Genomic DNA, 144,179 nt, shown 5'->3' with positions numbered 1-144,179 from the left:
GAAGTTTATTGCTTGAGTGACTGTAAATGTCATTCATTCAAGACTCTCTACCTAGCATTCAGCTTGGATTAGCAGGGTTCTTACATGGGGCTGTGTATCAGAATTATCTGGGGGACTTCCCGGGACTTCCCTGGTGGCGCAGTGGTTAAGAATCTGCCTGCCAATGCAGGGGACACGGGTTCGAGCCCTGGTCCAGGAAGATCCCACATGCCGTGGAGCCACTAAGCCCATGCACCACAACTAGTGAGCCTGCGCTCTAGAGCCCGTGAGCCACAACTACTGAGTCTGCGTGCGACAACTACTGAAGCCCGCGTGCCTAGAGCCTGTGCTCTGCGACTAGAGAAGCCACCACAATGAGAAGCCAGCTCACCACAAGGAAGAGCATCCCCCACTTGCTGCAACTAGAGAAAGTGCATGCGCAGCAATGAAGACCCAGTGCAGCCGAAAATAAATTTATTTTTAAAAATTACTTAAAAAAAGAATTATCGGGGAAGATACTTTAAAGCACATGTGCTGGAACATACCCTCAGACACTCAGATTTACTGGAAATTTACTAGAGCCAGATATGTTCATATTTTAAAAGCTCCCCCAAATGATTCTGGCATGCACTGCCATTTGGAACTAGTCAGTGGAAAGAGTAAACATACATGGGTTCAAACAACTATTGCCTAACTAGTTATACAATGTTGAGAAAGATACTTAAAATCCTGAACATCCCTTCACTTGTATGTAACTGGGCCACACAGGCATGAAATGTAATCAAATATCATATTTCACTGTTTTACTATTTTTGTAGCTGTTTTAATTCTAAAAATCTGTACACATATTTAATGTTTCGTTTTACTCCAAAACACTATTACTGAAGTCACAGCGCGCCTTAACAGTGAGTAACATCCTAAGGGGAGGAAGTAAAGTTTAGACCCAAAGGCAATGCCCCAAAGTTGATGTTCTATCAATGTTCTATCAGCTGAACAACTGTCTCTGCTACACCTCAGTACCAGGTGAGAAGGGCCTTAGAACCTTAAGAAAATTTTAGCTTTAAAAGTTAGGCCATTTGATCCCTGAAAATATGAATCTCTGTAGGAGTGACAGCTAAATTAGGGTAATCAAATCAATTTATTTTGTACCACCCCAGAATGTAAATATGACCTTTCAAATAAAAGTACCCAGAATTTGTCCTAACCAAAATTCCAAGTCTCAAATTTAAGTTCTTATACATGTTCTGCCTCTCTTCATACCATCTTCAAAAGACATGTATGTTCTTGCTTCCTTTCCTTAATTGTCTCTTCTAAGATACCTTTTGGGTAGGTAACTAACCTTCATGTGTTTGGGACCATCACACAGCAGTACTCTTCATCTCATTTCACTGAGGAGGAAAACCTTTCTAACAGTAAAACCGAACACCTGCAGTAGGGGCTTCACTCCCACAATGCACCACTAGGGATTGTTGAATTATGACCTATCTCAATATATTAGGCATCTCTAACAAAAACTTTACCTCTTTTCTATCTCCTTTACATGAGTTACATTAATAAAGGATGTTAAGTTTTTTTTTTTTTCTTTTTGGCCATGCCAGGTGGCATGTGGGATCTTCGTTTCCGACCAGGGATCGAACCCACGCCCCCAGCAGTGGAAGCGTGGAGTCTTAACTACTGGACGGCCAGGGAAGTCCCAAGGATGTTAAGTTTTCACGAAGGACAGAATATCACAAAGTACAGGGTAGGTAGATGATTCCACAGCAGACATGTCGTTTCTTCCAGAATTTAATCTCCCTCTTATGTATCCATGAAAGCTTCTATAATAATATAATAAATTAAAAAAATAAACCAGGGGGAAGGGCAAGATGCCAGCATAGGAAGACCCTGAGCTCACCTCCTCCCATTTTGACAGACTGAATCTGTACCTACATACAGAGCAACTCCTCCTGAAGACCTGAGGACTGACTGGACAGCTACTGCACATAGAGGGACCACATAGCAACAGGTAGAAAAGACAGACATGGTATCGATGGGAAACCTACTCCAACCTGCAGTGGGAAGGGATATAACTGAGGGGCTTGAGCACCTGGGATATAGCAAAAAAAAACCCAGCTGTTTAAAAGGCACCTAGACTATATGGGAAGAAAATCCATTTACTAAGCCTAGAGCTTCTGCCAGAAGATCAGGGAACTGCTTCAGCCCTCTGGAGGGTCAAGAGCACTGAGGACCATCACTGAGTCCCACCAGGACTCCTCCAAGCCCACACATTCTACTGAGTGGTTGTGGAGATTAAATGATATACTTTTTTTTTTTTTTTTGCGGTACGCAGGCCTCTCACTGTTGTGGCCTCCCCCGTTGCGGAGCACAGGCTATGGACGCGCAGGCTCAGCGGCCATGGCTCACGGGCCCAGCTGCTCCGCGGCATGTGGGATCCTCCCGGGGCGGGGCACGAACCCGTGTACCCTGCATCAGCAGGCGGACTCTCAACCACTGCGCCACCAGGGAAGCCCTAAATGATATACTTTTGTATGAAAGTATTAAGCTATTCTTTTTACAAGAAATTTTGGTTTGATAATTTCCTCTCTTACTCTTCTTTCCTTCCTTTCTATCCTTTTTGTTCTCCTCATTATCAGCTCCTCAAAGAGGAGAGGATGGCAAAGCCCACTGCTCCTCAAATGAGAGTTGCTGAAAGTAGGGTTAAAGGAGAGGTCCATTGGACACATCCATGAGAACCCCTGAATACAGTCTCCTATCAGCTTCCACTAGGATGTGAAATCTTAGGCAGGTGGACGTCTCAGAACTTTTAGGGATGCCCGCTTTGCACAAGATTGACCAGGCTTTAGTCTAGAATATAAAATTGAAAATTACCGTTATCCTGACAGATCTCCTCTTGAAATCAAGACAGTACAGCTCTGCCAATTCTCCTTGGTTCTTGGGATCTTACAAAACTGTTTCTTTGTGTTCCCATGGTGAAAAATGGAGTTACTGGGATAATGCTTAGGCCTGAGAGGCAACCCAAGTAGACCCTCATACACATTTGCTTCCACACTTGAACAGTGGCTGAGTTTCTTTGGTCAAAATATACGTCTAACTGACTTGTGTGGCCTGGAGACAAATGTGAAAGAATGCTTCTGATTAACCAGGACTAATATCAACAGTCTTTACTATGGTAAATAGTAAATACTGTGCTGATATGTCTACATGAGTTAGTTAGAAATGTCAGTCTTGCACTATGGAAGTATTATCCTTGCTTGTCATTCTCCTGGATGACACCTGCAGAGATGGCACCACTCAAGAATGCTTATGCATCCAGCTCAGATAATGAGCCCATTAACTGTCCCACCCTAACCCCATCAAAAATCAACACTGAGCAAAGACATAGGTAATTAAATCTCAGCCAAGAACACCAAATAGCTCAAAAGAACAAAGCCAAGTAATGAGGTCATGAAGAGCGTAAGACTGCAACCTAGCCTACAATTCAAGAAGTAAGCCCTTAGCACTTAAATGCCTAGTAAATGGGAGCAGAGTTTTTAAATCAATCAAAATAAAATAGCTGGTACTCTTGAGAGTTCTCAGCACCCATGCGAGATTTTGATAGTGAAATGATAAAACTTTTTACACTTCCTACTACCGTTCCACATCCCTACTGAACATCCTTCACTCGGTAAGCATTGCATTCATTATCTAAAACAGAGATTGGCAAACTATGGTCTGCAGGCCAGACACCCATTTTAAAATAAAGTCTTATTGTAACACAGTCATACCGTTCATTTGTGTATTGTTTATGGTTGCTTTTGTGCTGGTTCTGGGTAAGATGAAGTAAACACACTTCTCACTGTCTCTTCCACTGAATTCAGTTTTAAAGCCTGGACAGAACGCACGAGCAAACTGTTGGGAAACTCTGTAAAGTAATGACAGGTAGATTGGGGTATAGACTACAATTCAAAGTAGTACTAGACCAGTGGTGAGTTTGCCATTTTCTCCCCTCTGTTTGGAATCCCCACCATTTGTCCCCATATGTGAATGCAGCTATGGACATCCATGGTAGACCAGGATAACTAAAGCCCCATATTTCTGGCAAAAAGACTGAAAAAGGAGATTCCCCAGGAAGCTGGAAAGTACTGAAGAGATTGTAGTGGTGAAGAAGCTTATGAAAGTGACCTCACAAAGTTGTTTATCGATTCCTAGGATACCCCCTGACCTGTGTACATATGGATAAGATCTTAATCAGAAAATGAAAGATTTTGAGAACTGAACTAAATGACCACCACCCAGATCCCAGACTGGCCACTGGCTGATGCACACATGTAATACATGTACACATTCAGATAACGCCGCAAAGGTTTTGAAAACTGAGTTAACATCGGAACTTCAGTGCACTGAAGGTCGTTTTAACCTTTCAACCTGAACCTAATCAGGCTGCTAAAACAAAAATATCAACATTCACCATAGGATTTAACAAGACCCAGAATCTCACAACCTGATATTCAAAATGTGTCAGATTTAATCCAAAATTATTGGGCATACGAAGAACCAGAAAATCCTCCAACCCCATGTCACATGGGAAAGACAACCCACAGACATCAACACTGAGATGAGATGGATGTTAGAACTACCTGACAAAGACTTTAAAGCAGCTATTATAAAAATGCTCCAGCAAGCAATTGTAAACATCCTTGAAACAAGTGAAAATATACTCTCAGCAAATAAATAAATGGATAAAAATCTGAAATTTTAGAACTTAAAAATATAATAAAAGAAATTTAATGCAAAGGACTAATAGTTGGGGGAAAAGAAAGGACTAATAGTTGAAACTGTCCTACCAGAGTCACTAGGATATATATATACACACATGTGTGTGTGTGTGTGTGTGTGTGTGTGTATATATATATATATATATATATATAGTGTGTATATATATATATATATTTTACAACCCATACAGACATCCCTTCACCAAAATAGTATAATTAAAAGGTATGGGTCTCAAATTCTACAAAAATTTTTTTTAAATCCATTGTTGCCCTTTTGATCTACCTCTAAGATAAGCTTACCAACCACAAAAACTTTGTTATTTTTACTTTATGCTTACATATGGGTTTGCTGTTTCCTTACTTACTTTAAACAAAACTGATGTCACCAAGCTCAGTTTTTCATCATATGCAACAAAGTTTTCTGGCAAACACCTGTCAAGTGTTGGCGACATTTATTGGGACATTTTGTGCCAGTTAGACTATATCAAAGACAACTGGGCTAATTAGCCCAGAGCTAATTAGAAAGAGTTTCTATCAAAAAGAATGAGTACAACTGGTTGGAAAACAATGAATATTTTAAAATCCATGAATTAGTAATGCTAATGTTAAATGAGATACAGGGAAAGTCCCAGAACTCACTGAATACCTTTGGAAGAACTGGGTCAACAATTCCTTATTCTGAAAGCTGGCGATTAGAAATTAAGAGGAAAGAATTAAACAGTCATTCTGCCCTAACCTACATGAACTGTATTTCAGGATAACTAAATAGTCTTAGTTAATGATGGAAAGCTGTTAAAAATCACTATTTTGCAGTCCCTAAGTGAAATAATTGAGTCAAGCCAAACATCAATGGAAAGAAAGCATTAAACCATGGGTTCATGGGGCTCTTCACAAAGGAGGGATCAGGATTTCAGGATTAAAACAACCAGGCATCACTGTCTTCTGATGTGATGCAATAGGGAGCATACAGCATCCATCTAGTGAAGTGTCTTGCCAAAAACGTTGAGCCAGAACCAAATCAAGTATCTAAAGCTAATGTTAATTTAAAAAAAAAAAAAGGAGATAGAAAAACATTACATGACAGAAAAACATTACACGACACCACGATTAAGCAAATAAAACTATTCTAAAATTAGAATCTTCTAGAGGTTTCTGCTGACAAGTCACTGACCAGGTGTTGCAACCAATCAAAATGTCATGAAAATGAAAAATAGGAATGGAGTCAATATAGGTGAAAAAAAGTCTTAGGAAACGTAATATCCAATGCATAGATCTTGTTTGGATTCTGACTTGAAGGAAAATTAAAAAGAGACACCTTTGAAACAATGGTATTCTATGTTACTGAGGAATTAATATTTTATTAAGATAATAGCACTGTAGTTATATTAAGGATATCCCTTTTAGAGATGTACACTGAAGCATGAAGGTGTAAAATGACATGGTATCTGATATTTTCCTCCTAACACTTCAGAAAGGGGGGAAAAAAAGGAAAAAGCTATAGATAAAGCAATATGGGAAAATCCTGATAACATAACTTGATGTTGAGTATATGGAAACTCATACTAGTCTCTCTACTTTCCTGTATGTTTTAAATTTATTTATTAAAAATATTTTCAAGGGCTTCCCTGGTGGCGCAGTGGTTGACAACCTGCCTGCCAATGCAGGGGACGTGGGTTCGAGCCCTGGTCTGGGAAGATCCCACATGCCGCAGATCGGCTGCGCCCGTGAGCCATGGCTGCTGAGCCCGCGCGTCCAGAGCCTGTGCTCCGCAACGGGAGAGGCCACAACAGTGAGAGGCCCGTGTACCGCAGAAAGAAAAAAAAAAAAGTAGCCCCCGCTTGCCGCAACTAGAGAAAGTCCTCGCACAGAAACGAAGACCCAACACAGCCAAAAATAAATTAATTAAAAAACATATTCCCAAGAAAAGTTGCTACTGATGATATCATAAAGATATTCCAAAGTCTGTCAGCTAAGTTCAAAAATCATCTTCGAAAAAGAACAAAAGATTTGGGTGCATTTGCACCGTCACTCAAATATGTGGTTGCCCTCCCAAGGTGAATATTTAGAAGGAGCAAAACTCTTTGAGTTATAAGTTCTAATGTGTTTTCTTTAAAATACAGTCACTTTTATCTGTAGTCTTAATAAGTCTTACTGCTTACTCCAAGGTAACATCATCTCATCTCTTACAAAATATCAAACCCCAGATGCTCCATTGATAATGGAAAAGAATGTGAGGTGGAAGAGAGAAGCCTGACACCTGGACCTCATAACCATCCCGTTCGCCCAGAGATTTACCTTCTGATTACTTACAGCTGCTTCAAGGAGGACTGCCACTCCTGTTTAATATTCTGGCCTCGGTCACAACATAGGACCCTTTTCTTATATCCTCAAGCAAAACGGAGTTAATACTGAAACATTTACACAAGATTTTAGTTAAAATTTGGGAACAATTAAAAGTGAGCCCTAGGAGTAACGTAAAACTACATCAGGGCTACTCAAACAGTGGAGCTGCATCCGCATCACCTGGGTGTCTGTTACAAATGCAAATTCATGGGCTCCCCGCCCCAGATTTACTGAGTCAGAATATCTGGGGCTAGAGCCCAGGAATCCTTGTTTCAAGAAACGTTGATGTGATTCTTTTGTGAGGACAAGTTCAAGAATCACTGAACTTGATAATCTCTCGAGATTCTGATTCGGTTGGTTTATGATAATCATTGGCAAACTTGGTCGCACAACAGAATCACCTGGGGAGCTTTTACAATTCCTAACACCCAGACCTGACAACAAACCAATTAACTCAGAAACTCTGGGGCCCGTGCCAGACATCGGTAGCTTTTAAAACTCCCCGGAGAATTCCAGTGTGCAGCCAAGCTTGAGAACCATTGGTCTAGAATATGGCATGACCCAGACATCAGTGTTTTTGTTTTGTTTTGTTTTGCCACTTGGCTTGCGGGACCTTAGTTCCGCAACCAGGAATTGAACCCGGTTCAACTGAACCAGCAGTGAAAGTGCCAAGTCCTAACCACTGGACTGCCAGGGAATTCCCTGGACATCAGTTTGTTTTTTAAGAGTTCCCCAGATGACGCTAAGTGCAGCCTGAGTTGAGAACCAATGAACGATATGGTTTAAATACAAGATATATCATGTTCATTTCCAGAAAGGGCTCTTCTAAGTCATCTCACTGTCTGCCTTCACATGCCATGGGCCATGTATTTCCCTGTATGCCAGGAATACCCACAAGCATACCTCGATGCTGAAAAATCCAAGGGAATAAGAATGAAGACAGTGATAAATTCCCTCTTCTACCTTTTCACGTGTGCCTTCCAAGTTCTAATGATTTGCCTTCCGCAGATGGGTGATGTCAGGAGTATCACCCTCATTTTGAGAGACCCCACTTCTTACTCATAGGGAAGAGAACTTATCCCAAAGATACCAATAGAAATTATATCAGAATCTGCCTCAACGCAGTAACTTCAACATTTCAAAATGAGACACTTAGAATATTAGAAAAAACATTTCATGTTCTCTATATACATCAACCATAATGCAAATAAATATTTGAGCATCCAGGAGTAGAGAGGTAATTAAAGATATGCATCTACTACACATATGTGAAAACTACTCTGTAGTTTATACTTTAACTGATTATAGACCCTATGGGAATCAAATACTTTTCTTAGCCTTTTTTTTTTAAACATCTTTATTGGAGTATATTGCTTTACAAGGTTGTGTTAGTTTCTGCTGTATAACAAAGTGAATCAGCTATATGTATACATATATTCCCATATCCCCTCCCTCTTACGTCTCCCTCCCCCTCTCCATATCCCACCCCTCTATGTGGTCACAAAGCACCGAGCTGATCTCCCTGTGCTATGCAGCTGCTTCCCACTTGCTATCTATTTTACATTTGGTAGTGTATATGTGTCAGTGCAACTCTCTCACTTCATCCCATCTTACAATTCCCCCTCCCCATGTCCTCAAGTCCATTCTCTACATCTACGTCTTTATTCCTGTCCTGCCCCTATGTTCATCAGAACTTTTTTTTTTAGATTCCATATATATGTGTTAGCATATGATACTTGCTCTTCTCTTTCTGACTTACTTCACTCTATATGACAGACTCTAGGTCCATCCACCTCACTACAACTCAATTTAGTTTCTATTGAATTAAATACTTTAAATATCAGTTCCCAAGTTTTCTGAGAGCTTTAGTTTCTAAAGAACAAATCTATCTCTGATGACATTCTGAACTACCAACAGGGAGATACTACCATTTAATTGGCTTGTGTTTGAGATTTACACAGATCTTCATTTGAACCCAAATCTACCACTTACTATGTGATCTTGAACAAGTTAAGTCATCTATTTGAACTTTGATCTCATTTATAAAATGGGAATAATAATAATACCTGTTCTGAAGGACCTTTGTGAGAATTTATGTATGTGATACACTGACAAATTGCTTAGCATATGATTTGTGGTCAACAATGGGTAGCTATTATTGTTTCCAGAATACCTGTGTCATTTCATGCCTCCATGACTTTGCCACACCATTTCCTCTGCCTGGAAAGTCTTTCCTTTTTGTCAACCTGGTTCATTCATCCATCTAGTATTTTTTGGATACTATGTGCTGGACCTTATTAGGCACTGAGGATAAATTAAGCAAACAGTCCATCCTTCAGGTAAAGATAACCCAAATTGACAAATGCTGTGAACAAAAAAGTATGGAATAAAATTTAAGTGTATAAAGGGGACTTCTAGTCTGGGGGGTCATCACCAAAGAGTGTAGGGGTTAAAAGCATGGACTGTGAGCTCTGCAATTCACTAGTTGTGCGACCTTGGGCAAGTCATTTCAGCCTTTGTGTTTGTTTCCATAGTACTTAACACATAATGTTGTTGGGACAATTAAATGCTGTGCAATCAATGTAATACCTGCCACATAGCAAGTACTTAAGTCTTAATCTGGTGAAAAGTGTCTTAAGTGTTACCTTTTCTATGAAACTTTTCCTACTATTAGTGTATGGCACATAGTATAACCACAATAAATATTTGTTGAAAGAATAAACTCCACATGTACTGCAAATGAGTCAGATGCTTGCATCAAGTTATATAAATAGTACTTCAGTTTAGCAAGGAAACATTCGTTTTGACATCTAGCTCAAGGTCTTCATTTTAACCTTCATATAGTAACTGCTGATATGTTCCACTGGCATCCTCTCTAAGGGTTTCAAAGGGAAGCTAAGTTTCAACAGAAAATTCTTTGTTTGAGGATAGCCTTTCTAGGAAAATCTACTTGCAAATTAATTTTGTGCCTGTCCATAATATTATCTTTCAATGTATAAAATTATATTTATCAATGCTTACTTAATTTGATTTTCTATGATGGGTATTATAATTCCCATTTTATAAAGGACTCAATTACAGCTCAGAGGCTAAGTAACATGTCCATATGTGTGGCTACTAAATGGCACAAGCTCCCTCAAACATGTTTCTAAGTTTCATGATCTTTCACCTTCTTCCATTGCAGCTATAGAGCAAAAGACCCTTGTCATATTTAAACCCATCAACTTTTTTTTTTTTTTTTGCGGTACGTGGGCCTCTCACTGTTGTGGCCTCTCCCGTTGCGGAGCACAGGCTCCGGACGCGCAGGCTCAGCGGCCATGGCTCACGGGCCCAGCCGCTCCGCGGCATGTGGGATCCTCCCGGACCGGGGCACGAACCCGCGTCCCCTGCATCGGCAGGCGGACTCTCAACCACTGCGCCACCAGGGAAGCCCCATCAACTTTTAGTAAATGATTACCAGCATCTCCTAAAAACTCCAAAGCCTACTCTGAGTCTATCTTTATTGTACACAGATGTCAATGCTCCACTACAACCAAGCCCCCATATCATTAGATTATGTCTAGCAAATCAGCCTTGATATAACAATAAATAATTCTTAACATGTAAATTTATTATGTGCAAGGCACCATGCCAAACACTTTACAGGTATTATCTCCTTTAATTCTCTATGAGGTAGCCAGTACCATTACCCTATTTCACAGATGAGTAATTTGGAGCTTACAAAGGTAAACCTAAGTGACAGAATTCAATTTCCACCTTACATTTATATAGTTTCAAACCTCTAATTTTTAGCCATTTTTTCCAGTCTTCTCAGCCTATCTGTGTTCTTGGTTATGGATATAACAGCATCTTAGCTTTTCTCATTCCCAGTCTTCTGTTGCTTGGAATTGTAGTTCCCTGCTTCAAGGTTATTATTCTGTTTGTCATAAATTGCCTGTGAAATTTTTCCTCTAAGAGGGTCCCGGACTGGCTTTGAGAATCTCTGTATTAAATCTGTCAGTTCCCATTCCTAAAAAGTGTGTCTATCAGGGATCTGACCACAGGTGACTGAGATATAATTCCTAAGCTATGCCTCATACTCAGACCTCCACGAACCAAAAATACATCCTCACCATGACTGTCAAGCAGATAAACTCAAAACACCCAGAAATCAACTTGAATCAAGTCATGACGCCCCCCGGGCATCACCTACAAGCTTGTACAGCTATTTTATCACCAGCATCACAACTGTTGGGGAAATGTGCTATTAGGTATTGAGTGTTTCAGATGGTAAGTCAGATACATGCATTACTATGCAAGTTACCATACTGACAAAGTCTCAGAAGAATTTGCAGGCAGGAAACTATGTGTAACCTAACCTCAACAGAACACAGGTTCCTAAGAAATGGAGACTTTAAGGCAGGAGAGAGGAGGAACTTAGCAGATATGTCTTGGCTAATCCAACATCCCCACCCTTTTTCACCTACTGAGACAGGATTGCTTAAAGACAGAACTATTGCTGGGGCCAGTCAGCAAGCAGACAAAGGAGCCATGCCATGGCAAAGCTACATGTCATCAAAAACCTTCTCAGGGAGAACACAGCCAGGAATAAATAAGATCTGCGTTGTGTGTGTGTGTCACTGAATTGTTACTGGAGTATTTAGTCTTAAAGGTAGCACAAATTCTTGGAAATCAGGTAAATTTTTGCAGAGTAGGACATTACAAACTACATGTGCTCTCAAATCCACAAAAGCCTCCATTTTTCTGGCAAGACACCAAATGACGTTTGAAGGATTATGTGGTAACAATGTCAAGAGTCTCCTTTAAAACAGCATGAGAGGGGCTTCCCTGGTGGCGCAGTGATTGAGAGTCCGCCTGCCGATGCAGGGGACACGGGTTCGTGCCCCGGTCCGGGAAGATCCCACATGCCGCGGAGCGGCTGGGCCCGTGAGCCATGGCCGCTGGGCCTGCGCGTCCGGAGCCTGTGCTCCGCGATGGGAGAGGCCACAGCAGTGAGAGGCCCGCGTACCGCAAAAAAAAAAAAAAAAAAAAAAACAGCATGAGAGAGGTACCATGCAGAAAAACAAAACTGGATCCCTATCTTACATCACTCATAAAAATTAATTGAAATGGATTAAAGACTTAAACACAATACTTGAAACTGTAAAACTCCCGCAAGAAAACATAGGGGAAAATCTCCCTGACATTGGCCTTGGCCATTATTTTTTGGATATAACACTAAAAAACAGAAAAAGGCAAAGATGAGCAAGTGTGACTACATCGAACTAAAAAGCTTCTGCACAGCAAAAGAGACCATCAACAAAATGAAAATGCAACCTATGGAAAGGCAGGAAATATTTGCAAACCATATATATGGATAAGGGGGTAATATCCAAAATACACAACTCATACAACTCAAAATATGAAATTAAAGTGGGCAAAGGAACTGAATGAAAAACAACATACAAATAGCCACCAGACATATGAAAAGATGCTCAACATCACTAACCATCAGGGAAATGCAAATCAAAACTGCAATGAGATATCACCTCACACCTATTAGAAGGGTTATCATCATGAAGACGAGAGATAATGTAACTACTGGCAAAGACACGGGGAAAAGGGAACACTTGTGCATTGTTGGCAAGAATGTAGGCTGGTTTAGCCACTATGGAAAACAGTATGGAGGTTCCTCCAACAATTAAACTAGAACTACCATATGGTCTAGCAATCCCACTTTTGGGTATATACCCAAAGGAAATGAAAACAGGATATCAAACAGATATCTGCACTTCCGTGTTTATTGCAACATTATTTGCAGTAGCCAAGATATGAAAACAACCTAAGTGCCTGTCAATGGTGAATGGACAAAGGTGTGGTACATTATACACAATGGAATATTATTTAATTCATGAGAAAAAAGGACATCCTGCCGTTTGCAAAAACATGCAGGGCATTATGCTAAGTAAAAAAAGACAGAAAGACAAATACTGTATGATATCATTTATACGTGGAAGCTAAGAAAGCTGAACTTATAAAAACAGTATAATGGTAGTTACCAGAGGTTGGTGAGGGAGAATTGGGGAGAAGTTGGTCAAAGGGTACAAACATATACTTATAAGATGAATAATTCTGTATATCTAATACCCAGTATTGATTATAACCAAGACTATTATATACTTTAAAGTTGCTAAGAGCCTAGATTAACTGTTCTCACCCCAAAAAAGAAATGACAATTATGTGATGTGATGGAGGTGTTAGCTAACAATGGTGATTATACTGCAATATACAAATGTATCAAACAACACATTATACACCTTAAATTTACACCATGTTATATGCCAAGTATATCTCAGTAATAAAAGAGAGGTACTCCATATAGGGGCCTAATATCCAGAGAACTTTGCAGGAGACCACAAGGAGGACACCTGGTAGAATCGAGCACAGCTGAAGCACTCAGAGAAGATGCTATTCCTAGGAAAGCTTATGTGGAACAACTTGGATTTCAGCGACTGAATTTTTACTATTAGTGGAGCACATGAGGGAAAAGATGAGCGCAAAATTGGTTGCCCTCAGGGAATACAACAAGCAGTATAAGGTCAGCCTTGAAGAACTAGTGATGAGACCAAAATGGCTTAGCTCCTTACACGTCAAATCCTTGGAAAGCGAGGCCCTTGGAACCTGCTTGGGGTCAGGGAGGATGCCAAGCCCCATAGTCTACTTCCACCGTGACAGTGTTGGTAGCAAGCTTCAAAACTATGACAAAGTAGGTACTAACGCCCAGCTCCTTTCAGACACAACTCATGCGGGGCAGATTCTAGATCCATCCTGGGGCTGTCCAGGACATTGGAGGGTGGTAATGCCCACCTACCTGTTTCAAATGTGATGAGAAGGCATACGCTGGAACAGACAGGAATAAGGTAGTTTTCTTCTTGAGAAAGACATACAAAAGGCAGCCCACCTGCTAATGTGACTGAGTTCGACTTAATACTCACTAATTTCAAAAAAATAAATAAATAAAACTCAATCTCCAGTCCTTCAAGCTCCCCAAGGTACTGGCTTACCCACAGGGCCACACACCTGCCCGGGTTGTTGCAGGAGAGCTGCACCCGAAGGCGAGAGCACAAACCTTCCTAGCATCTTAACATATTCTAGACTGAAGAAGGGCGCCTCATGGAGCTCCTTAGATCAGCCCTGCTCAGCCCTGAAGGAGCTGCGGAGGTAAGTGGCAGGGCTTAAGACATGGAGCTGAATTCGGAATTTTCATCAGAAGGAAAATCATGAAAAACCCATCTATTCTTTTTAACATCTTTATTGGAGTATAATTGCTTTACAGGAGTGTGTCAGCTTCTGCTGTATAACAAAGTGAATCAGCTATATGTATACATATATCCCCATATCTCCTCCCTCTTGCGTCTCCCTCCCCCCTCCCTACCCCACCCCTCTAGGTGGTCACAAAGCACCGAGCTGATCTCCCTGTGCACGGGCCCCTCTTCAAACATATATCTCCCTTATTCCCTACTCTGCACCAAGGGACAGGCTGAGGAGCAAGATGTATTCTGCTTGGGGCTCACAGGGGTAAGCAGTCTACGGTGAACAGCTGCATGCCTCCGGATAATGGGGCAATTTTATACAGATGGAAGGACACATGCATGGCTGAGCACAAACCAAAGGAACAGATTTGTTTACTGGGGAATTCTGATTCATTTCTGTTACATGGTGTATGAGGTAGTTCTCTCCTCCAATTCCCCCGTCCCCCAAAAATACTTCCGGAAAAACTACCGAGTATGGGGTCTGGGGGCTGTTTGTGGAGGAGGGAGCAGGGAAGGTAGAGCACAGGAGGCAGCCACACCGCAGCTGCGCGAGGTCCTTCCGTGGACCAGTGAGAAAATACCAGACAGGTCGCAGGCAGAGGGCGAGCTCACGTTGGTGCTGCCCTTAAGTTCAGGCATGTGCACGGACCCCGGGGGTGGGGGGCTCTCTACTTGCCTGAAAACCAAGGGGTCTCAGGAAAAAACACTCTAAGAAAAGTCAGAAGCTATTGTGCTTTTCTAGCTACTGCTGCCTAACAAACTATGCCCCAAACTCAGGGGTTTAAACCAACTGTATCCATCTCCTAATTTCGTGGGTCAGGAATTTGGAGAAGGCCTGTCTGGGCAGCTCTTCTGCACTGTGATGGTACCACTTTGGATCACTCAGTGGTAACTGGCTGGTGGCTGCCCTGGATAAAAGGTCCAAAATGTCTGTGCTCACATGCCTAGCAGGTGAGGGTTCCTCACCTTCTCCGCATACTCTCAGAGTCTCCCGATGGGCCTTCCAGCAGAGCAGTTTGACGGTGTACACGTGGCCCAGGGCCCCATAAGTGAGCATTTTAAGAGACAATAAATGGAAACTTCGTGGCCAAGCCTGGAACTGACTAAGTGCCACTTCCCCACACTCTACTGGTCAAGCCATCACAGGGCAGCCCACATTCAAAGAAAGAAGATCCACCTCCTAATGGGGCCATCTTTAATCTGCTACCAAAGAAAACAAGTTTAGTCTAAGGACAATTAGGTGTTTTCCAAGGAGAAGGATACTCTGAATACATATAATGTGTGCTACTCAGACTGCCCTACCAGCCAGCTGTACACACTGATTTTTATGCAGGGGATCTGCAGAGCAGAATGGGCATGAAAGAACGCCTTCAGGGGGTTTATAGAAAACTGAGGAGACCAACAGCTCCACTTCAAGATAAAACATAACCCAGGTTGAAAGAGAGTGTCTTGTCAATGTCAGACGTGGGAGATGCTGGGAGCCACCTGTACCCTGAGCCTCCCTTCTGCATCACAGCCTAAGGCGGGCAGGGGACAGTCACCCCACATGGCTACCACATTCCCTCACACAGGTAAGGTGTCTTGCAACCCCAGGGCCTCAGAGAAAAGGGGATGAATTTGTGGGTGGAGAATGGGTCAGAGAATGCACTTCTAAGCATGGGACCATTGCTTAGAACCCCGTGACCTTGATCATCTCCTACCGAGCACACAGAAGCCAAGTTAGCACTCATGTGGGCTTGTACACACTGTATGGACAGAAATAAGCCATTCCTAGAGAATAATGGTTTTCTTCCATACTTGGGCATTATTGCCAGTCTGTCTATTCAAATATCACAGTAAAATGTTGTTAGGCATATAGAGTTTCTTGTTCCAGTCAGGAGATTTTCTTTTATTTTCATGAGAATGTACCCTAGTGGGTTCCCAATATGAATGTGGGGACCCTCACTAAGCAGACACAGCCTGCTTCCATAGTTCCAGACTCAATTACTTTACATACATCTCAGCATCATGGCCGAAATTTGGGCACACGGCAGCCAGCATGACAGTATTGTTTCTTTTAGAGGTGGGTGGAAATAACCATCTGAGGGGAGAAACTAAAGGAAAAAAAAAATGTAACCAACATTTTTTCCCACTAATTTCCTTTCTTAGTATATCCACCCCTATTCCACACAGAAATGGAAATCCTATATGACAACCAGAACATTTTTCTTGATTACCATTCTGATCATCTGATGACCTTGGCACTTTTAAAAACATGTCATTTGTTCACTGCATGATACAATATACTCTTAGGGCTCCTGCAGATGCAGCTGACAGAAACGGAAATCAAACTACCTTAAGGAAAAAGAGGAAATTATTGGCTAAATTTTAAGGGAGGATACTCTCAAGCACAGATAGATCTGGAGGCTTGAGTGATGTTCACACTTTCTCCACCTCTGGGCTTTGTTTGTCTCCACTTCTGTTTGTATATTTATCCCATTCTTTCCTATATGAGGCTTACAGGTTATTCCCGAAAAGCAAGAGACATTCTCTCTCCTATGATCTAGATTTAAAACCTCACAAGAGGGCTTCCCTGGTGGCGCAGTGGTTAAGAATCTCCCTGTCAACGCAGGGGACACGGGTTCGAGCCCTGGTCCGGGAAGATCCCACTTGCCGTGGAGCAACTAAGCCCATGAGCCACAGCTACTGAGCCTGCGCTCTAGAACCCACGAGCCACAACTACTGAGCCCACGCACCTACAGCCCATGCTCTGCAACAAGAGAAGCCACAAGGAGAATCTCACGCACTGCAACCAAAAGTAGACCCCGCTCGCCGCAGCTAGAGAAAACCCGTGCACAGCAACGAAGACCCAACGCAGCCAAAACTAACTAAATAAAATTTTTTAAAAATAAAAGCAATAGGGCTTCCCTGGCAGCACAGTGGTTGAGAGTCCGCCTGCCGATGCAGGGGACACGGGTTCGTGCCCCGGTCCAGGAAGATCCCACATGTCGCGGAGCGGCTGGGCCCGTGAGCCATGGCCGCTGAACCTGTGCACCTGGAGCCTGTGCTCTGCAACGGAAGAGGCCACAACAGTGAGAGGCCCGCATACCGCAAAAAAATAAAATTAAATTAAAAAAAATAAAACCTCACAAGATTCTAATTCAGTGTTCTTGGAACCATGTCACCTTCTAGAGCAAGCACAGAAGTGAGAGAGATGGAGTCCCACAACCAGCCTGGCTGGGTCCTGAGCTCACCTCAAAGGTCAGCAGGCAGTAAAACAGGTCCATCAGAGCCCTAGGGTTAAGAGAGCGCAGTTCCCCCACTGAAAGATGGGTAATGGGCACACAAAAAACATGTCCACGTCACGTGATCAGTCCTGTGTTTGGTTAAACTGGAAAGCATGTGTTAAAAGAGATAGTGAAAGAAAACACTTTAAAAAAACTAAGTTTACAATGCATATAAAATATAAATATTTTATTCTTTTCTATGCCGTTCTAATCTAATTTTATTTTGCTGTATTTTATTTTTATCCTGTTCTAATCCCCATCTTATTCTACTGTATGTAGAGTATGTTTAATGCAGCTGCAACTATCTCTTCTCTCTTAGCACTTCCAGTGCCCTTGTTGTGGAATCATTACTATCCTCATACAAACATACTGCAACATTTTCCATCAGAAACAGGTCCCCCTCACCCCTCCTTATGCTCCAGCTACTGCATAGTTTCTCTGCTCCTTTTTATACTCCCCAAGCTTCTTACCACGGCCCTCAGAGCCCTACGCAATCTGATCATTGCCTATTTCTCCAACCTCATGTTTCTTTTTCCCTCAAGTCTCATTCTGTTCTCTATCTATGCCAACCACACTTTCATCCCACTGACATCCCTGACACCCCTCTTGGTCAACAAGGTCATAAAACATATCTCTTTTGTAGTTCTCAACATTGGCTGCTCTCTGGTCGTCTTGGAAGACTTCCTTCTATTGGACTTCACAATACTTTTCTGTCCTGAGTTTCCTCCTATCTCAGTGGCCACTCCTCCTCAGTTTCCTTCGCCAGCTAGCCCTCCCCTTCTCTTACTGACTTCTCTCCTCTGGAGCACCCCAGAGCTCAGTCATATCTCCTCTTCATCTCGATTTATTCCTTAGGCATTTTTTTTTCTAATCCCATGACTTCAAAGATCACGGAAATGCTGAGGACCCTCACATTTATACAACAGTCGTAATCTCAATTCCAGGCTCACATATTCAATTGCTTACTTACTATCTACGTTTGAGTGTCTAAGAAGCACCTCAACTGAACAAATTTAACATTTGCCCTCCACCCCAAAATATGCTTCTCCCATAATCTTTCACTTATCAGTAAAAGGCAACTCCATCCTAGTTATTTGGGTCAAAAACGTCAGAGTTGCCCCTGACTTCTATCTTTCTCTCACACCTCACATTCATGCCATCAGCAAGTCCCACTGGCTCTACCTACCTTCATAATATGTCCCAAATCCAATGACGCCTGACCATGTCCACCAATACCAGCCGGTTCATGCCTAGATTATTGCAACAACCTCCATCTGGACTTTCTTCTACTACTTTTGCTTCCTTCAGTCAGTTTCTACACAGCTCAAAGCATTCTTGTGTTCTTAAGCTTCAAGCTTCTTACCAGGACCTGCGCATCTCCACATGATCTGCCAGTTGCCTATTTCTCCAACCTCATGTCCCACGACTCTTCCCCTCACCTCTCCACACTCTAGCTACACTGGACTTTTCGTTGTTCCCCAAATAACCCAAGTCAATCACACATCAAGGGTCTTCACATTTGCTTTTCCCTCTGCCTGCAAAGCTCTCCTGCCCCAGTTCTCATCAGAGCTGGATTCTCCTTGTTATTCAGCTCTTAACTCTAATATAACCTCCTCAGAAAGATCTTTCCTAAGAATACCATCTAAAATACTCCCCACTCTTCACTCTCTATCCTCTAACACTGTACCATTGTTCTTTTGGGCACTTATCACCTGGCCCAACATCACATACTAGCATGTATATGGTGCTCTACCTTCCCAAATAGAATGGAAGCTCTGTAAGGGAGAAACATAATTCCACCCTATCCACATAAGTATACCCAATATCTAGAGCACTACCTGGGAAATGGAAGGCCCTTAAGCAATAGTTAATGGATGAGGAAAATGTCAGAAGCTGTTTAAGAAAAACAGGGGCGGGAGGGTGGGAATGAGGAACTGTCAGGGTAACTGGAACTGGAAAGAGGTTACAGAAAACATCCCTCTGTTCAATTAGAGAGGTTTTTTTTTTTTTAGCAGAGACAGAACATCTCTAACCTAATTACATTTGCAGGAATTGAACTGATTTTTAAATACTGTTAAAAATGCACAGCAAACACTGTAGAGAATGTCAAACTCCTGACACGAAAATGACAGCTGAAATTTGTCAGGAATATGTAATGAACATCTTCTGACAGAGTAGGCTATGATTAATAGACTGTATTTTAGAACTAATATGTTGAAGTAATGCATAAGGAACTTGCATTTGCATCGTTTCAAAGATTTACTAAGATTGTTATGTGGTAATTCTTCCTCATTTACTATTAAAGATTATTAATATCAACGATTTATTGATAGTTTAAACTTTAGCTCTTACAATCTAAAAGAAATATTCAGTCTATCACCTCGTGTCACTTCATATTTAATTTGTTCATTTATACAGTTTTCGGACGGCCCAAGTATTGCTAAACTTAGCAACCGGCATCTCTTCTCAAAAATGGAACACATGAGGAGTAAGGTAACAGCTCTTAAAAACCTTAAGAGTCTATAGAGTAACCATCTCCCAGAATATCAGCCTATTCAAATTCCCTTTTCAGAGCCTCTGCTTCCACCATCCCAACTGAGTAGGTAATAAGCCATGGGGCTGCCAAGCGCCCTACAGATAAAGAGAACAGAAGTGGACAACTGACCCCAAAATGGGCCATTCAAATGGTCTTTGCCTGTAATTCTGAGATGGTCTTCAAAAATTCCAGCAAGAGAACTTTCATTTCCAGGAATAAAGTATAGATGTATTTCTCCCTATTCCTTCCACTAAGCATAAATAAAAGCCCTAGATGTTACACATAAAATTAACGTAAGACTCTGAAAGGTAGAAAGTGGGTGGCAGAATGACTAGGGTCCTGGAGACCCAATAGTGGAACACCACGGTTGTGAGTACCCTGGGTTTTATTTTGGTCTCATATAACCCAAACTGGGTGCTGGAGAATCAGCAACGTGGAAACACCAACAGGGATAACCAAGAAATGCCTCAACCAGAGCCTCTCTCTAGCCAAAGGATCAGAAAAGCAACAGCCTAGGAAAATAGAAAATTTAGATAATAACCACTCTACTTCACACACCACAAAATAAACTGTGCTCCCACCCAGAAAAGGCTGAGTGAAGAGACTACACTTCCACCCTAGCTGGGCTGTAGTGAGGCATGCTAAGGTGGTGCTGGAGAAGAATGAGTAGGTCTCTAGGACGTTTATCCTTACCTTAGTGTCAGTGGAAACCACACAGGAACCTGGACTTCTACCACACCTGCAGAAACAAGTGGTCCTCTCTCTCCCCTGATGAGGTGGTATCCTGGGAGGCCTAGCTGGAGAGGCAGGATGCTCACCACTACCTACTAAAAAAGGCCATCTCTCCCCACAGTAGAGCATATCCTGGCCCATAAAACAAACCTCAAGAGATTGTAAAGAATTAAAGCCATACCGAATCTGTTCTCTGACTACAGTGGATTCAAACTAGAAATAACAGAAAGATAACAAGGAAATCTGAACACTTGGAAACTAAACTGCATGCTTCTAAATAATCCATGGGTCAAAGAGGTTAATTGGATATAAAAGGTAATTGAACTTAATTAAAATGAAAATACTGTATATTAAAAATTGAAGGAGGCAGTGAAAACAGCTCTGGGAGAGAAATTTACAGCATTAAAGGCATACGTTAGAAAAGTCTCAAGTCAATAAATGAAGCAAAGAAGTGCCAAATAAACCCAATGCAAAGAATAAAATACGAAATCAAGGGAAATGAAAAGAAAGAGATAAATCAATGAAACAAAGAGCTGATTCTCTGAAAAGAAAAAAACTGACAAACTAGCAAGAAAAAAAGAGAAAGAAGACAAATTACCAACATCAAGGATAAAACCCAGGATATAACTCAAACATTGTAGGTATCAGAAGAATAAATAACTACCATGAATAATTCTAAACACATACATTTGACAATTTAGATGAAATGGATCAATTCCTTGAAAAACACAAATTATCACAACTCACCCAATAGCAAATAGTTAATTTTATAGCCCTATAACTATTAAGTAAATTGAATTCTTTTTTTTTTAAAACTCCTCAAAAAAGAAATCTTAGGGGCTTCCCTGGTGGTGCAGTGGCTGAGAGTCCACCTGCCAATGCAAGGGACACAGGTTTGTGCCCTGGTCCGGGAAGATTCCACATGCTGCAGAGCGGCTGGGCCCGTGAGCCGTGGCCGCTGAGCCTGTGCTCCGCAACGGGAGAGGCCACAACAGTGAGAGGCCCGTGTACCGCAAAAAAAAAAAAAAAAAAAATCTTAGCCCCAGATGTGTTCACTGCAGAACTCTTCCAAACATTTAAATAATTAACATCAATATTATACAATCTACTCCAGAAATAGAAGAGGAAAACATTTTCCATATTTTATAAAACTAGTATTACCCCAATACCAACACCATACAAAAACAGTACAAAAATGAAAAACTATAGATCAATATCCCTCATGAATATGACACCAGTATTCTTAACCAAATATTAGCAAATACAGTCAGCAATATAAAAAGAATTAAACACCATTGCCAAGTGGGGATTATTCCATGGCTGAAAGACTGATTTAAAATTAGAAAAAAATCAATGTAATTTCCTTTAACAGGCTAAAGAAGGAAAATCACAAGATCATACCAGTGGATGCAGAAAAGGCATTTAACAAATGCCATGATTTAAAAACTCTCAAAAAGTTGGAATGGAGGGAAATTTCCTCAACTTTATAAAGCACACCTACAAAACACCTACAGCTAACATAATTCATGGTGAAAAACACGATTAAGGCAAAGATGTCCACTTCTACCATTCTAACTCAACATAGCGTTAGAGGATCTACCCAGTGCAATAAGGCAAGAAACAGAAATAAAAGACATACAGATTGGATAGGAAGAAACAAAACTGTTCCAATTTGCAAATGACATGATCATCTATGCAGAAACTCCCAGTGCATCTCCAAAAACCAATCCTAGATAAAGAAATGCGTTTAGCAAGGTCACAGGATATAAAGATGCAAAAATAAATTGTATTTTATATACTACCAATGAATAAAGGACACCAAAGTCTAAAATGCAGTATAATTTACAATCACTCATAAAATATAAAATAATCAGATATAAATCTAACAAAACATGCACAGGACTTGTATGCTGAAATACAAAACACTGATGAAAGAAATCAAAGATCAAAATAAATGGAGAGATCTGACACATAGATAATGGAATAGAATAAAGAATTCAAAAGTAGTCCCACACCAACATGCTCAACTTTTTTTTTTTTTTTAACAAAGGTGCAAAATATTTCCATGAAGAAATGGCCTTTTCAACAAATAGTAACTAGAGCAAATAGGCATCTATAGAGAAAAAAAAAAAAGAACCTCTACCTAATCTCACAGCTTTACAAAAATTACTCAAAATTACAGACAAATGTAAAATGTCAGACTAAAAATTTTAGAAACAAAACAGAAAATCCTTGGGGTTTAGGGTTCAGTAAAGAGTTTTTAAACTAGACACTACAATCATAATCTATGAAAGGAAATCTTTATAAATTTGATCTCATTAAAATCAAAAGTTTTGCTCTGTTAAAGATCTATTGAACATGAAAAGACAGGCTATGGAGTAAGAAAGTATTTGCAAGCCACATATATGACAAAGGGACAGTATCTTTAATATACAAAGAACTGTCAAAACTCAACAATAAGAATTCTATTTGAAAATGGGCAGGGGCTTCCCTGGAGGCACAGTGGTTGGGAGTCCGCCTGCCGATGCAGGGGATACGGGTTTGTGCCCTGGTCTGGGAAGATCTCACATGCCACGGAGAGGCTGGGCCTGTGAGCCATGGCCGCTGAGCCTGCGCGTCCGGAGCCTGTGCTCCGCAACGGGAGAGGCCATGGCAGTGAGGCCACTGTACCACCAAAAAAAAAAATAAAAGGAAATGGGCAAAAGATGTGAACAGACATTTCACTTAAGAGGGTATACAGTTGACAAGGAAGCACATGAGAAGATCTTCAATATCGTTAGGCATTAGGGAATTAGAAATTAAAAACACAATGAGCTATCGCTACATACCTATCATAATGGCTACAATTAAAAAGAGACAGCACCAAGTGCTGACAAGGATATGGAAAACCCAAACTACTCGTGCATAGCTAGTGTGAATGTGGAATACTGCAGATACTTCAGACCATATTTTGGCAGATCTGTGAGACACATACTCCTGTGCCCTTCCAGTTCAAGTTCCTTTGGGCTTAAGCTAGTACAGGCGGGTTCTATTTCCTACTGCCAAACCATTTCTAAAGAAGACAGCCACGTTCACAATTATGTCAACACTCAGAACCAAGTGGAATGTTTTTAAAAATGTGCGGGATACACCACAGGTACATACCTTACTGTTTTAGTTCCACCAGTGTACTATTTTTAAGGCTAATACAGTGTGACATAGTAAATTTGCATAAATGTTTATATTACGGGTACTGACTACAGTTGTGAACATGCACCTGCCCAGATTAACTAACCTATATAGTAACCTGTGGTGTAACTATATAACGGCATTGAGGTGTTCCATTTCAGTGGGAAAATCGTTTTTCTAGTTGAACCAAGCTGTTTTGATTCTACCTCACTTTTCATCATTAAATTAGTTCATCTTCAATAATTAGAAAAACAGGAGAATATTTAAGAGAAACATGATTGTTTGGAGGATATCTGTTTTTCAAGCTGGATAAGCATAAGTGGTAATCTATTTATTTATATTTATATTACTGGGCTGTGTGGACCACGAGTGAAACTTAATTTTTATGCTTGTATGCTTATGGTCATTCTTACGCTCTCAATGTGCCCACAAATAATTGCAAAAGGTGATTCTGATCCTGTCTTAGAAAGAAATGATTCAATTTAAGACGTAATCCTCTCAGAAGCGTTTTTCTCAGGTTTATTTAAAATAGCAAGTATCCCTCCCTCTCATAAAATCCAGATTTACAAAAATTAGCCATAACTGTTTCAGAACCTATTTGTTATATATAGCGAGGAGCACTCACCCACCCAGGTATGCATTTATTTAACACGGTCGTGGTCCTCACCCTGTTACACATTGAGCTAGATCTATCAAATACAGCTAGTCCTTAAGACCCTCACAGACAATAAGGGTACCACATCTGCAGTGGGTCTGTGAACTGCACCTCAGGACTGTATCAGTACATGAGTAAGTATTCTGGGATGTGCAAAGGTAAGCAGCAAAAATTACTCCATTCAAAGTGAAACTAGTGTGGTTGTATTGATGAGTTTGTGTGTGAATCTAATCGCATTGACCTATCTCACAGCTTGTTGTATGACAGCTGAAGGTAAGCTGGAGCCTTTAGGAAAGTGTCATGAATTACTTCTATCGAGATTAAAAACCTCAAACCAAAAAGCAATACAATATTTTAGAAATTAGAGACCTTGCACCATGACACTAGAAGTGCTTTTAAATAGGGAGATATGAACCAAAAACGTGTTATACTCACACAAGCTCTGAGTACCGGGATGGAACTTCGTTATATAGCTGCTCGGAAGAGAAGTCTAAACCCCAGAAATTTTCCCTTCAGGCAGCTTGACATTTTAACTCAGCAAATTACAAAACCATTATCCCTGACATTTTCTGTGAGTGGGACAAGCTTCCAACTTGCTTCTGCTCATGTGTAAATAAGGATTCAAATGGAACAGACATTTTAATAAGATGAACAACGCTATCTGAGAGTATCATACAAAGCACCTTCCTTTCTTACCTCGTCAAAGTGCTTTGTTATGAAAGCGGATTAACAACTCATAATTATAATCCTAATTGTTCTGTGGATTGAGTGCCCATCACATGCCAGGTCCTCTACTTGGCACTCTCCAGGTGTCATCACATTTAATCCTCACAATAGTCCTATGAGGTAGAAGAGGAAACGGAGGCTCAGAATGATTAAACCAGCCTAAGGTCACAAAACAATACCAGGCTGCCACCAAGAGAAGTCAAATATCTCACGAATGCTTAGAAAAAGGGAGGAGAAAGATAGTGGCTGCCCCTGGGAAGTGAGCGTGAGAGGTGGTGGGTGAGCAAGTAGAACTTTTATTCTTATTTTCTATATCTACTGCTTTTTTTTTTAATGAGAATGGATTATTTTTATAATAAAAAAAACTACTGAATTCCTTGATCTGATAAGACACCTGTTGTATGAAAACATCAGATCCCTTGAGCGCTGAAAACACAGTCGGCACTAAGTAATTACTAGACAAAACTGAATTGGGTTAAAATATTTTATTCTTCAAGAAAATGACAGGTAGGTGGGAAGCAGCTGCATCGCACGGGGAAATCAGCTCGATACTTTGTGACCACCTAGAGGGGTGGGAGGCAGACGCAAGAGGGAGGGGATATGGGGATATATGTATACGTATAGCTGATTCACTTTGTTATACAGCAGAAACTAACACACCATTGTAAAGCAATTATACTCCAATAAAGATGTTAAAAAAAAAAAGAAAATGACAGCTAAAACCAGAAAATAATTAGCAAAGTATAAATAATGTGCTTGTCTAATATTTATAAAGTATCGTTAGGTTATACAAAAAAGTACATACTGTATAATTCTACTAACAAAATTTAATAAATGATAAAACTCATTTTTGCTGTTAGAAGTCAGGATACGGTTACACTTGGAGTGGCTAGAGAGCGACTGAAAGGGAAAATAAAGTGGATTTCTTATACGCTGGAATTTTCTCTTTCTCAACCTAAGTTCTGGCCGCATGGGTGTGTTCATTTTAGGAAAAATTAATGAAGTTGCACACTTACAATATGTGAACTTTGCTGTAATCTATTATATAGCAATATAGTGAGGGTAAAATAAAATTAAAGTGTCCACAGCAAAATTAATAGCAGTTATTGCAGTTTAAAATTTAAAAGCCAAGACATAATAAAATTTAAAATATATAGTCAAAGAAAATATGATGTAATAAAAGAAAGAAAAATGGAGACATGGGTTAAGATTCCAACTCCAGCAGTGGCCTGTGAGATTAAACTTGGGTACATCTCTTGACTTCTGAGGGGCATCTGCATCACAGGCTCTTAACTTCACCTCTCTCGCAGTTGTTGCCAGCATTATATAACAGGTATGTAAAGCATAATACTTGGCACACGGTTCCATAAGCATTCATTTCTCTTCCTCGGTTTTAGAACAAGATATGACTGTAAGTTTCATACAAAAAGCATCTGCTATTATTCTTAAATGTAGCAAGAGTTCATAACCAGTAGTATAACTCAACATCAATGTGGACAAGCATATTACAAAGGAATGTTCATGCCAGCTTAGAATTAGACAATTCCAGAGGATTTTTAAATATTTCCAATTTTACATGCTTTTCTGGGGTGGGAAAGCAAATGGTAGGTGGTGACTAACCTACCAGGCAGACAGATATGGGTGTATAACGTGCTGTCTGAAAGAATACTGGCTGTGACACACTGTTTTTACCATCCAGGAGCTGGGACCCTGACTCAGTGGGGTGTCACTAAAATAAGTGTCATTGAAGGAAGAAGTGATGATGAAACTCCGGGACCCAAATTCAAATGCAGCAGGAAAAAAAAAAAAAAAAGACCTGAGTATTGAAAGATTTTGCAATGCATGGCAATCAGTGCTAGCACGTTTCCATTTAAAAGGCAGATCATCCTCAGATTCGGTGACAGCTGGCATATCGTTTGGCATGGTGCACTGACTGAACAGCTACTGTGTACGGAGCCTCTGGCCTCACCAGCCAGTTCTCATCTGGGCTCCAGAAAGGGTGGAATTTGGAGAAGATTGAGAGGAGCAAAGGTTGAAAACAAAGAAAAATGAGCAAAACTTAAAATCACCCAGCATCATTCATGCAAAGAAGAGAAAAGTAGTGGACAATTCAACAACCATCTTTGTCTTTGAGTTAAAAAAAAATCAAGGATTTAGGGGGAAAATAACAAGTACATTGTCAACCAAATCAAACATGCTGTACGTTTTTAGTGCCCTGCCTCTTGGTTCCATTGCAGTTCTCCCAGGCAAAAATGATGCCTCCCCTACTGGCTTTATTTTGTTTTCAGAAAAGCACGTACAGTGTGTAATCACTGTAACTTCTGATTACAAAAATGAAAAATGTGCCTGGAAATGGAAGCCAAAACGTAGAATGGAAAAGAAAGGGATGGTTGGGTGAATAAATTTGTTTTATGTTCTCCAATCTTCCATTACATTCCTTGGCCAATAGAGTCAATTGTAAATGGCTCTAAACGTCATGGATCATGACCAGCTCCCCAAACAGATACTAACAAAATTTGGGGGCAGTTATACAGTCATGAAAGATTGATATATTACATGACAGTCTTCTGAGTATCAAAAAGGATGACCGATAGTAAAATATTCTAACTTTGCTCTTTACCTTTAAACCTTTAAAAGTTTAAAGTCTCCCGAAAAGTGAATTGATGGCTTACAAAAGTGTGGTCAAGTCCATGGCTAAGAAATAACATGAAACGTCTGTTTACATGCCAAATTTTCACATGATCTCTACTGTGGTGACAGAGGTGAGAAATGGAAGTTTCTGGCTTATTCTTAGAGTCGCCACCACAGAAAAATTAAATGAGACAATTGTGAGGTGATAGAGAATTAGTTCTTCTGCAGTAGGAATCAGCAGACTTTTTTTTTTTTTCCTGTGAAGGGCCAGATAAATATGCAGGCCAAATGATTTTTTTCACAACTACTCAATTCTGCCATGTGGCATAAAAGAAGCCATGGACAATATACAAGTTAATGAGCATGGCTGTCTTCTAATAAAACTTTATTGAGAAAATGGGCAGGCAGCAAGTAGTATTTATCCTGAGGACCACAGTTTGATGACCCCTGCTCTAGACAGCATCACTAAGACCACCTTCCTATTGAGTGGAATACATCAAACAACCTTTTAACTGAATCTGGCCAAGAGACAGAGAGCCAGACACAAGCACAGAGACACAGAGATGGAGAGAAACAGAGAGAGAGAGAAACGGAGAGAGAGAGAGACGGAGAGAGAGAGAGAGAAACAGAGAGAGAGAGAGAGATGGAGAGAGAGAGAGAGAAACAGAGAGAGAGAGAGACGGAGAGAGAGAGAGAGAGAGAGAGAGACGGAGAGATAGACAGAGAGAGAGACGGAGAGAGAGAGAGAGAGAGAGAGAGAGAGAGAGAGAGAGAGAGAGAGAGAGAGAGACGGAGAGAGAGACAGAGAGAGAGAGAGACGGAGAGAGAGAGGGGGAGAGAGAGGGAGAGACAGGGATTCAAGAAGAATTTAATCCACACATTAAAAGAGCACACTATGTTTCAAGAAAAACTGACACGGAACAAGCAAGAATAATACATTTCCTGATAAACGTAACTAGAAGGAAAGCAAGAAGTAATTTCTTTCTTTCTTTCAGAAAGAAAGCAAGAAGTAATGTGAGCACGATGATTTTCTCTTCCTTTATAGATCTTATGTAATGCTGATAAGTAAAGGTACACATACCCTTAAGTCAGAAACGCTGTAAAGACCGTGATCACAGACACAGCTCCGCACAAGTCCTATGTGTTAAAAGCTTAAAAGAAATGAAAAAAGTCCTTTGAGCATCAAGACAGAAAGGGGAAACAATCTCACTAAACTCATACTTCTACACAGCCATATTCAACCCCAGAGGACGGTAGGACAGTATGTACAATGCCCTCTTACAGTAGCCAAAACACAGAAGCAATGGAAGTAAACGCCCATTGATGGTTGAATAAAGAAAATGTGATATACATATGCAATGGAATATTATTCAACCTTTAAAAGGAAGGAAATCCTGCCATTTGTGCCGTGAATTAAACTGGAGGACATTATGTTAAATGAAAGAAGACAGATACAGAAGGACAAATACTAGCTCATACCACTTACACGAGGAATCTAAAATAGTCAAACAGAAGCAGAAAGAACGTTCTTTGCCAGGAGTTGGGGAGGAGGGGAAAACGGGGAGGTATTAGTCAAAGGGTACAAAGTTTCAGTTAGGCAACATGAGGAAGTCCTGGAGATCTGTTATATCGCACAGTACCTACAGTTAACAATTCTGTGTTGCAGAGTTAAAAATTTGCTAAGAGGGTAGACCTTAAGTGTCCTTATCACCAAAACAATGATAAGAAGGCAGGGGGAATCTTTTGAAGGTGATAGATATGTTTATGACATAGATTATGGTAATGGCTTCACAAATGTGTACTTATCTCCAAACTCATCAAGTTGTATACATTAAATATGTACAGTTCTTTTATATGTCAATCATACCTGAAAATGGTTATATATATATACACACACATAGATACACATATATACGTATATATATAATGCACACAGTGTTCAAGGAAAGAAAACGTGACAAGAATTTTAGACTAAAGATAGAGAAATGGTTTTGAACTATTAAGCACTCAGGGAATACAGTTCCATGACTCATTTTTAAGAACCTGCTAAAGAACAATCCACCAAGAGATAACTAGACAGCAATGGCAAAACAGATGTTGGTAAGCATTCACGCCAGCAAACTGTAGGACTAAGCCTAGAGCAGTTGTGAAGATTATGATCACAAAATGGATTTAACATTATAAGCCCCAGAATTGTTTAGAAATGATATAACAAAACCAGAAGGAAATATCAGAAAGAAAGCAAGAAGTAATGTGAGCACGATGATTTTCTCTTCCTTTATAGATCTTATGTAATGCTGGTAAGTAAAGGTACACATACACTTAAGTCAGAAACGCTGTAAAGACCGTGATCACAGACACAGCTCCGCACAAGTCCTATGTGTTAAAATTTCACAGTGCATTAGTAGGTGAAGTATTTTCTCCAAACACATTACAGCCTTTGACTTTTTTAATGGCAAATCATCCAGAGAAAAGCACTTGATCTTTGTAGAGAAATTACCTGGAACCAAGTTACTAAAATGCAGTTAAAATGAACATTGATGGAAATGATAAAAGCAGAGAATCTCCAAATGAGGGATGAAGATACTCCAAGTGAAAGTCAAGGTCTTTAAGTGGCTCCTAAGACAGTGGCTTCCAAAAATTGCTACATTTTTTAGGCCTTGAAAGTTTATACATAAATGAAAAGAAAATTTTCCTAAGTAACAATACTTCATAAACATTTATATTCATAGATATCTTCATTAGAATAATTTTGTTTTCTAGTGAGTCAAATTTTATTAGAGTAACCAAATGGTGGTTCATAAGATGTGAAAATGTTAGAGCTGCCAATTTAAAGAACCCTGTGTTAGATGTGAGGAAAGTATTATTAAATTGTTGGTGGAAATATAAATTAACATTATTTTGAATAGATATTTGGTGGTATCTTTGAAATTTAGTATTTTCAATCCTAATACATTATTTACCTGTTTATCAAGAAGAGACTGGTCAAATGAATCATGGCGTGTCCTTCAGAAGAATTCTATTGCCTATATTTTTAAAATTTATATATTAAAAAATTTATATTATATATACATATATCACATGTATGCGTATATGTTATATATATGTCTATATATCGCATGTATGCACACACTCATGCAAACACACTTGCATATGCAAAGAAAGTATCTGAGAGGATCTAAAATATGGGCAGTATGATTGGAAGGGAGATCCTTTTCTACATGTTTTTTTAATAATATGCATGTATTTTATTAGTTAAAATAAAAACCAATTTTAAGACATAGTAATACCTAAGTATGACTCGGGCACCAGAGCCTATATGACTGAGTAGAAACACATGGCAAAAAAAATAGATAAGCCAAGTATGACTTTCCACTAACAGAGTGGATAGGCATCGTTTTACTAGTCTGGGCAGAAATCCTTATTTGGGAAAGGGGTCCATTCCGTACAGTCCCAAGGAAGCAGTCAATCACTTTGCCTTGACATCTCCCCCCAGGAATGGGCAGGTGGCAGGTCCCAGGCTGGCCAATTCGAGGGCTCCATTCCTCCCAGCCACCATGATTAGTTCAGAAACGGGCAAGTGACCCATGCAGGTCCAGTCAGGGTCTTCCCTGCATGGTGCTAAAGGAACGTCACAAAGTTAAATCCTCTTTCACGAGCTTCAATTATGTAAAATCAGAACTGCCAACAACCATCTTTCCCAGTCCCATGAAGGAAACCATGTGTAGCAGAAGAGAATCAGGTCAACTGAGAGATAGAAATAGAGTCTGCACCTTTTCAACCATTAAATCCAGCCACGCCTGAAGTACCAGTTCCATTCCTGGACTTGTCAATTACCTAAGAACCTCCTTTGACACTTCTTCGTCTTGGATTTCTGCCATTTGCCAATAATTATCCTGAATAATACAACTGCTATGCTTAAAGAGAACAAGCTGTTGGTTTTTTTTTCTTTTTAACATCTCACCTTGAACCCAGTGTATCCCAGTCATGGTTAGAACAGAAGATTATCCCTGGCTCTCTTCCTATGACCTTTAATTAGTTTCAATATTTTAAAATTATTTTATGTTTATAACCATAACACATACATGCTTCAGAAATTTTATAAAATCCAAAATAAACATAAATAAGAAAAGAAATCACCATAACTCCTTGGCCCAGGTGATTACTGTGAACGCTTTCATGCATTTCCTTTCAGTTCAGGACCATGCACATGTGTTTTTTGAAGTTGAGGTCATACCCTTTGGAGTTTTTATCCTGCTTTTATTTAATGTTTGAGGAACTTCCCACATAACGAAATGCTCCTCAACGATATGAATCTTAAAGCTTCACGGTGTTTCACTTGCCTTCTCTCCTCGAAATGTTTTCTTCTAAGACCAAGGGAAGAAAATATTTCTCTGTGTTTCCCCCTCCCTCACCACGCCTACACACCAGTCTCCTCTGCTGGTTCTTCCTCACTTCTAAATGTTGAGGTATCATTGGACTCAGCTCTCCAACTGCTTCTTTCTCTCCTCAGATGTTGGGAAATCTCATCCTATCTCATGGCTTTCAATACCCCCTATACACTGACAACTTCCTAATTTACATCTGCAGCCTGGACTCTCCACTCTCCCCTGGATTCAGCATAGTCATTTGTTTGTCACAGACATCTCAAGTTTGACATGCCCGAAACTGATCTGATATTCACCCTTGCTCCCCAAACTTGCTCCCCACTGAAGCACTTCAGTGAAGGGCAATTCCATCCTTCCAGTTACTCAGATCTAAAGCCTCCGTCGTCCTGTCACCGCTCTCTTTCTCACATGCCACATGCTGTCTATCCATCAGCAAGTCCTGTTGGCTCTATTTTCAAGATATACACAGAATCTGATCACTTCTCACAAACCCATTAGCACTACCTTAGTCCAAGCCACCATTCTCTCACCTGAAACCAACATCCTGCTTCCATCCTACCCGCTACTCACCCCTCATTTCATTCTGTTCTCAAAGCAGCCAGAGTGATCCGTTTAAATGTATGTCAGACACAGATGTAGAGAACAAATTTATGGATACCGAGGGGGAAAGGTGGGGTGATGAATTGGGAGATTGGGATTGACATATATACATTACTATGTATAATATAGATAACTAATAAGAACCTACTGTAGAGCACAGGGAATGCTGCTCAATGCTCTGTGGTGACCTCAATGGGAAGGAAATCTAAAACATGGGATATATGTATACATATAACTGATTCACTTTGCTGTACAGCAGAAACTAACACAATATTGTAAAGCAACTATACCCCAATAAAAATTATTCTTAAAAAATTGTATGTCAGAGCATGGCACACTTCCGCCCAAATTAAATGGCTTCCCACGTCACTATGACCAAATGCCAAATCCTTTGCCCATAGTGACCCATGGAAGGTTATCCACAGGACTCCCAGCCCACTCATGCGGCTCCAGCCACAGTGACCTCATTGCTCTTTCTTACCCACCCCAGTCATGCCCCTCAAGCCCTTTGCTCAGAGAGAAATTTGCCAAACAATCTTCACCCCACTCCCCCTTTATCTGCCTGGATCATTCCCTCTCCTATTTCAAGTCACTGATCAAATACAGCCTTCCCTGACCACCTACTATCACAACCCCTGCTCCAGTGCCTATCCCCTTCCCATGCTTTAGTTTTCTCCACAACACCTATCACTTGGAGACACTATATAATTTGTATCCTTCCACCTCACACTCTCAGAACTCACCCTGCTCACCACTACCACATTGCTCTCACACATTTTAACATTTTCGATGAAACTGGTTTTTATCAAGGTCACCAACCAACCCATGTTGCCAAATCCAATGGACTCTTCAATGCCTTCATCTAAATAGGCATCACATTTTATAACTTAAATTACGGTATTTCACTGCCTGAAACCCTAGGTGACTTCCCACTGTACTTGGAATATAATCCAGACTATTCATCCTGGCCCAAAAAGCCTTAATGATGCCTGACCACCTCTCAGGGTTCATCCCGCACCAATCCCCCCCCAATCCCAACCAGTCCTCAGAACCTCGCCTCGCCCCGCCGCACCAAGCCTGGTTCAGCCTCAGGGTCTCCCCACGAGACCCTGCCCCACGAGACTCCTGCCGAGTCTTCCCCCATCTTCTCATCCTCCTGATCTCAACTCTGATCAGAAGACCACAGGAGACCCTCTCCCTGATCCCCTTATAAAAAATGTCCCTCATCCTTTTCTATCACAACACCACTTCCTCACAGAACTTAAATGACACATAAATATATTTACCTTCTCCCCTAACTAAAATACAAACCTCATAAAGGACTCTGATCATCATCTGACATCAACACATCTACCAGCTGCCTGTACCTGAGCCCACATATTCTGTCTTCTCTCTTGTTATGGTGGAGGAACCCCGCTTCCACTTGTGTCCTTGACCCATCCCTTTTCATCAAATCAAGGACATCATGCCAGCAATTATCTCCTGCCTCTATTGCACTGTCAATTTCCCCTTTTCTACTGGACCATTCCCATCAGCACAAAAACATGTCATAATTTATCCTATCTCGAAAAAAAAAAAAAGTCTTTGCTTCTTATCACCCTTCAATTACTACTGTATTATTCTGCTGTTTTTTTTTTAATCCTCAAAGTAGTTTTTACATTCATTGTAACTTCTCCCATTTTTTCTTTAACCCACTTAGTCGGACTTTTACTGTAACCACTCCATTGGAACAGTTCCAGTTAGGGCCACCAAAGGCTTCCATGTTGACAACTTTGATGGTCATTTCTTGGTTCTCGTGATACTCAGGCTATCACGAGCATTTGACCCAGTTGAGCACTCTCTATTTTTGAGTCTTCACCTGACTTCCAGGATATCACTCTCTTTTTGCACCCCTCCTTACTCACTGGTTGCTTCTTCTCCATCTACTTGACTGGTCCCTCTACAACTCCCTGACTGGAGTAATCCAAGGCTCAGTCCTCAGGCCTCTTTCTTTTCATATCCTCATTCACTCTCTGGATGATCTCTCCCAGTTTCAGACTTTAAATACCATCAACAGGCCATTGACAGCCCAGTTTATACCTCAACCCTATACTCACACTTGCTACCGCCAACAATTCCTTAAGTGAATGAATTAAGGCAGAAACACTGTCCCTCTTCACGGTATTACTTAGCTCCTAAAACAGTGTCTGACACAGCACTTGGTAATTATCCATTAAATTTATGAATATTGTTAAAACTAGACACCACGGTGGGAAAACTGAAAAGACAGATGACAGTCATTAGCTAATTTCAAGGAGTTGTTTCTTTTCACACATGCCAATGACATTAACAGAAGGCAATGCAAGACACTGCTTTCCAAGCATGCAGTGGTCAAGTGGTCAGGCTTGTTCCAAACCTCAGAACTGGAACACCCAGAGGAAATGATGGATTACATATCATTCAGGAAATCTGGGAAATTCTTTTTCTCATTCTTAGACCATTAGTAAGATTTGATTAATAGAAATCTCAGGGACATATTGTGAAGAATGAACATGAAATAAACAAATTCTATGAGGCCGATTTAGAAGAAAATCAGGTACAATTGAGTAGAGGTTAAGGTGGCCACTGTCTTTAAAAACAAAACCTAAAAAGAACAGACAGAAGAAGGATCTAGTCTATGCTTATTTGAATAAAAATAAGTGATTGACACCCCAAATGTCCAGGCCATTTAAGTTTCCCAGACTGCAATCCATTAAAAAGAAAAAATTTACTCACAGCAACATGAATGAATCTTACATACATACAGTTAAGCAAAATAAGCCAGACACAAAATGAGCATGTACTACATGTTTCCGCTTAAGTGAAGGTCCAAAGAGGGCATAAGGGAACTTTCAGAAATTATGGAAATGGTAGGTGTCTTGATTGGGTAATAGTTATATGGGTGTATAATATATTTATCAAAATGCATTGAACCGTTTAAGATATTAATATTTTAATGAATGTAAAAGATAACTCAATTTTAACAAATTTTCCTGCAATGAGTGCTCTGGGGGCTCTGGGGACTGGAGGGGGAGTGGGAAAAATAAAAAACAAATGCCTTCACTGCAGGATCTCTCAGAGCCTTGAACACGCTTCTGGGCACCGTAAATCTCTAAGAGAGGCTACAGGATGCTGTATGTTCCAGGTTCAATTGCTCAAGGAACTTTATGTTTTTCTTACATATATTAACCTCTCTAAGGCACTAATGTTTCAGAACCCAGTAACTTTAGTCTGGAAAAATTCAAACAGAGGCTATAAATACCACTGCAGTCTCTGAAAAAATAAAATCAACATTTTTTAGTGAATCCCCCAGAATAAACTAGTTGCAAAACGTACCCTTAAAGAAAGTCCAATTACGTACTGGAGTAATTCTGTCCAAAATAATAAATTTCATTTTGGAGTTGTTGACCTCAAATTCCTTCTCGCAATTATTAGACAGTAAAGCCAGTCGTCTATCAAACAATTCCAAGTTTGTGTCAAGAAAGCATGCAACGATATAGACAATACTTATCTCTCTGTTCTCTGTAGGACATGCAGCTCATCCAGAGGTGGCATCAAGTCATTGAAACACAAATTTAAAAATAGAAGTCTTAGGTTGGGTTCCCTGGGAACCCTTGTATACCCGTTTACTATTGAAAGCTCCAGACCAACACCTATCGGGAAACACGACTAGGCAGGGGGAGGAGTGTAACTGTGATACAACCACAACAAAGGTGGGGAGCTCTGGAACCAGGGCAGCCCTTAAGTGTTGTCCAGCCTTGAGGCAAGGGGGCCAGACTTTTCTATCTTCACAACAGACCAATCACTGTATCCTGGCTGCCCTAGGAAAGGGGCACAACTATGGGCACGGTGGCCTCTTTGAGGGTAATTTCCACAGGGAGGATCAGCTGAGAGCCATCAGCTACCAACACTTCCAGCAGCAGAGAGAGTGCCTCAGCCTTGAAGGGAGAGAGGCACCACACACCAGTGTCCACTACAGCAGCCAATACACACCCCTTTCACCAGGCTCAAAGGGGTGTCTGATCTGCAAGAAACCCTCCAGACCAAATCTAATTCTCAGGCTATTAATAGACAAGCTCTGTTTGAGTACCAGGAGTCAAGGACTGAGATTTTGCCTATATTGCTTTGTCCTTGACAAGCATTCACAAAACCGCAATAGGAAGTGCAAATAATCTTAGATGGTTACTAAAAAAAATTCTCTCGCAATATAAACTATACACCAAGAAACTCATATGACTAGCTTTGCCATGACTGGAAACCTAGCTGTTCTTCAGGAAGAATAATGGTCTGAGAACATCAGATATCTTTAAGAACTAAAACACAACAATCAGTAAAACAAGATTTAGCATCAAAAAGCTTTAGAATCACCTTCCAACACTGAAGTGTTCTTTTTTCATATTTTCCTTTCCTTTTCTTTTTTTTCACTTTTTTAAATTGAAGTATAGTTGATTTACAATGTTGTGTTGGTTTCTGGTGTACAGCAAAGTGATTCAGTTATATATATACATTCTTTTTCATATTCTTTTCCATGATGGTTTATTACAGGATATTGAATATAGTTCCTTATGCTATACAGTAGGAACCTGTTGTTTCCTTTGCCTTTTTTTAAAAAAATAAAATTTAGTATCCCATTGGACAAAATAATTAAAAAGCATTTAGAGGAGTCTCCCTGAGTCTGCTTTTCGATATATGCTAACAATCAATTCATATATTCCTTCAAAATGCATCTACCAAGGACATCCCATTAAAGGACATCATGTTTGGTGTTGAGGGTATAGAGATGAATAAGAAGTTCACCATCTAATAAAGATGACAGACATGTAAACAGGTAATTCTAAATCATTCATTCATTCGAATATACCTAGGCACCATACCTTGAACAACAAAAACATAGCCTTTGCCCTCATGGGGCTCACATACAGTGTGAGAAGTGTTCACATGGAAGACTGTAGAAGGCGCTGTAGCCACAGAAAACTTTCTAACAGTAAGCTCAACAACAATGACCATTAACCTTTCCTGAGGGTGTAAAAGGTGCCAAGCACATATGTAAGTTTATTTAACCCTCACATCAATCCTCTGAGGTAGGTATTATTATTATTCCCTATTTACAGGTGAGGAAAATCACAGCACAGAGAGGTTAAGCAGCTTAATCAAGGTCACACAGGTGGTAAGTGGTAGCCTGGGCTTCTCAGAGGACCTAACACTGGAGGCGAGCCTTGAAAGCTGAGTAGTAATTTGCCAAATGGACACAAAAAGGGGGGTGGTGAGAGTAGTCCAGACACAGGAAACTGCAAGTACCAATGCTTAAAACTCATCAGAAACCGCCAAGTTCATCCGCAGGTAGGCTGTTGGTGGGAGAGTTACAGGAGTCCAGGCCTGAAAAGGGGGAGCGGTGGGCTTGGGCAAAGACAGAATCCATGTGCCCTACAGAGACTGAAGGAATGCAAGCACAAACTGCAGGGGTTTTCAGTAATATCAATAAGAATATTCATAAGAATTAAAATGGCTAACATTCTTCAAGAGCAGCCAGACATGGGCTACATATTTCTACACGTTATCGCACTTCAGCTTCATTACAATCAAAGGGAGCAACTAGATTGTCCAGGGTTCTGCTGCTTATGAGTTACAGAGCTGTGGTTCAAAACTAGGGAACTCTAACCCCAAAGCCTGTGCTCTCTCAGCTACTGGGTCTACAATACGTGGCAATCACCCCTTACCCTCACCCACCCAACCCCTACTCGGGAAGCAGAGGGGCAGTGAGGAGGGAACTCATGCTCCAGCCCAGGAGACAACGATGCAGCCGCCTTTAACCAAAGAAGTGAGAGCTGGGGGCTGGAGAAGAGATTTGAGAAATAAGTACACAGAGGTGGCACTGGAGACTTCTTAAGATTGGGCCGTGAGAAGGAGGGAATAGATGTGGAAAGAGATGGTGAATCCTTTACCAAGTGAACGGGTGGAAATAAGCACTGAGAGGTGGGCAGCGGGAGGGGAAAAAAAAGATGCTAAGGTCAAGGTCTACCTAGGCTAGAGATAGAAGGGCCTGCTGGGCAGCTAGATATTTAAGCTGGGAGCTGAGGAAAATAACCCACCGTGAAGGTACAGATTTGGCCAAAAACATGTTGAAGGCATGGGAGGAGGTTAATTTGTCTAGGGAAAATGGAAAGAAGAAGAAGATGGACATTATTCTCTTCCACATGTGAGGTATTGAATTACTTCTAGGGGGTATATTTCTGCCAGAGAAAATAAGCTAGTTGAATGACGTATATATTTAATAATAAACAGTACTGATAGTTTATCAGTGTTATCACCAAAAATCTGCTCGGCCACTCTGAGCCCAAGTCACCGATGTCAGTAATTCCACTTCAGGCACAAGCTCGGTGGGCTCTGCGTGTAAGCACCGATGCTCGTAAGATATACCGTTCTCTGGCTTTATTTACGTTCTCTCTTCACCCTTCACCCTAAAAAACGTCACACTGGGGCTTACCTGCCTTAGGAATCTGTACAAAGGGCGATTTCTCCCGTTTCTCTCTTTTTAAAAAACAATGGAAAACTTCCCACTGTTAATATGTAGCAAAAAGAAGGAAGAAAACTAAATAAATAAATAAAGCCCGTCTGGTCCGCCCTCCCTGGCTGTTGCTACCTTGCAGTTTATGACACACAGATAGAGGGAGGGCTGCCGGAGTGAACGAGGCGGCCCGGCAGCAAGTCCATTCCCGGGGAAACCACGAGTGCCCGTGTGCAGGCGCCTCTGCCTACTTTGTGCCCTGCGATGTCTTCTGTGCGACTTTGAGAGGGGCTGGGGACGATGTCTCACCGCGCGCCCGGCCCAGGCGAGCCCCGCGGGAGGCAGGGAGGGAGGGACCCAGCCAGGCGGGGGCAGAGGGAGCCGCCGCGGACCTTGCAGCGCTGGAACTGGCTCGACTCTCCCAGGCAGTTTTTGAAGTCAGCAAAACAGAAATCGAATTACTATGACGCTGGTGGACGACGCTCAGGGAAAAAGGGGCTTTCTGCCGGCTTAATCGCCATGAGGGATGCAGCGAGTCACGGAACAGCCAAGTGTGTCTACCGTGTGGACCCTGAAGACCGACCTGCGTAAGTCAGGCTGCTGTATTTTATTGCTGTATAATTTTCTTTCTGGCTTGAAAGGCTGCTTGGCCGAAATGTAATCGTTTCAGTGAGAATCTCTAGAGTGGAAAGTTGTCTGCTGATCTTTGCTGAGGACTTTTTCTTTCTTTGATTAACTAAGCCACATGACACAAGCTGACATTCCTGCCGGCAGCTGCGGCGATTCAGCCTAAGACTGACGGAGACCTATAACCCAAAGTACATCCAATTACTATGGAATTAACCCTGTCTGTATTTTTAATTGACTGTCAGTGTAGAGTGCCTCCAGCCCCACTGTTTTGGATTGCTTGCTGTTTTAATGCTGCTGTGGTTCAACTAGTATTACCAGCATAACCAACCGAATGAGACAGAGCTAAGAGAGATTCCCGGTAGTTACAAAACTTTTCTTTTTTGGCCAGGATCACATTTTTTCTCCCTGACTGCTAAAAACTCAGCAACCTCTATGTTAAAAGTTCATTCTGCTTTTTTGCCCTTGCCTTGGAGAAAAAAAATCAAATCAGACAAAGGATTCTACTGAAATTGTGAAGGAAGGAAATATAAGGAAGCCACCGCAGTTCTTTAACTACTGTTGTAATAATGGGAGAAAAAAAGCCGACCAAAGAAGCCCGGCACGTACGCCAGCCTGTGACAGAGCATGGGGACGTAAAGCTGAATGGTGAGCAGAGCCTGTAACTCGGTTTTTCGGCACTTGATATGCTACGAGTTCCAGCTTAGACATGGATATTCTCTGTGAAGAAAACACTTCTCTGAGCTCAACTACAAACTCCTTAATGCAATTAAATGATGACACAAGGCTCTACAACAACGACTTTAACTCCGGAGAAGCTAACACTTCGGATGCGTTTAACTGGACAGTGGACTCAGAAAATCGAACCAACCTTTCCTGTGAGGGCTGCCTGTCACCACCCTGCTTCTCCTTACTTCATCTCCAGGAAAAGAACTGGTCTGCTTTGTTGACAACTGTAGTGATTATTCTAACCATTGCTGGAAACATACTCGTCATCATGGCAGTGTCCCTAGAGAAAAAGCTGCAGAATGCCACCAACTATTTCCTGATGTCACTTGCCATAGCTGATATGCTGCTGGGTTTCCTTGTCATGCCCGTGTCCACATTAACCATCCTTTATGGTGAGTGGCGTTGGTTTCCCAGCTGTATCCACACTGGTAACAAAGCATGTGCATGTTATTAGCAGATGAGTCAGGGCTCACGGGACAAACTAAGAGCAGGGCTTTGTTTATACAGGAGGGTCTACCATGTTATACTGCTTAACTTTTACTTTTAAAATGAGACCTCACATTTTAAGAAATCAGACAACCTGTTATGTGTGATCACTGGAGAGTTTTGTGCTTTGAAACATGTATATTTTATGCAGGGAGATAAGGTGTTGTGCTGAAAAACATGTACATCTTATGTACAATTATAAAGGTCCCAATACAGTCATGAAGCAATGACATCTGTCGTTCTGAATCCACTTGGTTTTCGCTCCTTTATATTCTCAACCAAATATTCCAGCTCTCAAGACAGGACAGTTTTATCTTTGTCACACTGTTTTCAGCACTTCTAATGAAGGGGTAAAACTTTCCCAATTACCTTGGAACATTTGCAGAGAGAATATTAGTGGTGCAGTGGGTTTACTGTTAAAATATGGAGTCTCCATTAGAATCAATGAATTATACCAGTTTTAAATTGTTCCCTGCCCAGAGAAGCTAATTTGGAAGTGTGCCTTTGAATTAGAACCTCAACTCTTTAAAAATGCATAGGCATAAACTCCTCCCATCTGGTTTGGAGGAGGGTGGCAAACACATGGGAAGAGATTAATCTTGCTTTCTTCTCAATAGAGTTTGAAAGAGTCAGACCTCTCAGCAAGTAGGCAGACACTGGGATGGCTTCAGCGGGAAGCAGAATGTGATATTCTTTACAAATTATGAGTAATACAGCTAGATTTCTCTAGCTGTATTAGGGGGCAGAGAATCTTCAGACTGCTGATACAGGAACACCGGCAGTCACCCAGGGCTAGAAACAAGTTATGAGCGCTGCCTTTTAGAAGCGATGTTCTGGCCAAGTCTTAAGTGTTAAGAAAAAAAAAAAAAAATCAACCCAGCCCCAAGGAATATGGAGGAGGAAGGAGGTGAGCAATGGAGCGCAGGGGCGCCGGTTTACACAAGGTCGATAGTGCTCTTTGCAAGGCCAGCCTCCGCTTGACCACTCACAGTGTCACACCAGGATGATTTGATTAAATTCTCCTGTCATTTCCCAGACATCCTGGAGAGGTTCCCGCTTCCTAAAACCCCGCTGCGTTGAAGGCAAACTCCATGAGTGGGAGATGACTCTCAGAGGGCTTGGTGGACCCCTGAGAAGCCCGTGGGGACGAGCAACGGCCAGCCGGGTTAGAAAGCCGACATCTGCCCGTAGCCTCCGGCTCGGGGTGCAACGGCGCCCCCTGGCGGCCATCACTGAGCACAGCTGGTTCCTGCGCAGAGATGCCTGGGCAGGCATCTGAACTGTTCCTGAACTGGTCCTCCGGACACCGCTGGGTGGGTGAGGAAATGCCCCCTTCCTTATCCCCACCACGGAAACCCAAACTACGGCCCGCGGCTGCCTCCTTGCACAGAAAACTCCTCCCAGGGTCAACATCAGTTCCGACCAGGCAAAGCATGGCTTCCCCCCAGGCACTGCTAAGAAAAGTTCTCTCCCTCTAGCTCAAGCTCTCTGCACATGGCGTGAAAGGCACCAAGTCCGACCTGTAGCCTGCACCCTTTACTTTTCTAAACATCGGTGGTGGCATTTTGGTAGAGAGTATGTTTGTGACTAGAGAGTTCGTTCAGCTCTGTGGATCTAGAATGCCGTGAAAGAAAGGTGGTCTTCATAATTTTCCTTCTCACATGTGCACAGATTTAACACCATTGCTTATATTGCCATCAAAACTAATTAAGGTTTATATAACCATTTGGTCTCCCTCTAAAACACAAACAGGAGACTGTGTGTCCGTAAGGCATACCCTGCCTTCCTAGTGCAGCAGGTGACTTCCTGCAGTGCGTCTCACAGGGGAATCCTCTGGGTAGCTTTAAATCACTTTAATGTTGGAGGGCGCCCTCCACCCACCCTGCTGGGCATCAGGACCTACAGAAAAGCTGTCCAGCTGATTCTAATGTGCAACCCTGGGTGAGAACCACTGCCCTAGGCAGAAGTTACCCAAGTGTGGTCCCTGGACCGGCAGCGTCAGTACCAGATGGGAAATTGTTAGAAATGCAAATCCCCCTGCGTCACTGCACACTTTCAGAATCAGAACCCCTGGAGATGGGGTCCAGCAGTCCCATTGTAAGAAACCACCTCAGAGATTTGGAGGCTTGTTAAAGTTTGAGCACCACTGCCCTGAAACAGTTCTCAGGACAAGAATACCATGCTTTTCTTTACCACTGTCTTCATTTTCACCCCACACCCCCCAAGTTTGAGTTTAACCCCCAAAGTATTATTAGGTAATAATTTTTCATTTTCACAAAGAAATTCCCAATCTGGCTTTTTAATCATTTCTTCATTCACACCAGTAGCACTTCTGAGAGACCACTAGATGCCATCACTGTGCCAGACCGAGCAGCTGTAATAATGGCTGAGAGATGGCCTAACCTCAGGGAACCTACAATCTGTGAAAGATATGTGAATAAATAATGACAGTGCACTGCAAGAGGTGCTTCAGTAGAGGAACCCATAGTACCTCACAGCTCCTGACCTAAGTCATCAAAACCAAAAAGGAGGGGCTTCCCTGGTGGCGCAGTGGTTAGGAATCTCCATGCGCCACAAAAAAAAAAAAAAAAAAAAAGGAGGTAGATTTTGTTAGGCAGAGGAGACAGAACGAGAGAAACCCCAGGGAGACACACCCTGAGTTTACAACACACCGGCATGATTCCAGCCACAAGAAGTTTTCAAACCTTGTATTCAGCCAGTGCAATCTTATTGTAGTTAAGTACAGTTGCCATCAGGCTCTTTTGAAATATTGAAAATGTTAATATCTTGTGTTGCCCTTTGCTGTTACCTGTGCCTTTTCCCAGGATGGAAACTGTTCAAGCAGGGTAAATTCCACACACCAGAGAAGGTCAAGGTCGCTAACTGATGCTAACCTTCTGCATCTTAGGGTACCGGTGGCCTCTGCCTAGCAAGCTCTGTGCTGTCTGGATTTACCTGGATGTGCTCTTCTCCACGGCCTCCATCATGCACCTCTGTGCCATCTCCCTGGATCGCTATGTTGCCATCCAGAACCCCATCCATCACAGCCGATTCAACTCCAGAACTAAGGCATTTCTGAAAATAATTGCTGTTTGGACTATATCAGTAGGTAAGTAGGAATGGTATTTTGGAATCTCATTTGCAATGACAGTTCATGCCTTCTAAGTAGACCTGTCCTGTTTTGTTGCACTGAACCCTGACATCCTGAATGTACTGTTTTGCTTGTTGCAAGACATGTTATAGTAATTATTAGATTTGCTTTAGGAAAGAAAAATCTGTTACTGTCACTGGCTGACGACATAAATTTGTATTTTTTTGCACAGGTAAAAACATATACACCAGTAAAGCCAAACGTGAGAATAACTGTGCCATGGGCACTTCCAAACACTTTCCCCATCTCACACTTTCAAATTCACTCAATTCAAGTTTCTAAATTCCTAGATCTTGAGTTTCCCAGAGACCTCAATGTTTATAATCACTGGACTTGTGGTCAGTATAAGAATACAGAGCCCCATACTGGAGAATACAGTTTCTGGGGGATAGAGAAGGTACCAGGTGCCATAACTCAGAGGGAGAACGAAAGTGAGGACAGAGGATGGTGGCAGAAGTACCCAGCACTTCTGTAACCTTCCCCCTCCTCTTATGATAAAACATGCCAGAGGATTTCAACCCACTTCACTCAGGTTGATTACACACCTTCACCTGTTGCCAGTATTGATCTCCTCTCACACACCTAACAGGAAAGCCCAGGTAGGGGAAGCTAAAGGAACAGCTCCCAGGCAGCTAAGTCAATTGCACCTGTCCCCTAAGCAGGCTTGGTTCATAACCAAAAATTCCCTGGGATTTGTTTTAAACTTGCCAAGTGGGAACGATGTGCCTGCTTACGGCCACATGGGTGCCAGTATCTACTAACATGAGAAACGGATTTGGTGGCAGGCTTGACATCGAGGACTCCAAACCCTGCTTGCACTGCTGAACTTAATAAGTTCCTTCCTGGGAAACAGATGTCGCTCCCAAAATACGCTTGGAGTTTCTGGGCCTGTGCAATCTTGGACTCAACCTACTAGGATCAAGAGAATGAAGGACTAAGTTGTTCTCAATCCCAGCTGCACATAAAAGCCCTGGGGAGAGTTCTGATTTCATTGGTCCATGGCAGGGCCTGGTGACTGAGGTGCAGCCAGGGTTGAGGAATGAGACAGACGGTTGCTGAGGGAAATGCAATTAGAGGGGCAAGAATAACGTGAATGAAGCGAGCCAGGCTATTGTCAAATTTACGTAGCTTTACCCCTGGACACTGTCCCATTGGTGAGACAGACGCTGGGAGAGTCACCCGATCTTTTACCCTCAGCCACATGCCACCCCTCTCCCTGCCTTAGTCAAGCTTAATAAGAGCGGTAGTAGTAAGGGCTGTTTCTGAGCAACGACCAGAGACACAGTCACGTTCAAAGCACCTTGTGGAAAACAAGCTGCAGAGAAATAAGTTGCATAGGATGACACAGCTCATAACCAGGAATCACCCTGGGTCAGTCCTATTTGAAAGCCTTACACCCTTACTGCTGCCCAGTAAAGACAGCCTTACACCCTTACTGCTGCCCAGTAAAGACAGTCTGCTTCCTCTCCTTCCAGCCATCACCCCAGGAGGCAGGCAGGCTGGAATGAATAGTTGTGGGGTGATGGTCAGGGGTCATGATCCATTCGGCCAAACTTTTACTGCAAAACTACTATGTGCTTGGCACTGAATATACTAAGGTACGCATTCAGAGATCTCTGACCATGTGGTCGGGGAAGGCAGATAAGAAAACGTAAGAAACACTGAAGTTACGTAGGCTCTATACCACAAGTCCGTGCGATGTGTGTCTGAGGAGTTGGTAAAGGTAAGATAATGATGTCTGTTCTAGTGAAGGGGCTTAGCATAGATAGCCTCCCGAATCGTTTTTCTAGTGTTTCTATTTCCATTGTTGTTTTTATGTTGTTGTACATCTAAATCCTTAGGCTAGCATTTTTGTATATGGTTTAACATGTTTTCTTCTACCAATTATTAGAGCCTTTTCAGTATCTACTGGTATCAGTTTTTCCCCTTCAATTTCCTGATGTATCTCATTTTCTTTGTAGATTTTAATATTAAACTGCCCTTTCATGCCCGGAATGTATTCATGAATGAAATTGGATTTCTATGACTTTGTTAGTTGGTTTATTATTCTTATAAGGTTTCTTTCTGTAGCCTTATTAAATTTGGGAGGGTTCTGATTTTCCCCTAAGGTCTTGAAATATTTAGTAGAAATGTACTTTAAAGGTTATATAGAATTTAGTTCAAATCTTTCTCGTCCTGGTGCCTTTTCAAATGGTGTCTTTAATTATATCACAAACCTCTTCAAAATTTTTCATTTACATTTTCTACATTGTATGCAGCTAATGACCCAAAACAAAGTTTAAGTTATCTTTTGTGTTGATTCGTTTATCATTATTAAGTGTAATGCTATTTGTTTTAAACTCTGCTTCATCTGATATTAGTATAGCTATGCCAGGTTTTTTACGTTGTCATTTTCTGGATATATCCTATTCCATCCTATATACTGTCAAACTCCTTTCTGACTTAATATTAAGTACATTGTAAGAAGCATATAAAGCTGTTTTGTTTTTATCTAGTCAATCTGTCTTTTTTTGTTTAAACTTTTTTTTTGAAGATTGCCTTTTTAATAAATTTATTTTTGGCTGTTGGGTCTTCGTTGCTGCGTGCGGGCTTTTTCTAGTTGTGGCGAGCAGGAGCTGCTCTTCATCGTGGTGCGCGGGCTTCTCATTACAGTGGCTTCTCTTGTGCGGAACATGGACTCTAGGCATGAGAGCTTCAGTAGTTGTGGCTCACAGGCTCTAGAGCCCAGGCTCAGTAGTTGTGGTGCATGGGCTTAGTTGCTCCATGGCATGAGGCATCTTCCTGGACCAGGGCTCAAACCCGTGTCCCCTGCATTGGCAGGCAGATTCTTAACCACTGCACCACCAGGGAAGTCCCCAAAATTTTAATTGGAATATTTAGTTCATTTACATTTAATGTAACCCAGATATATTGGGCTTAAATTTACCCTCTTACAATTTTCTTTTTATTTCCCATTTATTCTATATTCCAGATTCTCTCCATTCTTGCCTTCTTTTAGACTAATCAAGTGTTAATTCATTATTCCCCTTTATAAGCTTAAGTTATCCCATTCTTTTAAATCCTTTTAGTGATTACAGCATACATTTTTGACCTAAAGGAGGCTAATACAAATTACTTGTATCACGTTTGTTTGTTTGTTTATGGCTGTGTTGGGTCCTCATTGCTACACTCAGGCTTTCCTTAGTTGCAGCGAGGGGGGGTTACTCTTCATTGAGGTGTGCGGGCTTCTCATTGCAGTGGCTTCTCTTGTTGCGGACCATGGGCTCTAGGTGTACGGGCTTCAGTGGTTGTGGCACGCGGGCTCTAGAGCACAGGCTCAGTAGTTGTGGCACACGGGCTTAGTTGCTCCGCAGCATGTGGGATCTTCCCGGACCAGGGCTCGCACCTGTGTCCCCTGAATTTGCAGGGGGATTCTTAACCACTGTGCCACCAGGGAAGCCCCTTATCTCTTCTTAAATGATGCAAAAACCTTAGAATATTTAACTCAATTTTGTTATTTTTATAACAAACTTTTATAACATTTTTATTTTGCCTTCATTTTAAGCATATTTTTGTTCAGTATAGAATTCAAATTTGGCAGTTATCTTTTTTCAGCAATTTATGGGTAACATTCATAAAGTTCTAGCTTATATTGCTCCTTTGCGAGAACTCTGCTGTCAGACTTACTGTTGTTCCTTAGAACAGGGGGGGTCCCCAACACCCAGGCCATAGACCAGTACCAGTCTGCAGCCTGTGAGGAACCGAGCCACACAGCAGGAGGTGAGCAGCGGGCGGTGAGAGAGTGAAGCTTCAACTGCCTCTCCCTATCGCTCTCATTACAGCCTGAACCATCCCCCCGCCCCTTCCCCCTGTCCGTGGAAAAATTGTCTTCCACGAAACTGGTCCCTGGTGCCAAAAAGTTTGGGGACCGCTGCCCGAGAAACTGCCATCTCTTACCACCCTCTGCTGCTTTGGGATTTTTTCTTTGTATTTTAGTAATTTTACTATGATGTGCCTAGATGTGGGTTCATTCTGGTCTTAACCTACATGGTGTTTGTACTGATTCTTAAGTTTGTAGCTCAATGCCTTTTGTCAGTTGGGGAAAACTCTTGACCGTTATCTTTTCAAATACTGCTTCTGCCCCATTCTCCCTTCCCCCACCCACTTCTTAGACTCCAATTTCTTGTATGGTAGAACTTTTACCCATGTTTATGACTCTTAAATGCTTTTCTACATTTTTCACCTTTTTTCAATTCTTGAGTCTGGATAATTTTACTGATTTTTCTTCTCCTGGGTTATTAATCCTCTCACCAGCTATTTCTAATTTGCTATTTAAACCTATATACTTTATTTTTAATTTGGTACTGCATGTTTAGTTTTAGAATTGCCACTTGATTCTTTTTATAGATTCTGGTTCTCTGGAATAACTCTCCATGTTTTCATCTATTTTCTTAAATACTCATCACAGGTATCTGGGTATCTGAGTAACCTGGGAATTTCTATTTTCTGGGGTCTTTTTCTGCTTGGTTCTGTCAGCTGGTAAGCCTGGTAATTTTATTAAACACTGACAATGGGGGAGAAAAATGTGGATACTCCACTGATGTTCTCATTCTTCAGACAGGGGTCCTTTAACTTTAGCAGGCAGTTAGAATAGGTCCCCTAAATCCAATCAGGGATTAAGCTAGGTTTAGGCTGAGTTTTTCTAACTACTGGTCTGTTTTCAGTTTGCCCTTATACCTGGGATATATTCCTCCATGAGCTCAGATGGAGGACCATGGTGTTCTCCATTTTGAAGAGCCCTCAACTCGAGTTTCTGTCTCCTCAAGCCCTATAAGGCTGCTGCTAACTCTTTTTGAAAATTTTTTAATTGGGAGTACAGTTGATTTACAATGTCATGTTAGTTTCTGCTATACAGCAAAGTGAAGCAGGGGCTTCCCTGGTGGCACAGTGGTTAAGAATCCGCCTGCCAATGCAGGGGACACCGGTTCGAGCCCTAGTCCGGGAAGATTCCACATGCCGCGGAGCAAATAAGCCCATGCACCACACCTACTGAGCCTGCGCTCTAGAGCCCGCAAGCCACAACTACTGAGCCCGTGTGCCACAATTACTGAAGCCCACACACCTAGAGCCCGTGCTCCACAACAAGAGAAGCCACCACAATGAGAAGCCCGCGCACCGTAACGAAGAGTAGCCCCCGCTCGCCACAACTAGAGAAAGCCCGCACACAGCAAAGACACAACACAGGCAAAAATAAATTAATTAATTAAAAAGTCAGTTATCCATATCCACTCTTTTTTAGATTCTTTACCCATATAGGTCATTACAGAGAATTGAGTAGATTTCCCCTTCTCTAGAGTAGTGTGTATATGTCTCTACTCAACCTCTCCATCTGTTCTTCTAACAAGTTGGTAAGCACCTTAAAGGGAAAGGAGGCTCATACTATTACCTTACTTTTTTCCTCTTCCTTTCACTCCAGAATCCTAACCCCTGAAATCCTGACTGCTTAGACAGCCCTAACACCAGTTTTTGATCTCCCAATCCCCGCTGAGACACAGTTTGGGGCCTTGAATTTTGCTTTATTTGACACTAATATTCCATACCTCCTCCTCCTTGTTTGAATCTTTCCAGGCTATCTTTTCTCACCTCTTCATTTTTAATATCTTTGTTCTTTTGTTTAATAAACATATTTTCACAAGTAACTTACGGATGGATTTTTTAAAATAAAATCTGACAGTCTCTGCCTTTTGATATTGAAAGTCAGCCTGTCTCCATTTACTGTGACCATTGACATAATTGGTTTTATTCCTCCCATTTTACATTCATCATGTATCTTTCTTTGTAAGAGTTCATTTTCTTCCCCATTTCATGTTTGCTGACTTACAATGTTTTCTTCATTTCCCTCGCCCCATCCCGTTAGTTTGAATTTCTACTTGGCTTTTCCACTCCTTCGTGATTATTGTCCCACCCCAAATAATCATTACACTGATATTTCTATTATTATATACAAAATAAATAACCCCACTAAATCATTTTATTTCCTCATTCACCCCGAGTCCCAATTCATAGGTTTTTCTATAATTTTAAAGTAACCTAGGGGCACAATAGATCTTTTTTAAGTCAAAAAATGCAGAAACCATAGAGATCGATATAGACATAGCTGACTACACTAGAAATAGTACATTTTATGTGGCTAAAATCAATATAAACAAAGTCGAAAGAAAAATTTCAATGTCTGTGAATAACAGACCAAGGGTTGCTACCCTTAACATACAAAGAGCACCCACATTTTGATAAAAAATGAAAAGACAAGCAACCCAACAGGGAAATAAGCAAACTATATGAACAGGCAATTCACAGAAAGTTAAAATGGACAAAGTTCATGAGAAACGCTCAGCCTTTTTACAGTCATGGAAATGTAATTTAAGACAACAATGCAGTACTATCACCCATCTGATTCGCAACATTAAAATGAGTGAAAACACCCACTGCAGTTTTGGATATGGTGCCCTATGTACTCAGATTCTGTTTGTGTGAATTTGAATTGTTTGTTCTTGGACAATCTAGCAAGTTATTCAATATTAAAATTTGACCTACCAACCCCACTTGAGAGAATCTGTTCTACAGAAACACAAAAGTACACTTAAGAATCTATGGGAATTTGGGGAAATAGCAGAAAAGTGGAAAGGCTAGGTCATGGCTGAATGTATTATTTTTGCCTAAATTATGGAATATTTTGCAGCTCTTAAAAATATCGAGTTGGGGTTATTTGATATTCCACCGGAGGAATGTTAAGTGCAAAAAAATAAAATAAGTTTCAGTGTGGTATGCACGGTCTGGGCCCCTTCGGGTAAGATAATAGTAATGATATATGGATACATTTACATATTAGCACTGAGAAACTACTGAAAGATTTCACACTTGTCAAGAAGGTAAAATTAGCCATAAGAACGAAATAATGCCATTTACAGCAACATGGATGGACCTAGAGATTGTCATACTGAGTGAAGTAAGTCAGAGAAAGACAAATACCATATGATATCGCTTACATGTGGAATCTAAAAAAGGGTACCAGTGAACTTATCTACAAAACAGAAACAGTGTTACAAATGTAGAAAAAAAATTTATGGTTACCAGGGGGTAAGGGATGGGGAGGGATAAATTGGGATTGACATATACACACTACTACATATAAAATAGATAACTAATAAGAACCTACCATACACCTGAAACTAACACAACATTGTAAATCAACTACACTCCAATAAAAATTTTAAAAGAAATGTATACAACATAAAAAAGGTAAAATTAAAATGATAGGATTGTTATATTTTCCCTTATATATTTCTGTATAGTTTTGCCACAAGTATGATGATGATAAAAGTGCTTTAGATGATCAAGAATGAAACAGTTACACCTGCATGATGGGAGGGAGGGCTCTATGGAGGAGGTGGCTGACCCTCAAAGTTTGCGAGGATCTAACAGACAGCAACCTTGGTGACCACATCATAGATTACTCAAGTTTTCTTGCACTGAGTATTTCTGAAATTAGCCTCTTCTTTCCCCTCCTTACTGCAACCGGCTTGGTCGTCTTATTTTCGCCAAGGCTTCTATCTAACTCTGAGGAAAATTAACATAATTACAAATCAATTGAGTTTTCTACTTGTGAGCTTCTCTGAGTAAAGAAGTGATAAGAGTAAAGATTGAAGCATTAGATTAAGAATGATCCTGAGGTTCTCTGGATTTCATTTTGCCTTCATAAACCCAGTTCCCTTGATCAGGGGAAACCATGACTTCAACTACAACATATAAAATGAGCAAACATTTTCCTCGTGATGATTGCCTTGCTAATGCCACGTGAGAAGAGAAAGTAGATGCTACTTATTCCTTGACCATCCTTAGCAGGTTAAAGTACATATTAGATAGAAAATGACTATTTTCACATTGTCATATCCTGACAAGCAAGCAAAGACACCAATTTAATTTTTTTCTTGTGCTCATTTCATTGCAGAAATATATTTGCAGCTCAAAGAGTAATTTTGAAGTATCGTGAGTGTAAATTAGATTTTCTTCCTCAAGGCTAAGCATGACTTTCTGTTTTATGTACTACTACTTTTATAATAGAAGAGACAAGCTGTGTCCATTTATTTTGTCCTTTGTCTTCACAAACTGGGACACCACACATAGAACCCTAAACTAAACGCTTAGAACACTGGGTCCAACCTCATGCCTTCACGCAGGTCAAAAAACCTACCTTCCTAGACAGTGCGGCTGAATAAGGCAGGTTTGAGGGAGAGTGAAAATGATATATGTCACTATAGCTTTAAATTGTATTTATCTGATCATATAGTATTCTGAGGATCTTTTCATGTTTGTGAGCAAATGTATATTATGTTTTCTATGGTTGGCTGCTTAGTTTTTGCTGTAGAATTTGGTGGTTATAAGCAAGAGCCTGGAGCCAAATATCTGGCTCTGTCCCCATAAGCTGTGTAACCTTGGGCAAGTTACTTAACCTCTCTGCACCTTCAGTTCCTGATGAATAAATGATAATAACAGTACATATATTGGTGAGGTTGCTTTAATGATTAAATACAGCATTTGTCTCAAATGTTAAGAGCTGACAACATCATTTGAACTCCTTTCTGTGAGGTTCTTGGACTTTTCCTAACGTAAAATAGAAGAATTAACTTTTTGTCTGTATTTTCACGATTTGTGTATTCCCAGTGTGTTGTCACTTGCCATTGTTTATAGTGGTTTTCTTTTCCCCCACATGGACTTTTATGTAATTTTATCTATAAATGTTCTTTTCTCCTTTACAGCTTCTGAGTTTTAAATCGTGACTAAAATTGCCTTTCCCACTGCAAAGTTATAAGAGGAATTCTTCCATTATTTTTATGGTTTTGTTTTATACATTTAAGTCTTTGACCCATTCAGGATTTAACCTGTGGTTCAATCTTATTTCTACACAGCTACTCATTACATCACTTATTTCCCCCACTGATTTGATATGTCACCTTCAGTACACTCAGTTCTCATGTATGGATTTGGGTTTATTTCTAGACTTTATAGTCTATTCATCAGTCTGCTCATTCACTTGCAGTATATTTTTAATTGAGGATATGTAATATGGCTTTTATTATCTCTTAAATCTAGTATTCCTTCATTGCTTTCTTTCAGACTTTTCCTGACCATTTTCATTTGCTTCTTTGAGTCTTTTAGGAATGAGCTTCTATCTAGTCCCAGAAAAGAAAATTTTATTAGAGCTGTGTGTAACTTTTTAAGTCAACTTTCTAGACCTTTTTCCTGGCATACCTGTGTACTATTTTTGGTCTTATTTTTTGTGGTTTGTAAGCAGCCTCAAATTCTATATGGAATAAAGTGAAAGTATATAAACAAATAAAACCTAAAATTTTAGCAATTAGGTTTAAAAATTTTTGAATGCATGTTTAGGTCCAAAAGGAATAATAGTGAAATATGTATGTTGAGTATTCCTATCATACCATATCTTCTGGGGGAAAAATGGCTTGGAAAAACACAAAATAAATTAGCTGAATAAAATGGGCTCAAAACCAGATGGTGTTCTGTTGCCCTTTAGAGTGGGGGACATCCCTAACTCCACTGTCAGAAACAAATATATCTGAGGAGCCCACTTTGGAGTCTCTCCTCTAGGACCTTACAGGTTCAGGCCCGAGTCCCTTACTGCCTAGGAACTGGGTTTCAGATACTCATCATGCAACCAGGACAGGAAAGGACTTGGGTTACCTGTTCTCTCTCCCCCTGCTTAGAGATCACATTGTAGGTGAGCATCTACCGAGATACAAAAGGAAACGTGAAGAATTAGTCTAAGTCGCCTTTCCCTCAGCTTCTCTATCTTCTAATTTCTCTCCTGGGTGAAGTAAAATCGCCTCCCCTTTTTCCCCATCTTTTTTGTCCCTACCACAACGCATTAGCGCATCAGAGGTCTGGGAAGGAGCTCTGGGCACTGCAGCAGCCTGCAGGTGAGCAGGTTGGTGTCCAGGAGCAGGGATGCTCACAGCCGTGGCGAGAGGAGGCTGCTGGCCTTCCCTAGGGTGCTTCAGCACCAGAGAGCTGCCAAGGAGCCAGCTGTCACTGTCACTGCGCTGAAACAAAGCCTCTGCAGGGCCACCACTCAGCCCATCTCCTTCTCTTGACCCCTGAGTGCAGCGGTCCTGTCCCTTTCTGTACACGGGTGCAGGGAATTTAGGGACATCTCCCCCACCAGACCACCTCTTCTCATACTTCAGCACATGACATCACAAAAAAGACTGTGCTCTTGGAGGATGTGTCCTTGGTTGTCCTTCAGGACACCGTCCCACGGGTAAGAGGAGACTTACTGGCCTGGGCAGCTCAGAGCCTTCCAGAGCGACAGCTGACTTCTCTCTACATGGCAGACTCTAGCCATAGCCATGGGACTCCGTGCTGAATAAAACAGCACTTAGTAGCATACACTCTCCACGGCCACGGGAAACTGGTGTGCACAATTAAGAAATGACCCAATGAAAAAGAATCGCTTTATCCTTTGTTAATTTGACCTTCGTCATAGACTGAGTTTCTTGGCTTTTAACTCATCATTCTTCCAAGGAGAAGAAGTTAGAGGAGGAAGCAAAGGACAGGGACTCCTGTTGCTTCTGGCCACTTAAAGCAGAGGACTACCATCCACATATCGCCCCCTCCTGCCTTTGGACCGTGTCAGGAACTCACAGGCTATGGAGGCATATACTTGCTCCAAATCTATCCATCCCTTTTGGGCCCGCAGGTAGGAACCTTCACTAAGTCAGGAGCGATAGCAGATCACCTGATCCATTTGTTATCACCCGCACCCTTTGTGCCCTGGTACCTGTTCTTTCAGTGGCCTAACAAAACGCCAACCCTGCACAACCAGACTCTACTGTTGCTGTGTTCTGTAACCAAGTGCTCCTGGAGAAAAAGTCACATGCTGTGAATCGGACACCACCTATCTGTGGTTTCCAACCTTGCCTCGACTCTCATTGCTTTCAATCCTTTTGCTTTATCCTTAGGGGATTTTTTTCAAGTCTTTTTCCTATTCAAGTCTTCTTAGCAACCAGAGGTGCCATTCTCTAAGCAGACAATCTTACTCCCTTTTGTCCTAAGGGGCCGTCAGGCACAATTCGTTTTCTGTTTCTACTCCCACGTGCCAACTCCACTTTTCAGTTCTCAATTTCCAAATGGGTATCCCAAGAAGACGCAGGTTCTTCCGTGCTTCGTCTCTACCTCCTATCCCTCCCAGAAGAATCTTTCCTGACTTCTCTCCATCTCCCTCCCTGATTTATTTTAATTCCCTCTGAAGATTCTACTCATTTGCTCTATTTTGTCACCTCTCGTTTGTACCTCCAAGCACCATCCAGCTTTGACCTCCCTCCTTTTTACTGTTCTTCAAGGTCACCAAAACCTTCCTGATTCCCAATTAAATCCAAAAGATTGTTTCTATTTTAATAATGTACTCAGGTAATACATGAATACATCCTCAAAGGGAGAAAGTCAAACGGCTCTCACTATAGGGAATACAAGTGAACTTGCCCTTCATCTCTCCCTGTGTCTCCAGACCAGCACCCACAGGTACTATGCTAACCTTGAACTTCTCTGTGACCGTTCAATGTGGAGCATAGCACGAGAGGAGGGAGTGCTGCCAAGCCAAGCCCCCTCAGTCCCCCTTCTACTGGTATGTCCTTCGACTCTGGGCTTGCATATCAAGCTATGCCCTCCAGACCCTGCTGACCTCTGCTGCAGTTTTTTCTTTCGTTTTGGCCCTTTCTTCAACTTCTACTTCTAAACCAGGTCCCATCTGCTGTCTTCCAGAGATTCCTCCATCATTTGTGAAATACTAACGAGATGACATTTTCATGGGTTATAATTTATTCTGATCAATGTACTTTATATTTTCTAATCATTAAATGGAATTTTAGGAGGGAGTAGAGACACATGGACACTGCTTGGATACTATCTTGATCCAAATTTTATTTATACATATCATACTTTATCTACTATTCTTTTATGCATTTATTTGTGTGTATTGACATCTCCTCTTCGAAACTGTCTCCTTCCTTATCACCTTCTCCTCCCTCTCTGATCAGTTGCTTTTGTAAGCTCCTTTTTGTCTTATTCCTTATATGGTAGTTCCCTAGAGATCTGTTCTCTACCTTCTCATTTTTTCTCCTCCTTGCTTTTGCTGGGTCCTTTCCATTTCCATGGATTCAGCTGTTAGCAGAACACTGACGAACTAACAAATCTGTATTCCAGCCCTCAGTGCTCCCCAGGGCTTCAGACTCCTGCATCCAACTATGTGCTTCTAGCCAGAAGGCCCACGGGAACCCCAGTCTTACCAGATCAAAAGCTGTGCTCATTGTCTGCCATTCCTCCTCCTGAAATCCCTATCTTAGAACATGGCATGAATATCTGCTCAGTCACTCGATACCCAAAATTCCTCCCCTTCCTTACCTCCACATCTAAGCAATTGACTAGTCCTTTGGTTTTTTGGGTGTCACTTGCTAGTTGTTGCATACATCAGCCTTCTCTCCTTTCATTCAGCCCCATCATCTGTCCTGTGACACTGCACACGTTTCCCTGTCCACAGGGTTTGGGGTTTTCCGGTTTTTTGTTTTGTTTTTGCCATCAGTCTCCACCTTGTCACCAAAGTCACCATATGAAATAAAGGTTTAACTAAATCACTCTCTTGTTGGAAACCCTTGAATGCCTTTGCTGCCAACGGATTATAGATTCTTCAGTGAGAGACACAAGGCCCTGTAAGTATGTTCCCTGTCCACTCTTCCATTTCATCTCCCACCATACTTTGCCTCACATTTTCTTCTCCAGTTACAATACACTGCCCCTAATTCCCACGTCATTTCACCTTAATTTTTGCATCTTCTGCCTCAAATGCCTTCTCATCTCCTTGCTTGGCTAATTTCTACTATTCTTTCGGCACCACCTCCTCCAGGAAGCCTTCTTGGTTTTTTTTTTTTTTATTTGGAAACAACCAACATTTTATTATCTTTCCAGCTCTGTGGGTTGACTTGGCCTCCACTGGGTGCTTTTCTGCTCCATGTGCTGTTGGCTGGGCCTCTAGTGGACAATCTGAACTGGACATCTGCCATGGAGAACTCACATGGCTGGTGGTTGATGCCAGCTGTCGGCTGGGAGCTGAGCTGGGGCCAGACACTGAGTGTCTCGGTTCTCCTCTCCTCCAAGGAGCCTTGGGCCCCTCACAGCATGGTGACTGTGTTCCAAGGAGTGGAAGCTGCCAGGCTCAGGAAGCCTTCTTGATTTCTCCCTTTTCTCCAAGGATTAGGTACTTGCCCCGCTTGGAGTCTTCCACAACCTCTACATGTATTACCTTTTCACATATTATAATCATCTGTTTATTCCCTCACCAGATGAGTTCCCAGAGAAAACAAAAAAATATATACTTCCTCTTAAGCCCAAGTTATATAATAGATAATGCCTATCCAAAAATTAATTTCTAGAGTCAGAGGCTGAAAGCATCTTTAAGAAACTTATTTCCTTGTGCGCTTGGTTTCAAAAACCTATTTTTAGATTGCTTTCCCCATAAGCTAGCTACTTTTATTTTTCTACTTAATACCAATCATGTTGTGGTTATTCTAAATGCCTAATTAGTAGGGTCTGTAAGAAAGATGTGGAATTTTTTCCCCACCAGATGGTGAGTTTGAGTTTGAGATTTTAAGACCTATTTGGAAAGCGTAGGACAATCGTCCCACTCCTAAGCCCAGTTCTCTCAAGTCAGAATCTACATAGCATCTCAGGGTAGTTTTCCATTGGCTGTTTTTTTTTTTTTCTAACTCATTATGAGAAGGCAGGTAATGTGTCTCTTAGAGGCCTCATGGGTCTCCCAGGCAGAATCTCACTGTTGCAGCTGGACATCAGTGGGGTGTCCACATTCTACAGTCCAGACATCAACTTTGCAAGTTCAGATTTTTCCCCTGCTTTGCCCAGGAATAATCACACTCTGGGAAGTTGACTTACAAGAGTCAAATTCCAATAAGCTGACTTATTTAATATAGGTAATATATACCCATTTTCCTGGACCCATTCACCGGCCCGGGAGTCTCCTTCCTGGCAGGGCAATCCTTTCAGATGGCCGTACAAAATAGCAACGTGAAGTAAGGGAGGATCCGTAATGGGCCAGAGGCAGTACAAGCACGTGAGGGACACAGTGAGAACTGAATATACAAGCATGTAGCAAAGGGTTTGACGCATACATTTAAGCTTGTTTAAAATGTGAATCAAAATATAAGTACACAGCAAAGGGCTTTACAGTCTAATGGAGGAAGATCTATAACAGAAACCAGAATTTGCCATTATAATAAAAATGAAAAGAACTCAGCAGAATTGGGGATGAGAGAAGGTTGTATGAAAACAGACATTTGAGTTGAGCTTTGAAAAAGGGGAAAAAGTTGGGGAAATGGAGAATGAGACAGAACTCTCCAGAAAGAGAATAATGCAGGCAAAAGACATGATATAGCTTGATAAACAAAGGATTGAGATATCAAAATATCCTTTAAAGGATGTCTAAATTCATCTAACTCTAACTAATGAGTTGGATGCCCTTTTCCACTCTAGGGATATTTGTCTTTAAATAAGCAAGACCGGTCATCAAGTATCAGAACATCTTTCCCCTGGACGGCACTGAAAGAATGCTGAAGATTTCTTAGCTCTCGGACTCTTTCGATATTTCATCTCAGTCATCAAAATAGTCCATTATATATAAACGTTATGGTTCTAAGACTGCTTGCATTAGTCATGTTACAGGTGCTGGCTAAGAGAGGCACCTTGGAGTCTCAGATAAACAGGAAGTTATGTTTTTATCAGAAACATTTTCAAAACTTTCTTCTACAGAGTTGCTTCTAGGAAGAATTCTGCAGATGAAGAGTTTCATCCATTTTATTGTGATCCTTCTTGATTTTAATTCTAGAAGGTGGCACCTTCTGGTCTTGCCCTGTATTCTGCTCTCTTGCTTAGTGGGGGGTAACAGCCTTTAGTTTTGGCCACAGAGTCCGGAAGTATGAAGTATGCTGGTACTTTAAAATGTCTTCCTAAGTTTAGTTTCTAATCTAGCCTCGTATTTCTTATTTTTTTAAGTTAAAGCTTGATTTCAGGAGTTAGGACTGTTGGCTATGGTGGGGTGTAGAGGTGGATAGAAACTTTTGCTTAATTCCTATTAGAATATGCCCATGAGAACCTTTATGATAAGTTATCAATTCTTGCCATTATCTTAGATTTTTAAAACATTTCCAAAATTACTTCCATTTCTCTATATTCTATAGGATGGATTCTTTTTCATATTCCTATTCCTTTTTAACTCCCAGATGAACCATTGTAATGGTTTATACAGGTGACCTTGTTTACAGGCTGTACTCCGATGGTTAAAACATGACCAAGCTAATGCCCACTGTGTGTTTTATTCAAAGAAACCACCCAGTTTTTCCATTTGATATAGGAACTTTGGAAACCACCCAGTTGATATAGAAACCAAAAGTCTGTCTACTCAGGGGTTCTCGTTTTTCCTCTAATACAGCAATTAACCCACCTATTGGGTAAGGGCTGTTGCTTATTCAACTTTTTGTTTCATCCCATGAAAGATATTCAAGCCTGTCTGGAAGAAAGCTGATCTCCATTTATTGTTTGTCCTCGGCACACTGGTTATCGTGTCTATTTCTGCTTTAGGCCCTGGCTTCTGAACCCCTGGTAGATGTCCATGATGTACCACAAGCCATGTACCTGTGGTTTCTCTACTTAAAGGGAAAGGAGAGATGCCTTTTATGTTTCTCAGCTACCCCAACTCGCCAACGTCTTCCCATACGAGAGTGCGTCAGCGTTCTGTTATGGCTCCAACCGTTCTATTCATGCAACATCATTCTTGGATGTGCACTGAGCCATCATGCTTTGGACGGTTGGGATGCAGAGACAACAACCCTGCCCTTCTCTATCAGTGTGTTTAACTGACATGCTCCCCAGATATACTTGAAGACAGCATCCCGGTTGGTTTTGTCTCCTAAAGACATCTATCTGACCCATGTAAGATGGAAAAAATGTCTAGATTTAACCACATATAGGCGCTCAATTATGCTTGTTGATTGATTAAATAAAAGGAATGAATGAACAAAGAAAGGAGAGAAAAAAGAAGAAGAGGATAGGAAAATAAAGGGAGAAGAGAAACAGGGTTTCCTAGAAGCCCTTGTAATTTTTTCCCTGATAGCAAGTCATCTTTAGAATGTCCACCTGTGCCCATTTTGCATCTGGGGGCGTCACCTGGCAAAGGACAGCAAATGAAAATTTACAAGAATATCTCGATTGTAGCTTCTCTAGTATTTTCACAGATTTAATGTCCGTTTCCATAGAAACAGGTTTGGCAAGGCTTGTCATAGAAGCTAAGAATGCGAGACACATACCGTGAAAATTTCACATTCTAACTTCAAGCAAAGCTAACTCATGGTTCTATCTTTTCAGTAACTTAGTGCTTTAAACTCGGCATCAGAGAGCCTTATTAAGAAGTAGTTTCATTACATTAACGAGGGTTTCACTTTTAACTGTTTATGTATATCATAAAAGTGAAAGCCATTACAGGAGCAGTGTTACGAGGGAATGTCCTCGGGGGAGTGGAGAACTCTGGGATACCGGGTATGGCTTTCAGAACGAAGTCTCCACCAGCCACCCTTTCCTCAGTGAATGGTCTTAGCCAGCACTTGCTCACCTGCCTGTGTTGTTTTCTTCACGTTTGGCTAAACCGTTTACAAGTGTTCGAGAAAACTGAGTGAAAGACTCAAAGATAAACAGTGAACTAGCCCTCTAAGCATCCCTCATAACCACTCTCAGACCAGTTTCTGAAACAATGGGAAAGACACAAAAACAATGACCCATCACTGAAGACCCTTTCACCCTTGGGTGAGAAACTATTGCTGTGAAGGATGACTTTTCTCTAAGGAAACAATGCAAGTGCGTTAGAATCACAGGGAAGTGCATATTCTTAGGGCCCACTCCCAGATAATCTGATTCAAGAGAAACCAAAGGGAAGCCCAAGAATTGGTGTGCACCAAGAAGCACCGTCTGAGCTATCAGTTTAGAATTGGGATGGACCTTTTAATGTCCGTTCTCAGGGATCGCCTCACATATGCTCTTTCTAGAATTTCAGGTAAGCACATCGCACGTACCCTAGTTCGCAACGAACCAATGACAGCGTTGCACAGAGCTGTCAACCCGTGCAGTAGAGCATACTGGGTTTTTAACCTCTCAGGTGCCGGGAGGGGTCACGTCTTATTGTCTTTGATTCACTCATCACTAGCACAGTAGGCACTTGATAAATGCTGGCAAAACTGACCATAAGTGAGCCAATCCTGATTTCCTCAACCAAGTGCATTGGCCTTGATTCTTTGTCATCTTTTATCTTTGATTTAAAATCTAAATTTAAGAACGGTTTTCATTCCAAACTGGTCAAGGTAACAAGATACCTTCTCACATTCCAAAGAGCACCATGATATTTTAAAGCTATCATTGCACCTCATGAACATTACCAGAACTGAAGAGGAAGAAATAAAAGATACGACTGAAGTGATGTCCCTGGAGGTCTTTTGAAATCATAAGACTTATGTGGGATTTGTCTAGAATTAAATCACATTTTGATAATCCTTTCCGGCTCTATAATATTTTCTACTGTTAGGTCTCCATACCTAAGATTGTCAGCAAGCCGCTGAACAGGCTTTTGTTCTGGTACAGAGGGATTCTATTCGACCTTCAGAACTACGCTTAGAGCAAGTTGGGTGCCAAGATAAAGAGAAAGGCACTGGCCTGACCAAGACAGGTGGTGTTACCTCCAACTCCCATCCATTTGCCTACCTGGAGAGTCTGCTAACACTCTAATTATTGATATTTTGAAATAGAGTTGGTTTGAGTCAATAAATCACAGACCCTATCGAGAGAATAATGCTAAAAAGTCTATTTTCAGAATGATTTGCTTGTTTTTCTTTTTCCATAATGGTTGAATGCAGAGCAGACAATTGATTATTTAGCAACCCAGTCAGTGGCTCAGCAGCCTGAATTAGGCCAGGAGGGGACTGATGGACCAGAAGGGGTTCTCTTTTAATCCAGCTTCAAGTGATAAAAGACAGGGTTTTGCGATTGATTTCCTTTTTTGTTTTTCAGGTCAAAAATGGACCTGTTTAGTTTATGGGCTTTTAACAGATTTTTCACAAGATATGAAATATGAATCAGGTTGCATTTATATTTCTTGAGAAAGCTTTTTCTGCATTAAGCTTCTAGCATGCAGAAAAGCCTAATTACTGATAAGCTGAAATAATTCTCACAGTGTAAAATATCCTACAAGTTGAAGGAGGAGAGAAGGGATGACGGGTTTGGTTAATCTAGTATTAACAGCAATACGCTGACATTTTGAAGATGAATCTTCCAGCACCAAGCTCCTCTGGCTATAACACATTGTCATGCACGTACAGCACTGGATATGAGCAGAGTATTAAGACCCAGGCAACCTGGGCTACTATCCGGCTTTCTTCAGAATACAGGCTGTGTATATGTTTCCTCACCTGTAAAATGAGTTTGGACTACCAATTTCCTAACTCTATAGTCCTATAGTTATATAAAAGGAACCCTCAAGTCTTGGCATTAAATGAGAATATTTCATGAGATCCCAAGCAACACTTAATTGGAGTTTAACTTATAACACCTTTAAACCACTGATTTAACTCTGCTGTCGTTAATTGTAGCCCAATTTAGACATGTCTTCAGACTAAAATTGAATATAATTCATACACCTCCAGGATAAAGGGAATCTAGTTCAAAACACCAGCATTACTTTGCACAATAGGTAATTACTAGAGAGAAGTACTGAGCCCACCAATATGTTTCATTTTTCCTTTTTTGAAAAAATTAAAGCAACAGCATTAGAATTATTCCTAGAACTGTTTTTGCTTTGACTCCCACATAAAATGTATTTTAGCAAAGATATTATATGCTATTCTATATTCTGATACATCATATGTTGTATTAATGTGTTTTTATTTTTCCATATGGGCTTCATAATTATGATTTTAATGGCTACAAATTATTCCCTCATGTTGATATAGTCTATTAGCCATTTTCCCAATTCCCAACTAATTTCCCAACTAGTTTTGACTAATAAAGTAATGTATTCAAGACAGTAGTTTGGCACATAATTTGATCTTATTCTATCCCTACAGTAGTCTAATTGTCCTTTTAGTTTCACTTGCTTATAATTACCTCAGATATATTTACTTTGGTCCCAATAATTTTACTTTTTTAGTTTTAAAACTCCCTTGACCAATTTAGAAGCTAAATTACTTAAAAGTCACAAATGAAACAAATTATGGTTAAATAACAAATTTGCCATTTTCAGTATACAATTTAGGAGTATTATATTCATAGTCTTATGCAACCATTACCATTATCTACTTCTAGACTTATCACCCCAAACAGAAACCCTGAACCATTAAGCAATTATTCCCCATTCCCTCCCTCCCCAGCCCCTGGTAACCTCCAATCTACTTTGGATATGAATTTATCCGTTCTAGGTATTTCATGTAAGTGAAACTTTGTCCTTTTTTGTCTGGTTTATTTCACTCGTCATGTTTTCAAGGTTCATCTATATTATAGCACGTTATCAGAACTTCATTCCTTTTTACAGCTGAATAGTCCATTGCATGTACATTTTCTGTGGGACAGTTGGGTTGTTCCCATCCTTCAGCTATTGTGAAGGATGCTGTAACGAACACTGGCATATAAGGATCTGTGAGTCCCATGTTCAATTTTGGGAATCTACTGAGAAATGTAGCTGCTGGGTCATATGGCAATTTTACGTTTAGTTTTTGAGGAACTGCCAAACTATTTTCCACAGTAACTGTGCATTTTTCCATTCCCACCAGTAATGTACAAGGATTCCAATTTCTCTGCATCATCGCCAAAGCTTGTTATTGTTTGTTATAGGCATCCTAGTAGGTGTAAAGTGTTATCTCCCTGTGGCTTTGATTTGCATTTCCCTAATGATTAGTGTTATTTCATATGCTTATTGACCTCTGCATACCTTCTTTGAAGAAATATCTATTCAAGTCCTTTGTCTGTTTTAATTAGAATGTTTGAGTTTTAGGAATTCTTTATATATCCTGGATATTCAACCTTTGTCAGATACAATTTGCAAACATTTTCTCCCATTCTCTGCATTGTCATTTTACTTTCTTTGATGCACAAAAGTTTAATTTTGATGAAGTCCAATTTTTTCTTCTGTTGCTCGTGCTTCTGGTGTCAATCGCTGTTCTTTCAATCTAGTTTCCCATTTTACTCCCTTCCAATTCCTTTAAGTGACTTTATCACCTCAAGTATTACTGTTAAATAGTAATCCAACAGTAGTTACCTGAGAATAAAAAAGTAGACTTGCAAAGTGTTTTTCCTACGATTATTTTAAAGTATTGAAATTTCTTTGTGACAATGTTAAAAGCTGAGAATAGTTTTTCCATCTTTAGAAATGGCAATCTTCCAGTTGTTAGGGAATGTCGATTACTTTATAAGCCCTTTTGGATATTTCAAGGATGAATAGCCACCCTAGACTTCCTTGGGGAAGTGCCTGAAGATAAATGATGTAAATTCTGTATAAAGGATAAAATAGAAACTCGGTCAAATATAGGGAATTTAAGGTATAACTCCTGTGAGTAGTCTCTCTCAAAAAACTAGGTATAATAGTTATACATCTTTAAAGGTGCAGTTCCCTAATTTAAGGGGAAAAAAAATCCAATGATGATATTTTAGGGAAATGTTAGTTTGTAATTCCTTGAGTAGAAGTTTGCTTTTGGTCATATGGTCAATTCCTCCAAATACATCATCTTCTGAGTAGTTTTGTTCTTAGCCATGCCTTCACCCTCAAAGACCTTGTACAAACGTTAAATCTCAATACCAAACTGTCAGAGTTTTGCCTTCCATTTCATCTTCAAGCTGCATTTCCAGCCACACAAACACATTCAGTAACTCCATTCAGCTCGACTCTCTGCCCTGGCTCTGGTAGCATCGCACATCCAAGAATGCTGAGCATTCCGATTACTCAAATGTTCTGCGCTCCCTGAAGTCTGACCTCTTTAGGGAAAACACATCCCCATACCTTTAGAGAGATGGGGGAAAAAATGTGCTTGAATATGGAAACAGAATTTCCACTGATAATATAAACTTGTGAACTTAACTGACTAGGTTCCCAGTTGCCTAAGGAAACCAGATACTGAAGAACTGACCCCCTCTTTGCAGCAGTGCTGAGACAGTTGATGAACTATTTCCTACGTTATCTGGGTATTTTGTACTCAGTCAGGACAAAGTTCACATTTAGACTTCAGGAAATTCTTCAATAATTTGTTTATAAGGTATATCATCATTTCTTACATTCCTTTAACTATTCCCTTGGTCTAAGAAAATTGCCAATTCATTCCAAAAGTGCACATGAAGATTGAAGGGTGCATCTTAGATTTTACTTTACTTGCAAGCTAACAGGTTAGCCTGCCACAGTTTCATGGATGCTGGCAGATGACATGAGACTCTTGGACCAGAGATTCCCGGCAGTAACAGCCAGTGTATCATCCTTCTCTTGTGCTGGTTGCCTGAGCCCCGTTTCACACAGGGCAATGCCAAGGGAGCCGCAGTAGATTGCACAGAGAAAAGGAATCTGAGTGTCACGAACCCAAATCCTTTATGATAAGCAGTAAGCAACCTCCCCCTTTGGATACACTGTATCATCCAAGGCTGTTCACTATTCAGACATCTTTGAAAAGATACTCTGGAGAAATAGCAACTCAAAGTTCCAGGAAGAATTGTCTCCACAATTTTATAATACATTGTATTCACATTAGTACCAGGCTCTGTCATCATGTTGATATAAATTCATAAACGGTAGACTGTAGAATAAGACATTCAAACTGAAAATAGCCCCTTCCCCAAGACTGGGAATTTGTTAAGATTTGGGGGTTAGCCTTCACTTTCCGGGATGAAGGTCAGCTGTAACCAGCTTGTAGAATAGATCTATTTTAGATATAAGATATATGCCAGATAACTCATGTCTACTACATGATTAGCATACAGTAAGCATTCGAAGAATATGCTGTTGTCATTGTTATTAGTTCCAGGCAAGGGTCAACAGCTAGGTTTTAGTTTCCTATTTTCCTGTTTCTGGACTCCATTTGGAAAGCTGTTCCCAAGATAGGTACATGTTCTATCGCCTCATTTGCTTTAAGCCTTTGCTCAAATGCTTATTTCTTGTGAGGCCTACCCTGATCTCCCCAGAGAAGTTATCACATTCTCTCCCATCTATTCCCCATCTATTGTCCCCCTCTACCTTATTCTATTAGCTTCTATTATATATTTACTTACGTTTTATCTTCAGCTGAAATGGAAGTTCCATGAGGGTAGGGGTTTGTAGTCTACTCCTCTGATGAATCTCCAGCCCCACATACTATACCAAGCCCAATAGTTGGTGCTCAATAAATTTGTTAAATGAGAACTAGCTCAAGGAGACTAAGTAGCTAGTCACGATTTCATAATTAAGAAGGCAGAATTGGTCCAATGCACGTCTTCTGACTTGAAGTCCGTGACTATTTCCACTCTGTACCACTATCTTTCCTCAGCCTCTCTCTACCCTAAGGCCTTTAGGCAGGTCTAGGGTGGCTCTGCCCAAGAGCTGAGAGACCCCAGGAAAAAGAAGCAAGCAAAGAAGCGAGAACTGTGAGGCCAGGCTAAGGCTGAAGGACGGGTCAGCTTCACAGAGAAGCACATCAGGAAGCGGATCACCTGATCCAACTGTGTCTGTGTGAGCCGGCCTCCTGGGTTAATAACACAGATGCGTTTCTCTGGCAATGTCAACTGTCAGAAGTCTAATCTCTCCAAGTCAGGACTGCTCAAAGTAATAAACACTTTATAGAGAATTTTAATCTACAAAGAGATTTATAAACCTCTTACAGGTGAATCCTCTAAGGATTCCCAGGATGTAGGCAAGATAAAGATGGCAGAACTTGAAAATAATGAAGACAGCAAAAAGGTCTCATGAGATGGCTGGAGGGAGCCCAGAAAAGTTACCTTGTTCTGAGCATCCACACGTTCCCATTGCTGCTAACCACTTTTAGGAGTGCTTCACCTTCAGTCTGTGTATCCTCCAGTCAGTGATAAATGTTGCTGAGCATTCCATACTTCAGATTTATCCTCCCCCTGCCCCCAATAGCACAGGTGTGTACATACATACACGTACCCATATATACATATACTCTAAGTAAGTGACCCAAAAATGTTTTTGCCTTGAATCCAATAGTTCTGAACTGTAAGATAGCCACTAGACAGGTCTATTGCTATTTAAAAGTCCTATCTCCCTTGATGATGGCATTTCAAAGAGTTAGCTCCCTGGTCCTTGGGAAAGACATTCCTAGTTGTAAGACTTGAAAGAGGCTTTTTAAAAGATTTAAAGCCCAAAGCCAGAGAAAGAATTTACAACTTTACAAAAGAAAATGCTCTAATAGAAGGGAAGGGATAAGAAGAAATAAGGCCTCTTCCCTTATTTGTAATAAGGAGTATTTATCCTCTTGTTTTTAATTTGTATTTGCCCTTAAAGTCTATACAAGTAATATGCTAACTCAAAGTTGTGTAAGCATTTATAATGTGACTTTATTTGACTAATTGCTGGGAAAATAAGTCTGAGTTAAAGAACCTAAGTTACAGATTTTAAAAGAAACTCTTACTCTCAAACGTACATGGTAAAACAGGGTTATACCAAAGAGACTCAGTATAGAGGTCCTTGATATTTTCTTTGAGGATTAAATTGAAAACTTGTATAATTAGTGATTTAAGTCATTTACACGGAAATGACCAACAAGTGCTTAAAAGCATTCTACTCTTTTAAGTTAATATTTCCACCAATAACTTGATTTGTAGAACAAATGTCATTTTATAAGTAGTACCAGTATTTTTCTACATAGTCCAAGATAGGGATATTCAAATAAAGTGTTGTAATGAACCAAGCAAAGAACTTAATATTGCTTGGGTGTATTGCCTTACTATAGTTCTTTGCCTCACGTGAGGTGTTATTGAAAATGTTGCATATAACGGTCATATGCTCTCACCAACTTCCATTATAACTTAGGAAAACTAACCCCCTATACTACTTTATTAAAAAGTTGGATTTCAGTACTTGATAAGATTCACAATCAAGAAAGTCATACCATTATTTACGTCAAGGAAAAGTCAGCTGTGGTCCCTGTATTCTGTATATTTCATTCTCATAAAAGCCTTCATAGTAATCAACTGGTCACAAAGGTGCCAAAAATGTTTATATACTCATTAATACATACACCTATTAACCCATGTTTATATACTAATACATACACCTATTAACCCAGTTAATTTGTAGATGAACACTTGAGTGTTTAAACCACCACAGGTTTGATTCATTATTCAACAGAATTCAGAGGTATGAGCTATGTAAGTAAAGACCTTTTAATAACTTTTCAATGGCTTCCCATCTCCCTTAGGATGACTGTGAAATGCTTTTGTTAGGCTTAAATGCTAAATAAGTCCTTCTGCCCTAAAGCACCTGCCTATTTCTCCACCCTCACTTCACCTCACTTGCACCTTATCTCCCTTAGGACCTGCCTACTCTTCCCCCAGTTACTAGATTCTTTGGCTTCAGGGTTGAAATATCATTTCCGATCCCACCCACCCTTCACTTCTTACTCTTCCTGCAGGTCTTGCCTCCAAGTTCTGTAAAGTGGAGTATTTTACCAGCGAAGTTCTTACCAATTAGAGGACACCCTTAGAGTTAACTGCCCCAACAGATGTTTTAAGTTGTCTTACAAAGACTTCATTTAATAGGAGTCACTAACAGCTGCATCTCCCAATCAAGGGTCAGCCAGTTTTTATTTCCTCATTCCTCTTTCCTATTAGGGTGGTTTCTCTTTGGGGGCCTCTATGTCCCTCAGAGCCACCCTGGATCTATCCCAAAGTTCTACAGTACTTTTTTCCCTGCTAATTTTCCTTGTCCTGCTTATATTTTATTAAACTTGATAGTAAAGTTTGCCTTCCCTAACACATTAATTTGCATAGGACATATCCTATACAGTGCTTACCTCTATTCTTAGATTGTGGTACCTGCAGAATAGGCCCTTAATGACTGAACACACAGGGGGGAAAAAAAACGTTTTTTCAAGGAGCTACTTGCTGAGTCACCTCCTCTGAAGTGTGAAATGCTTAAATTGATTGGTTCAAAACCGTATGCATTGCCTGTATACTCTGCACCAACTGCTGGGTTGAAGTACTCTTACAGAAGGTACAATAATTTGATTCATTGTAATAGTCAGATCCGACAAGGAACTTCACTGTCGTCTGGTTCTCTATCTTGCATGCTCGCACAGAGGTCATTTTGAAGTCCGCAGCGAATTTCTTATGTCAGAAATTAGTAGGATCCTGCCCCATCTCCCAGGAACTAAAGGGCAGGCAACAGCAAGACAGTCTCTTTTTGTCTTCTAAAGGGGGGTTGTCCCCACATGGATCCAGTATTCCTCATTACCTTGGGCTCTTTGGCAATAGCTAAAAGCATAGAACAAACTGACTTCAGTTCGGTAATTAGTGATCCAGGACGTCTGGGCAATAGAGATTAAGCCAGAGAAGGAACCTCCCATTCAGAGTTGTAAGAGAGGCGCAAATGGGCTTTTCTACCTCTGCCAAGCAGCACTTGGAGGAGGGGAGGTTTCTCCAAAATAATTCATTCCATCTGCTTCAGCCCCTACAGGGCTTCTATTTGGGATAAGGTTTTAGTTGATAAGAGCTAATGGGTTCCAAGTTAAAATTCATGCCTTCCAGAAATGGGTGCATTTTAAGTACAGAGTGCCAGAAAGATCAAGACGTGCGATATAAAGAAATGAACCTGTGATGGGAAAATTTGGGGAAGGTGGGAGAGACAATTTGAAAACAGACCTATGTCTCCCAAACTGTATCACAAGGGCAAGTTTACTCCTTGGCCCACAGCTGATTGGGGATGGGGGAGGGGTGGTGGAAGGAGCTGTGTTGGTATTTGTTGCTGGGTCATGTGTCTAGAGGCACTGAAAATTTAATAATGGTTTTGGGGATAAGGGGAGGACATTTTTCACAATCTAAAAGTATGTCAGTGAGAAGGAAGCTGCTTAGGAGAAAAAATAAAATAAAATCATATCCTTTGGAATCCCAAACTCCAAGTTTCAGAAATGCTAACACTCAATAGGATTTCATCTTATTCTCCTTTTCTTGCTGCTTCATCTTATTCTCCTTTTCTTGCTGCTAAGCTTTTCTCCTCCATTTGGCTCTGAACCTGGTTGCTTTCTTCACTTTATCGTTTTGGTTCAGTTTCCTACCAGCTATTATGAAATGCCTAGGACATTTTAAAGGGATAAATTCCTATTTTCCCATTTCTGCCTACAACAAAAACATCTGGTGATTCTAATATTAAGTAATCAACCTTTCAACATGGTGATTAAAAGATATATATCTGAATTTGCATTCATTTGTAGAAATTCTTCCTGGAAGTCATTATTTTTCATCAAGCTCCCTGTGCTTTTCATTACTTCCTTCCATCTCCCTGTGGTCAACCTGCCTGAGTAAGCAGCTCTATTTCACTCCAATCTCTTGCTCGGCAAATGTAAAACCATTAGCAAATGTTAATAATAGGAACCCATCAGACTTCATTATTTCAGTAATGGAATCTGTCAAGGTCAGCCACTGATAGCTGTTAATGACCACTTTGTTAATAAATAGGGGGTAACTGCAACAATATTCATTTTAAGCAAATAAAATATGTTCTGATTAAGAATTCATTCCGCCTGGTTGGAATCCAATTAAGCCAGCTTCTGGAGAAAGGCTCACTCAGGATCTCTCTGCTTAAGAATATAGCCATAGAGACAACATAGTATAAGTTGGACTTCTTTCCATAAAGCTCTTCCTCTTTTTTTTTTTTTTTCCGGTACGCGGGCCTCCCACTGCTGTGGCCTCTCCTGTTGCGGAGCACAGGCTCCGGACGCGCAGGCTCAGCAGCCATGGCTCCCTGGCCCAGCCGCTCCGCAGCATGTGGGATCTTCCCGGACCAGGGCACGAACCCGTGTCCCCCGCATCAGCAGGCGGACTCTCAACCACTGTGCCACCAGGGAAGCCCTAAAACTTGTTTTCTATTTCAGGCTCCACTCTACAAAGCTAAAAACCTTCAGTCTTCATTTTTCTTCCTGTACCCACACCTAATCACTAAGTTCTACCACTTCTCTTAATGTCTTATGAATCCTCCACTTTTCTCTGTCCCCACTGCTGTCTGTCACTTTCTCACCTTGTGTACTGCGTCAGCCTCTTTACTGGTCTAGTTCCCTTCTAATCCATTTTCCACACTGCCAGACCTTTCATCCGATCATTTCCATTCTCTGCCTTAAATCATTTAATGGCTGCCCATGGCCCCCAGGATAAAGTTAAAACTGCTCCAAATGGCTCACAAGGCCCTCCAAGACATAGCTCTTGCATACCTCTTCAGGCCCATCTCTCTCCGGAGGATCCTTACCTCATATTGAGTTACTTTCAGTTCTTATTATGTGCTGTGCTTTCTTGTCTCTAGGGAATGTATCCAATTTGTCTGGATAAAGCCTTATTCTTGAGGTCTCAGTTTTTGATCCCTTTCTACAGAAAGTTTTCTTGATCTGTCCCCAAATCCAAGTGCCTTTCTGTGCCCCTCATTGTAGCCTGAAACTGCTGCTACCCTAGGATGTATTACCCTGTAATGCCTTCTACTGAACTGTAAACTCTGATGTCAGGGGCTGTTTCGGCCAAGGTTGTATCCTTGGTGCTCAGCACCACGCCTGACACTTAGGAGACATTCAAAAATTATTTTCCCCATGCATGATAAGTAGTTAATGACATTCCTTTAACCTAAGTTATAAGCCTTTTCGTAAGAAACCCTGATCCCAGGATGAAAGTACTGTGCGAGAGCATATGTAAGAACCACCATACTAGATATACCAGTAGTCCCGTTCGCCCTAGTATTTTGTACTAAGAGTTGAACGGGCTCCACTAGAGAAACGCAAGCTGAAGTTACCTTTCACGAACTTTAAGGTATATATAAGACTCGTACTGACTTAACAGATCAATATTCCATGAGGTAGAGGGCTAGCCAAGCCCCATATCCATTTAAAAGACTCATTTCTATTCAAAACCCTGCTGCAATTTTTATCTCTTGAGTTTCATAACCTCATAGTGAGTGAAGTAACATTCCTACGTCTTTACTTCCTGTCTTTGTTGGGAAAAAAGAGAGGTTAAGTAATTAGGTTTATTGAGAATTCACTGGAAAGATAAAGCTGTACCTAGTATTTGCATTTATTTCAAGTCTTTTCTAAATTGCCTATTAGGTTGATTAGAAAGCCATGAGGGATTACTGTTTTGCTTTATTTTGAGGGATTTTTACAGAGAAAAACCATTCAAATTGGGTACTCTTATAAGGAGAATGAGAATCATATTAGCAGGACACAAATGCCTGAATCTTGTTCTTAACCCACTGTTTAGAACACTGTCAGTTTTCCAAGAGAAACGTATAACCAGAGGATGAAGCAGGACAAAGGATTGCTTTGTTCTACCCCGTTTGTCCTAAATCCAGTCTCTTGTCTTGAATGTCAAGAATGTACCAGCAAGGAAGAGTTGTAAGTAACAGATGGTGGTAGCCAGAGGAAAGACCATTCGCCCCAGTGCCCAGGGTTGTTTAAGACCTTTGGTAACTCTTATTTCTAGAGGCTCTACCCACATCATCTTAAACATGTATGTTCCATGTGGCATATTAATGTAGCCAGGTCAGCCCTGTTAGATGTTACATTGTATTGACACTTAAATGTTTATTTGGAAAAGGTTACACACACGTGTTTCGGATTTTTTCCAGATCTTAACATTTTCATAGGCCCTTCAGAACACCAAAAGGTTCCCACCTGCCACCCCACCTCAGACCTTTTTAGGGAAGGCAAGCTTTGGAGTTGTCTCTGTTACAGTTTGGCTACATGTAATAAAAACCATCCACAGAAGCATAAGCAAAGGCCAGAGAAAACGGCGGCCAGGATATCTCCCAGCTGGGAGCCCCTTCACACTCCAGACGAGGGAAGAAGTGGAAATGAGACAGGCCCCCCATCCCACCCTAATGAGATTTATTTAGGGTCTCACACAAGAAAAATGTTAGGTTGGATCACGTGGAACTACTTTCTGAAGGTCAAAGGTGGCTATCAACCTTTTCATGTTTCAACCTAATAATTCAATGAGTGTCCTTGAATCTGACCGATCCACAGCATCACTTCTCCGAGGAGGCAGAGTGAAGGAAAGAGGGTGTACTGGTTTCCTAGGGTGACTCAAACAGAAATGTATTGCTTCACAGTTCTGGAAGCTAGAAGGCCAAAATAAAAGCATAGGCAGGGTCGGTTCCTTCTGAAGGCTATGAGGGAGAGTCTGCTCCATGCCTGTCTCCCAACTTCTGGTGTTTTGCTGACAATCCTTTGCATTCCTCGCCTTGATAGATGCACCACCCAATTTCTACCTTAATCTTCACGTAATGTGATCCCTGTGTTTCTCTCTGCACCCTAATTTCCCCTTTTTATAAGGTCACCAGTCATACTGGATTAGGGCTCATTATCATGACCTTATTTTAACTCGATCATCAACAAAAACGAATTTCAAATAAGGTCACATTCACAGATACTGGGAATTAGGACTTCAACATCTTTTCTAGGAATACTCTTCAACTAAAGCCGGGGGTTGCGGATGGGTGGTGGGGAGAGCGGGATGTAATCTGTGATCTTAACCAAACGCTGTGCTGTTTTTCCCTTAATCAAATGTTAATTATATGATCACATCCCTGAACCTTGGGAGTCTCTGCTGACTTCTTTTATTAGTGACATACACCATAAAATCCCTGGGAAAATTTCAGCCTAGAAAGAGTTGAAGTCAGGTAGGGCCAGACCTGGAATAGTGATGTTTTATTCTAATAGAGGCTAAAAAAAGAAAAGAAAAACAGACCACCATTGGAATTCCTGACAATAAAAGTCAATTCTAGCAGCTTCTACCTCAAGCCAGTACAAGCCTGAAATGAGCTAAATTGTATGAGCTCATTATGTGTCCCTCTTACAGGCTAACAGAGGAGTCTAATTAAGTGTTAACAGAGTCTAAAAGCAATGTAACAAGAGTACTAAAGGTATGGCTCACAGCCACAGAGAAATACCTAAGCCTTTGATATTTGTAACACCACCTGCTAGATGATTCTCTTACTCTCAGAGCATTGATCCTCCCGTCACACATCAGTTAATGAATGTTTCTGTCCTATTCACACCACAAGAGTTCAAGTTCGGCTAACATCTGTGAGCATCTCCTAAAAGATGCCACTGGGGGCCTTGCCACTTTCTCTCATTTAATCCTCACAACTCTGAGGGATAAACTTTGTTAGGAAAGAATCAAATCCCAGACTTGACACTGTGTCCAGAGCCCTCCCCCTACAATTTGATAATGTTCTGGAGGAAAATACACGTGCTGCTGATGACCAGGCCCTTCTGGCTTAGTTCCTCAGGCTGGTTTCCCTTTAGTCTTCCGGGTTTAAAAGAAGGGCCTCCAGGTGCTATTACAAAGGCAGATTCACTGGGACTGCAGACTACTTCTTCTAAACCTAACAGAAGAGGGGAATTGGGGAATCGTAGAACTAGCATAAAAGCTATGAAAAAGCTCTAGGAAAACAAAAGGTGATCAGGTCTACACGTGGGACACACATAACCCAGAGGGGAAAAGCGCCGAGAGCCACAGACAGTGGAGTGGGCTCCCCTTTAGAGCCACTGCCCTTGGCAGGGACTGCTTGCCTGGTGACCAAACAGAGAAACGGCAACCTTGGCTGGTACCTCCTCCAGCCGGTGGGCTAAGTTCAGGCCAGGGCGGTAGCTCTTGGCCTTCACAGCACATAAGAATCACCTGTGGAGTTTTAAAAACCTTGTGTCCTAGGCCTCCCCTGGGGCTCAAAATCAGACTATAGGTTCAGTCCAGGTGTCTGTATTTTAAAGCTCCGAGGTGGTTTCAATGTGCTCCAAGGTCGAGAACCCCCGAATCAGAGCCCAGGGAAAGGGGAGCAGCAACCAGCTGGCCCCCGAGCTTTCTTACCTCCTGCCCCTCCCAGCCCAAGGGATAGGGGACTGGGGGCTGGAGCAGCAGCCCACGCAGGTGCCGTGGAGGCATTCAGGCAGGATGGGGGCAAGTGGGGGATCTTCGAGCCCACATTTTAATGCTAGAGGTCCTCTGCCCTAAGGTCCATCCTCCCCCCCACCCCCGCACACCGAATAGAATCACCAGGAAGCACACAGGCTAGAGCGTGAGCTGTAAAACACCTTCTCCTGCTGTACACAATCAGCTGTGGCAGCTTAAATCCTCAGAACTCAAGAAAAAATACCTAGGCCCATGAGAAGCAAATCTATAAAGGAAATACTAGTAGCCCAACCTTTACCCGACAATTCAGAAGTAACACACCATACAAGGGAACAATAACCACACAGATTGACACAGGCAGCAATACTGGATGCAAAACAGATGACATAAGAATTCCCAAGACCTTTATGACAAAAAAGCCTTAAACCATTATAGACAAAATAAGAAGACTTAGCCAGTTAAAACCATATAACATGTTCATATTGGGATAATTTGACATTGTAAATTGCAGAACTAAGATGTTAGTTTCCCCCCAAATTAAACCCAGTTTCAATTCAAATATCAAAAGGATTTGAGGAACTTGACAAAGTTATTGTAAATGTTTATGGGAGAACAAGTCCGTCACATCTGTAGCTTGTATGAAGAAAAGGAAGGACCAAAGACAAAAGGCAGGGCTTCTGGCCCCCAGTCTCATGCTCATTTCACCCCAGGTGGCTACAGCTGTGAATTGCGGTTTAATAACAATAAAGGTGAAAAGCAAGGCTGCTTTTCATATTGTGGAACAGTTTTCTTCCGCACAGGAAGGTTTAAAAGTTCATACATGACCTTGGATGGCATCAAAACTCATCAAGTTTTGACGAGTTTGCCGGGTGAATCTCACTCCAAATGAACAAAGGCAGTACCATCAAAACAGTGGGAGCAGAGGGTGCTGTGTACAAGCAAAGGCTGGAAAGGCCTCACTCTCTGGCTGACCCCCTGAATGTGCCTACTTACAGCAACACCCAAGTATCAGAGAAGGAACCGGTCCAGGCAATGTGTGTTCCCTTTCTGTTGCTGCAGTAACAATTATCACAAACTTACGCAACACTTCTACCAACTTAAAAAAGAAAAAAAAAGTGTTACCTTCAAGTCTAGTTAGAAGTCCAAAATAGGTCTTACCGGGCCAAGTCAAGATGTCAGCAGGGCTGCGTTCCTTCCAGGGGCTGCGGGAAAGCATCACCTCGCCCGCTCCAGCTTCCGGAGTCCACCGGCCGCCATCTTCCAACACTGAATCACTCTGACCTGGCTCTCCCGCCTCCCTCTTCCTCCTTAAGAATGCTTTTGATTACCGTGAGCTCACCTGGATGATCCAGGATCCCCGCCCTGTTTGAAGGTCAACTGATTGGCATCCTTAATTCTCATCTGCAACCTTAAGTACCCTTTGCTGTGAAATACAACGTATTCAGGTTCCCGGAGTTAGATGTGAGCATTTCAGGTGATCATTATTCTGTCCCCCACAAAATGTATCCGTTTAAGAATTTAGTGGGCTGGGGCTGATTAAACAGTACCTTTGCTACTGTCACGAAGTTTAGAAAAGCAGTGAGCGTATCATCAAGAAGTTCACAGTTTACTTAACCGGATCCACCACTACCCCACATGCCCAAAATGTTGTTAAAAGGAGGGTCTCTCTCTCTCTCCCACTTGCTCTAAAACCATCCTACCCTTGTAAACTGGACAACTGAGCAATTTTTCAGAAGTTCCTGTTTCCTTTGTATGAAAGTTGTCTTTTGTCTATGTGAAAGTATTCTTTTGGTCTGACTTATTCTAAGAATTGCTTCAATTTTAACACGTATGTAACTAGCAAATTACCTTCTCCCCAGAATACTAATGTGTTTTGTGGTGTGTGCGTGCACGTGCGTGTGTGTGCGTGTGTTTTAACCTGAATACACAATTCATCAAAAAGGTCATCCTTTTATCGTTTTCCTGCCTTTCCTTAAAACTAACTGGCTCATTAAATTTTTGACTGTGACTTGTGTCTCTTGATGTGTTTTTAAAGTATAAATTGCTTCCATGTTCTAAGAAACGCACTCTCCAGGAGATATGGAACTATGAAGCTGTGAAGCTGTGATTTTATCAAAAGGCACATACACACACACTCTCTCTCTCTCTCTCTCTCTCTCTCTCTCTCTCTCTCTCTCTCACACACACACACACACACACACACACACACACACACAAATGTAGCCTTTGTATATCCAGGTTCAATGGTCCAGAATCATTTTTGTGTTACAGAGTTTTGCGGGATTACCTTTCCCCTAAAAATTTTGCATAGTCAGAAGAACATAAACTTTTGCATTCATTTTCAGGGGGTTTCTGCCCCACCCCCATCCATGAAATCATCTAAAGGTTAACTTGGAAGGAAAACATTCAACCTCAGCGCAGGTGCAGGATATCGATCAGCTGAGAACCAGGGAAAGAGAATGAGTGTAAAAAAATAGTGGAGGAAATTGTAATTTTAAAAATGTTAAAACTGTTCATGTTAATGTAAAAATGTCAACTTAAAAAAACTGGGAGATGTGCATTAAAGACTTATAGTAGATAATTCCTCCTTAACTTTAAGCTCCTGAACGACCGGTTCCATATCGTATCCCTTCATTTTTGTTTCTCTCTTACGGAAAGCCATGACTGGCCTTCCCGTGAATAGCATCTAAATGACTCTCAATGTGAAACTGATACACAAAGAAATAAGGAGGCTTGCACTCATCAGCATGTTCCATAGCTAGGGCCCAGCATGAATTTCAGGATCCAGACCTGAGGATGCAGAATCCAGGAGTGATGTGATTTGTTAAGTAGCAGATTTGCTGAAACGAACGAGGTAGTTTGACCCCTCGAGCCTGCATGCCTGACGGCTGAACTGTGCTGAGACCACAGAGCAAAGAAACATACACACTCTGGAGCCAGACTGGCTGCATCTCAAAATCCAAGTTCCGCCACTTACTGTGTGACCTTAGGCAAGTTACTTAACCTCTCAGTGCCTCAAGTTTTTCATCAGCAAATGGAGATAATAATAGTACGTATCTCACAGGGTTGCTGTGAAAATTAAGTGAGCTAACTTGTGTAAAGCACTTAGGACAGTGCTTAGAACATAGAAAATATCATACAACTATTTGCTACTACTATTACATTATTATTACCATCCCTACCACCACTACATAGTGTCCCTAAAGAAGCGTTAGGCTGTAAAGATGACGGATCTTATTAACTGCAGGGTATTAGAGAAAGGGTACTATCTCTTGGAAGCCTTCATATTTAATAGCTTTACCTTTATCACCTACAAAGACCTAATTTGACTAGAATTTCTAGTGCCCCAAATGACCTATATTTGGGCAACCTCTTGCCCTTACCCCTATAACCAAGGTAATGAGAAAGTCTATTGTCTGATCATAATTGCTTTCTGCTCTTCTTTTTATGTCCCAAAGGCCTCTGAATTTGCTTGTTCATTTATTCTACGAATCTTTCTTTGTTTTTTAATGCTTAGATACTGTGTGGCAGGCACTATCTTGGGAAAAGTCCCTGATTTTTATGGAGTTTTTTACATTCATGGAAAAAGACAAACAATAAACAAGCAAATAAATGACCAATAAAAAAATTCATATAATGACAAGTGCTATAAAGAAAACAAATCAGGGAAATGTGCTCTAGAGTGACTCAGGCAGGGTGAGCAAGGGCTAATTAAGGTTAAGGTGTCAGGAAAGGGCTCCCTAAGGAGAGGGAATTAAAACTGATGCTGGGGCTTCCCTGGTGGCGCAGTGGTTGAGAGTCCGCCTGCCGATGCAGGGTAAAAAAAAAAAAAAAAAAAAAAAAAAAAAAAAAAAAAAACTGATGCTGAATGATAAAGAAGGAGCCAGCCATGGGAACATGGAGAACACGTTCCTGGCAGTGGGAACAGCAAGTCCTAAGTCCTATGTGGAAACCAGCTGATGGCGTTGAAGGATCAGAAAGAAGCCAGTGCAGCTCGAGGTATTCATCAAGAAGCGATGAGATGAGTGTTAGGAGACAAGGAAAGAGAGGGAGGCTGGGCTGATAAGAGAAGACCTTGCAGCCAAGGTAAGGAGGTAGACGTCATTCTAAGTGCAATGGGTGATCTCTGAAGGGTTCAAGCAAAGGGTTACATGGGTAAGGGTGGACACAGTGAGAGCAGTGGGGAAGCTCTTGCAGTAATCCAGGTGTGAATCTTAATGGCTTGGAGTATAGAGATGGATGGTAGTGCCATTAACTAGGACGGGGAAAGTGGAGAAAGTTGGCGGAGCGGTGAGGGATGCAATCCAGAGCTCTATTGTGGCCGTGTAAAGTTAGGATGCCTATTAGAGACGTCCACGCTGCAAGGCCAAGTAGGCAACTACATATTTGTTTATTGCTTATTAAAGAATTATTTGTGACCTTGAATAGGATACTTGTATTGAAGAGCCCTGAGAGTGAAGTCTCGTTATATCAAGGGCAATGCACAACCCTTTTGTTTGTTTTCCACTTCTATCTCCTGTTTCTATTCCTACCTCCAGTGTATAAGATCCCACATAACATTCATTTGCGTCTCAAGGCTCTTGACCCATGAACATTCTTAATCCCTAACACTCAAAAAAGTATTAGTTAAAAAGTGAAAGCAGTGAAGGAGCTAACCAAACATTCTGATGTAGTCAAAGGACTGCTAGCCTAGGGACCATGAGGCCAAGGTCATGACAAAAAGTGAGGTAGAGGGGGTGCCGGGTGGTGGAGGGATGAATTGGGAGATTGGGATTGACATATATACACTAATATGTATAAAATATATAACTAATAAGAACCTGCTCTATAAAAAAAAAATTAATTAAAAAAAACCCCATATAACCCCAGACTAACCATGAGAAGGACATCAGACAAATACCAATTGAGACTCACTCTACAAAATATTTGACCAGTACTCCGCAAACTGTCAAGGTCATCAAATATAAGGAACGTCTGACAAACTGCCACAGCTGTGAGAAGCCAAAGAGATATGACCCCAAAATGTAGTGTGGGGTGCAGGATGAGATCCTGGAACAGGAAGAGGACAGTGGGTAAAAACTGAAAAGATGGGAATCAGGCATGAACTTACAATAACGTATCCATATTGATTCCCTAATTGTAATAAACATACCACAGTAATGTAGTGTCTGTAACAGGGGAAACTGGGTGTGGGTATATGAGAACTCTCCGTACTATCAGCACATTTTTTCTGTAAATCTAAAGTTCTTCAAAAGTAAAGCTTAAAAAAAAAAAAAGGTACAGAAGAAAACAAATGATTCCTAGGCTTGACTCCTGGCTCATTCCTTTACTAACTGAAAAACCTAGAGCAAATTATAGAATCTTTTGGAACCTCAGTTTTCTTCCCCTGTAAAATGGGGATAATAATTCCTGGCTCGTTTGTGCCTTGTGAGGATGAAATTTGCTAACATCTGTGAACACCTACACAGTGCCTATACTATCTATGGTGGACATCTGTAAATATAGGTTTTTTTCTCACTCTTTTTACTTACTATCTCTCTACCTTGGTTCATCAAATGTACAAAGAAGATGCTTCACTAGATGATCATTAAGCTCTTTTTCAGCTCTTTGAAAACCAGTAAACCATCCTCTTGATAACGACTGGATAAACTTCTTGGTTAAAGCTACTTTTGAACCCAATATTAGTACATCTTTCTGCAAGCTTTGGTCACATTTAGATTAGGGAAGATGCAGCGTTCAGAAGCAGGCATTAGACCAGAGAAATGTCTCTCCGAATGTTGCAAAAAAAAATTTTTAACACCTTTATTGGAGTATAATTGCTTTACAATGCTGTGTTAGTTTCTGCTGTATAACAAAGTGAATCAGCTATACATAAACATATATCCCCATATCCCCTCCTTCTTCCGTCTCCCTCCCCCCTCCCTATCCCAACCCTCTAGGTGGTCACAAAGCACCGAGCTGATCTCCCAGGGCTATGCAGCTCCTTCAGATTAGCTATCTGTTTTACATTTGGTAGTGTATATATGTCCATGCCACTCTCTCACTTTGTCACAGCTTACCCTTCCCCCTCCCCGTGTCCTCAAATCCATTCTCTACTAGGTCTGCATCTTTATTCCCGTCCTGCCCCTAGGTTCTTCATGACCATTTTCTTTTTTTTAGATTACATATATATGTGTTATCATACGGTATTTGTTTTTCTCTTTCTGACTTACTTCACTCTGTATGACAGTCTCTAGGTCCATCCACCTCACTACAAATAACTCAACTTCATTTCTTTTTATGGCTGAGTAATATTCCATTGTATATATGTGCCACATCTTCTTTATCCATTCATCTGTCGATGGACACTTAGGTTGCTTCCATGTCCTGGCTATGGTAAATAGTGCTGCAATGAACATTGTGGTAAATGACTCTTTCTGAATTATGGTTTTCTCAGGGTATACGCCCAGTAGTGGGATTGCTGGGTCGTATGGTAGCTCTATTTTTAGTTTTTTATGGAACCTCCATACTGTTCTCCATAGTGGCTGTAGCAATTTACATTCCCACCAACAGTTGTTACAAAAATTTTATCTCCCCCAACATCCGTAAAATTTCAGGGTAGGAATAACTTTGTAGAAGTTAGAGTAAATGAAATCTCACAGAGTGGTACTTTTAGTAGCACTTGCTGAAAACACAGTCTAGGAGAATCAAAACACAAAGCTCTTCATCTCAGACTCCCTTAAACTGGATGGGAAGTTTGGAGGTCTGGGCCAACCAGATGGATGGGGGATAAGAGTGGGAAGCTGTTAAGAAGCTTCTAGTATCCTACCAGCTCCAAGAGAGAGGGGCTAAGACAGGAGGGCCATACAGAAGACCAGCTCAGGTTAAAAACGGGAGTCACTAGTTAGGGACTTTCTGTGTCCCCCTCCTCCCGCTTGTTCCTGTCGGAACAAGAGCTTATCCACCTGTGTGGCAGCAGCACTGATCTGAGTCCCAGGGGAGTGCATCTGCAGCCCACGCTGAGAAAGACGCTGCTTGATCAAAGGACTTAGGAACAAAAATTAAAATGTGCGTGAGCCTTATGGTAGAAACAGTGTCGGTTTATCAGGACAGGGACAGTGACCCCGAGAACGAGGCCAAGATGAGAAGCCTATAAGAGATGTGAATATGGAAGAATCCACCCCCAAACACTTTTTAAAGCTCCAAACCTATGCCAAGCTAATTGAAAAATGAAAAATCGGTCTGGCCCAGAGATCTGTTTGGTTTGACTTGCACAATGTGTTTTTTCTTAATTGAACCCAATTGTCCTGTTCAGTTTTCCAAGCACCACTCTCCTGTCATCTTATACCCCAACCCATAACCCGGCTATATGACTACATTAGTCCCGTATGCATTCAGGTTCACAGCTACTGGTATGTAATTTCCAGACTGACTTACTTTTAAGTATTGGATACTTAAACATATGCCGACTGCAGGGATGACGGAGAAAGAGAACAATCATAGGGAAAAGAGGAAAAGGCTAGAAATTCCAGCCTTGCCATCTTTGGACGAGGCATCTCCCCACACCCAGCCCAATTAAAACAGCTGCAAATCGGCCATACCTAGGTCCAGTGAAATGGGTACCCACCATAGTCATAGCTGCCTGTCTCTTTCAACTAGCCTTTCTATCTTTGGAGAAATTCCCGAGAGGCAGAACTCAAATTCCCAGTCTTCCTGGTAGCTAGGACATTGGCTCATGGTCTAGGTTCCCCCAAAGACCATGGCAAAACTGTGGTTCCTGGCAAAACTGTGATGTGGAAAAGGGCAAAGTGAACAAATATGATGTCTTTGCCAGCATGGAGGTAGCTGGGCCATCAGGTTCCCAGTGGCTGCATAATTGATTCCCTAGTAAAGAAGTGACATTGATGAGGCAGGAGGCTCTGATGCTCAGTGGACAAAGAAAACAGCAGAAGTTTCCTCATCAGACCAGGTCGGCAATGCAATTTTACTCCTGGAGTTTTAGCCTGGAGCCCAGCCCTCTCAAGAATTCTTTGAACTACTCAGTATCATTTTATTAAACTCATTTTCTGCTAAATCAGCCCAATCAGCTTCTATTGCTTGAAACCAAAATCCATGACTGCTAAAGCAAGCAGTGGTGGATCCATCTCTGAGAACCTTTCACTGGGGTTGCCTTGGGAGAAAGCCATTCGTGCTGATTTCCACGAATCCCAGCACCTGTGAAAGAAGCCCCAGATGTCATCAGGCCGCCCTTGTTCCCGCAGAGGAAGTGCACAGGAGAAAACTCTTTTATATCCTTGCTCTGTGAATTCTAACATGTACTTTCTGAAGTCATATCACATTGCACACCCATTACTCAGTACTCGTGGCAGTTGACTTAATTGTCACCATCTGCAGAAGAGGTCGTTAAGTTTTCACCACTTGCTACTTAGTCAGTTGTGGAAAATGTCAGAGCAGAGGAGTCTGTTCTCAGCCAGTCTGGGAGATGGTCTTGCTCTACATGGCCCTTGTCGTGACTAGTGAACTGGTTCCCTCTTCTCGGACCTCTGTGCAAAAGAGGCAAGCAAGACAGATTTTAAGCTAAGCTGCAAGGATGACAGCAAGCTGGTCTACACACTAAGAAAGGCTGTCGAACATTCTTCTCTATTATTTCTGTCTGCTAGACAATTCTGTATTTACTATAAACAGTAGAGCAATTCTCATTTATAGTCCTCATGAGAATCCTTTAATGGGGATACTATTAAATCCTCCTTTTTTTTTTTCTGGTACGCGGCCCTCTCACTGTTGTGGCCTCTCCCGCTGCGGAGCACAGGCTCCGGACGCGCAGGCTCAGCGGCCATGGCTCACGGGCCCAGCCACTCCGCGGCATGTGGGATCTTCCCGGACCAGGGCACGAACCCGTGTCCCCTGCATCGTCAGGCGGACTCTCAACCACTGCGCCACCAGGGATAGCCCAAATCCCCCATTTTATGGGAGAAAAAGCTCAGACACATTAGGTGGCTTGCTTAAGGTCATAGGGGATCCAAACTTGAGTTTTCTGATTCGAAGCTGGTGGCTTTTTCTTCTATACGTCAGTGGCTTGCAATGTGGGTTCCAGGGATCTCTGGGATGTTTTCGGGAAGCCAAGGAGGTCAATACTATTTTAATAATAATAATAGTAATAATAATATCCAAAGTAAAGGAGATCACTATCTCAAAGAGCTATCTACACCCCCATGTTCTTCACAGCATTATTCACAGTAGCCAAGATATGGAAACACCTGAGTGTCCACTGATGAATGGATAAAGAAAATATGGTGTATATATATTTGTGTCCTGCCTTTTGTGACAACGCGGATGGACCTTGAAGGCACTATGCTAAGTGAATAAATCAGACAGAGAAGAACAAATACTGTATGATTTCACTTATATGTGGAATCTATACAAACAGAGTAAAATGATGGGTTGGGGGAAATGAGGGTGCAAACTTTTGGTTCTAAGACGAGTAAGTCCTGGACTCTAAGGTACAGCGTGGTGACTATAGTTAACAATACTTACTGTATACTTGAATGTTTCTATGAGCGTAGAGCTTTAATGTTCTCACCGTAAAAACAACAAAATGGTAATTATGTAAGGTAAAGGATGTGTTAACTAACCTTATTGTGGTAAACATTTCACAAAATATATGTGTATCAAATCGTCACACTGTATACCTTAAACATACACAATGGTATATGTCAAATATATCTCAGTAAAGCTGGGAAAATATAAAGTGTCATTTGCCCTCTTCTGTTTCATCCTTTTATGAGGGTGCAGGGGAATTTTCCAGAGGATACCTACATGCAATATAACAGACTGAGGCAGAAGCATATGTGAGAATCCAGCTGTCTTCTATTAAGCCAAACATTAAAGAGATTTTCAAAACTGCAAAACAGTGCCACTCTTCTCACTGTTTTGTTCTGGAAAACATAAGTATTTTTCATAAAAAATATTATTTATGTTAACATATGATGGGTTTATTCATTTTGTTTTAAAATGGATTGATAACTTATCTTCAGTGTTCACAGCTTTCATTTCTAATACAGCAAGTATTTATAGATGTAACCCACAGAAACAAAAACGCTTTGGAGTCCCCAATAATTTTTCAATGTGTAAAAGAGTCTTGAGACCAAAATGTTTGAGAACCGCTATCCTGCATTATAGCTGCCTTAAAAAAAGATATCCAGGGTAGATACAGATTTACCTTGATTGCATTTTAACAATTTGATGCCAGTGCTAAACCTAGATTTTCTGTTTCCACCTCGTATGTTCTTCCTCCTAGTCTTGACTTGGATTGATGAGTTCGTGAATGACAGCCGAAAATCTTGAACTGTAGTGATTATAGACTCAAGTAGCTTCTTCCTCTCAATTCCTAAAGTACCTAGTTCACTGTATGTTCGATTAATATTTGATCACTGGATGAATGACTAAAACAGATTGCTGTCACAGACAGGGGACCTGCTCGATGCCTCCGAAGAGCATGTGCGCTCACTCCTGAGTTCAGTTGCCTGCCAAACCCAGCTCAACTCAGCCCCGGCAAGGCCAAGTGCACTTCGGCCCCCGATGGACAGCGATCGTATACCTGTCTCCCTGCCTTTGGACCTGACCCCTGTCCAGAGTCTCTTCACCCACAAGACCCAGCTTAGCCATCCTGTCCCCTACACAACTCTTTCCTGGAGACACTAACCCACAATGATCACCACATTCTGACATCGTGTAGGAGTGTTTATCCCCGTCACCTGTTTTGCCTCTTGATCTCATTCTATCCTGCACTGCTGTCTTTCTAAATCACCTGTGTCTATTTCATTTTCCCTACAAGATCTTAGACTTCACGAAGGTTCTCAAAGGTCTTCTGTGGTACCCACAGAATCAAGCATAGTGCCAAGTTAATAATAATCACTTTGAACTTAAGAGTTTACAAAATAATTGACACATCACCTCACTGTTTTCTCACCGAAGCCCTGTAGGTAAATTAGGGAAGGCCTCTTTTTATTATCTCCACCTTCCAGAGGGAGGCTTTAAAATTCAGCAGCCCAAGGTCACTCAGCTAGTGATGGTGCAAGCCTGTGTCCTGTGATGCCCTAGTCTGTGCTTTCCCCACTGTATCGTGCTCTAGTTTCCTAATACATACCTATTTAATTTACTTGAAAGAGAGCTTTGAGAAAAACAACAGCTCTAGATCTATGAGTTAGGACAGTCAGGAATAAACCCAGGTCTCCTGATTCTCTCTCAGGTGCTGCATTTCACAGCCATCTTTTCCCTTGTGATTTTAGCTGTTAAGGTAGTCAGCACACGTGCTGGTTAATCCTATACATAGTTCTCTCACAAGGTATACACGTTAAGTGTCACATAAATATCAGTTTTCCCTCTTTCTACCCTATGTGGCTAATTGGTAACCTCATTTACTCATTTGGTTTTTGGGCAAAAATTAAGGAAAATATTCTGAGATAATCCAGAAATGCAAGTTGCATCTATAAAATTGATTATACTTTACCTTTATAATTCCTTATCTTTTCTCTTCTTCTCATTCATTTGCTCACTAATCCCACAAGCATTTACTAAACTCCAAGTATGAACAGAGCTGCATGCTGCTGGAGGGACCTGCCATAAGTAAAAGAAATGATATCCCTGCCATTAATGAGATTATCATCGCATGGTTGAAATGACATTTCTAGAGAAAAATTCTAAGGCATTAGAAGTGTGAGTTAGCTCAGTGTAAATTATTTATGGAGGTGATGAAGGACTAGAGAGTAAGAAAAAAGGAGTTCTTATTACAGAGAGAAATAATTGGGGGAACGCTTCATACAAGGGATGTCTTGAAAGAAGGATGTCATGAGATATGTCTCAAAAGAAACGTAGAATATGGTCTGGGAACATGATCTCCATCTACAGCCTCCAGACCACCCCCAAATAATCAAACAGTCAAATTAAAAACAAATGTAGCCACAAGACAGGTTGCCTGGCTCCCCACACCCAGCCAGCTGCCACCCCTAGGTCCTTGCTACAGAGAAATTCTGGAGCCCCCCCATGGGCTGGTATAGCATTTCAGGGGAATGGGTGGCATCAGAACTGGTCCAGGGCAAAATGAAAAAGTGAGTCCATACCTCCCAGATACTATGTACAGTGCATCTTTCCTCCCCCATGGTGCTCAAGTCTTTTAGGAACAACTCAACATGCCACGGACACCACATTCCTCTCTGACCTGCATCCCAAGCTATTCTCTGTGTCTCTCTCCTATGATGGGCTTCTTTCCAATGCCCATGCCCTCAGGAGTTTCCCCTGCTGTGCATCTCTGTGCCTCTACAACTCAAGTTTGGATTAATAGTTGACCCACCGAGGTACTATAGGTACGCAAAATGGGACCCTTCACTCTAGCAGCGGGACACTGCAGTATACCAAGCACACCACTGGGAGAAGACGCAGTGGGGAGAGAGATCTCGGGAGCTACCCAGACCACACTATGTGATTAGCTGGAAAGTCGAGCTACGTGTAATACCCTCCTGAATAGTTCAAGATATAACATAAAGAAGAGAGAGCACACCACATGGCTATGTCAAAACCGAGAAGGTTGAATAATGACATTAAGACCAGATCACAGAGACCTTGTAAGGTAGGGTGGGCTCCGTCGTTGGTAATGGCTCGAGCATTAGGGACACTGTAGTTCTTCATAACGTAATGTGATAAATGTGGTGCTTTGTGAAGCCGTGGATGAGAGAGGATGGGGGAATAACGGACTCCCCATAGGCCTGGATTATGAGGGCACCTGCTACAAGCTCACTTTTCAGACGCTGTAACCATTTCTACACACACCTTCTAGATCAGAGTCTCTGAAATGAGGTGTCACATGTGAGTTTCATTCTCCAAGCTTTCAGAAGGAATCACTCCAAAATCTACCCCCTTTTAAACAAATGGAAGGATGTAGTTCGTTAAAGATGAGGTTCCATCATGTGGGTCAGAGATGAATTTTTCTGGCAAATAAACCTTTGCTCATGAGCACGTTGCTAAATATGCAGTCTAGAGAAGAACACTTTTCTGTTGGTGGATAAGATGATATCCACTTATTACAGATGACAAGTTGAATGGAAGAATTTGTAAAGTAGCTTTATTGTGATTCCAACAACAAAATGAGGCTCTGATAATTTTTTCAAATTCCGTTGTATCATTCAGATTCTGTTTGGGTTTCATGACATATTGTCAGGGGAAGAAGGTGGTGGGTGGACGCCAATCTGCCTGGGATGAGAGATGTGGATGGACTTTCGGGTGTCCCAGTGACAGCTGACAATCCATGTTTGACAAGTCAGAATTCAATTTCTTTACCTTTCAGAGCAAGATCATCGCATTAAAAGCCCAACTTCCGGGGGGGGGGGACGGGGAAGAATAAATCAGGAGATTGGGATTAACATATACACACTACTATATATAAAATAGGTAATCAACAAGGACCTGCTGTATAGCACAGGGACCTCTACTCAACATTCTGTAATAAACCTACATGAGAAAAGCATCTGAAAGGAATGGATATGTGTATATGTATAACTAAAGCACTTCAGCTATACACCTGAAACTAACACAACATTGTAAATCAACTATACTCCAATATAAAATAAAAATTAAATTTTAAAAAAGCACAATTTCTGGGCTATGAAACACAATGGGAAAGGAGCGAGGGTCAGAAGAGCAAGAAATCGCCTTTCTAGGAAACAAGGACCGGGAACCAAGGCCACCAGCTCCTGGGCAGTGAGTGCACGACTGCTTGTACCGCAAGGAGACTTTGAGCATTTCTTCCAAGTATCATGTATGGACTAGGGCAGAACACAAACTTTAAAAGCTTTTTGGAGATTCAGTCTTAACAGTCAAAGAATTGAAACAAGGACTTGGGGCTTAACATAATAACCTCACTCAACACTTCCCCCCCCCTCCCCCGGACAACTCCTGCCCAGGAAGGGGGAGGGATAAAGGGCAGGTTTCTTTTCCTCTCCATCAATTCCCCATGTTCCTTTGCTGTTTGCTGTGGGAAGTTAGCCTGAGCCCCTTGGAAAATTCATAGATGTGTTTAATGAAGGCAAAGGGCAGAATTGTAAAACTTTACTTGATTTGGTTTTATTTTAAAATCAACACATTTTTACTACACTTTTAATCCTATACCTCTTAGGTTCTCGACACTGGTTGTAGATTAGAATCAGCTGGGTGTTCTTTTGTGTTGATAATAATGTCCCCATGGGACCTGAATATTAGTATTGTTTAAGGTACTAATGTCAGAACTTCTGGGAATGGAGCCCAGGCAAAGTAATTTTCAAAAGCTCCCCAGGTAAATCTAATATGCAGCCATAGTTGAGAATAACTGCTGTATTGAAAAAAAGAAAAAAAAACAGGTGTTGGTTATAAGGATTTCAGTTTTAAAATATCTGGCCTCAAAAATAATGTCTCACTGGAGGAAATTTCGCCTTTGAGATGAAAGAATGAAAAAGAAAGTATCAAGGTGTAGAGAATCATTGGTGTGTGTGTGTGTGTGTATGTGTGTGTGTGTGTGTGTGTGTGTGTGTGTGTGTGTGTGTGTGTGTTCTATAGTTAGGGTGTTGATATAATTCAGTAGTTATTAACAGCCTTGGGAGCAGAAGCTTTTCTGATAATCTGATGAAGGCTCTATCTTCTCCAAAACAGTGTACATAATGCAAATTTTGCAGATTTAGGGCTATCACTCTCTTCCTAAAACCGATGTTAAGGACCTCTGATATAATCATAGACTTTTATAACTACCATTAAAGAAACAAATAAGCAGATAAAAATAATCAGCCATAAGAACTGAGAAACCTAAGACTGAGTCTTGATTTTTCCCCCTAAGTTGCTGTGTGATTCTAAATAAATTACTTAAGCTTGCTAAGCCTCAGTTTTTCTATATAATGAAATGTTTATCTGCCTATAGGGCAATGTGGTTAGTATTTTTACAATTTTGTAAAAAAAAAAATCAATTCAGAGTAAATGAATACAAGTAAAAGTACTTTGAAAAGTTACGATTTATTGTCAGAGATATTCAGAATTAATCTAAGAAGAAATATACAATTTCTTGGGTAACTGAGATGTATGTCTCGCTTTCACTGCTATGTACACCTGCCCTGTCAGCAGACCATCAATTATAAGGAATTCAGCAACTCTTGAGCTAACTCAGAACTAACTCTGTATTAGATGGATGGTGAGTCCCAGCCCCAGTTGGCCTATATATTCAATCTCTCTCTCCCTGTGGTATGATGACGAGCCTTTAGTATTCACTTTCTGTCAAACTGCTAGTAAATCCATACTTATACGTTGAAAAATTTCAGCATGTGTTAAAATGCAAAGGGAAAGTAGTAGTTTCAGGGGAAATTAAACCTATGAACCAAAATTTGGTCTTTTTCACGGGAGTCCTGAGGTATTTGTTTCTTTCCTCTCCACCTCCTACCTGACCTGAGGACCTGGGGATTCCCACTGGTTCCCTATCAGAGGATCTCTCCCTAGTAAATCAACCTTCTTATTTCCCAAGGAAACACTGTCTCAGAAATACCTTCAGTCCCCAAATATTAAAGTGTAAAAATCTAGGATTAAGAATAAAGCTTGCTTTTCACAGCCAGTGCTACAGGGTTAGAGCCATTTATCCTGACTGTGGTAACATGTTAACCAGAAGTGCAAACTTTATACACAAAGACTAGGCAGGCCTACCCTAAAAGAAAGACACCAGCCAGAGCCTTCATGTTCCTGGGTGTCAATGTTTCCTATTATTTCATTGTCTTAGTCTGAATAAAAAAAAATAAAAATGAGCAAGGAGTATCCAATACTCATACTGAATTTTGATTGCTGTTTTCCACTCCTCAGAAAAATATGTTGAACAAAATGCAGAGTCACGTAGCTCAAGCTACTGTCTGTTTGTTCATAAAGGAAAACGCTTTATACGCAGAAATTTCAAGTGAGAGGAGATCTCAGGTCTCCAAAAGCAGCTATTATCAAACAAAGCAATCAGAAAATTAATGCACTGGAGATGGCTGTGACCACAATCTTGGCTATCAGGGAGTGTCTTCATCTCTCTTGGTAGGAGCTCGTTTTCGAATTGCTTATTGTACCCACAAAGTCTATCTAAATGTTCTTTGCCATAAATCCCTCCCCCTCTTTTATAGAGTATTGCTTTAACTGTCTAGGTATTCTTTCCCTAAACCCTTGCTTACCATCTACTATGAGTAAGACACTGAAAAGAATGGTATTTGAGAGCATTCAAGATATTTTTGTTACATATAAAGAGGATGGGCCATTGAAAGACCTAATCAGTTTGATTCTGCCCCTCCAAACCAAGGTCTCCCTAGTAGATGACCTATCTGTGTCCTCTTGCCCCAGCTGCTTTAAAATGGCTCTTCATCCCAGGGAGCTAACGGAGGGATCTGTACTTCAGTGAAATGGCTCCATCATCCCTTTCCCCACCTGACCACAGAAGTTGGGCCATTCTGGAGGGGTGTGTGTGTGTGAAAGAGAGAGAGAGAGAAAGTATGTCTTCTCCTCAAACAAGGGCACGGAACATATCTGAATTCCAAATGACTGAAATTTGGTGTTTTAGGTAATCCTATCTTCTGGTAATTGAGAATTGCCACTTATATAAATTACCAGGTCACAAACAAGTAGGGCAAAAGGCTCTCAAGGTGGTGACTTCCTTTGTATTAATCAGGAAAATGCACACCCAAGAGTTGAATAACAAAATCATATACTTTTTTCTTGGACAGTTGATATTTTGTTTCTGTATATCATGACTAATCATAATGGCTATAATTCATCACTTCAGAAAAGCAATCTACAGTTCTAGCTGTACAAAACTAAAATGGATCGAGACCCTTTGCCACCCTGGCAGAAGATAATAATTACATCATTATTTATTAACTATAGCGACAATAGCCAAAAGTCTTTTTAACTTCGTTTGATTTAAGATCTATTATACGTTATAGTCCAGCATACACAAGCCAAGCAAAATAGAACAAAATTAGAGAAAAATCAAGTTCGTGTATTTAATCTGAATAATCCTGCAAAGAAAGCTACTCTCATGTTTACCTACCATTGGTAGAACATCTACTCTGCGCTAAGCACTGTCCTAGGTGTTCTGCATATTTGATTCATTTTATCCTCGCCACATCCATGGAGGCATGCTGGTTGCATCCGTTCTAATTAGTGAATAACTACACTAGCAAAGATCCTGTAGATTAGTACAGGCAACACCTTTCACAGATAATATGTTCAAACATTAGAACAACAAAACACTCTTCTTGGAAACCATGTCTTAACTTTTACAATCAAGAGTTTTTTGAAGGATAAGCAAAACTGATGCGTATCCAGAATCTCAAAGGATGTCCTGCTTGGAGCCACATTTCTTCCGTCTCTTCTTGGCCCACAGAATGTTCCCAGAAACAGGCCAGGGACAGAGAGGAATGAAGGAAATGAAGAGTCATCAACCACACTGAGTGCCCTTAAGAACGGCTCTGACGTCATTTGCCTCCACCTTCCACGAATCCTGGGATGGCCCTGCACAGACAAGTGACAGATATTGACAACTCAGTCTGTGAAGATAGTGGCGAATGTCACTGAGGGAGATTTGTGTTAAGCATTACATTAACTCAAGCTAATGTACCCTCCTTGCAAGGATGGCCAGTGTGAGGTGACGCGAGGTTAGGACAGTCCGATCCATAGTTGGATGGAGATGAGCTCTGTTCTGAGTATGCAGAAGTTAGATTATAGATCCTCAAAGGAAGTTTTTCCACGGATAGCAAGAGTCAAGCACGCGGTAGCTCCCACCTCTGGAATGAACCTGTGTTCCTGGCTGGATTGTGACCACTTACTAGACTCTAAAGGGTGGTCAGAAGCAGGGACCAGGACACTCCCTATTATACAGTTCTGAAGGAGCTGAAAACATGGGCAAGAGTTAGGAAGACACTTTTTGCTGCCTATCCCAGGGTGCCCCTGTGGTATCTACCCTTCACAAAGGAAGCAACCTTAAACTAAGTCATAAAGAGTATTTGATTCATGTTTCCTCTCCTTTCTCCATCATCCTGATTCTTCCTTTATGAAAAACACATGATTGCCTGGCCTGACCAGTCCCAGGCCAGTAGAGGAAGACATTCCCACTTGCCCCGAACTGTACAATGGTGGTTGTGGCCAGCTGGTCCTATCATCATGGGGGAGAAATTAGCATGATTAGAGGCCAACTGTTGCCTTCATTCCCTCTGCTCCCTCCTCTGCCTGAGCCTAAGACCTTTACAGGTTCCCCAAATGGCAGTGACAAAGCAACTGACCACGACTCACGTTCCCATATATTTCTCAATACGTACCCAAATTTGTATTTGTCAATAAGAAAAGTCTCTGGCTGCTTAGTTGTTTGTAATCCACCCTTTGGAATGCGCTACTTATAAAAATATTATTAAAAATATATAATGACTTTTATGGGACATTGGAAATGTGAACACCAACTCTATATTTAATGATATTAAGGAAATATTAAATTTCTATTTAGGAGTAGGAATGGTATTGTGATAGTATTAGGATTTTTAAGAGTGAACAGCTTATATATATGTATATATATGTGTGTGTATATATATATATATATATACACTAAAATGTTTACAGAGTGAATGATATGATGTCTGGGATTTGTTTCAAAATAACATGGGAGGGTTGCAGCAAGTAGGGATATGGGTGAAACAAGATTGGCCTTGAGTTGATCATTGTTGAAGCTGGGCAATAGGTTCATTGTGCTGGATTTTGTTTTGTTTTGTTTTGTGTTGTTTGTATATGTTACAATTTTTCCATAATAAAAATATTTAAAAAAGAATCAAAATTGGTTAAAGTTAATTTAAATTCACTTTAGAAAACATGTTTTTCAAAAATACTTTAAGATATGTGCAATTTTATGATTTAATGTTAAATGGAATAAGAAGATATAAAACTGCACATAAAATATTGCATGCACATATATATATATGCATGGAAATGGAAGAATAAAACTACACGAAAAGTAAATTATGGTTGCCCCTGACTGGCAAGGATACATGTTATTATTCTTTACTTGTTGTTACTTCTTTGCATTTTCCAAATTTTCTAGAAAGAAAATATACTTTGTTTTTGATTTTATGAAGTTATTTGTATAAGCCATGCTCATGATACGTAAGGGGAAAAAAAGTGCTATAGAACTGTATATGAAATAGAATCTGAATTTGTTTTTAAATGTGCGTGCATGGTGTGTGTGTGTGTGTGTACCTAAAATAAACATCAAATTGTTAATGATGATTATCTCTGGGTGGTGGCATCGTTTGGTAATTTTTATGTTTCTTCTTCAGTTAATAAGTATAATGTTATAAACAGAAAAATATAGCATAAAAAAATTAAACTTAGATTTATTGTATTTCTTTATAAGTAAAGGATTGTCCATATAGGGCAATGTAAATATAAGGAACTATGTAATATATATTTATAAAACAGATAAGTAAGTCCAAGGGAATTTTAATTCTCTTTGAAAGCATATGTTAAGGGTTTTTTTTAGATTTTTTTTTTTTTTTTGATGTGGACCATTTTGAAAGTCTTCACTGAATTTGTTACAATACTGCTTCTGTTTTATGTTTTGGTTTTTTGGCCACGAGGCATGTGGGATGTGAGCTCCCCGACCAGGGATCAAACCTGCACCCCTTGCATTGGAAGGCAAAGTCTTAACCACTGGACTGCCAGGGAAGTCCCTGTGTTAAGTTTTGAACAATGCCAATATAAAATCCTGTGAACAGCCATTATGTGGTGATGCTCCTGCCTTCATATACTAAAATTCCTTAATAATCATGTTTCATTTTCTGTCCAACTCCAGGTATATCTATGCCAATACCAGTCTTTGGGCTCCAGGATGATTCGAAGGTCTTTAAGGAAGGGAGTTGCTTACTCGCCGATGATAACTTTGTCCTGATTGGCTCTTTCGTGTCCTTTTTCATTCCCTTAACCATCATGGTGATCACCTACTTTCTAACCATCAAGTCGCTCCAGAAAGAAGCTACTCTGTGTGTGAGTGATCTTGGAACACGGGCCAAATTAGCTTCTTTCAGCTTCCTGCCTCAGAGCTCCCTGTCTTCAGAAAAGCTCTTCCAGCGGTCCATCCACAGGGAGCCAGGCTCCTACGGCAGAAGGACTATGCAGTCCATCAGCAACGAACAGAAGGCTTGCAAGGTGCTGGGCATCGTCTTCTTTCTGTTTGTGGTGATGTGGTGCCCCTTCTTCATCACCAACATAATGGCCGTCATCTGCAAAGAGTCCTGCAACGAGGATGTCATCGGAGCCCTGCTCAATGTGTTCGTTTGGATCGGTTACCTCTCCTCAGCGGTCAACCCTCTAGTGTACACACTGTTCAATAAGACCTACAGGTCGGCCTTTTCCAGGTATATTCAGTGTCAGTACAAGGAAAATAAAAAACCATTGCAGTTAATTTTAGTGAACACTATCCCGGCCTTGGCCTACAAGTCTAGTCAACTCCAAATGGGACAAAGAAAGAATTCAAAGGAAGATGACAAGACGACAGATAACGACTGCACTATGGTTGCTCTAGGAAAACAACATTCAGAAGATGCTCCTACAGATAATATCAACACAGTGAATGAAAAGATTAGCTGTGTGTGATGGACTGGTTGCCATGGCAACTGCGGAGGGCACACTGAGCAATTTCCCCCTTATCTGGGAGGAAAAAGGAAAAAGAAAAGAAAATAGGGAGACTGGAAAAGATTAGGCCAGTCTAATGGAATCAACAATAATATCTATATGCCTCATTTTATTATGTCAGTGAAAAGCAGGGTTCAATGCCACAAAACGTGCACTTCAAAAATATTCTGACAGCATTTCAGCTGTGAGCTTTATGATATTATTTTTAACATTGTAAGTTATATGTCTTTAAAATGATTAGCTTTTATTGTATAATTACAATGAGGCCATAAATAAATCTAAATTTTCTTCTATTTGCAAGTGAAAAGCTTGCTACTATGTTGTTAATTGATGGCATGAGTTGGTTACCTGTCGCTGTAAACAAAAATAGCTCTAAATAGTGAAACATTGGATGAATATAATGGCCTCTTACATAAAGAAAAAATTCTCTTTAAAACTTACCATAATACACGTTTTGGATGACAATAACAAAAAGACACTAAAGACAGTGTTATGAAATCTGTATTGCTAAGATACTTAAAAGAAATACTTGACAACCTTTTCAATCCTGCTTTTTCATAGATGCCATTTTGCAATATTCACAAAGTCGCTGGTATTTGCTGCATTTCAAATTAATTCTTCTCAGAAGTGAACAAGATTTTAAGTGTTATTTAATAACTATTGCTGCTTTCTCTTCTACTACTTGTGCTTTATTCTGAATTTCCAGTGTGGTCTTGTTTAAGTGTTTGCTCTATTAGGTAAACTATCAAAAGGATAATCAAACATTACCAGATACATTTTTAGAAATTGCTTCTCCTAAGAGCACCACAGAAGCGTTTGGTAACTTGCTCTTTAATGACTGCATCATGCCTGCGCTCCTCTGAGCAGTAAGCGGTATTGATGTAACTGTGTCAGGATTGAGGAATAAAGTCAGGTTTTTGGCTACTGACAGCAGTAGAGTCTTAGGACATCTCTGTAAAACGCAGCTGACCCACCTGTTGGCACCCATCAGATAAATCGATGCTTTCAGATCAATCTATATTATTTACTAAAACTGTTCAGCTTTGGATTCACAATCATTGATTGAGTGTACACCATCTGTGAAGAAATTTCCTAGGTACTAAGGATATAAAAATAATTCAAACAAGATCTTTGCCTTTAAAGAAAAGGACCTAATTTGAATGGCACTTATCAAAACAGTAATTAACAGACATTTGGAGAATCAGTTCGATTTATTTCCTTCTCACCTGGCTCAGAAACAAGTTTATTTCAACTCCAAGGGCAGTTTTCTCAGTAAGTTTCCTGACTGGTTGCCAAGGAATACCAACCAAACAAAGGAGGGGGAAAATACCACTTGAGGTCAAAATCTGCAACTAATTTAGGAATATGAGCTTCAACTTGGACCCCAACTATGACTACCATAGTTTTGAGCAAAGTATGATTCCACTTTCCCGAAAACAAACTCATTTATTACTCACTGACACTGGACATCCTACCCCCCAAAAAGCAGTAATATAATGGTTCATAGAAAAGTTTGTTAAGGAGACAGGGATTAACAGCAGTTAATTCACCTTGATACTATTACTCTAGGTTACATTGCACATTCTTCTTGGAATGGATGTTAGATATGTGATGACAATACTGAAGCATTTCTGTTGAATGAGAAATAGTTTTTGCTGTATGCCATTAGAAAAAACTATATATTTGGAAACTAAAAATGTGGGAGATTCTGTTGTGTAATTTGGAAATGCATTAGGTCTGTCCTAATTATGTCCTTTTAGGTACATTGAGAGGGGTTTCTTTCAAAGCTAGAATTTATAATAAGCTGCTAGTATCTAGGCTGCATTTGAACTAAACTATTTTCACGATTATACCATACTAACTGATACAAATGTTAAAAAGTCTCTACTCTAATGTATTTTGCCTTAGTTTGTAACTCTGCCCATCTCATTATATATTAGAGAAAAGACTACAGATTCTACAGCCATATACTCAATCTTGATGAGAATGAACATAAATACTGCCTGATAAGTCTTTTGACTACATATATATGACAAATGTGTTATGTTTTTTCTCTCCATAATTATCTGTTCAAGTGTATATAGACAAACATGTATCTGTATTCTTGTACAGACATGTTCCCATGCACTTTATTCAGTATTTATATATTTATATGGAGGAAAAGCAAGTCATTAATGAAAACACAGTATATACACGTGTGCATGTTTGTATCATGTCAATTTAAATGTGAATTTCATGTTCTAATGTTTCTATGACCTTCCATTGCTGTCAAAGCAGATTGTAACAGAAATGTCAGCTCTTTAAATAAACTGGATGTTGACCTAATTTTGTGGGAAGACTTTTAACACAATTCTATGAGGGTGGTGAAAACAATGCTCCTTTTACATAGTTGATTGATCCTAAATAAAATGGTTCCTTTGGGCCCTTTGTTTAGTCTGGGGACGTTCTGATTACTAAGGCTTTTGTTTTTTCTTTTTTCTTTTTTTTCTTCTTCGGCCACGGCATGCAGATTGCAGGATCTTAATTCCCCAGTCAGGGATTGAACCCCGGGCCCTGGGCCGTGAAAGCGCGGAGTCCAAATCACAGGACCACCAGGGAAGTCCCACTAAGGCTTTTTAACACACCCCTCACTCCAGTGAAACAGTCCTTGAATTATTCATGGATCTGTGATCAAAGGACTCACTCCTAGTCAATATTGTTAAATCGACCAACCTGATTCTACTTTAAGTTGAATGGTAGATTCTTCTAAGTTTAAAGAGTAGAATTAAGTGCCATAATTAGGGAAAACTTTCAGTTTAAAGCATACTTAATCGACTTGGGCACAGCGCCATCTCATGGTCACTTTTTAAAATGCTACCATAGCCAAATTGAACTAAGTTACTGTACTAATTTTGCACAAGGTGCTTCTTCCATTTGTGCATCAATGAAACATATTATAAAGCGTTAAATTATTCTGTGCCATACGTAACAAATACAGCGAAGATTTTTATGTCATGGTTTTAATCAAGGCTATTTAAAAGATTTCACGAAAGAATGAATAATTGTAAATAAAGTAGACTCAAAAATAAATGCAACTTTTTGAGTCTATAGCTGTGTCCGCTAAAAGAAAGTTGCCCGAAACCTCCCATCTCATCAGGCTGGGAACTCCAGGTACCATCCAGGTGTTCCGGGAGTACAAAGCCTGTGTTTCTGGGGCTTGGTCATAGAGCTAGGACCCACCTGGTTGAGTTAGATTTATAGTAATGATCCCGTTTCTAGTTATCTGTAGCAGACAAATGTTCCATGTTTGATCACTATGTCTGGTTCCACCCGTGGGTACACGTGTACAGGTGTACCTGAAGACATTCACAGATACATTTACACACACACACACACTTTTGCAGGAGCTAGCTTCAAGAATTCAAGTAAACCAAGGAGACGCTATATCATTGAATAAACAGGAAAGTTGCTCTGATTCATCATCTCACTCTAAATGTAGGGAAAGGGAAATAGGGACAGTATGTATCTTTTCCAGGTGTTTACAGCTCCATGTATTGAGTACCTATCATGTGCCAGGCGTTAAGCTGGTTGCTTCGCTTACTCTACCTGATGGAATCCTCACAAGTCTACAAGGTAGGTATTATTATTCACTCTTTTTCATAGATGGAGAGACTGAGATTCAGAGCAGTTAGTAACATGCCTGAGGTCACACAGCTGGCAAGAAAAGTGACAAGTGCAAGCCTGACTCTGAAGCATAAACTCTTTCCCCTGCTCAGTTCGGTACAGGAGAAAGAACACTGGGCTCAGAACCAAAAGATGCAAGTTCCCATCTTAGCTTCCCTGTACACTGGTTACATGAACTTGGACAGTTCATTGAATAACCCTGTGCCTCAATTTCACTGTCTCTAAAATGGAACTACTAGTACCTGTCCTGGCTAACAATGTTGCTTAAATGAGATCATGGCTATGGCTGTGCTTGATAATCTGTAAAACACTGTATAAATGTTGTAAATGTGTTGTTATTAAAAAGGAAAAAAAGCCTCTATACATTATTAACCATCAGAGCAAATTCTAAACAAAACTGTGGGATAAGCAACATTATTATTCAACGGCTTCTATCCTTTCTCTGAATGCTTCTCATTTTTTACAGCTATTTGTTTCTGCTTTGTTCTCACCATAGAGTTCCCTTCATTGGTTCTCTGCTGCTTACATCAAAACCTATTTACTTTATGTGCCATTCCCTCAGGTTTCTCCTCTTTGCTAGATCACTAATGAGTAATTCAAGCTGGTAATCCATTGTCTCTCACTGAGATCCCTTTAGCTGTCCACCATGAAGATAAACCAAAAGGCAGGAACAAAAGGCAAAAATTTTAGGCACCAGAGACACAAGTGAGAAAGAAGAAATCGGGGGGCAAGAAACATCCTCCTGGTATTGCTCAAATGACCAGCAAAAAAACAGGTGCCTTCAGACACTTCATAATTTATATAAAGTTTTATAACTTAACACTGAATTTTAATCCACAATAATAACGATGATTTTGAAATATTTGTGACTTTAAAGATTTCATTCTAAACTGAGGACGATAATAATATTACTAAGCTTTCTTTCAATGGATATTTGCCCCAGTAAATATGCAGTAAGACACAACTTCTTTGTTAATTTTTGATTATCTTTGCAGGCAGTTTGCAAAAACAAATAGCTTCCTTATTTTCCCTGAATAGTATTCATGTCAATCTTAGCTCTGTTCTTCCTTTTTGATATTTAACACCAGTATGTCCACCTGAGCCAACACATTATGGGAAGTTTTCACATCCAGTTGGAGCCTCAGGATTTGATGGGATCCCACTGGAGCAGAAGATTGAGGCAAGAAACCTAGGTCTGCTGTTACTGTCTGACACTGGACAAGTCAAAACCTGTTTTCCCTCAAGAGTATTATGAAGGACTGAGAGTCAATGATCATTTCAGGGTCTAAGTCTATGCTTCTTTGAGTGCTAGGGCGTCCAGTCAAGACAGCTTTGATGAACCTTGCACATGAAGACAGCTTCATGTGCAAGGAATATTCTGGAACCCACAATTCTCACATTTTCTTAAATTCTTTAGATGAATTTCAAATAAACGACAGCTTTAATTTTATATGGGAATCTTATGAGAAAAATCAAGTTGTTAGTGATTTAAGGAGTTTCTAAGATACGAGACCAAGAGTCAGATATCAACAGGTAGGATTCCTGCTGTGGCATTTTTCTCAAAGTCAGCCTCCCTTTTGTAGTTTCTAGCTGCTCCAAGATTTATACATATGTTCCCATATCTCTTCACTCTTGCGTCTCCCTCCCTCCCACCCTCCCTATCCCACCCCTCTAGGCAGTCCCAAAGCACCGAGCTGATCTCGGGTTACTCTTTGTAACAGCCTCTAGGCTTGCTGTAGAACAAATGTTCCCACTATCTGAGTCCTTGAGCAGTTAAAATTTAAAAGCCCAAATAGATTTAGAATGAACACTGCAGAGAAAATCTCTTTTTCAAAAGCTAAATTTTTGTTGAAAGTGAGCCAAGGTTATTTAAGTTTTTATTTATAATTAAGATTATGAGTTCTTAAAGGGGGTGTTTATTCTGGCTTCTAGAGAACAGTACAATTTGTACTTCCTATCCTACATTTATTTCAGATGTTGAAAGGTAATAATATGTTATTATTCAAATGATCTTGTCTTAGTTGGGGTGACCCCAAGTGCAGAGCTGAGACAAGAATTTGACAGCAGATTGTTTTATGTGGGAAGTGATCCCAGGAAGCAGACAGAAGTAAAGAAGATGTAAAATTCTAATTAAGGGTGTGGTACCAAGGTTACCGCAGACAGGACCCAATTCCACCAGCAGTAGGAGATGACCTGGAACTCTGCACCATGGGTACAACTAAATTCAAAGGTGAGCCAACAGCACCTGGCCAAGATCTTGCATGAATGTTTTATCCAGTTGGTAATTAATCATGGTCTCAAAAATTATTATGCTTTCTTAATAGCAAGTGGTATTATTATGGTTAGTAACAATTTTTAAATAAACATACGTTCGTATCACACAATCACATCTAAACTTACTCACGTTAAACGCAATCACATCTAAACTTATTTCTCTGACCAGCATACACGTTTCATACAGAATCAGACTCAGAAGCATGCTGCAGATAATTCTTTTCAGCTCTGCTAAGATGGTTATGGTCAGCCAATATCATTCCTACCGGAGCTGTAGAAGACCTAAAAAAAGCCCTGTATAGTCTGAACAGGCAAATGATCAATTCTTTGTATGAGTTCTGTTTATTTAGCCCCGTTTTTTGTATGAGTTCTATACAAAAATGGCCTAGTAGCATCCAAGTCAGCTATGGGATTCAGACCTCCCTCATGGTACCCAATCTCTACTTTTCTCCTCTTATATGAAAAATGGGTCTAAGAAGGGCCCATTGGTTTATGGACCATATGGTTTATTTGGTCATATCACCAAATATATATTTAAATCAGGTTGAGAGATCAGGATTACAAATTCACTTATTCTCTCAACAGGTTTATTAGCAAGGGTCTACTAGGTGCATGTTATACTTAAGACATTATTAAATGTGGGAAGTCTGGGGATGTGAGAAGTCTTTTTTTAAAGAATAGAAATAAGATGTTTCATGAGGAATTATCCTGTCTTCTTTATAAAAGTCATGTTGATTTTGTTGAACTCATTACATTTGTCAAAAATTAGCCTAATTAATATGTTGATAACTTGACACACCTACCCAACGATGCCTCTTGAGAAACTGCATCTGATAGAAGTCCCCTGAGGCAATGCCACCACCTTTGGCAAAAGTGTTAAGAACATAGCATTTGGAAATTAGTTTTAAAGGGAAAAAAATTAAAAATTAGATAAAATGTTCAATATCACCATCTCCAGGCTCCACTACTCAAGTTCTGCATCCTAAGACCCAGGGTTCACAATGGGGTATATAAAAAAGAATATCCAAAAGATGGGAATTAAGTCAACATAGAAAAGTAAACCAAGAAGAATTTTTTAAATAGAAGAAAAAAGAAATTAAAAAACAACGATAACAAAATCAAAACTAATTTGCTCAGCATGCACACATTTAATAATATGCCTCTCTGACCACTAAAAACGGGATATATCTACAAGTATTTAATTTCAAAATATGATGTGTGTTTTTTTCTGAATTAGCAGGGAAATAGGAAGTAGTTATTCATGAGTGATTTTGAGTATGACAAATTTAGGAAAACTAAACATTTTTAAGACTGAAGAGAAAGAAGAGTGATTTGCATGAAAATGTCACGTTATAGTCAGCCTTTAAATATTATCACCAGAGAACTCGACTATGATTAATTCATCCCTGCACTTGTCTGCAGTAGAAAGTGGAAGCTATGACCACATTTGTTCCTCTACCCGTTCACCAGATGGATCGGACCAAGTCCAGTAACCCATCAGGACCACTGAAAAGGAGTAAGTCTTGTCAACCTTGGGATTCTAATCATAACCATGATGCAAATATCAAGTTATCTCAATTTATATTAAGCATAATAAATAAATATTGAAGCTATGGGTGCATTTATCTAATGTTCCTTAAGAAATTTGTTTTAATGACTTTGAAAGACAAATTATTTTCCCCTTGGAGAAGAATATTTTTAATTTAAATTTAGTAACAGCTAATGTTGCTCATGGCTTTGAGCAATCCTACTTGGTTCTAAGAATTCAGATGAAGAACAACTACCCACTGATAGGTAAATGATAATGTGTACATAAAGCATAAATTAGCAATGTTTTGACCTTTTTTTGGGAAACAATTAAATTAAACCCAGAACCATCAGCCTACCTTCCTTACTATAGGAGAGAAATGCAGAAGGAATGTAAAAGGAAGATACAGATGTAAATATTTATATACATTCCAACAACCATATGTAATCACAGTAACATCTATTTATGTCTCATTGTAACCAATGAGGAAACTGAGTCTCAGAGGGAAACTTGCCCAATTTCACCAAACTAAGGGGTAGAATCAGAACTCAAGAGCAGATCTGTATGACTGTTAAGTTTTTACTGTTTCCTGTTTCTACTACGCCAAAGGTCAGGAAACATTTTCAGTAAAGAGCCAAACAGTATATATTTCAGGTTTTGTGGGCCATGTGATCTATCACAACCGTTCAACTCTGCTGTTGTAGGTTGAAAGCAGTCACAGACAATAAGCAAATGAGAGGATGCCACTGTCTTCCAGTAAGACAATATTTATAGAAACAGGCTAGACAAATCCTATGGGCCATAGTTAGCCAATCTCTGGACTACACTAATAATGACAACTAATACAACACTATAACCCATACAACTACTGCCTTGACAACTATGCATTTGAGTCCTTATTGGATGCCAATTCTTGTATTAGGTCCTTTTATACATCATTTTATTTAATTCTCACAAAGCAATACTACATGCTTAATACTACTATCATCTCCATTTTGTATATAAGGACAGTAGAGATTAAGTGATATGCCCAAGCTCACACGTAGTAAGTTTTAGAGCCAGGTATTAAATCAACATTCATATTCTCTGTTCCTTGCCCTATTTCTTGCCTAATTCAGAAATGCAAGAGCACATCACCATAGGCCTGCATTATGTCTGAGTCTGCTTTGCCTCAGTTAAACTGAAGAATACGCTCAACAAAACTCTAACCTTGTGAAGGTACAGTTTCTCCCAAAGTCCCTAAACTTACAACACGGGTTAAATTAGGCTTTGCTGAACAAACACAATTTCAACCCATAAATATAGTTCACCATCAACATGATTCATTCTCTCTATAAAGGAGCATTTCTGATCTTATAACATACAGTCATGATAGATTGATTGCTGTCTTTTCTCTTGATTCACTTTCTTGCCCAGAGAATATAACTAACATTAAGTTCCTCTTAAATGAAGGGAAAAATGAGTAAACTCTATGCCCTTCATCCAGTAGAATTATGTTCAAAAGTAAATTTCTATATATCCTTTCTATTTCTTGCACTAACAAATAAAAGAATAAATTTGGGCTGAGGGTACAAAGTACCATTTAAAATGAGTGTTGACCTGCTGATCTGTTGAAAAAACTCCATCAAGTTCCTCCATCAATAAATGGAGTTTATTGTCAGGATACACATAGGAGCGAGCAAGCAGGAAGCACTGATGTCAAAGAGGCCCCACAGAAGCCCAGAAAGAAAAACACAGTCAGCTCTGTACCAAACCTACAGCTCCCTGAGGTTACGCAGGCCCAAGTTTCCCACTTCTCCATGGGATTCAGCTACTCTCTCCGGCCCGTTCCTCTCGGTGCCCCTCTCTCCTCCTCTGCTCCTACCCATCGGCTTCCTTCATTTTCTCCTTACTTTTCACATCCTCACTCATGGTCCACCACGACCTCATTCATCTTCTACACCTGCCACTCATTACTTGATCTTTTCTATACTCCCCTGTTCAGATTTCTAAGAGAGGGTAATCAGGTCTGTCCAGGTTCTCTCGGTTTGGGCAGAGATTTTGTTCTGAGCCCCTCTAATAGTCTTCTCACCAGATTATGGCCAGTTGCTGCAATCCAACCAGCTGTGGTGAGCGGGGCAGAATGTTCCCCCTGCTGGATCCCTGGACAGAAAGAGTTTTCACACAAGGGGCTAAGAAGGGTCAGCACTGTGTCTAGTCAACACCTTCTCAAAAAAAGAGAGAATCTATTGACTCACTCTTCTGGTAAGTGTTGCTGTCTCTTTCAAATAGCACTCCCATTTCTTACTTTACATTATTTTCCTTCTGGTACAACTATTTCCAGTTTCCTATCTGTTACCTAATCTATAAAACAGAAGATTCACACTTTAAAGAATGTCACCAACAAGTGAGCCAGCCAGTTTTCTTTTACAGCGCAATCTGCAAAAGAGTCATTGCTTTAAAATACAGAAGCTTAAATATGAAATCCGGGAAATACAATGGACAGGAAATAAACCAAACTCAGGTGACACTTTTCCAACACTTGCCCTGGGAATCGTGATTCGATGACCTCAACAAGCAATCACAGTGCACTGTGATTAAAATAGCCATGTTACAATCTAAAGAAAATTAGACAAATCAGGAGGAAAAATCTGCCAAGGCTGAGAGAGAAGAAAATCATTTAGTATTCGAATTAGAAACATTTATGTCACGGGACCGACATAGGCCTCCAACCACCTGATCCCCCAATGTTATGAAGATATACCTAGGAGAAGAAAGGCACAGAATGATACATGGACCTGCAGCTCTCAGGAAGATGCTCAATTTACACCTGTAAGTAGAAAAGAGCATGGATTTAATTATCTACAAACTGAAACTCTAAGAAGAAATGAGAGAATTAACTATAGGACATAAGTAAAAATAATCTAATAAAATACTTCCCCCTGCAGTGCAGCAAGAATTGTTTGAGTTGTTCCATACTCCTTAGGTTCACAAAAACAAGAAGTTACATAACAGAGCTTGGGAACTTTATCTTAGTGAATTTCGCAATGAGTTAAAGTTCATGGTAAGGCCATTAAGGGAAGGTTGTATTTTAAATCTCATGCTAAAAGATTTAGGAACATGCTTGGAATTTCATGGGCTTTCAAGAGTTACATAGACATTACTTCAAATTCTGCCTCTGCAGGACATTCCTGGTGGTCCAGTGGTTAAGAATCTGTCTTCCAACGCAGGGGACGCAGGTTCAATCTTTAGTCAGGGAACTAATATCCCACATGCTGCGGGGCAACTAAGCCTGCATGCCACAACTACTGAACCCCTGTGCCACAATTACAGAGCCCACGGGCTCTGGAGTGCCACAACTAGAGAGAAGCCCATGTGCCACAACGAAGAGCCCACACGTAGCAAGGAAAGATCCCGTATGCCACAACTAAGACCCAACACAGCCATAAAGAAATATTTTTTTAAAAAGAACAAATTCTTCCTCTGCTATTTACTGGAAATATTAAAATGAAAAACTTACTTAAACTTTTTGAGCCTCATCTGTTAAACGGAGACAATAATATCTTGTGGAGTTGTGAGAATTAGAGGTAGATCCTTGAACAGGATTTGGCCAATTATAGAACACGTGACAAATATTAACATTATTAGCTAAAGAGCAAAGAGGCAACTGCTTGTTAGGAGGAACTGCGTGACTATATCCCACAGAAAGGGGGACAAAAATGTAGGCAAAGGAACCTCCAGAGTTAAAAACCATAGGCAGGACTTCCCTAGTAGCGCAGTGGTTAAGAATCTGCCTGTCAATGCAGGGGACACAGGTTCGAGCCCTGGTCCAGGAAGATCCCACATGCCGCGGAGCAACTAAGCCCGTGTGCCACAGTTGCTGAGCCTGCGCTCTAGAGCCTGCGAGCCACAACTACTGAGCCCATGTTCCCCACCTCCTGAGCCTGCGCTCTAGAGCCTGCGAGCCACAACTACTGAAGCCCGTGCACCTAGAGCCTGTGCTCCACAAAAAGAGAAGGCACTGCAATGAGAAGCCCACGCACAACAAAGAGTAGCCCCCACTCGCTGCAACTAGAGAAAGCCCGTGCACAGCAACGAAGACCCAACGCAGCCAAAAATAAATAAATTTTTAAAAAATAGGCAAAATTTACATGTGAGGTCTGGCAGCCTGTCAAACTAATCTATCCCCATCTTGGTTTTCCCTTGGTGTTCATATAATAGGAAAAAAACAAGAACAATCTACTATTGTTTGGGACTCTTTTACCAATGTGGACTTAAAAAGGAGGCATCTCCTTTCCTTACCTGCACCTGTCTCTAAAGGTCTGAGGTTCCTTCCAAAAGGGGCTGGTCCACAGGCCTGTTTCAGGAGCACTGAGGGTGTGTCACGTCACATGCAGAGAGGCTGGGAACAAATGCTTTGAACTGCAGCTGGGGGTGATGGCTTATGCCAAGGTTTTCCTGAGACTCAGAAAGTAAGGGGTGAGTACTTCTACAAGTGTGAAAGATCTGCCAGTTAGTAAGGCCTCTGTTAGGTGCCTTGCCAAGAGCACTCCAAGCCTGATGCTGGCATAGAGCGAGTGAGCTTCCCAGCCTCCCTCCACTGCACAGCCGTAGACACGAGCATCTCAAAGTTTCTGGTCTAGGACCTGGATTCTTCTAAAGTAGGGGGATTGTTGCTTCCTGGCATCAGTGACAAAACTGGACTTTCACCAACTTCTGACAGGGGAAATCAGGCCCAGATTTATTTTTATTTAGAAAAATAGGTAATATTTTTCTCTCAAATGTTATTGTATAGAGCGGTAATAAGATGGAAGAATGAGGGAAAGTTACATTTCCTTTTCAGATCTGCCTTTTGATGATAGACTATCAGTCCTGCATGCCCGTGCCGAAGGCAGCCTCATTCTGTTCTAGGTAAGCCTTCCCTGGGCAGAACGATCCTGTTCTAACAGGGAAATTCTTACACCGTGGCTGACACTTTCTTAGCATCAGCTGTCTAGCAATCTCATCATCCTAGAACAGGGCTATGAATAGAAATGACTGAAAAGAACTTTTGAGTAGCCATAGACCAACTCTGCCCTTTATTCCATAGAAAATGCCCTCAAACCCTGAAGCAGAGTCACTCGATTGAGATAATGAGCAAAATTCTCTCACCCACAACTTTTATAAACTTGAAGTCCCAGGCACCTCGAGATTGTTGTGAGGATCAGGGGATAATCACAGTCCACTGGTCCCTTGTTACAAAATAGGTAAGAAACAAGAGAGTGGGAAATAGAGAGGAAGTCGGATCTAAAGAACCTCTGATGAATTGGGAGATTGGGATTGACATATATACACTAATATGTATAAAATGGATAACTAATAAGAACCTGCTGTATACAAAAATTAATAAAATTCAAAAATTCAAAGAAAAATTTAATAATAATAAAGAACAGTTGAGGTATGGGACTGCCACTGAAAAAAGTAGGCAGAAAAACTACAAATTGGTACCAGTGGAAAGCCCTCTGTGGAAGGTGGAGTTGATGATGGTTACAACTGAACAGCCCAGTTTTATCAAAAACGATGGTAGCAGAAGTGAAGAAGCACAAAATGTGGAAATTGTTTGCTAATATAAGGGATGAATCGGAGATGGGAGAAAACTGTAGCATCAAGCCCTCCAGAAACCATTACACAACAGGCTCACAGTCTTTTAACCTCAATTCCAAAATCCTTTATCCTCAATTCCAAAGCCCAAAAGTTCTGGACACTAAAAAATAATTCTTAATAACTGATTTGGTAACAATACCTGACCTGATCTTTCGTGGCAAAATCTGCCCTGAGCTATGAAACTATGCATAATTTTTAGTTACCCACTTGGTGTGACTATTCATATGTTTCACTGAAGAAATATTAAAGTATATGATTCCTGGGAGCTGTTCTAGACCCTGTTGGAGACATATTTTCTGGAATTATAGGGTTTAGATTACCATTCTAAAACCCAAACAATCTGAGTTTACAAATACATAGCATCAGAGAGAAGAGAAGATCAACAAGACCTAGCCATGAACATGATGGAGAGGAAAAAAATTTGTTTCTGGTTTGGGTTTAAGACAATAAAGATTATCACTATCCAGAATGAGGAAGAAGGAGCTCCCAAAATTAAGGAAACTTCCACTGGAGTTTAGGAATTTTCCAATTCAAATTATTCATTTTTTAAAAAACAGTGTTTAAATGCATCATTATACATATCTAGAAAACCGTGTCTGGAATATCTCAAACCTCTTCAAAAGCAGATAAGTGAGAAGGAAAACAATGCCTTATATCACTGTAGTGCTTTAGAACTTATGGAGCATCTTCCTATAATTATTGCTCTGAGTCCTCTGAACCACAAGACATTTTTGTATGCATGTGCTTACACTTAGCTAAATCTTAATTTCAAAAAAGATTTTTTTTCATTTTTTTCATTCAGTTTATTTTTACATATGTTATGTTTCAAAAAATATATTCAATACCAGAAAAGCCTCTCTGTTCAGAGAAAGTCTTGATATTCTGGGAAAAAGAATCTACAGAGCCACACTCATTCTAATTAGTTGTCCTTCCACATCAGTATGAAAAACGTGGAAATCTATACTGAATTTATCAAATAATACTGCACTATGGGACTGCTGTAAAAAAAAAAAGGGGGGGCAGCCTGTACCTCTCTCCCTTCAAGTGTTCTAACAGTATGGTTTGACCACTATTTTCTTTTCAATCAGTAAACTTTTCTCCTTCTAAACAAATGCACCACGATCTATAATCATGTATCTGTTAACCTCAATTGTATTTACACCTCAATCTCCTGAGTCAGTAACAAATATAATTGTTCCATTCTTGATTGAATTTTTCTTTCTAATGCTATATTTATCAGATGGTTCGATGGCACTTTGCAGTGCCCTTGCTAACTGTAGATGCAAACTATTTCTCTTGATTAACCAGCATCTCTGTAAAGCTCATGTTAAAATGGCATACATGTTGCATAAAGGAAGAGAAATGTGTCCTTGGTAAAAGTTGTCAGTCTTACCCATAACTTTTAAAAAACCTATGCGAGTAACATAAAGCTATACTGTTGTTGTAAAACATTCAAATATACAGCCACACACAGCAAAATGGGAAGGTTCCTTTTACAGCTGTTGAAGCTCTCCTACTTCACGCCATTGACAATAGTTTTGTGCAAGTCTCCACACCCTCCACACCTGTTCCTATGCTCCAGGAGTAGTTTAAAGGGAGAATTCAATTGTTTTTCCTTTTATATTTACATTTAGAGAGAGAGAGAGAGAAAGAGAAGAATACATTTAATATCTTCTCCATCAGGAAATACCGTTGGCTCAATCTTCAAAATATATCCATCACCCCACACTGCTACCACCTTTGCCCAAACCATCATCTGTCACCTGGATGACTGCAATAATCTGCTTCCTGGTCTCCTGGCTTCTGTTCTTACCCCACCCTAAACATCTGTTCACACACAACAGTGAGAGGGATCCTTCTGGAAACAGTCTTCTGCTCTCAAGTGTCCAATGGCTCCCCACCTCATGCAGACTAAAAGGCCCAGTCCTTTGGGGCCTAGAAATTCCTGTACAATCTGCCCCAGCCCTGACTCTCTGAGCTCATCTCCTGTAACTCTCCTGGCTCTGTCCAGCGACACTGGCTTCCCTGCTGGTCTGGGTCCGAATCCACTTAGGGTCTGAATCCACTTAGGGTCTCCAGAATAACGCATCTCTGCCAACACCTTGATGTTAGCCCTGGGGGACTCATTGCAGATGTCTGACTGCCAGAACAGGAAAATAATAAATTTGTGTTGTTTAAGCCACTAAATTTATGGTAATTTGTTACATAAGTAATAAACGAATACATAATCTGCCCTTCATTTCATAGTAGTCACAAAAAGCACTCCTTCTACACACAAGTGGTAAAAGTGCTTCCAGCTGCAAGGCTGAGATGAGGAGGAGAGTCTCTACACACAAACCAGCATTCTTCTCAACAGTCCATTGTTAACTTATGCATAAGAAAAGACACGTTTCTCGGTATATTTATTTACTCTCTTGCTAACCTAACATGCAGAAGAACAATTCATTCAAAAAGGTTCAAGAGTCAAGAGAATAAAAGACCTGGCTGGGTTTCCCTGGTGGCACAGTGGTTGAGAGTCCGCCTGCTGATGCAGGGGACACGGGTTCGTGCCCTGGTCTGGGAAGATCCCACATGCCGCGGAGCGGCTGGGCCCGTGAGCCATGGCCGCTAGGCCTGCACGTCCAGAGCCTGTGCTCCACAACGGGAGAGGCCACAACAGTGAGAGGCCCGTGTACAGCAAAAAAAAAAAAAAGAATGCATACTGTGATTCCCAGAAAAGCCACTTGAAAAATATAAAGAGGTAAAACTAAAGGGCCAGTTGAGGAATACTGACCAAATACTGAAAATGGAATACTGAAAAATATTTAACAAACCCAAAAGAAATCTAGAAAGAAGAATTATAGAAATAATAAAACAGGACAAATAGAAAATAGATAGCTAAAGACCAAAATCTAATCACATCAATACTTACATTAAATATAAATAGACTAAACCTTCCAATTAAAGGACAAAGACACTTCATAATGACAAAGAAGGTGTAACAATAATATCAGGAAAGTATAATAATAAGAGATGCTTACATGCTTAATACCAGAGTTTCAAAATACATGAAGCAAAAACTGACAGAACTATAGGAAAAAATAGATAAATACACAATCACGGTTATACATTTAAACACTCTTTTCTGAATAATTAATAGGACAATTTTAAGACTAGACAAAAGTTAGTAAAGATATGTAATATCTGAACAACACTATCAACTAACTTGACTGCATGAATATTTATAAACTGTACAATCAACAACCCCATGATACATATTATTTTCAAGAGCAGATGGAATATTCATGAAGATAGACATTATGCTGGGTCACAAAAATGTCTCAGTAAATTTCAAAAGACTGCAGTTTTTCACAATATGTTCTCTGACTGCAAGGGAATTAAACTGAAAATCAATGACAATAGAGAAGATGAAAAGGAGAAGTACCAGTACAGAAAGGGGAGAAGACTAGACCTATGATGTCAGATAGGAATTGGGGATCTCAGTATGAACCCATTAATTTTAATATGTATAGAGAAAAATATAGAAATAAATATAGAAATATATACATACAGGAAAGTGTGTGTGTGTGTGTGTGTGTGTCCATCCTAGTTTGGCCTCCTGAAAGGACCCAGAAGCTATTACATACCGGAAGCAACAAGCACACTTAGCTCCCAGATCTTAGTTTATAGATACAGGTCTCCTTGGAGAAAAATCTAATTCTAGCTCTGGGACAGGGATAAGCCTATAACATCTTGTTACTCCAGAAAGTAAGGAATTGCTTAAAGAATGATGGGAACATATCAAAAAGACATGGGAGCTGCTTGCAAAATCTGGCACAATTCAAGCATTAAAATAAATAATCTTAGTTGTGGATTACATAATCCACTGAAAAATAAAAATTAATGAGTACAATATGATAAAAAATAGTGAATGAATGAATAAACAAACAAATAAGGGAGAAGGGAAAGCTTTTCTTTACAGTAGAATGCCAGCTAATAAATAGAGAAGAAATAACAGAGTTAGAAAAGCATCAGTGAGTACTAAAACTAGTGACTAAAAGCTTAATAAGAGGAAAGCTACTCTGGTGGATGCTGTGATGTGCCTGTCAGATCCTACTTCAGGTGTGAAGGACTTTTTACCCCAGCTGCTGGAGGTCTGTGAGCAGGCCCGACTCCAGCTGTCGATTAGCCCTTTTTGGAAACTGCTCCAACCGAAGAGACCCATCTCACCCAAGGTCATACCTTTTTTTTTGGGCACCTGATAATCAATATCTAATCAATGCAAGTGTATAAAAGCCCAGCCCTCTCATCAACTCAGGACAGCACTTAACAGTCATCCCATCTTCAGAATATCCTGTAGGATCCACTGAGGCCCATTTGAGACTGCACTGCAGTTTGACTTCTCCCTGCCCAGTCCTGTATCCTTCCCTTCCTTTCCACAAGTATTATCCCAAGAGCATTCTCTGTTAAACTTTTGCAGGCTAGTGTCCATCTCAGAATCTGCTCCCTGGGGAACTCAATCTTTGACATTTACATAGTCACAAGGCATACGTTATTTCTTAATTACAAAGGTAAAATTATTAACTTTACAATCGAGAAACTTGGAGAACACCAACTTAATGACATGATCGACATTAATCACCGATATTGGAATAAACAAACACTGTGTGCCTCTGTGCCTTCTGGTATGATGCTCTGAGGATACAACATTATTTCAGAGTTCTGCTGAAAATAAGAAGAAAAAAAGCCTGAGTATAATCATTAGATATCATCAAAAAATCAAAATTACAGGATATTCTAAGACTAAAGTAACTGGTCTGTATGCTTCAAAAGTATCAGGATCAGAAAAGACAAACCTAAGGAACAGCTCTAGATTAAAGGATACTACAGAGATGTGGCAGCTAAATACATGATACTGGATTGAGAGGGGTAGATACACACTCACACACACACACTCACATACGTACATGCATACACACTTTGAATAATCAAAGGGAAAATTGACAAAATTTAGATGTGAACTGTGGATCAGATAATAGAGTTATTATCAGTGTTAATTTCTTGATTTCAATAATGGTACTAGGTTATTTCAGAATTTAAGTACTAAGTGTCCTTGATAAAGCAAAAGGAGTAAATGATACACAGGGGTTTCTTATATTAATTTTGCAATTTTTCTGTAACTTTAAAATTATATCATAACAAAATATTACCCAAAAATGAATATCCCAAGTTGCTAAAATTCTTTTAAAATCTCTTCTGCCACTTTTGCAATGCACCTCCTTGAGACTGGTTTCCCCGGCATGGTGCCATTAAAACAAAACGTAGAAATAGTTTAGACATCCACTATCCCCTGTGGGTAACATGGTTATCAATTCATCCTAGATTAATAAGGTAACACACAAGAAGCAAACTCACTTGCCACATTGAAACTTTTAGTATTGATATGCATTATGTTCATTCAAAGTATGCATATAAGCGTTTTATATACGGAAATCACTATTTGATTCAACTTTTTTTTTTTTTTTTTTTTGCGGTACGCAGGCCTCTCACTGTTGTGGCCTCTCCCGTTTCAGAGCACAGGCTCCGGACGCGCAGGCTCAGCAGCCATGGCCCACGGGCCCAGCCGCTCCGCGGCATGTGGGATCTTCCCGGACCAGGGCACGAACCCGTGTCCCCTGCATCGGCAGGCGGACTCTCAACCACTGCGCCACCAGGGAAGCCCTCAACTTTTAATTTACTTATGATTGTGGAATAAAAAAAAGTTATTAGTGATTCTCTCTATTATCCACCTATAGCAACATTCAAAAAACATTTTTCATGATTATTTTCTTTGGGGCTCTTCGTTGTTCTAATTATATTTACTGAAATGTAATTTACATCGTTGAATATAATAATTAAAAATTGGACCATGTATTTTGGCCTTTGTGGGTTTTTTGGTCTCATTTTACTAGAAAGTCATTTTTATTATATTAGTCAATGACACTGGAAGTTATATATGCATAGTTAACCACAGACAGTTTCAGAGGTACTGGTTGGTTAAAGGGCTGATTAACGCATAAACAAGCCAGCCTCTCAGGGGTATTTGCTTTCTGAAAGGACCTGATCTCATTCACTAAAAGGACAAAGCATCCAATGAATTGGTAGGGATTTTTATTTGTTTATTTGCTTGATTTGAACAAGTATCCCCACTATAACTGAATTATGCTGTCAGTAGTGTCCATTTTAAAGAGTGGTGCTAAAAGAGCTCAAATGTGTGGGTTTCATGCTTTTTTAAAAATTAACTAATTAATTTTATTTATTTATTTTTGGCTGTATTGGGTCTTCGTTGCTGCACACGGGCTTTCTCTAGTTGCAGCGACTGGGAGCTACTCTTCCTTGCGGTGCATAGGTTTCTCATTGCGGTGGCTTCTCTTTGTTGCAGAGCACAGGCTTAGGCGCATGGGCTTCAGTAGTTGTGTCACATGGGCTCGGTAGTTGTGGCACACGGGCTTAGTTGCTCCACGGCACGTGGGATCTTCCTGGACCAGGGTCCAAACCCGTGTCCCATTGCATTGGCAGGCGGGTTCTTAACCACTGTGCCACCAGGGAAGTCCCGGGTTTCATCTTTGAAAGGATCAGCTACCCTTGCTCACAGAGATATCGTTCAAGACCACAAAATGTACGCCCACCTCTACAGCCATATGCAGTTATTATCAGGGGACTGTATACTTAGCTCAGTATTTGGGGGCCTGAGGAATAGGAAGTGGGGTACTGTTCAGAGGTTAAAATCATAGACTATCTAAATCTACATGGAAATTTATTTTTAATTTTGTTTAACTAGAAAAAGTCTTTTCTTGCGAATTCTCATTAAAAGCCTTAAAACTCTTAAATCTAGTGGTACTGTGCTAGGCCTTTTCCCTGGCAAGCTAAACCCAGTGGAACTGGGTATTGTCTAAGGACACTCTGGGTATTATCCTATTTCATGGGGATGTGCATCTGTGATTGATGTTCTCTTGACTACACTGTTTTACAACCCTATAGAGGTAGAAGTTAAATTATAAAAAACTTATAGCAATGCAAAGAATTCCAGTTAATAGCAATGCAAATGATTTCTGTTCATAGTAATTAATATGAATTGATTTTATCTAGCAGAAAACATACATCTCTGTAACTCAAACTCCCATTTGAACAGTTTTAACATCTTACTGGTCCCTCATTTAATGAGTTGAATAAAATCTTTCATTCAGTGCAGTTTTTATTTGTATAGGAATCATGCACATAACCTTCTTAAAATTACATGGGAAGTACTATAAGGTAACAAGTGTTTCCTCTAAGGAAACCAAGGACAGCAGCATGGCTGAAAGAAGAGGGAGGGGTGACACCTTTAACAGTAACAAAAACAAATTTCCATGCAGAGAAGTTAGGCTTATTGAAAAGGCTACAGCCTAAGCATGTGTTGATCAAAGCCCCCAGATGAGGATGTAAGTCCAGAAAAATAAAAAGTGAGAAATATTTGTGAAATTCTGTGGGAAAAAAAATGCATCATGACTTGGCAATTGATGGGGGAAGTACTGATAGAATAAAAAGCAGTCAAATGTAAAATTGCTTGGAGTTTCTTGTTTGAGAAATGAGTGATACTATGGTATTGAAAACTAAGATAGAGACCTCCAATGATTAAGGGAACGTAAAGAGTTAAGGACTTTATAAACAGAAAAAGATTATGATTGGGTCTAATTCAATGGGAACATGACCAACCCAAAACTAGATCAATATTTCCCAAACTGTGTTCCAGATGACACAAATCTCTCAGAATGCTCTGTGACACAAATGGTACCATACCTCTCAATGGGAGGTTCATAATGCACACCAGCACCTTAAATTTTCAGGGAAGCCTCCCTTGTTTAGCCTACCATTCTCATATTTAATCATAGAAGCATGAATCTAAATAAAATCCTATGGAATTAGAGTTTCTTAATGTCACTTTGAGAAATGTGAGACCAGATTTATAAAGAAAGTTTGTTTATTAATCAAGTGATGATAAAATTTAAAGTGAGATATAAATTCTTATGTCAGCTCTGACTTCACCTAAGTGTATTCCTGAAACATCCTAGCCTATAATTTTATATAACTGCTTTGTGAAAATACCAGAAATCTGTCAGTTTTGCAGGAATAGTCTTTTGTATACCAGGCAATCGAAATGTAATAATAAAATTATCACTGTTTTCCTTACCACTTATAATAAGTTCAAAATGGTTCTGGCATTTTTCTAGTTCTTTCATTTTGAATCAGGTTTCAATCTATAAAAATCTCTCCTATTCACATGTCTTATTCTCTTATTACTCTTATTCTCCACTCACTTACTTTACTCACAGTTTTAAAAACTCCTCTCTTCTTCCTTTGTTGATCCCAATAAAAACATTTTTAGAACTGGCTCATTCCCGCTGTTTCCTACTCACAACATAATGTTCCTAGAGTGTTTATATAACATTGTTGACTTCCATATTCTATGGTTTAAATTAGTTGGAGGTAGACTGGAAAAAATCAGAATTTAAAAGAATCAGGAGATACTGGCTATGTCTTCTCAAATTCAACTGAGCTAGTCTGGGCTGAAAGCAATGGTCATTTACAAACACTTACCAGGTTTCATTCTGTGGGATTGATTTTGCCTTTCTTGTAGATCTTGGTCTGCTCCAAGCTAACACATACTAATAGAAAGATAAAATTCCAAACACAATAATGTTTCAAAAATATATATTTCAGGATGTCAACCTAGGGTTGCTAGATTTATCACTGTTATAAATGCAAAATGTTAAAATGTGCAAAACTTTCTTCTACAGATAGTTTTGTGTTATAAAAGAATCCATTAGATGTTTTATTAAATATAGTTTATGAAAACAAAATTAGATTAAACCTAAAATAAAGACTTTTATTAATCCCAAATTCCTATATTCTTTTGCCAGGCACAGAAAGGTGAATAGCAAAATAACTCACACTCTAACTTTTTAAAATTACTTTTTCATTGGAGTATAGTCACTTTACAATGTTGTGTTAGTTTCAACTGTACAGCAAAATGAATCAGCCATACATATACATATATCCCTTCCCTTCTGGACTTCCTTCCCAGTCAGGTCACCACAGTGCATTAAGTAGAGTTCCCTGTGCTCAACAGTATGTTCTCATTTGTTATCTATTTCATACATAGTATCAGTAGTGTATATGTGTGAATCCCAATCTCCCAATTCCTCCCACACCCCCTTTCCCCCTTGGTACCCATACATTTGCTCTCTACATCTGTGTCTCTATTTCTGCTTTGCAAATAAGATCATCTATAACATTTTTCTAGATTCCACATATATGCGCTAATATACAATAATTGTTTTTCTCTTTCTGACATACTTCACTCTGTATGACAGCCTCTAAGTCCATCCACGTCTCTACAAATGACCCAATTTCAATGCAATCCCTATCAAATTACCAATAGCGTTTTTCACAGAACTAGAACAAAACCTTTTACAATTTACATGGAGACACAAAAGAGCCTGAATAGTCAAAGCAATCTTGAGAAAGAAAAACGGAGCTGAAGGAATCAGGCTCCCTGACTTCAGACTATACTACAAAGCTACAGTAATCAAGACAGTATGGTACTGGCACAAAATCAGAAATATAGACCAATGGAACAGGATAGAAACCCCAGAGATAAAACCACACACATATGGTCACCTAATCTATGACAAAGGAGGCAAGAATATACAATGGAGAAAAGACGGCCTCTTCAATAAGTGGTGCTGGGAAAACTGGACAGCTACATGTAAAAGAATGAAATTAGAACACTCCCTAACACCATACACAAAAATAAACTCAAAATGGATTAAAGACCTGAATGTAAGGCCAGACACTATAAAACTCTTAGAGGAAAACATAGGCAGAACACTCTTTGACATAAATCGCAGCAAGATCTTTTTTGACCCACTTCCTGGAGTAATGAAAATAAAAACAAAAATAAACAACTGGGACGTAATGAAACTTAAAAGCTTTTACACAGCAAAGGAAACCATAAACAAGACCAAAAGACAACCCTCAGAATGGGAGAAAATATTTGCAAATGAAGCAACTGACAAAGGATTAATCTCCAAAATATACAAGCAGCTCATGCAGCTCAATATCAAAATAACAAACAACCCAATAAAAAATGGGCAGAAGACCTAAATAGGCATTTCACACTCTAATTTTTAAAGTGCTTCAAAGTTGTTCTAATATAAAAACTAATACATATTTAGCCCAACCTCCAAATCATCTGTATTACTAATCAAAGATGTAATTTTTATCAATTGATTTATAATTTGAACTTCCCTCTCCACCTTCTAAAAATTATTGAAGGTAGATTCATTGCAGTCAGAGTCAAAGATTCCCAAAAGAGAGAGAGAAATAAGAAATAAAGGAAAAGAAAATCTGTATTTATAAAAATCTTGATTAAAGTAAACAGTGCTATAGTAATTGGGTAAAACTTAGCTATGGACATCCTAAAAAACAGGACAAAGAAGGAAATACAATACACAGCTCTTACTGATGGACAGAAGTATAGTAGTTTATTTGGGAAAGCAAATTTTATTAAGACCCCTAGTGCTAAGAGAAATACTCATAGGAGACTTTGTAAGAGGGCATTGAACTGCTTTATAAATATTATTTAAAGCCATTTCAAATGTTACATGTTTTCATTTCAGCTATCTGTATAAGAAAATAATGCCAAAGCATCATTCTGAAAATGCAGCTATAGTGGGGGCAGGGAGATAATGACAATGGTGTAGTCTAGGTATTAGGTTTTCTAATTTTTTTAACACATGGTATGCAGCAAAGAGACATTGTATTCATCAAAACATCCCAATCATAAAGAATTACAACTAGACAGTTATTCTGTGTGATTTCTGAATTCACATTGGGAATTTGTAATGAAATGTGCTTTGGGTTATACATTACAAAATGCAAAATATCCCACTGTTGAAGAACATTGCCTAATGGGGGAATTCCTTGGTGGTCCAGTGGTTAGGACTCCGTGCTTCCACTGCCGGGGGCAAGGGATTGATCCCAAAAGCCGAGCAATGTGGCCTAATGAAAGGGGCATAAAGAGAATGGAAGATGCTGATAGGAATGTAAAATGGTATAAACATTCTGTTATTTTGGCAATACATATCAGGAGGCTTAAAAATGAGAATAAATTTTGACTTAGAGATTCCACTTCTAGGACCGTGTCCTTAGGAAATAATTAAGAAAGCGGGCAAAGGTTTACTTACAAGGATATACATCATCAATTGTTTTATAGTAATGAAAAATTAGGAACAATCTAAACATGCAAATGAGGGTGGTAAAATACTTTATATGGAAAACTGTTTACCCATTAAAAATTCCTTGATAGAAAAATATTTTTACCTTGGAATGTTCAAATACAGGTTGGTGTAATAAAAGGGATAAGGAAACAGTTTCTTTCATATGCTGAAGGGTACACAAATTTGGCAAAGTCTTGTAGGACTGTTATTAGGTAGATTTATCGGGATAAGGAAACAGTTTCTTTCATATGCTGAAGGGTGCACAAATTTGGCAAAGTCTTGTAGGACTGTTATTAGGTAGATTTACCAAAATTCTAAATGTGCATGCCCTGTTCGTGGGAAATATTCCCTGTAGGAATCCTTGCAGTGTACACACAGATACACTATGTACATGTTCATTGTTCTATTGTTGTAATGAACAAAACCATAAAGAGTCTACATGTTCATAACAGGTGTGGTGGTTTTAAAACACATCCACAAATTCTTTGACACATCAAGAGATGGGGGTCTATGTCCCCTCTCCCGAAATTTAGGAAGGCTTCTGACTACTGTGACCAATAGAACGCAAAAGTGGCCAGAAAAGGGTATGCAGCTTCTGCCTGATCCTCTCAGGACAATCACTTTTAGAGCCTTCAGCCGCCATGTAAAAGGTCCAACTACCCTCTAGCTGTCATACTGTGAGGAAGTCAGACCACATGGAGAGGTAGGAGCTGTGGACAAAAGCCAGCATCGGCCACCAGGCACGTAAGTAAAAATGTCTACTGATGATTTCATTCCCCAGTTACTGAGTCACCTCAGCTATTAGTTCTCCCCAGCTGAGGCCCCAGACATCATGTATCAGACAAGACATCCCCACTGTGCTCTGTCTGAATTCACAGAGTGAGTGCAAGAAAATGATATATCACATGACTAAGTTTTAGAGTCATTTTTATGCAGCATTGATAACCAGAGCAATAAGGTATTGGTTTAATAAAATATGGTATATGCACAGAATAAAACACTATACAGCTGTTAAAAAGAAAAGATGGGGAATTTTAGAACAATACATATAATATGACCCTAGTCTGTTTTTTTATTTTTATTTTTTTCCAACTTTATTGAGGTATAATTGGCAGTTATGACCAATATATGAAAGGGAGAAATAAAAATAAACAAACACTGCACATAAATCTTAGGAACTTTCTAGAAAGCAATTTGGCAGTATATTTCAAGAATAGTAAGAATCTTCAAAATAGTTGACCCAATAATCCCTCTTGTAGGAATACATTTTAAATTTCCATTTAAAAAATTCATACACAAATCTAAGAATCGTTCTTTGGAAAGGGCAACTAAAAAGAATCATCTCTGAATGAAAGAAGCAAGCTAAAATGAGAAAGAACCCAAACACTCAGCACTAACAAGGGGAAAAGTGTGATAACCACAGGCATGGAGATTTTTATTTTTTTAAATAAAATGCTACAAAAAATATAAAACCTGGGTAAAAGAGATTTTCTGGAAAACATAAATTATTAAAATTTATCTTAAAAAGTCTAAATATTCATGTTAGAAAGTGAAAAAGGTGTCACTACTGCTTCCAAAAATTTGTCAGCCACAAAAGTTTTTCAGGCAACTGTTTTCAAACTTTAAATGATCAGATAGAGAGACAGGCCGGGACCTGGGACCCATGCTGCAGTGCTGCAAGGCTTCCACCTGGACACACCTCTCTTTAAGCAACAAAATACAAAGAAACTATATGGGACTAAAAATAACTGCATGCAAGCTGCAGCTAGGGCAAATTTTGGACAAAAGATACAGAGACCAAAAAACCCAGCTGCCACCTTTGAAGAGTCTGGAGCAAAAGCAGGGGGTTGGGAGCAAAAGCAGGGTACTGCACATGCCCCCTGCACACAACACCACCTAAGTGGTGGGCAAAACACCTAAGCCACCCCTCCGGCCGACCCCTGGACACACCCCTACCCTCACCCCATATAAGGAACAAGCTCTCCCCACCCCCACCCCCACCCCGCTCAGGGAGCCAGCAAGGGAGGGAAGCCATTGTTTGTTCTCACTCTCCCCTGCTGCAGCAGGGGCCCCAATAATGCCTTGCCTGAATTTTTTGTCTGGCCTCTGATCAATTTCTATTGATTAAGAAGGCCAAGGGCTTCTCTGGTGGCTTAGTGGTTGGGGGTCCGCCTGCCGATGCAGGGGACGTGGGTTCGTGCCCCGGTCCGGGAAGATTCCACATGCCGCAGAGTGGCTGGGCCCGTGAGCCGTGGCCGCTGGGCCTGCGCGTCCGGAGCCTGTGCTCCGCAACGGGAGAGGCCACGGCAGTGAGAGGCCCGCGTACCGCAAAAAAAAACAAAGAAAAAAAAAAAAGAAGGCCAAGAAACCTGGTCCGTAACAAAATGACCTATCAGAAAAATTAAATGAATTTCTCTCTTAAATACTAGGATTATTGGTGATTTAATTTTTATTAATTTCTATATTTTAAGTGTTCTTTTCAAATATATATTTGTATTAATACAATCAATACTGTATTTAATAATATAATTTAAATTTATTAGACCTTGGGATGAATCTAACTGAAATCATGAAAGTGGGAATATGTAAGTTTTACTTTGTGAAGCTTTGAAATTAGTGAAAGACAGGTAAGGTGAAAGTGGTATCAATTTGGGGATGTTGAGATATTAAGAAAGAGAGGAGAACAGAGCCTTTTGGCTCTCATGGTTTTCGAAGCCAGATGTTTGGGAGATTCATTTTTCAGTTGCAGGTCTTAAAAGTTGGAGTGCCTGAAGCAGGGGATAACCCTTCATTCCTGGGGAGAAGCTCAGGGTCTGTGAGGTCCCTTGGGATTGCGGGCTGCCATGCCAGGGGTTGGGTTTATGGTGAGACTCTGTCTCAGCCTTTCCTACCTGCTTTGATGTGTTTGCTGATGTGAAGGAGTTACTCAGCTAATTTTCACTTCTTTTTCGGAGTGAACTGTACCATAAGTAGCTGTAGACTTGGTGTGTCTCTGGGAGGAGGTGAGTTCAGGCTCTTCCTATGTCATCATGTTGAACTGCTTTTCAGAGCCTACATATAAATGACATGATTCACTACTTGTCTTTGATTTATTTCATTTAGCATAATGCCCTCAGGTTCATTCATCTTGTAACAAATGGCAAGATTTTCTTCTTTCTTAAGGATAAGAAAGTAATATCCCTAAGTAATATCTCATTGTGCACATATACATAAAATCTCACATTTTTTCATCCATTCATCCATCAATGGACACTTAGGATGTTCTCATGTATAGTCTATTGTAAATAATGTTGCCATGAATATGGGGGGGTGCACACTTATATCTTTTCAAATTATATATTACAAAATTATATATATAATATTAAAGAAGGAACAGAAATTTATTGGAGCTATATATTATAATTGCATTTATGTTGAGTAAAATAAATTTTAAATTTTACTTCCGGTTATCATCACACTGTATCAACACAAGAACCTTTCAGTAAAAGACTTGATCTCACAGTTCTTAGGCTAGTCTGCACCCCAGAGCAATCAATTTATTAAATAAATCCCCTTTAAGCTTCTCCAAATATTTCCTATCAGTTCTAAATAACTTGCAAACTTGGGTATTCTATTTTAGTTGTGAAACTCAGTTTGAAGAAAATTCCATTTTCAGTGACTTGTATTAAAAAATAGTGCACCACAAGGAAGAGTAGCCCCGGATCGCCGCAACTAGAGAAAGCCCGCAGGCAGCAACCAAGACCCAATGCAGCCAAAAATAAATAAAATAAATTTTTTAAAATAATTAATTAAAAAAATAGTAGAAAGTAAAATGAATTTTTCATTTCAATGCTTCCTCAGAATAAAAATATTATTTTGATTAAATAAATGCTACCTTCAGCCCGAATTCCAGTCGATCCACAGCTCCACAGATTAGTTCAGTCCATAGGTCACTATGGCCAAATAGGCCTGGGCCACAGGGACAAATGCTGACAGGTAGTCTCCTGAGTGGCATCCATATTTATAACATAGGTTCCAATAGAGGTCACTTCACCTACCACTCCTTTCAGAAGATCGGCCACATCATTTGCAGGGCCCAGTGCAAAATGGAAATATGTGGGCCCTTTCAGAATTTATTAATAATGTGGCACAGGAAAGAAACTAGGACCTCAGCGTCTTTCTGAGGTCCTGTTCCACTGGACAGGTTGCATGCCCACAAAACCAGCCTTGTCTTTCAGAAGATGTTATTTACAATATGTCTATCTAGCTGTTGGTTAAAAAAATTTTCTTTGGTAATCATGTTTAACTTTCTCAACAGGCAAAGTACACTGACAATTTCGTTAAATCAGGCAACAGAAGCAAAAGGGTGAGCATCTGTTGTAAGTCAGCAACCTACAATGTATTGCTCAATTCAACTAACATTGAGAGAAGGGAGAAAAGAGGACACTGGGGAAGCTTCTACTATGTTTCCAGCACAGGAGATTTTTAAATGGCTCCTATTTCACTCCAGCTACCAAGTAGGTGAACTGGAACGACTGGGGCTGGCGAGGGGGAGGAGGTTTGAAATTATGTCCTGGTTTCTAAATAACTTCAAAAGGCTACGGTGGAAACATTTTCCACGAGTTAAGCTGTGCCAGAACTCACGTTCATTCAAGCCTGGGCCTTATCCTGCCCCCGCTGGTAAGAGTCTGGGCCAAGGCGGACGGCGGCTCCCTGACGTAGGACTCGCGTCAAGAAAAGGAGAAGCCGCCCACAAAGCGCTGCGGGGAAGTGCGAGGCGAGGGAGGGGGCGGGGACAGTGGGGGGCGGAACCGATGAAGGGCGGGGCTGAGGAGAAGTGGCTCGGGAGTTAGGATCCCGGAGTGGGCGGGCCTAGAGGGGGCGGACCCTAGAGGGGCGGGGCCGAGGCGGTGGCCCTGGCGGCCATGATGAGGCCCCGCCTTTCCCTTACGACTGCTGCTCCTCTTCCCTACGCGGCCCGAGGTAAGGCTAGGTCTGGACAGAGGCCCGGATGTCCTCGGCCCGTCTGGGTCTCGTGCTGCCCCGGTGACACGGCGGGGCCCGGTCGGGGCGCACGCTGAGGCCTGCGGCGAGTCGCGTGGGTGCGATCGCGAAGAACGCGGACCCGGGCCCGGAGCGCGACGAGCCGTGGCCGGAGGCCGAGGGAGGGGCGCTGAGCCGAGGACTTTGTCCCGAGGCTCGGCCTCTTCCCGGATCCCTTTTCCTCATTGAGCTTCCAAGAATGTGTAACTCGGGGCGCTCGGGCGTGCGGTCTCTGAGGGCATCTGCCGGTTTATCAAATACCCCACTACGTTTGCGTAGCTGTTCCTGCATCAGGTGGATGGGTACCTCGCTCATGGAGGAAACAGACCCCAAAGCGTTCGCAGCCTCCACGGGCGCCTGGGTCAGGGGCCCGGGCACCTGGGGATCCCGCTTCTCCGCACAGGCTTGCAAGCACTTTGGAAGGCTGATCGTATTTGTAAATGCGGTGTCAGTTGTGTAGTCAGTCTGGCGGTCGTCTGTGAGTGGGTCGTCAGGGCGATGGCATTTGCGCGGACCTTGGAGGGCATTCGAGGTTGCAAGAATAATAATAGCTAACGTTTGTGTGCGTATCATGGCCAGCAGTGTTCGAAGTACGTGAATTAACTCAGTCCCGGGAACAACCCTATCAAACTGATCCTATTAATATCCTTACTTTACAGATGGGGAAATGAGGCATAGAAAGATGACATAGTTTGCCCGAAGTCACGACCACTACTACCAAAGAACTACCGTGTATAGTACGTGGTGAAGCCAGAATTTGAACCTGGAGGGTCTGGCTCCACAACCTGCTCTAAAAAACCATTGTACCTTGGCACCCAGTAGAAACATCCAGGCTATGCTAGAATTATACATAATTGAGTTTGACTAAATTAAGATAACAGAAAACAAGGCCAGAAAAATACTGTGGGACCATTGAAGACAATTTTGAGAGCTAAGTTAAGGTGCTTGGAGTTCATGGATGCTATGTTTTTCCCCAGGGTGGATTAAAAATTCATGTATGGGCAAGCCATGTGAATTATGAAGGAAAAGCGATTATGCATAGTACAGTTAATAATGTGACCAAAGTATATATGGAGTGCTGCTCATCCTTTTTGTCAGTTCATAGTTTAAATTTTCTGAAGTTTTAATGGCATCAAGCTTTTAAAAAATTGCATAATTATTGACACTATCTTCCATTTCAGTGACTTATTGGTTTTCAACTACTGCCCTGACAGCAGAGCGGGATTAGTTCTGGACACCTGTAGCAGCATCCTGGAAGTGGGCAAGCATTTTTCATCTGCTAGTTAATGTGGGCAAGCTAACCATGTTTTAAAATTGACAATGTGCTTAACACTACTGAACTATACACTTAAAAATGGTTAAGACAGTAAAGTTTATGTTATGTGTTTTTTAATCACAATTTTTAAAATAAAATTAAAAATAAATTTAAATGACTAGTAATTCCAAGTAGACCATGTTAGGCCTGAAGATGTGTCGTGTATAGGGATCCATTGAGCAGTAAGTTAAATGGATTAAAGCCCTAGGCCTCCAATGCAGGATTGATTTTAGTGAGACACACAAGAAGGAAACAAAGTAGGAAGGAAAATTTAATTTCTTGTGTATAATTAGGATGGTGGCAGTGGGAATTCAGAGACGGGGTAACTTTAAGACATTTCAAATGTAGGTTGGGCAAGACAGGCATAGATGAAAAGAGAAGCAAAAAAAGGAATAGAAACACTTGGTTTGAAGGTAGGAGACAGAAGCTTGACTTTAGATGCGTTGAGTTTTACTAGCCTGTGGCACATCCTGTGAGAAGGGTCCAGCAAGAAATTTAAATTCTGGCACCAATGCCTGAGAACGATTGAATCAAGAGAGGCAGATTTATATTGTTTCAAGGCAAAAATAGAGCGGAAACTTAGGGAATGGAATCCTGTTTTTTCACGGAGGAGAGAATTTGAACAAGGAAGTGATGGTAAGCAGTTCCATAATCGGGTGATGTTGGGAAGGCCTGTGTAGGTTATCGAGAGCCAGTGGGGTGGGACACATTGCAGATGGAGAAATGGATCAAAGTCCATGAGGGAATGAGAACAAAAACCCAGGTAGAGATAGATAGAAAACTTTTGAGGCTTATGGAAAGAAGGAAAGAATGGGTGAAACACAAAGAACACAGATTGCTGGAGATAAATAACACTTAACTTCAATAAGTAAAGGGAAGAAAAGTAAGATTTGACAGTTTAGCCTTTTGGGGGAATGGATACTTTGTGAGTAAAGATGACTTTGATACTTTTTACCTCTTTGGCTTTCCATGTACCATGCATCCAGAGAAACTTTGTTCTCTGAAGAATATTGATGTACATTTCATTGACTTTCTAGGAAGACTGGCACTGTGAAATTTTTTTTGCCTTTGTTTTTCTTGGGGGAGGGTGTTTTTTATTATTCTATTCTACTCTGTAACTTCGTTTCTCTAGAACCAAAATGAAACGTGTCAGACAAATGACACATTTGGTGCACACTACGTACATTTCTATTTGTTTGTTTGTTTATTTCTGTGTATCAGTAACTTCACCATCCTTCATAAGCCCAGTCAGTTTTCTCACCAGTTCGTCCTTTCTAGCCAGTCAACCCAGTAGTCCTTAAGCCGTCATCTCTTCCCTTCTTTATCCTCCCCGCGTTACACGTTTGACCTACAACCCTTAGCTGATGAGTCTAGGCTTCTTTTTATCTTTCTCTGCTTTTCTCGTCTCCACTCCTGTTTTCTTCACTCTCAGCAGTTGACTGTATCTCGTACTTTCAAATTGCAATCTAAAACTTTTTCTGTTTATTTAAAAGAAAAAAAAAAAAAACTGTCTTCATAGGACTCTTATTCCAGGAGAAGTTTTTAACCAAACACAAGGGCTTGTGGCAAAATAGGTGTTAAGGTACTTAGATTATGGGCCGAGGCAAAGCGATGGTGCTGTCCCATCAGCTGCCCTTTTGACACTGCCATACCCAGAGTAGGTAGTCATCTACCTCACAAGAGGAAGATGTCTCTGTTGAGAATGTGTAGTGTACTATACATGTCTGTATAACCTTTGTTGTGAAAAGTATGTCCCATTTCTACACCATTTGATCTTTTTTTCAGGATCATCTACCCTTTGGTGCAGATAAAAAAGCAAGTAGCAATTGGACAGGTACATTAAAGTTTTATTTTTATGTATTACTTCGGAAGTTGAATGAAAAATCTAGTAACTTGGTTTAAAATATGCTATTTTTCCCATAGAAAAATTTTAGTGAAAAATGTAATCACCTAGTATATCATTTCATATATCATAGTATATCATATCTAGTTCTTAGCTTATGTCTTATTTTTTATCGAGCCCAACTTTCTTAATTGACAATTGAAGATAGTTTCTAAAATGGGTAGTTAGGGGGAAGAAAAACTTTAAAAGCTTTGATTTTATTTTTATTAATTCATTCTACCAATTTAAAAAACAGTATTTTAACTTTGTTTTCTCTGGCCCAATGGAAAGTGTTTGATTTTGAATTTTAATTAAGAACATTCAAAGAGCAGAAGAAATAGACTAGTTACGGATTACCAAAATAGATGAATAACAAACTATAAAAACAATAGAGGTAAAGAATAAGCTAATTTTAAAAACTTTCACATAATTGGTAGTTAGAAGTTAAAAATTTATTCATTAATTCAACAAATAATTATTAGGTACCTCTCACGTACTAGATATATGCTCAGTGTACCATGTTTTGGGAAAGCAGACATAGTCCCTGCTAGATCTAAAAAAATAGGATTTCCTTTAAGAATAATTCAGGTAAATTTTTTTCCTTGGTCTCATGTGTATGTATTTTAAAAGTATACATCTATCTCTGTTAATTCATTATTTAAGATAGTGTCATAAACAAGAATAGCTGAAGTTAATATTCAATAATTAATAACATTTTGTGGGCAGTTTGTTTAAAAATTGGTCTTTTGAAGGTTAAAAGCATAAACCTGTGAATAGAAGGTAATTCTACCTCTGTGTATAATTGTAATACCCTAATGCTATAAAATTAGTCTTTTCTGAAAAAAAATTTTTTTGTGAGTATTTAAAAACCCTCTCAGGAGGCAGGAAAGCATAGCAGGAGAGTAGGGGCTCTGATGTCAGACTTTCTGGTTCACATCCCACATTTCCAATGCAAAGCTCAGTATTTGGATTTATTGAGGAGATTACTTAAACGTAGGATTGAAACTAATCTTATTTAGAATTTTGCAAAGATGTTTCCAAAATAAGCTTCCTAAGATTATTGCTATGTATCTTTTTAGAGTAACCTTAACACCACAACTGATCAGTGTACAGTAGAACATTTCACTGAGAAGACCACCAGAGAGGTAATACCTGTGCCTGGTATCTGAGGAGTTTTTATTTAGTTTGTACGATTTAGTGATTTGTAATAAGGAGGGGAAGGGAATCCTTCCTCGAGAGATACAAATCAGAATCAGTCTGGTTTCTCTTTACTCAACAGGTATTTACCATAAAGATGGTGTTCCAGTTTTTTTGGTATTTATTATTAAAAATTAATAATGTGTGGTATTTTAACATTTAAGTTTAAAATTATTTGTGAAAACTTTAAAGATGTGTTGGAGAGAAAAGAAGTACTAAACTTCAAAATTTCCCCATGACAAGCTGTACTTTTAATTCACTCAGGACAGGGTTTTGTTTTACTTGCTGGTTTGTTTTAAAAGGAGAAATGTTGATCTGAAAATTGTATATCACTTTCTCAGAAACACTCTCCTAGGATGAGTAATTTGATCTCGTTCAACATGTAGGAAAGTGCCTGTGACACTGTGTTCAGTAAATGTTACCTGTTATTATTTTCAAAATCATTATTGTTATACCATTTTCCTCCCATTCTAATATCAACCATAATGTCATACCATTGCCTCCTTTGTTAGTTAACTGGTAAACTATTAACAATTTTTAATCTTCTAAGCTAAAGTTAATAACTTATTTATATTCTGCCTCTTTCTGAAAAGAATTTGGAAAAAAGTAAAAAGGAAAGGGACTTCCCTGGCAGTCCAGTGGTTAAGACTCTGCACATCCATTGCCGGGGGCATGGGTTTGATCCCTCATCAGGGAGCTAAGATCCCACATGCCACGCACACAGCCAAAAAAATAAGTAAAAAGAATTTGGGGCAGTCCACAGTCATACAGACAAAAAAGCTTGTTAATAAATTAGTAATGACATTCCAAAGTACTAAAGTTTCCTAAAGTGAGTACCAAGTGTAAGTATCAAAATTAGTTTCATAATATTATTTATGAGAGGAAATTAGCATGTGAAAAAAATTCAGGGTGGCAGACAGTTGCATGTTTAGATAACTTATCCCGAAAACAGTTAGTTTTGTTTCAAATTTTTTAGGAACTGATTCTCTAGAAATTAATGAGATTAATCTTCACTAATAGGAGAAGAATGGCGTTGAAACAGATTTCCAGCAACAAGTGCTTTGGGGGATTGCAGAAAGTTTTCGAACATGACAGGTAACTACTAAGAAGATACAATTTTAGATATCTCTAATTCTGCTTCCGTCTATTTGATTCTTTAAATAAGCCCATGAAAGATCTCTGTTGCCTGAATTACTGTTTACCTGTAGAAAATACCTGTGATTTTTATCAGCTTTATCTTATCTAGTTTTGATATTGGTGATGGTAATAAACTCTTAGTGATAAAAAGCAAATTAAGGACGTGATGCATTTCAGTGCCCATGAACAAACATGTAGTTTAAGAGCTTTAGAATTCATTTTTTATAAAAGCTGATTTATTATTTCATATATCTCTTTAGAAACAATTTTTCTTTTAATAATTTTAGTGCTGCATTGAGGGTGTTACATTTATTCTTTTAATTCAGCCTGCTCAGAATGACTGTGTACCATGCACAGCATAGGCTCAGTTCGGTTAATATCAATAGATCAGTATGCTAAATTGGCCTCATTCTTTCTTTAAGGGCTATGGTATATTCCTTAAATGTTGGTGGAATCACTTATTTTGGACATTAAATCACTTATTTTATGTTTCTGTCTTGACTGATGACAATCAGGGCAACTGATTTTTTTTGTATGTATGACTGTTAAAATTACAGTGTTGAACTGAAATGCAAAATGAAATTTGCTATCTATTTACCACCAAAGGCAGAAACTGGAAAATGCCCTGCACTATATTGGCTGTCTGGTAAGTGTTCTGCCTTTGAGTTTTATAAAGGAGTTTCTTTTTCTTTTTAACTAGCTAATCTTATTCTTTAATCTTCACTTATTGGTGTGCCTTCTGAACCATTTATAAAAGACTTTAGGAGCCTGTCATAGTCTACTCTTACTTTATCCCAAGAATAATTTCAGACCTACTGAATTACATTTATTATACTTCTTTTTCAATTAGACCAAGTAATTCAGCAGAGAATATAAAGTTCTAGACTCAGTGACAAGAGCTTAGAAAAGTTATTTACTTTGTTCCTACTGAAGTGTTTCTTAGAGACTTTACCACTCAAATAGAACAGTATTAGGTAAAACCAGGACACCTGTGATATGCTAATTAGAAACCACAGCCAAGAAACTTCTTGCAGTGTTCTCGGAAATATTTTAATTGGACTCACCTTCTCTGGCTACAATCTGGAACATCACAAAAGAATACTAATGCTTCTTAATCAGAGGTGAATGTTAAAGATTCTTGAATGGATTGTGAGAGAGTAATTTTGAACCTCTATGCTAACTTTTCTTTCACAAGACATTGGCACTTCATCTTTAGAAGCAGACATTATAAGAGACTCATAGAAACCAAATTATGTCATAGCGTTCTATTTTTGTTTCTTTAAAATTGCTTCTTATAACTTTGATTTAAATCCTCCCTTATGTATGTTTCCTCAAAGATATGCCCCAAATACCAGTCTTTAAAAATGAGAATAGTATTTCATTTTAAAAGGTAAAAATTAAGTGCCTACCTAGTTTTTTTTTTAACATCCTTATTGGAGTATAATTGCTTTACAATGGTGTGTTAGTTTCTGCTGTATCACAGGGTGAATCAGCTATATGTATACATATATCCCCATATCCCCTCCCTCTTGCATCTCCTTCCCACCCTCCCTATCCCACCCCTCTAGGTGGTCACAAAGCACTGAGCTGATCTCCCTGTGCTATGTGGCTGCTTCCCACTAGCTATCTGTTTTACATTTGGTAGTGTATATATGTCCATGCCACTCTCTCACTTCGTCCCAATTTACCCTTCCCCCTCCCCGTGTCCTCAGGTCCACTCTCTATGTCTGCGTCTTTATTCCTGTCCTGCCCCTAGGTTCTTCAGAACCATCCTTTTTTTTTTTTTTTAGATTCCATATATATGTGTTAGTATACGGTATTTGTTTTCCTCTTTCTGACTTACTTCACTGACTTTAGGTCCATCCACCTCACTACAAATAACTCAATTTCGTTTCTTTTTATGGCTGAGTAATATTCCATCATGTATATGTGCCACATCTTCTTTATCCATTCATCTGTCAGTGGACACCTAGGTTGCTTCCATGTCCTGGCTATTGTAAATAGTGCTGCAATGAACATTGTGGTACATGACTCTTTATGAGTTATGGTTTTCTCTGGGTATATGCCCAGTAGTGGGATTGCTGGGTTGTATGGTAGTTCTATTTTTAGTTTTTTGAGGAACCTCCATACTGTGCCATAGTGGCTGTATCAATTTACATTCCCACCAAAAGTGCAAGAGGGTTCCCTTTTCTCCACACCTCTCCAGAATTTATTGTTTGTAGACTTTCTGATGTGCCTATCTAGTTTTAACTCAACAACTAATTTCTTTGATTGGAAAAAGCAAACCAATTTTGCTAGAAGAGCAGGGTATTGCCAAAAGCAACAACACATTACATGTTTGTTTTAGAAACATGGTATTCTGTAGCTAAAGATGCTCTTAGAAATCATGTAACCTGTAGAATAGGAAACCATAGTACCAGGGAAATTATATATTACCCAGGGTCACATAAAAGAGTGAACACGTTTTCTGATTCATGGTCCAAAGCTGTATTCTATTCTCCTGTTCTTTTTACCTTTTGTTTCTGGTGAGAGCTACTGCAGTCATATCTCTTGTTAAAAGAATAACACACCATTAGGGTTGTAATAACATTTGTTTAATGCGCCATATTGCCATTCTACAGTTTGAATAATTCTAAATTCCCAAACACACCTGGTCCAAAGGATTTCAGTAATTGAAATTTTAGTGAGTGACCTTCAAAGGACAGCTATGGGAGCATTTAACCTAAGACAGTTCTTGGATTAATACTGTTATGTATTTTATGAGAAGGGAAACTTTAGTGTCTTTTTCAGCATTATTTCTTAAAACAAACAAAGAAAAAACTTTCTAATAAGTGAGCTTGTTTTCTGTGTTATAAGAAGATTAAAGCTTATAACGTTCACAGTTCACAGCATATCATGAGATAACAATATTTTTGATCTTTAGGTTTAACTTGCACAGAACAAAATTTTATATCAAAATCTGGTTATCATCAAGCTGCCTCGGAACATGGCCTTGTCGTCATTGCTCCAGATACCAGCCCTCGTAAGTGTTCTTGTTCCAGAGGTCCTTTGTAAAAATATAAATCCTTAAGACTTAAGTTCTAATAATGCACAATTCATTTCATATTTTTGCTATTTATCAATCTTTCAAGCAACATCATGACTCTAAAATACCATGCTGTATATTTTCCTCACTGAATTTTACTCATAACGTCACTCTTATGAGAGAGGACAGTTTTGCTATTCCCATTTTACAGATTAAGACACTAAGGCCCTTTAAAACAGAGACTGAGCAACTCAATTAATAATGTATCATATAAAATAACCTACAATGCATAGGAAATAATTTTTTTTATTCCTTGGGTAAACTGCCTTGTCATGTGGTAATTATCTTTTCTCATTTCTGTTAGTCATCAAATAGTCATACAGTTAAACAAGTATTAGTTTTAATAGAAATGATTATAATGTTTACATTAGAGAAATGAGAATATCAAATATTTGAGAATTCAATCCATCAGATAATTGAAACTTGTTTGGGGACCCTAGAAGAGTCAGGAAATGGAATTTAAATGGTAGCTAAAACTATCTGGAAGTTGAATGGCTGGCCTTGGAAGTAATGCATTTCCTTTCACAATCCATATTATGTAAAAGTAAGATGTGTCACAGGAAATGTAATAAAATGTTTAATTCAGAAGAGCATCAAAAATATAAAATGCCTTGGCATAAACTTTTAAAGTATGGAGATTTATTTTTTAAAAAAACATAAAATTTCCTAATTGTTGTAAGTGGAAGAATGTCATATTCCTGGATGGGTAGACTGACTATTGTGAAGAGGTCATTTCCATCAAATTACGTATCACTATAATTTTATTCAGAATCCCAGTGGTTGGCCTTTTAACTGTATGCAAGGATATAAAATAAAATGTAATTAGTTAAAATAGAATATAAGAAAATCCCATTGGGGGATGGGTAAATAGGGGAAACGGGATGGAATGATTCCCAAGTACATAAGGAGACATCTTCAGTTCAAAATAGTGAATTGCGTACAAGCATTTGTTCCCCTTCCCTTCTAAGATCACAGCGGTACAGAGAAGTAAAGAAGTGTTGGTAATGAGGAGGGGCATCAGAGAAGGAATCAACGCATTTCTGAAAGATAAAAAGAGTATAAGCCCTTTGACAGGTAAAACAGAGTGAGGAAAGATATGTTCAGAATACATAGGAGGGAGCTCCATCAGTGAAGAAAGCCAGTGAATACCCCGGCCTAGAGGGCCATTCCCTCTCTTGCCTCATTGGCTAGAACTAGTCACATGACCGCACTCAAGGGGGCAAGGAGGTATGTGCCCCAAAACGCAGAGAGCCCACAATACTTGGTGAACAGCTCTAATGCAAGTGAAATTTCAGGTTCATTTTAAAGTGTGTTATTAAACATGGGCCATTACTACAGAGTAGATGAAACCACAAGATTTTTCCTTAATAGGTGGCTGCAATATTAAAGGAGAAGATGAGACCTGGGACTTCGGCACTGGGGCTGGATTTTACGTGGATGCTACTGAAGATCCTTGGAAAACTAACTACAGAATGTACTCGTATGTAACGGAGGAGGTAATTTAATTTACAGTGTAATTATTAGTTGATGACTGCCAAAAGTTTGATTTGGGACACAAAGTCCTTCCAGTGCCGAGAATTTTAAACTAGGGTATGGTATTGTTGAATCTATTGGGTCCATATTTGTTAATTATCTTGGTAAAAATTCCAAAGTTTACAAGTACTATAGTACTATTTTCTGCAATTTAAATGAACACTACGTACAATTTTAAAGAGTTTAATAATTATACTGACACCTGTATACACCACCCAGGTTATCCAAAGAAAACAGTGTATGAAAAAACTGTATTTTCTGGCAGCTGGTTCATCCAGACATATTTCATAGTGATTAAAATCAAAAAGGATAAGTGGTAAAGCACTGCTTCTATTAATATGTGTGCAGTTCATGCATTTTTCTGTGATTTTAACTGTTAATGTACACATCATAGAAACTCAGAAACGATAACGTAAAATTTTAATCACCCATAATTCTGTCACCCCAAACAACTATATGTTCGTATATTCCAGACATTTTTTATGACTAGTTTTCATATATAGTAAAACATTTTTATCTTCTTCTTTTTTTAATTATATAAATATTTTCTAATATTCTGATCTATTTGTAACATAATTTTAATAATTGTATAATATTCTGTCATATGCTGTGATTTAATTTTTTCTAATGGAGGCTATTTATATATTTACATATTTTTTTTTACCATAATACGTATTACTGCATTGATTATCTTTGTTTATAATTTTTTACCCATAAGGACTTTTCCCTTAGAAAGAGATTCCAGGAAGTGAAATGACTAGATCAAAAGTTTACATTTTAAAGTTTCTTTCTGCATTATCTTCTTAAAGTCGCTTTCTAAGGAAGATGTAACGTATATTCTCCAGTGATATATTAATGATCATTGTCTGTCTGACTTTTTTTTTAATCTTTACTAGTGTGAACCATTTTAAGACTGTGAATTTGGAAGTATTGATTATTTTAGATGACTTTGAGAAAGCCTAAACTTATTTCTGTCATATCTCTTGTCCCACTATTAAATTCTCTCTAGCTTCCACAACTCATAAATACCAATTTTCCAGTGGATCCCCAAAGGATGTCTATTTTTGGCCACTCCATGGGGGGCCATGGAGCTCTGATTTGTGCTTTGAAGAACCCCGGAAAATACAAAGTAAGATTACCTAAGCTTCTAGTGACAGATATTTCTCTTGAATAGTATAATATTAGGAACTTTCAAAGATTGAAATTAAGATACTGTTGTTTTAGTATTGGGACTAAACTTTTCTAGTCTTGGGAATTTCAAGGGGTTTGTGGGGAAAGAGCATTAAATTCGACCATACAATACAATGCTACAGAATCAGAAGTATAGGAATTTTATCCCAGTGGTTTCTCATTGGTCTATTAGAGGTATTATAAAGCAGCTTTCATTGCTTCTATTCAAACTATAGTTTTCTAGGCTTTTTTTCCCTAAAAGTTATTATTGATTAATAATTGATTATTCCACTGTTTTAAGTGGAAAAAATGGGTAGAAACGCTGAACATAAACTTTCATTTGTGCCTTCTTTAATGAAAATGTAGCTCTTTTATTAGAACACACGAAGGATGTGGTATCTTGGAGAGGCATATAATCTAAGCCCATAATATAGCAAAAGGAAAACTGGTCACGGGGATTTTCATGGCAAGTCAGAGTTTTTAAGCAAGTTGTAAATACCTGTTCATATTCAATTTAGCAAAATAAAACTTGTTTTTAATTTGTTTGTTTGTTTGTTTCTGAAGTCTGTGTCAGCATTTGCTCCAATTTGCAACCCGGTGCTCTGTCCTTGGGGCAAAAAAGCCTTTAGTGGATATTTGGGAACAGATCAAAGTAAATGGGAGGTAGGTACTGGATGGCGGTCTTCATACTCATTCTTAAGTTTTCAAATTTGTTAAAAAGCTACACACTACAGACGTTATATTCTTAACTTACTCAAGTTAAGGATTCAGATCAAAAAATAATTAAAGTATATACATATAACAATAACAACAACAGAGAACAGTATTTCAATTGCATTGAATTAGGGGAGATATTCTGCGGCTACATTTTTTTTCTGCTAATGATTCATTTATATGTTTATTTTCTAAATTAACATCACAAAAAATACCCCATATTACTAAATTTAGACTTATCTCATATTAACTGTGTGCTTAATTGTATGATAAGAACTCCAAGGCCTGGCTTTTTATTTTGTGTATCTGTTTCAAAGTCTAGCATCTCTCACATTTGGATTTTAAATTCTAGACTTCAAAGCTTTTAAAAATAGATATTGTGTATGTAATATACATTTATGAGAATATTTCCAACAGTAAGATTGCTTTTTCACGCATAGGAGCAGATGCTTCTAAGTGAAAATAAAAACGGCCCTTTTTTCCTGAGACTGATTTGCTCTTGTGCAGAAATGGGCTGTCTGAAAACTCCACCAAGAGTTTGAATATTTTGCAGGCGAACGCATCATCATGTGCATGTTAGCAAGTAGAAAATCGTCGAGTGGGAAAAAAACCTTTTTTGTCTTATTGCTGTTTATTCAAAGTCATTTACACATGGACCCCTATTTTATTTAAGATTGGTCATTGAAATTCTGACAAATTGGAAGGTTCATCTTTTAGTCATTAGAGTTTTATTTTGCTTAGTCTTAGATTTTTATTATATTGGAAGAATGCTGAAAATTATTACTATTAGTTACTTTGGGGACAGTGCATTGACGGTGCTTGTGCCTCAGTGTTTTGAGTCCTCACCATGTGCAGAGTTTGTGTGGGGTTTTGAGATCTTATGTCAAGAAGGTGATGACCCTTTCCCATCCACAGGGGCCTTATGGTCTAACAGAAGTTTTGAGTAAAAGACCAACTGACTGGGAGAAGTAGGGGAGAGGTACCCTATAAAGGAATCTGTATCATTTTTCTCCAAATGGCAGTAGATTTTACTATTTTAATTATGCAGTGTTTAGGCTATCATTGAATTTACTCTTGGAATAAGGAGGCCATGCAGAATTATGAAATCGTGGAACTTAGAACTAGTTGGACTTTATAGGTGTCCTTCCACCCTCTCCTTTTAAGATTAAAAAAAGCAAGTCTTAAAAAGCATGCTACTTTAGAAGGGGAAATCTTTTGGTTTTTGTGTGTCTTGATCAATGCATAAAAGTTGTCATTAGTGAATATACATGAATAATCAATATTTAAAGATGGATGGTAAAATAGAAAATTGTAACTAGTGGCAGCTCCTCACATAATAAATTTGAGTTGTTGATATGATTCAGATTGTTCAAATCAAGTCTTCCTGAAAGTTCCTGGAGATAGACATTTGGTGCCATTCAGCAGATAGCAAAAGAGAGATTTATGTCTGGAATTAGTCAAAAAGAAGGGACAAAAAATAGACTATTTATTTGAAATAGAGAATATTTGGAAGTAGAAAAAGATAATGGAGTTAGAAGAAATAGTCAGTTTGTAAAAGGATTTACAAAGAAAACAAATTGGTTTTCTTGGAGTTGAGAGGTGATTAAACCTTAAAGGTTTGGAAGAAAAAAGGCTATATACTATGAAGAATACTTGAGATATAGAATTCTTGCCGTTGGTCTAGGACTGGTTGAAAGTAGGGAAGAAGCTGTAATTGACGATAGAATTCTGAAGGCCTGTAAATAAAAACCAGACAAGCCAACTTAAAAGCATATTTTCAATTTAATCAGCCTTAGAGCTGAAATGACTTTAAATTTCTATTCAGTTCTAGTATAGGGGATTCTGCAGAATATCTTTCTGGGCACTTTCAAATTTATTTTTCATTATTTCTCCCCTTTTTATAGGCTTATGATGCTACCCATCTTGTGAAGGCCTGCCCAGGTACTCAGCTGGATATACTAATTGATCAAGGAAAAGATGACCAGTTCCTTTCAGATGGACAGCTACTACCTGATAACTTCATAGCTGCCTGTATGGAAAAGAAAATCCCTGTTGTTTTCAGATTACAAGAGGCAAGTACTAGGAAACCTTAGCTTGTTCTAAATTAACTATAAAAATAACAAGATTCCATAGTACCTTCTTAATTTTATTTTAGAATTTGAAAAGCTACCTCTAGTAAGGTATTTTTTAATTATAATAAGACATTTAAAATGAAAGCCTTCCTATTAAGTTAATGATATCTAAGACCAAATTCCATAGAAATAGGAAAGCTTTTGACAGTGAAAAGTATTTACAATTTCCTGTCCCACTGTAAAATCAGTAAATAACACGAAGTTAACGCTTGAATAGTACTTAATTGTCAACATTATCGGGTATATCTTTCTTGACACATGCGACTATTGTTGCAGTAAAATAAAAGGACAAGCTTCCGCCTTCATTACTCTTCACTTGATGTACACATCTTAGCCTCAGAAGCTGTGTATTATTTGTCTCTCTCTCTCTCACACACACACACACACACACACACACGCACGCACTTTATATTGTTTGAGTTAGGTGCTAATCTATTTGTTGTGCTACTTGCTAGTTGTTTAAGAATAATTACTGAATTTCAATTGGTTCGCAAATTTTCCTTGACTAAAATACTTTTGACTATTCACTACTCACTTAACTCTATGCTAATACAGCTATAATTAAAGAAATTCTACCTTTATTTTTTTTTAATTATGTATTCATAAGCTTCAGAACATAATAAAAACAAAATTTTTACTTCAGGATGAAAAGTGAACACTGAAAATTATACATGGTTGTGATTTTTTTAAACATTTTTATTCATGTTTAAGGGTAATATGTCAGGCACATTGATCTAAAACATATAATGATAAGTGTTCAAATAAATCTAGATCAATGTGTAATGTGGTATATTTCAGTTTACAAAAATGTTTTCACAGCATTAGCTCATTTTAGCCTTATATGACCAGATGAGAGACCATTCCTAGCCTATCCACCTGTTTGGGTTTTTTCAACTTTTTTTGTTGTGGTGCTAAAATATCACAATACCACATAAAATTTACCACCTTAACTATTTTTAAGTGAACACTTCAGTGGTATTAAATACATTCATAATGTCATACAGCTATCACCACCATTCATCTCCACGATTCTTTTCATCTTGTAAAATGAAACTGTTCCCATTAAATACCAACTCCCCATTTCTCCCTGCCCCCAGCCCTTGGCAACCACCATGTTACTTTCTGTGTCTCTTACTACTCTGAGGATCTCATATAAGTGGAATCATACAGTGTTTGTCTTTTTGTGACTAGCTTATTTCACGTAGCACAGTCCTCTTAAGGTTCATCCGTGTCTCATGTGCCAGAATTTCCTTCCTTTTTAAGGCTCTTCATTGTGTGCATATACCAAATTTTGCTTATCCGTTCGTCTGTCAGGGGACCACTTAAGTTGCTTCCAAGTCTTAGCTATTATGAATAATGCTGCTATAAACATGGGTGTACAAATATCTCTCAGGATTCTGCTTTTAGTTCTTTCGGTTATATACCCAGAAGTGGGATTGCTGGGTCATATGGTAGTTCTAGTCTTAGTTATTTGAGGGACCTCCCTACTGTTCTCCAGAGCGGCTGCACCACTTTGCAGTCCCACCAGCAGTGCACAAGGTTCCAGTTTCTGCACCTCCTCCCCAACACGTCTTTTCTTTTTTTTTTTTCCTGGATAGTAGCCATCCCGGTGGCTGTGAGGTGGTAATGTGGTTTTGATTTAAATTTCCCTAATGCTTACTGATGCTGAGCATCTTTCCGTGCTTATTGGCCATTTGTATATCTTTTGAGAAATGTCTATTCCAGTCCTTTGCCCATTTTTTCATTGGGTTGCTTTTTGTATTGAATGCTATTTGTATTGAGTTTTATGAGTTCTTTGTGTGTTGTGGATGCTAATCCCTTATCAGATAAATGATTTGCAGATGTTTTTCTCCCATTCTGTGGGTTACCTTTTTACCCTGTTGATGTTGTATTTTGATGCACAAAATATTTTAATGTTCACGAAGTCCAATTTGACTATGTTTTATTTTGTTGCGTGTCCCTTTGGTGTCGTATCCAAGAAACCACTGCCAAGTCCATTGTCATGAAGCTTTTGTTCTACGTTTTCTTCTAAGAGTTTTATAGTTAGTTTTATAGCTTTAGGACCTACATTTAGTCTTTAATCCAATTTGAGTTAATTTTTGAATATGGTGTTAGGTAAGGATTCAACTTCATTTTTTTGCACGTGGATTCCAGCATCATTTGTTGAAAAAACTATCCTTTCGCCATTGAATGGCTTAACACTCTTGTCAAAAATCATTTGACCATATATTCCAGGGTTTATTTATGGGCTCTCTGTTCTATTCCATTGGTCTATATGTCTGTCTTTATACCAGTTACCACACTTTTTGATTACTGTAGCTTTGTAGAAAAATTTGAAATCTGGAAGCATGAGTTCTCAGGTTTTTTTCTTCTTTTTCCAAGATTGTTTTGGCTATTTGGGCTCCCTTGAGATTCCACTTGAATTTTAGGATGGTTTTTCCTGTTGCTGCAAAAATTGCCTTTGGGATTTTGATAGGGATTGCATTGAATATATACATTGCTTTGGGTAGTCTTGACACCTTAACAGACCATGAACCTGGGATGTGTTTCCATTTATTGTGTCTTCTTTAATTTCTTTCAGCAGTGATTTATTCACTGTACAAGTAGCTCATCTTCTTGGTTAATTCCTAAGTATTGTATTCTTTCTGATGCTGTTGTAAATGGAGTTGTTTTCATAATTTTCTTTTCAGATTGTTCATTTTTAGAATATAGAAATGCAACTGATTTTTGTGTTTGACTTTTTATCCTGCTGCTTTTGCTGAATTATTAGCTCTAGCAGTTCAGGGTTTTCTACATACAAGATCATATTATTTATGGACAGAGATAATTTTACCTCTTCCTTTCCAATTTGGATGCCTTTATTTCTTTTTCTTGCAAATTGCTCTGGCTAGAACTGCCAGTACTATGTTGAATAGAAGTGATAAAAGTGGGCATCCTGTCTTATTCCTGATCTTAGAGGAATAGCTTTCAGTATTTTACCATTAAGTATGACATTTGCTATGGGTTTTCATGCATGACTCCTAGCCATCTGTTTTACAGATGAGGAGACAAGCTCAGAAAAGTAACCTACTTATGTAAGGTCACACAGCTAGTTTATGGTGGAACCAGGCCTGGAAGCAAGGTCGTCTGATTGCAAATACTATCCTCCTTGCATCTGTCTAACCATTCCAAAGCAAGGCAAAGCAGTACTCCTGAAGAGCCAAGGGATGGAATTAGAGCTGACATAGGGGAAGCTGTGCATAAGCTGCTACTTGTCTAACTCATGCAGCAGATCTTAGCAATCTCCCTGATGTCCTTTTAATCTCCTTGATATTTTTAACATGTACACAATACATATATATCATGTGGGAAAATATGTCCAAAACCAATACATTATGTATACCTTGTCTGTGGGTATCCATCATATAGAAATAGATTTTTTTAGATTAATTTGAACACTTATCATCAGGACTACATGTTTTAGATCAATAATCAACCTTGATAAATTTGATTATAAACATAATAGTATGTTTATATTAACTATTACCCTAAGTGATGTAACAAAGCATGTTTTTTCCAAATGACGTTAACTTCTTGGCTCTAGTGGCGTTGTTGCCTCTTCTGCTTCCCTTGTGTCTGTGCCAGGAAATTTCATTGTTACCACCAACAACCAAGTTTCATCCTGCCAACAAAGACTGAAAAATCTCTAGAGTTTGTTATAAAAACAACAGAGTTAGAACACTGATGAAATTCTTGGGGGCAGAAAATAAATCAACTTATTTCTAAAATGACTAAATCCCAAGCAACTGAAAAACGTAGTTGTCTGTACTTAATGAAGAGTCAGTACAAAGCATTCAACTCTTTAAAAAAGAAAAAAAAGTGAGAAAGTATCGAAATCATCAGTCACAGTTTTTAGCTCAGGCACAATTTTCTGTTCACTTTCCTTCCAGCATGGACAGGTTAAAACTGAACTATACAGTCTGAAGCAGATTATGTTTAGGTTTGTTGTAATTGAATGAGCGACTGAATGGACATACCTGGGCACTGGCTCCAGGGAAGCAACTTTTCAGATTTTCAAGCCAACTTCCATTGACTTCAGATTACCTCAGGTCTGAGGGCACTTGATTATAAGTACAGTTGATCTGTATT

General features: G+C 39.8%; 2 protein-coding genes across 17 annotated transcripts in view; both read left to right on the top strand.

Annotated features, from left to right (window-relative positions):
• Positions 1-40,116: 40,116 nt before the first annotated feature.
• HTR2A (5-hydroxytryptamine receptor 2A) lies at positions 40,117-98,864 on the top strand. Of its 2 annotated transcripts, XM_024755305.1 has the most exons (4): positions 40,117-40,180; positions 40,612-41,341; positions 44,344-44,544; positions 95,660-98,864. In XM_024755305.1, exons 2-4 carry the CDS (start codon positions 40,930-40,932, stop codon positions 96,457-96,459), a joined length of 1,413 nt encoding a protein of 470 aa, XP_024611073.1. In that variant the 5' UTR covers positions 40,117-40,180; positions 40,612-40,929; the 3' UTR covers positions 96,460-98,864. The 2 variants fall into 2 exon arrangements, with proteins under 2 accessions (XP_024611073.1, XP_024611072.1); XM_024755304.1 differs by having other exon boundaries at positions 40,128-41,341.
• Positions 98,865-125,737: 26,873 nt separating this feature from the next.
• ESD (esterase D) overlaps positions 125,738-144,179 on the top strand; it is a 21,487-nt gene continuing 3,045 nt past the window's right edge. The window contains exons 1-11 of one of the 15 annotated variants that reach the window (XM_024755403.1): positions 125,738-125,826; positions 127,068-127,143; positions 128,987-129,035; positions 130,163-130,228; positions 131,301-131,375; positions 131,975-132,063; positions 134,341-134,439; positions 135,874-135,998; positions 137,045-137,164; positions 137,770-137,868; positions 139,824-139,991. In XM_024755403.1, coding sequence (XP_024611171.1) covers positions 131,308-131,375; positions 131,975-132,063; positions 134,341-134,439; positions 135,874-135,998; positions 137,045-137,164; positions 137,770-137,868; positions 139,824-139,991 — 768 coding nt within the window. In that variant the 5' untranslated portion in view covers positions 125,738-125,826; positions 127,068-127,143; positions 128,987-129,035; positions 130,163-130,228; positions 131,301-131,307. Of the gene's footprint in view, positions 125,827-126,404; positions 127,838-128,986; positions 129,036-130,162; positions 130,229-131,300; positions 131,376-131,974; positions 132,064-134,340; positions 134,440-135,873; positions 135,999-137,044; positions 137,165-137,769; positions 137,869-139,823; positions 139,992-144,179 lie in introns of those variants that run through there. The other 14 variants (XM_024755405.1, XM_024755400.1, XM_024755398.1 and 11 more) reach the window with 14 other exon arrangements.

Source organism: Neophocaena asiaeorientalis, unplaced genomic scaffold (genome assembly GCF_003031525.2).
Source record: "Neophocaena asiaeorientalis asiaeorientalis breed wild unplaced genomic scaffold, Neophocaena_asiaeorientalis_V1.1 scaffold59, whole genome shotgun sequence".
NCBI lineage: Eukaryota > Metazoa > Chordata > Mammalia > Artiodactyla > Phocoenidae > Neophocaena > Neophocaena asiaeorientalis.
This window is presented reverse-complemented; position numbering and strand designations above follow the sequence as displayed.

Coding starts and splice junctions, on each gene's coding strand:
- HTR2A (XM_024755305.1), top strand. CDS start 40,930: ATGGATATTCTCTGTGAAGAAAACACTTCTCTGAGCTCAACTACAAAC. Junction 41,342..44,343: donor CACATTAACCATCCTTTATG/GTGAGTGGCGTT, acceptor TCTGCATCTTAG/GGTACCGGTGGCCTCTGCCT. Junction 44,545..95,659: donor TGTTTGGACTATATCAGTAG/GTAAGTAGGAAT, acceptor GTCCAACTCCAG/GTATATCTATGCCAATACCA.